Here is a 115,485-nt window from a genome sequence, read left to right as displayed (position 1 = left end):
AATTATTCAGAGTTCACAAACGAAATGATTTGACAAAAAGAAATGAACTTTATGTTTCTTAGCAACAAGAAGAAATTTTATGTTTCATAGCAGCAACAAGAAATTTTAGAATTTGTTAAGAAGACTAATAATCGCTGGAAATTCCTTACGACGACGTATGATTTAGGGGTGGGGTGCAGTGCAGGTGCCCAAGATGTGTGCTTTAAGAAACCAAAATGACTTTGACCAAAAAAAAAAGGGAATTTAATAAAACAAACCCTGAACCTAGCCGGTCATCCAATAAGACAACCTCTGAACTAAAGTCTGTTAGTATAATTAACCCTTTACTTTTAAGAACGTTTAATCCCTAGACAGCTTCCGTCAACAATAAGAAAGTGTTGTTTTATTGTAACAAAACAACATGTTGTCAAAATTCTACAAGTAAAACAACAAGGTGTCTTAATCTTTAGTAAAAAAAAACACACGATTACCAAAAAAAAAACACACACACACACTTTCAGAAAACAGAGTGTGCGACAATCATCATCACAACCAAGCATATTTGTATGAAGAAATGAGCCTCAAAATTTGTATAGCACATGGCCCATTATATGTTTGAGACGGACATGATCACAACTAACCTAAGAAAAAAAATCTTTAATTCTTAAATTTAAGACTTGAACGTGAACAAGCATTATCATTGTCATTCCTTAGTTTCTACGAACAAACTTTCAATTTTTTATAAGATTAATAAAACTATTGAACTTGAATAAGCTGAAAACGAGTTATAAAACTAAATATTCTCATTTAAAAAACATCTCCTTAAACCATTATCTTTTGTTTTATCAACAACATAGATCAAACTAGCATAATTTTATCATTAAAACAGAACATCACATTGTATACCAAAAAAAACAGAGCATCATAAAGTGTAACATAGTTTCACCAAGACAAACTGACATCATCAAAAGGCATAACGTAAGAAAAGAAACGTTTGTATCATCTTCTAAGAAACTATGGAGGATTGTGTTGGCTGAGTGATAACGTCTTCTTCTACCATTATCTTATGCTTTTTGCTCGGTCTTCCTTGAGGTCTCTTAGGTGGTTTAGACACGGCTTCATGCTTGCATGAGCGTATATTGTGTCCGACTTCTTGACAATTACTGCAGGTCTGTAAACGCAAATAGAGACCAGAAGATGATAATGTCAATTGATACTACTCAGTGTAAAACAGAGTAAATGTGTAGTAAATGCAAATACCATTTGAATTTTTTCACGTGTAGATAGAACCTGGGATGGAAGAGCTTCAGCTGGCTCACGGATTCTATCATTGTTCTTTGGTCTTCCTGGCATGATCCTGTCCGGAGGAGGCATAACTACAACATCAGTGTGAGTTTTCCACAATTGCATTCCATTCACATGACGAAGCCGTGAACTATAACATTGTTTCCACTTCTCAACTGAATACCAATCAGAGACAACAGTTTCTGGTAGCTTTGTTTCTCCATATTCAGTCCACATAGCAGACATTATATGGCAACACGGTATACCACTCACATCATACGCTCTGCAAGTACAAGAAACATCACCTCGAACATAAACCCGATACTTATTTCTCCCATGGTCCACCTCATACCAACCTCTTCCTGAAGCAAGTGGATAACACCACTTAAGATTCTTTTTTCGCTTTTCTATAACTGATTTTGCCTTCGGTGTGATCAGCCCTGTAGCATTATGCATCTCTTTAATCTTTAGCAAATTACTGGACATAACATGTCTTCTTATGGCCTCTAGTAATGCGATCACTGGTTTGCGTCGAGCGTCTTTTAACACAGCATTATATGACTCACTATAATTGTTTTCTACAGCAGCAGACTTTGTAAAATCATTAAAAAAATGCTCTACAATAAGAAAAAAAAAACAGATTATGGTTAGAGAAGTGAAACACTTATGAAACAAATAAATGGCAGAAAAATAAACTTGAATTTTAATACCTTGACCAGTTAGAACCCGCTTCTCTTCACTTCTTCATAAGCCTCAGGTCTTGCACTCTTCATCTTCTCAAGTCTTCTGTCAAAAACTTGCTTATTGTATGCTCTTGCACACTTCCAAAATAAACCATGCAGATTTCCTGACTCACCGTGTCTTTTCCTCAAGTTGGACCATATATGTCTAGCACACATTCTATGCTCTGCGTAAGGAAGGACACCTTTGAAGCCCTTTTTGCTGATCCGATGATAGTGCAAGTCCATTTCCAAGCTCTAAATCTAAATTTTCTTGAAGCAATGTCATGAACCACTCCCAGTTGACTTTGTTCTCTACAGAAACGATAGCCCATGCAATGATAAATATTTGGTCATTTGGATCTCTTCCCACAGCACTTAACAGTTGTCCTTTCATCCGTCCTTTAAGAAATGTTCCATCCAAATGAATAACACGTCTACATGCACTTTTCCATCCAGTTTTCTGAGCTTCAGAGCATGTGTAAAACTTGTCAAAAACCTTATCTTTTGTCCCTAATATCACAGTTGAACCAGGATTTGACTCACGAAGCTCTTCTACATAATCAAACATCCTTGTAAACTGCTCAGCATATTCATCACTAATTGTGTGTAACATAATTTGTCTTGCACTCTGACATTTTGTTTTAGGAACCCGAAGACCTTGGATTAGCAACCTTTGCATCATCTGATCTGCATAGAGGTGTTCAATCCGGATATCGGTTCAGTTTTTTCGGTTTTCGGTATTTCGGCTAGTAAAATATAACTACCATTCTAAATCCATATTTACTTCGGTTCGGTTCGATTTATATACCGTCGGTTTTCGGTTTATTCGGTTTTATACCAAAAAACATAATTATTTAGTTTGAGATCGTATTATATGAATTTTAGAGTCATATTGTCAACACATTCATTTATTAAAAATATATTACATGTTCAAATAAATGAACAAAAAAGTAAAAATGCTTCTACCATCGAATAAAATAATCAAATCTATAATTAAAATCAAAGCTTGATATTTTGAAAATAAAAATATGAAACAAAACAAAAACATGAAATAAAAGTTTTTCCACTCTTCCATATTTAGTGTTCATTAAAGTCATGCTTTTTTGATTGAACACGAAGCTTTGTTTGTTTATAGATAAGAAAAAAGTTGTGAAAATTTTCCATTAATTATTGTTCATCAAATTTATAATATTCACATTAATTTAGTGAATACTAAAATAAAGCAAAAAGATAAAAAAAGAAGACTTAGAAAATAAGATGTCTGAATTACGATGTATTGTTATTTAATTATAGTTCAAGTGTTTTATAAATTAAGGTTTTTTTATTACAATTAAATTATGGTAATAGTTATTAACACAAATTTAACTTATGTAACAAATAGATTTCATGTATTGTTATAAAATAGATACATATTTACATGTTTCTAATTTTAATCGGTTTTGTTCGGTTTAATCGGTTATATACCAAACCATATCCAAATCCTACGGTTTTTATAAAATTATATCCATTCGGTTTATATGGTATATACCAAAATCAAACCATATTGTCTATTTCGATTCGGTTTGGAACGGTTCGGTTTTACCATATTGAACAGCCCTAGATCTGCACACAAATTTTGATTAGTCCTAAACTCGTTCAAAAAATCAGCGGCTATCTTAGGTGCGCTATATAATTTGACTACACCTGTTGAATAACAAGTGTGAGTGCAGTTGTATGATCTCACAACCATATTAGTTGACCGGCTGTTTACTGAGGCATATATCCTCCAACTACAACAATCTTGTACACATGCTGCCGCTACTTTCTTACTTTCAGATTTTTGAAAACGAATATTGACCTTCTCTTTGATAGCATACTTCTCAATCGTTTTCTTGCAACTTTCTTTGGAGAGAAACGCTTGACCAACAAAAAAAGAAACTTTCTGGCCATCATCATCTGAATCATCAGTCTCAGCATAATCATCACGATAAAAATCAGTATGTTCATCTTCAGGTTCTTCTTCCTCTTCCTCTTCCTCTTCTCCAACAAGCACATCTTCCAAATATGGATCATCATCCCTAACAACATATAGATTCCTACATTCCAACTCATGAGTGCAATTAATCATTTCTACAACATCAACATCACAAGACAATTCCTTCCGATTATTGTCTTCTTCAGATGGGAAATATGAAAACTTCTTCATATTATCTTCAAACCCTTCATTCTGAACCATATCAACTAACATTGATAAACTTGGATTTTCGAACTCTACCTTGCACCGCCTTATATCACCACCAATATATAAACTTTCTAAGGTCCAGTATCCATCCACATATAATCGAAAAAGCTGGTCCTGCATACAAACAAAGAAAAGCTCAGTATGTTATTATTTTGTTTGCTTCTAAGTTTTGATCATATATTTTGTGATACAGATCAGTTTTTGTTGAAACTAATGTTGACATACAAAAACCAAGAAATGAATTTGATTTACCTTATCATCTTAAACCTAGATGAAGTAGAAATCTCAAAATCTTAGTTGATTACAGAGAATGGTGAGTAAGGAACACTCGTCTTTGAAATCGTACTAACAAACTGTCTTTGTCGCCTACACCAATTATTTTGAGACCTGTATCATACTTGCCGTAACCTTTTGAAATTTAGGGTTTTTGATATCTGATTTTTCTTGGTCTTCAAACCGATGTTTTTTTTTATTGTGGTTTAGTGACAGCCAAACTTCATTTTGCTTTTAATAAAAAAGGCTTGCCGTTTTTTTGTAATAAATCCATATGCCTCGTCGTTTTGTTCATTTAATTGGCATTACAACAATTGTTTTTGGGTTTAACATTTCCATTGACAGAAAGTTAAATTTTCTAACAGTTTTTAGTTAAGGAATTATTTCATTATTATAATACTTAAGGGTTAAAAAACAGATGGGCCTATAGTTGAGGGTTTGTTTCATTAAAATCCCAAAAAAAAAAAAACCAAAATGACTTCTCAAACGTGGAGAGATCTCAGCCGTCCATCAACTTCCCGGTATCATGCCCGACGATTTCATCAAGCAACAACACATCAATCCTCCGCCGTCCGATGACGATCTCACCTGATTCTATCCCGCCTGATTTCGAATTGCGTTCCAGTCTCTAAGGGGAGACGGAAGAGGAGAAGACCACATTAAGTCCGTACCAACGTATGAGAAATTTACAGATCCAGATAACGAATTATCTTTCGAACTACCGCCTTGGTCATCGAAACTGACAACAGATCTGGATTTTATCATCTTTTGTTCCCGATGACTCTCAACCCCTTTTTCTTGAACGGACTTAAAGAAATCAGCGGGGAGCTCAGAAGCGTCGATCACCAATTCACCAGGCCGCAATGTTAAGAAAACCGTGGAAATTTCCAGAAGAACGACGGATCTGAAGCACGACGAGAGATGGAACTTTAAAGGTGGTGGTTGGTAGGAAATTACTCAGGAGGAAACATACGGTTCCGAGCAGATGTTCGCAGGTAACCAACAGAACAGATCTCGATAGAAATGCCAGAAGTTTTGCTGAAGAGGAACTCCAAAGTAACCTGGAAGAATCATCATAGACGGATGCATAAGTTTGAAATTGTCGGAGCTTCCCTGTCGGTTCCTTAAGTCCTTGCGCCGAGATGAGATTGATCTCAAGAACGTGCGATTACTCAGCCTTCTCAGTGTTTCCAGCTTACATCTTCTCTCTTTCTTCTTCCTTAAGCTCACCGCCTGAGAGTTAAAGCTGTCGAAGAGAGATGCGAGAGAGAGAGGATAAATGATTGAGACTTGAGACATTTTTATACCAATGAACGAAACAAATCTTATGACCTAAGAAAAATAAATCTTTAACCTGTTCTTTTAAGCATCTTCAGGTGGTGGTTTTACATATTTTTCTGATGACTTTCTGGCGATGATTTTTACTTCTCATTCTATTCAGCTTAACTTTACATTTCTTCTTCTTCTCCTCTTTCTCTACATTCATACTTTGCTTCTCTTTCTCTATTGAACCTGGCCACACGGTCTCTCTCGTCCTTGGCCATAGCCAGTGATGCACACGATGGTCTTCTGAGTCTGCATGCTTCCTCTGTAAGATCCTCGTCCATTGTTGTCGGAGTTAAGTATTCAAACCACTTCACCCACATTTGCCTTCTCCGGTCTTTCTGTTTGTGGTTATTCCTACATCAAACCAGTCCCAAGATCTATGTAGAGTGTAGACATTGCGTCTCGCGTTGTGGTAAGCCTATACTTTCACTATAAGCTCTAGTAACCATGAATAGAAATGTGACAAAACTAAAAATCAAAACCCACATGGATAGATCTGTTTGGCAGAAGAAAGAGCGAGTTTCTTACTTTGGTCAAACTCAGATAACAACGGTTTGTTTGATGATGCTCTTCATATATTTGTGCATCCAAAGAATCCACAAGCATCCTACAACACAAGACAAACACTCTCTAACTAAGTACTCAGTTTTTTTCCAGTGAGTGTCTGGTTGAGATGATCAATGAAATGGGTTATAACAAGCAAGCAAGCACCTTGAAAACATGACAAACTCTAAGAAGGATCTTGTTGGTAATACCCAGTTCGGCATCACAGACCATGTATCCCCATCCTCGGGCATTGGAGGCAGTGAGTTCATATTCTTGACAACGTGCATTTTCTTCAAAGTTTCATTTTAAGCAAACCTTGATTAAAATCCCACATATTTCAAAGTCGGGTATATTATGAGGTAAAAATCTCAAAACATAGTGTTATGAGACTACATTTTAAAGAAATACTTCCTCTGTTTCTGAATAAGTGTCACAATGACATTTTTCACACGGATTAAAAAAGTTGCTGAAATATATACAAGTTGTTATTAATTACATATTTTTGACCAATAGTATTTGAGATAAATAAAATTATTTATAAAATCAATGCATTTTGCAATAATTTTTAGCTGAAAGTAAGTATAATTTGCATTGAAACTGTAAAGTGATATTTTATTATAACAAGAAAAAAATGTTAGAATACACTTATTATAAAACAGATGGAATACATATAGTTTATCTGCAGTTCCCAGCATTTATGGCGTCACAAAACGACCAAAAGGGTTTCTGCAGAGGATTCATCGATTCCACGCATGATGTGTCTCATTTGTGCCTTCCAATAGCCATGTTCTTTTGATAGACGCTGAATCTATCGTCAACGACTCCGAATACTTTGTCCTCAAGAATCTAGCGTCAACTGCAATAGACACTGAATCTAGCCGTAACTGTAAAAATAGTCGCCGCCGTGAGTCGTAATTACCGCTAAAATTTTTAGCGATCAATTAACATCCGAAATCTAACGATGCGTCTCTTATAATTAACATCGGCTTAATGGTTTCTCTACAATCTTGTTTTTAAAGCAACGGAAATACATAGCTAAACCGAGACGTGGACGTTAGACGCGGACGTTAGACGCGGCGTTTGATAAACGAACAGGGGTAATGTCCGAAATTTTCCTCATTCAACTTGATGGGTTTTTGGACCATCATCAACTCCTTTATAGTTTCCATAGCTTTACAATAAGTTAATTTGTAGATGGATAAACTTCCAACGAGGTGACCCGTTTTGACACTAAATGAAAAACCAAACTTATGTAAAACAATTTGAAAGAACAGCAGTTCCAAGAATACTTTCTTCTTGTATTAAAAACAATTTTACTAGATCTATTTAATCCAAGCTACTCAAAGAAATCCCATTAAAAATATTTGGATTTATAAGTAATAATACTAATTAAAATCCATGCGTTAGATTTGTAATTTAAGAAATTTTAGTTTGATTTGTAAATCACATGTGGGTTTACAAATCAATTAAAATACATGAACGAGAATAACATCTTCTTAGTGTTTTTTATTACAAATATAATGTCAGATATGTAAAACACCTTTTATCTGTAAGAAGAACAATAACACAAAGCATTAGGCAATGATTGAATCATCTAAAGGGTCTTGGGGGTTTCTCTAACACAGCAGAGAAGAAAACTTCTTTATCATCTTTATCTCTCTTAGGCACCACAACCCACTTATGTCTCCTATACCTCAAAGCTTTAAACGCCTCCATGTAATCACCCAAATCCTCTTTCAGACAAAAGAAACTATCTATCCACAACAACCCACCTGGTCTTAAAACCCTGTCCCAATCAAACAGCACGAAATCCAGAAGTATCAGATCGATCCATCCATCAAGAAACCTCGTCGTGTGAATCATATCAAGCGTGCTGTCGAAGAAAGGTAACCGTTGGTTCACAGTTAAGTACAATGGGACTAAACCACGCAGAGAGATCATCTCGTTGAATGGAGCTCCTAGGTTGATTGTTGCTGTTACAATGGTGACGTTACTTTCTCTCATCCTCGCTGCGAAAGTCCCCGTGCCAACGCTGAAGTCCAAACCGATCCTAATCTCTCCCGGTTTGATTTCAAGTACTTCTTGTATCGAGAAATCAGCAGTTTGGTTTGTCTCTAGATCGAGTTCTCCTCGGTTAACCCATCTCGGCAACTCGTGATGCGTGAGGTTGAAGCAATCAGTGCATTTGAAGAACCCTTTTCTTGCTGTCGTGTTGCTTGCAAGACAAGTAAAGTTCTTGCATTTATACTGTCCCCATCTGACGTTCCGGTTATCCGGAAGCTTCCACAAAGACTCGTTGATCGGAAACGGTTTGTAATATAGCTGCGGTGCACGGGAGAAACACCGTCTTCTAGGCAACGGATCGCAACCGTGAACCATAAGCTTCTGAGCTAGTCTCCAGTCGTCGTTGCAGATCTCCCCCACGTCATAGTCCATATACTCTTCTAGATCTTTCTTCATGGCGAAGCAAGCGTGCCCTATCGAAGTGAACGTTCCATTAGCTCCCATGAAGTTCTGCTTTCCAAGCCGGTTAGGTTTGATCTTTATGTATTTCTTGATCTCTTCCCTCATGAAATGCTCGCCGGGGTCACCGTTCCTCTGCTTCAACGGATGATCCACTTCTTCCAAGGAAGGCAACTCCATATGAACTGACTGAATCAGTGAAAGAACATCTGCAAGGAAAGCTACATGCCTAAACATGGATCCTGAAGCTGATGAATCAGATGGTGGAGCAGAAGAATTAGCTTCTAAGGCCTTGAGATCATCCATTTCTTGGTGGATTTTGAAGATGGCGGATTCTATCGTCTTTCTCATTTGGCTTCCCAGGATATAGTTGTCGCCGTCAAAGCTTCCATGATTATTACAGAACCGACCAGAGAACCTTAGCGGTGTGATGTAGTTGAACTTAGCCAGAGTAGCTACTGAGATGAGAAATGCCAAACCAGCCAAGACATAGATGGGTCTGTTGACGCCACTGAAACCTCTAATTTTCGATAATACATTCGCCTTCACCATCCTTCAAGCTCTGTACAACACACAATATCAACACAAACCCCAAAACTGGTTCTTGAACAACATTACAAGATTATAAACTCAAATCTGGTTGCAGAGGTATGGACTTTAACTTCATCTTTATGTTATCTTGACGTTTACCTAGGGATTAGTGGAATTAGCTTAATTTAATCCTTGGGAGATTATATAATGTCAACATACTTAAACCACAAGCTTTAAATGCACATGGAGACTTGTGAAGTTTGTATGAAATCCGACGACGGTAGAAGGCCAAAACCCTAGAAAAGTTGCAGGATCTAAGGAGGAAATTAATAAACTAAAAGGGAGAACTTAGAAGCAAGTAATGAGAAAGCCGATTCATGTGGATCACAGCCACTTGAATCAGCTTATCAAGATAATATTAATTAACAACTAGTTCAAAATTCTCTATTACAGGAGATTCACCCAAAACTATTATCACTTTTATACGTTCTGCTTGAAGAAACAGATGTTGAAAGCTTATAAATACACAAATATGAATATAACTATACATATTTATCACTATATATCTATACTATTAAAATGGAAGAAGTCCTAAAAAATCTACTTATAAAAGGTTGTTGGACCCTTTCATTAACTAACAATATTTTTAGTTTTACCATAATATTTGACTAACAATAAATCACATAAATTTTTTCTAACAATAATTTATTAAACCACATCTTTTTGTACATGACAAAATTATACAACATACCATATCATTTGCTACACAAAAATGATATAAGACATATAGATCCATATATAACTCATTTTACTCAATATAAATAAACTTTAATCCAATATAAATAAACTATATCAATCGTTAATCCAACAACTATGTAACATTAGACTACATCATTTCTATACTTTTGTTCTATATTATGAAAAAGCTCATTCGCTGTCTCATGTTAATATTCAATCTATACTATTAAATTTACCAAAATCCACCAAGTAAATCATAAGTCTCACGAGTTCAACAAATATAATTCTTATAAAATGAACACATAATATAATATTTGGACATAATTAGATATTTGGGCATCGACTCTTATGGTCGGGTATGGATTGATTCCTTTCGGGTTTAGGTTTTCGGATCCTAAACATTTGGACATAACTAGATATTTAAAAAATTTCGGTTCGGATTCAGATTGATTCCTTTGGAGTCCGGATCCATAATTTAAATACCTATAACTTTTGGGTATGTAACGGGTCCGAATTGGTTTAAGATTTTTAGAACTCGAAAAACACTTGAAGTACCCGAAAATCCAAAAATACTAAAACACACAAAAAATACATGAAAACACAAACAAGTACCTGAAAAAATATTTGAATTCCAAAAAAAAAACAACATTTTACATAAATCTGACCTAAGAAATGGAAGATACCTAAAAACATTTTCTAATACCCAAAATATTTATAAAAAATTAAAATTTTATGTGAAACTCGAAACTATAATAAAACACTTGGATCCGAAACTTAAGAAACTATTCATAATACTGAAAACATATTCGAAATACCAAATACAAATATGAAATACCCAAATAGAGCTAATATGCACAAACCATGTACTTTGGATACCCAATTGGGTCTCGGATAGGACTCATAATCAAACAGAGACAGTGGGTTGAAGAAATAATCAAATATGTACTTTGCCATGAACCCGGACCCAAACCAAAACTATCTTTCCGGGTCGGCTTTGGTTAGTTTTTCGGATCCGATAAAATGTCAGGCTTAATAAAAAATTTATATAAAAATGTACATACAAAATCTTATATAAACTAATTTATAAGTTATATCATTTTAAATAAATGCCCGTCTTCGATATAATGACTTTGTAACATAATCATGTATACCAATTCCAAAATACTAATTCAAAAACTTTGTTTACAATCTAAAGAAAAACTCACGCTTTCTAAGCGCGGGTCAAAATCTAGTTAAAAATCTAGTCAAAGTCTATAAAGAAAAATACCATATAATAGCAATAAACACACATTTTTTTTTTCAAAAAGAGAAAATTCTCAAAATAATGTTAGTTAGAAATTATATATATATATATATATATATTTGAATTTAAATTTTGATTTAGTGATTAGATTTTTTAAATAAAAGAGTATATTTCTATACATAAATCGAAAACATATGTTATCTAGTTTTATCATTGCCAAAAAATATAGGGTGAGGATTAACGCAGTGAATAAGATGCGAATTGTTACTGGACCGACCATCCTTCAAGATTCGAGCGTCTCTCTCATCCACTACCACTTTCACTATTTTTAGTGAAGTGCAATGTATAATACACTACACAGAATTATTAATCATAAGTGTTGTATTGTACTTATATATGTGGGCCTGAATAACAGTCCAAGGCTCATTCCATACTAAAAAAACTTGTCGAAGGTGAAATCAGCACGATGGGAATTGTTTTTCTCATACTGCACCCAAAATATATCCTGTTCCCATGTTTGGCATTTAATGAAACTAAACGCTTTTCTTAGAAACTTATCTACTAATAATAGCAATCCCAATTAATTCCAAAGGTTGTGAATTCCACTTATGTTGAAAGGTTGTGTTTTTTCAACAATTAAAAGTTGTGTCTTTTTATTTAAAAGTAACTATTTATATTGAAAAAATGTGATCATTTATATTGAAAAGTTGTGACTCTTCATATAAGTATTATTACAAAAAGACACAACCTTTTAATTCAAAAGATGTGACTCTTCAAACAAATTTTTGAAAATCTATAAATAATCCAATGTCTATGCCTTTTCAAAGCATAATTTTCACTAATCAAATAAAATGGTGAATAAAAAAAAATTAATAATAGCAAACCCAAACAATGTTGAAAAGTTGTGTGCTTTATAAGAATTTTATTTTCTTGTTCAATGTTGATATTAATTAGTCCGCCGTATCAACGTATTTGATGATAAAAGAACCTTTGAATTGATCTTGATTTGTCTCGAACACCATCTATCTTGCCATGCTCGACGTGATTCCGACCAAAGCATACTAATAGGCATAGAAGCAGTCATCATCATCCCGAATTCAAAACTCTTGAATGCCACTGTCATTCCTATTGCGCCTTTTTTAGTGCGTGAAAGAACTATGTGTTGAGCACACAAGAGGCTATAATCGTACAATTGCCGTAAGAAAAACGGGACTATCAATATGATTTGCCAACACAAATCTGCCAATGTATCACTAATATTCCACAATCGCATCTTGTTATTGCTAAAGAGCCGTAAGAACTCAAGCCAAAGCCGAGAAGCCGTAGATAATTCTTCCTTAGACCTTGCGAACTTAGGACGAACCGTCCATCCAATACACCCATACGTAAGCAACCCAAATAGCTTAGCTAAACTACTAGGGTTGGTTGCTGGTGAGTACAAAAGCCCAGTGAATGGTTCATAAAACAACACCATCTTCAACAGTGGTGGCCATGCCGGTATTATAATCTGTTCGATTGAAATCGAAACAGAACGTCAAACCGCCGGACGTAAACCGTCAAACTTGAAATTTGGCGGACAAACACCTTCAATAAACCACTGGAATTGGAGATTTTGTGCCGGAAAAATGCTCTCCCATGAGGAGAGAAAAATCTTATCGAAAACGGAAACCAACATCAAACGCCAATATGGAGGTCGCCACAAATTTATCAATGGCAAGATCAAATGAAATTCACCATTTTTGCCGCAATTGGAAAAGCCAGAGGAATACAATCCCCAAGTCTCCCAGTGCAACATCGTCTTGGCCATTTGCATGCTAGTCATGATGTGGAAAGAAATGTGAAGCAATTGAATAAAGAGATCTGGCGGACACAGCCACCGAAGAATAAACGGTTACTTTTTGTAAGATCGCCTTATGATCGTACTTGTTGGGGAGTCGTCAAACAAGTTTTTTTTTTTTGTCATCACAAGTTTTTTATTTCTTGAATCAGTATATCTTGTATTTTCCATTTATCTAATGAGCAAACGTTCGGTAAACGTAAATCAAAATTTTAATAATTCACATTTAATTTTCAGTAGAATAGATTTGCCTTCAAAAATACCAAAAGTGTCTAATACATTTCTGCATCATCAAAGATCCATTATTCCATTATATTCTTCAACAAAGAAGGTTATTTTGCGTGTCTTATATTTTTTTTTAATATTTACTCTATATTGATTAAACTGGAAATGACACTTTAAATATAGTTTTTTATAAGAACGACTTTTTTCTATTGTGGTATATCAGATAGATACCCGACAACATCATTTAGTAGCATATAAGGATAACTACTTAATCGATAAATAACTAAAAAAAAGTAAGTATGATTCTATATTTGTTTATGCATATTTGATAATGGAACTTAGACCAAATAATATGGTTTAGAGTTCATGCGTAATATACCAAACACTTTTTAATGTAAAGTATATAATTCATTATATTATCAGAAAAAAACGTCCATTTAAAAATGAAACTATTAATAAATTATTGCAATGTGACCAGTGCAATGCTTAAGTTTGGTTACTAGAAAGTACCGATAAACTATTTAAAATGTGTATTTCATCAGAAAAATGATATTTTCAAGAGAATTTAATGATGTATCTTTTAATCCTTAAAATGAATAGGTTTTAAAATGTCTAAATATATATTTAACTATCCTATAAATTGTGTAATTTTTTAGGTGTTATTTCTTGTCTAATATGTGTATGTTCATAATTAAAAAAAATTTGGTATTCAAGCGGTAAGAAAAATGTTTTATGTTTTTATATATGCATAAATCTTATTATCTTACAACATGTCTATCTTCCTAAGAATTGCATGTTTTTTTTTTTGATATATCTTAACGATCGGTACGGGAAGAACAAACTTAGTGTTATAGAGCGGACTTGCTACCAAACTGCGTGATCCGAATTTAGAATACCTTCCGATTAATGTAAATGGGTGAACCGATCATTTGTTACGATCTACCATGTAAATAACTTTGACCGAAACTCAAGCCCAGACTAGCAAAATAATGATTAAAATGTGTTTTTTTAATCTTAAGAAGTGCATGAGTTTAAAAGAAATTGTCAATTAAAATGTGTATTTTCATCTTAATAATTGTATGGTTAAAACATTTTTATTTTATGCATCGGCCTGTTGTATGTGCTATTTATTTAGTACATCAATATTACACGTAAATTAGAGAAGATAATTAGCGATTTGAGTGAATCATTGCAAGTGTTTAGTGGAACAGTTACAACTTCTTAAATGAAATATTGTAACTGTTGGTAGATATAATTTAGTGATGAACTAATGCAATTGTTGGTATTAGTAGCCTTTTGGTGATAAATCATCGCAACTTTTGGTGTTAACCAGCCATTGCAACCTTTAATCCTCTATATAAAGAGTTATGGACATTGATATGTTTCTATGTGTCTTTTTCATTTAAAATACTTCTTACTGATATGTTTTTGTTTTATTTTCTCAATTTCACTTATATTATAAGTTTTTATATTCTATGGAAAGCTTAAGGATATGTTTTTCTATCTTTTGTGACACATATACTCCTTTGAAAACAAAAATAAGATATATTATACAAAATTATAAATTATACAAAGTGTAAAATATTTTTTTTAATAAAAGTAGTTAACGATAATAAATTAAAACACACATACAAATTTCAATATGTGTGCATTAGCAATTGATACAAATGGAAATAAATAAATATATATTAATTATGAAATATTTGATACAAAAAATTTGGAAATAAATAATGTAAATATTTTTAAGGTTCAAAACATGATTGAATATATTTTTAGGTCCAGAATAAGTTGAATAATTTTTTGATACATTTATAAAATTTTCTATTATAATATGTAAAAAATTGTTGGTTATGATTAGGTGTTTTTATAAATCTTTTCATTCTGAAGAACTAATTTCTGTGTTTTTACCTTGTCAAAATATGAAATATATTTAGGTTTAGTAATAGAAATAAAAATAAAATGTGAAAGAATGTATTGTTTCATCATAAACATTGTACTGTTATCTAAGAGGTCATTAACATGTTTAAAGATGTGTCTTTTTATCCTAAAAGTTATATAAGTTTATAAGGATTTGCCTTTTCATTTATTTCACACATATTTTATGTACATTCAAAGAATCTTTAAATTTGTCTTAAAGTATTCAGGTAATTTAGTTTTCTGCATAATTAAATTATTGTCATAATACTATATGTTTTTGGTGATGGCCCATTGCAACTATGATAAACTATTGCAATTATTGGTATTGGTTGATTTTAGCAGTGACCATTGCAACTTTTAATGCTAATCCTTCGAACTATTGGTAACAAATATTTTTGGTAAGACTTTAATAAAGAACCATTGCACCTTTGGTGGTAATCATTATAACTATTGGTTAACTATTGCAGTTTTTAGTTGTTAACCATTGTAATCCTCAATTCTCTATATAGAAGTTGTAGGTATTAGCAAATAACAATAAGAAACAAATAAACAGTAGATATAAACAAAAGATCAATTTTTTAAACGATCATCGAGATTTTAAAGAAACATATATAAACATGAAACAAGAATATTTTATTTGTCAAATACGTTTTTAAAAAGGTGATTTCATGTGTGATCCAATCATTATCAACCCCAAAATAATAATATAATTACTAATAATACCAGAATAAAAAATATATATTTAAAAATGTATATTTTCATCTTTAAATTTGTATATGTTTCAATGGATGTTTATTTTATTAGCTGGTTATGCTATTTATTGTACTTTTAAATAGTCTAAATAAATATCTAAAGATATATCTTTTCATTTTTTTTGAAAAATAGTCTGTGGATGTATTTATTTTTTCTTAATTATTCAATTTTATGTACGATAATTTTTTATATCCTATATTTTTTAAGAAATCTAAAAATAGCTTCTACTACTTAATCAACCAACTTTCATTTTTTTTAATGAAACTGTAATTTATACTACCGAACTAACACAACTCTCGTTTTAGAATATGACTTATCTTTTCCATTTATAAATAAATATTCATTCCTAACTATAACTATGTTTTTCCTAATTCTAAACATTGTAACTGTACCATGTAATCATTTTTTTACCGTACATACATTTTTATATGGTTTCAAACAAATTATTATCAAAGAAGATCTCTTAGCTTTGTAAATGAGGCTATAAATTTAATTAATGATTAGACATATATCTTATTTGAAATTTATACATATTTGTAATTTTATTACAGCTAATCTATAAATAAAACATATATATTTTAATATTATCATAATATAGCATTTATGTAAGATATTTGAAACACATATATTTTTTCCAATTGCAACTATATAAAATGTAGCAAAAATTTATTTTTATAAAATGAGTTCCCGTGCGATATCGCATGGGTTCCTTACCTAGTTAATCATAAATACATTACCTATTAAATATAAAGTGATATTGTCGAGCTCTTTTAATGGTAAGGTTAACTCAACGCAAAGACATCAGCACAAGGAGATAGTGTTACTCGAGTTCGAAGGGGACAGACAGCAGCAAGCTGCAAGCCACAGTTTCACGGAAGCCAAAGATAGTTCAATCACTCAGAAAAGAGGTATGGTGGATGCCAAACATCCGCCCCAATTTCATCGATGAAGACACTTAGCTGAAATTTTCGAATGATAGGGAACGACCTCACCGTTCGGCGCCTCACAGAAATGTGTCAAAAGCATAGGAGTCCGTTGTTACAAACATTCATGCAGACTTAGGTTTTAATAAATTGTTTACCGTTGAGCCACTTGGCCAAAGCGGTGGCTTAGCTTTGATTTTTATGGATGAATTTCAAGTTGGTATTTTATTTTTGAATAACGAATGACTGATGTAAAAGCAGTTATTAATGGAATAAATGTTCACATGGCATTCGTTTATGGGAATCCTGTTTAGAAAGAAGATATTAGGTTTGGAAACGTCTTACGCATTTTGCCACAACTAGGGATGGTTTTTGGTTTATGACTGGAGACTTGAATGAAATAACAAGACACCATGAGATAGAAGGAGGAAAAAGACGATATGATACTTCATTTCTTTTGTTTAATCAAATGATATCAGATTGTGGTATGCTTGAATTCCCATATACACGGAATCAATTGTCATGGGCTGGCAAAAAGACCTGCGGCAATGTTCGGTGTCGTCTTAATTATACCCTTGAGAACGAAGATTGGCATGAAAAGTTTCCACATTCCACATTCCAAAGTACAATACCTCCATATGTGGGGATCAGATCATCGTCCGATATTTTCAATATCATATCCACACTTATCAGGAAAATAATAGCTTTCAAATTTGATAAACACTGGCTTGATAGTGAAGAAATACAAAAAATAATTGTAAAGGGATAGAACTCTTCAGACCCCTCTCTTGATGCAAATATAATGGATCATATAACGAGCTGCATGAACGCACTAGGAAAGTGGAAAAGAAAAAAGGACATAAATGTTGTGAAACTAGTCGAAGATCTAAAAGAAAAGGTGGATATCCTTAATTCGGATGATGAGGCCACAACTGGATAAATAGGAGCAGCATTAGAAGAACTGACTGATGCTCTTAACGTAGAAGAACGTTTTGGAAGCAGAAGAGCATAATATTTTGGCTTAGATAACGAGACTGAATACCAAGTTCTTCCAGGCTATTACTAAACAAATAAGAGCCAGCAATAAAATCACAGGTCTTCTAGATTTCGCTGGGATTCTTGTGGAAGATGAGGAAAAATTAGTAGCTATTGCTTTACTTAAAGACCTTTTGGATCTTCCAATCTTGAGCTCAATGATGAAGCCTTGGAAAATGTTATAACGATAATATCAGACCGGCTGAATGAGGATCTTATGACTCTTGTTTCAGAATGGGAGGTTAAGCTAGCTTGTTTGATATGCACCCAGAAAAGACCTCTCGACCAATGGTCTAACAACCTTATTCTATCAAAAAAACTGGGACATTGTGAAAAATGACTTAACTAGTATGGTTAATATATTCATTTTTGATGGAATAATGGCTAATTGACTCAACGACGCCAACATTTGTCTCATCTCGAATAAAGAAAAGCCGAATGAAATGTCAAAATTTTGACCTATCAGTAGTCTTTGCAATGCGAGCTACAAGATAATATCTAACGTCATGCCAAAGATTAAAGAAGGTGTTACAGAACCAGATATCTGAAATCCAGTCAGCCTTTGCTGCCAGAAGACAGATAACTGATAATGTTTTGATTGCACATGAGATGTTTAACGCTCTCCAGACAGACCCCGACGGAAGAAATATGTGTATGGCAATAAAGATAGATATGAGTAAAGCTTATGGCCATTTTGAATGGAAATTTATAAGTGCGTTATGAAGAAAATGGGATTCTCAGACTTATGGATTGAATGGATAACACGATGTGTATCGTCGGTGAAGTACCATATCCTTTTCAATGGCCAACCGAGAGGAAATATAACCCCTGTGAGGAAATTGCGCAAAGGAGATCTTTTGTCTCCTTACATATTTATTCTATGCATGGAAGCGCTTGTTAGCCTTCTTAATCACGCGGAGAATCAAGACAATATAACAGGAATGTGTGTCTCACGCACTAGCCCCCCGGTATCATACCTTCTTGTTGTTGATGATAGTTTGTTCTTCTGTAAGGCGGATCCTTGTGAATGTGATGAAGCCATGAAAGCTCTTGAGACATATGGGATAGCCTCTAGCCAGTGTATTAACTATGAAAAATCATTTTTACTCTTTGGTAAGAAGATATCCGAACATGTGAAGGAAGAAGTTAAAGCCTCAACTGGAATTGCAAATGAAGGAGGGATGAGATCTTATCTTGGAATCCCAGAGGACATCAGTGCCTCAAAAGATAAGTTATTTGCATTCCTAAAAGAACGATTACAAAATTGGGTTCATGGTTGGACAGGTTGGTGGTTATCGAGGAGAGGAAAGGAAGTGCTGATAAATTCTATACTGCTAGCTCTACCTACATACGTAATGTCAACTCTTCTACTGCCGCTTGAGACTTGTGAGAATCTAACTAGTGTCATTACACAGTTTTGGTGGAGTTTGAATCCACCTAAAATAGGTATTCATTGGACAAAAAAGAAAAAGCTTTGCAGGTCGAGGGAAGAGGGATGAATAAGATTCAAGATGATCCATGAATTCAATCTTGCCCTACTAGGCAAGAAGTTGTGGGGACTAATGCAGTTCCCTGATTCCTTATTAGCAAGAGTCTTGAGGGGAAAATACTTCAGATGTAGTTTTCCTTTGCGACTAAACAAGACTAACAATTCCTCGTATGGATGGACGAGCATAATGGCAGAAAATCCATTAGTTACATTAGGAATTAGACAAAAAGTACATTCTCGACATGATATTAGAATTTGGGAAGTCCTTTGGATTCCAACGATACCGGCAAGACCAGCTATGTCTATTGCACCCGTGGTTCATTCAATGATGCCAATAAGTAAGCTATTAATAGGGAGCCCTAATAGATGGAACTCTGAGCTTTTAGAAAATTACGTCAATCTGGAGGATATCCCTTTGATCCAGTCTTTGGCCATAAATCAAGGACATCAGCATGATGAATATTGCAACAAAGAATGGTATGTACACTGTTAAATCTGGATACTAAGTAGCAACAAACCTGCTTAACAGGGAAATCATGGAGACACAGCTAGATACTAGTATCACAAAGCTCCAAACCTTTGGTTGGAAGATAAAATCTTAACCAAAAATCAGACATTCTATTTGGCAAATGATCTCGGGACAATAAGTAATGACAAGTAACCTAAGTCATCGTCATGTGCGATGCGACAATCATTGTCCTAGATGTGGAGTAGATGAAGAAAATATAAACTAAGCCATCTTTGAAGGCATGCCAGCTTTACAAACATTGGCTTTAGCAGGTACCCCAACCCCACCATTTGTATTTCCCAGTGCCAGCCAATTCACAAATATAAACTATTTATTATATCGAAAAATGATATTGAAGATTCTGAATTGGATAGAGATTCACACCCTTGGATTATTTGGCACATTTGGAAAGCGAGAAATGATAATTTATTCAGAAAGATAGACAGCGACCAATTGGAAACTGTCTGATACGCTGAATCAGAGTGCCATGCTTGGTTTGAATCTAATCAGAAACAAGAAGTACCAGCGGAAATGCAACATCATGAACATGTATGAATCTCTGAAAGATGTATGATAGATGGATCATAGTCTCCTGACGTACTTTTCAGTGGTTATGGATGGACACAGATAAATTCAAGAGGAGGAGGAATTCAGTTAATGGGAGGAATGAACCAACGAAGAAGAATCTCACCACTTCACTCGGAGCTTAAGGCCCTTTCACGGGCAATGGAGTACATGCTACAGTTATCGACGTGCCAGGTTTTTGGCACCGATTGTAAGAACCTAGTTTCAATGATTCAGGAGCATGGTCGAAACTTTCAACTGAACGAACTGAAAGAGCTGATGAAACTGAAAAGTAGATTCACAGAGTTCTCCATTGCTCTATTACTCGTACTGAAAGTATATCGTCTGATTCATAAGATAGCAAAATCTTTTCTTACAAACATATACTACATGTGTTGTTCTGTTCCGATCTAATTTCCCAGATTATTTCAATTTTGAGTTATATAATAACCATTATAGGAAAAATGAATGGTAAGGTTAACTTAATAAAACTGCAAATATACAGGTACGAACTGCTAAAATGATTTTTGTTTTTTGTCGAAGTTATTGATTTCGAATCTCTATTTCTTTACCATACCTTTTAAACCCCAAAATAGCATTTAAAATGGAGCAAATTAAATATTTTATTACACTTCAAATAATGATTGACTTTTGGGTTTTCTTAGTAAAAAATTTATATTTATCCTAGTCGATTACAGTTAAATAAATCTATTGAGGATAGTTAATGTAAAACAAAACTTAAATCTTAGTCAAATTTTACATTTAAATAGTTTAAGGAATATGACATAATCTTTTTCGTCTCAATAAAATGATTTTACGTTTTACGAATATCCACTTTAGAAAAAAAGAATATACAATTTTCTAAAATATTTAGGAAAATCCGACAAAAATAACAAAGTGTTGTATAATATAAAAGTGGAACTATATTATTTCTTTGTGTTTGGTGGCAAAAGGAGAGAGAGAGAGATTGAACGTGAGAGAAAGAGAGTTGAGTGTTTTATTATATATATATATATATTTGTGTATATTACGAGAGAGATAGTGGATGGAGTGACAGAGGAAGTAGTGAAGTGTAAATGATGATTATTATTCAGTTCATATGATCCTATTTATAGAGACTTCAAGTCGGTAAAACTAACCGACTTTAGTAAAAGACAAAATTAAAGATAGACCTTATCTTTCTAAATAGATAAGTATTATCCAACATATCTGACCTTATCTTTTTAATTAGATAAGTATTATCCAACACTTCCCCTTACTTATCTATTTTGTATTACGTAGTGCCTCGTTAAAAATCTAATCATGGAAAAATTTCATTGGAACAAAAATCATGACAAGAAAAAAAGAGTACACTACCGTAATCTCCCCCTGAGAATAATGGACACAAATTTTTCTTCCCAGATCACCCAAATGCCCATTTCCGATACCGTATACGTGTATTTGAAATGTTGTAGTCGGAAGAGCTTTTGTAAACAAGTCAGCTGAATTGTCGCATGACCGTATATACTCGATGTCCACTTCTTTATTTTTCTCGAGTTCCCATATGTACGAGAAAAATTTTGGAGGGATGTGCTTTGTTCTGTCACTATTAATGTAGCCTTCTTTGAGTTGAGCGACACAAGCCGAATTGTCTTCAAATATTTTCGTCGGCGTTGACTATTCCGCTTGATTCTTGTATGTGGTGACTCATTGATCGAAGCCACACACATTCTCGACATGCTTCGTGAAGCGCAATAGTTTCTGCATGATTCGAAGAAGTCGCAACCAGAGTTTGTTTCTGGGACCACCAAGAGATCGCGGTTCCACCAATTGTAAAAACATAGCCGGTTTGCGATCGAGCCTTATGAGGATCTGATAAGTATCATGCATCTGAAAAACCAACCATACCAAACTCGGGTTTTCTACAATACATTAACTCTAAATCAACTGTACCTTGGAGGTAATGGAATACACGCTTTATTCTGTCCCAGTGCCTGCGAGTAGGAGCAGAACTATATCTTGCCAGAAGGTTAGTAGCAAAGGCAATATCAGGTCTGGTACAGTTTGCAAGATACAAAAGCCCACTGATAGCACTCATATAAGGTACTTTAGGAGTTAAAAGGATCTTTGTCAACATCGAGAGTTCGACCAACCATTGGAGTACTCAAAGGAGTCGCTTTATCCATATAAAAGCATTTCAATAATCTTTTCGTATAATTTGATTGATGCACAAATATTCTTTCTTGGAGATGCTCTATCTGGAGCCCAAGACAAAACTTTGTCTTGACGAGATCTTTCATTTTGAACTCTTCTTTCATATGAGTTCGAGCATCATTAACCTCCTTTTGAGTTCCAATTATGTTGAAGTCATCTACATATACAGCAATGATCACAAAGCCAGATGACGATTTCTTTATAAAAACGCATGGACATATCGCATTATTCACATATCCTTTACTCAAAAGATATTCACTTAAGCGATTGTACCACATGCGTCCAGATTGCTTTAATCTGTATAGTGATCGCTGTAACTTGACCGAACAAATCTCCCTAGATTTTTCTTTCAATGCTTCAGGTATTTTCAATCCCTCATGGAGCTTCATATATATATTGTTATCCAACGATCCATACTAATATGCAGTCACAACGTCCATGAGATGCATCTCAAGATTTTTAGACGCCGTTAGGCTCATCAAAAATCTAAATATAATTGCATCCATTACCGGATAATAAGTTTCCTCATAATCAATTCCCGGTCTCTGAGAAAAACCTCGGGCAACTAATCGGGCTTTATATCGTGTTACTTCATTTTTCTCATTTATTTTTCTCACGAATACCCTCTTATCCCCAACATGATTTATATTCTCAGGCGTTATGACTATAGGTCCAAAGACATTTCTTTTATTCAGGGAGAGTAATTCCATTTGAATGGCCTTCTTCCACTCCTCCCAATCATTTTTTTTTTTTTGACATTCCAAAATGGACTTTGGATCGGGATCATCATCTTCATGATCGATCTCTTTGGACACAGAAAAAGAGAACATTCCATCAACATCTTTTATCTTATTTCTGATCAATAACTTTTCATCTCTCGTGTAGTTGATGGAAATCCCATACTTTTCTGTTCCCTTCTCGTCATCTGGATCATATTTATCTATATTTTCTTTCAGACATTTTTCAGTATCAGGTTCTTCTGGAACCTTACTATTTTGCTCATTCAATTTCTTTTTCTTTCGGAGATTTTTATCTTTAGAACCCGCTGGCCTCTCCCTCTTTAACTGAACCCTAGGTTCATTCATTTTATTTCTATCAGTTTGTTCTTTAGGAACATCAACTCTGGATGGAAACATAACTCAGCCCGTCGATGTTCATTAACTCAGCCAGGGAAACATAACTCAGCCATTTCTTAACTACAACTCAGCCGAATTTTCTAGAAATCAAACCGCCGATGTATAAGTCAGCCGTAACTTGTGTCTGTAAGTCAGCCGTTATCCCATAAATCAGCCACATTTCTGTAAATCAGCCGTACTGGAGGACTGACTTATGTTCTTAAGTCAGCCATTTCCTCTAAATCCAGCCGCATTTATTAATCCAGCCGACACGTAGCAATAAATCAGCTGTAACGACGTATGCAGTGATTTACGGCTGGCTTAATGAAATCACGAAACCAAATTCCTATGTGGCGCCGGGTTTTTGCTTACGTGGCAGCGAAAAGTAATGGAATTCTTGTAAATATGTTTTTTATAACGTAAAAAATGGGCACGCTTGGTATTTAAAAAATGCCAGTAATAAAAAAAAAGATTTACGGTTCTAGTCAATTGTCCTAAAATATATTATGTTTGAGTAAACTTCCCATTATTATTTAGGATTTAATATTTACGGGTTGTGGTTGGATTTATATACTTTTATTAATATTTTATAAATTATTCTTATACACTTATAAATGACTTAAAGAGATTAGTTTAGTCTTTTTGATCACATATTTAAAGTATCTATGAAAATGGTTAACTTTTAAAAGTAACTTTGAAAAGTAGTATCAAATTTGTGAAAAAATTGAAATTCACCCTTTAAGAATCTGCCTATAAAGTTTGAAACATGTTGATTTATTTCAGCGAGTGACTGGAAACATGAAGGGAAATTCATGTGGCAGTTGAAAAAACACTACCAAAAAATCTTCCTAAATAAATAAAAATTGAAAGTACTATAAGAGAAAAAAAACTAATTTAGATGTTACATATTCGTTTTTACTTTAATACAATTTTTTAATATTATATCAATTAATAAAAAATAATTTGCAAAGTTGATAAAAATCATGCTTACAATGGAATATTTAAATATTAAATTAGATATTTTAACTTAATGTGTTAAGTAATTTGCAAATAAATATGATTAGCAAAACCTTATTGAATTTAAAAAAATATATATTTAATAATTTAATTTATAATTAATGAAATATATAAAGAGTTTAAAAATATGGTCAATCATAGAATCTATAAAATATTCTATGTTTTAAGTATTAGATTAATTAATTAATTGTTTGGTAAGTGTTGCAAATGTTAGAATTATTTGGCATATAAAGCAAATTTTGTTTCATATAAAATTAAGTGAAAACATATAGCATATCCTAGCCTGTTGTATTTAAAAGATATATGTATTATATACAAAATATACTAGATGGTATTACTTATAAAAAAAATACAATAGAAAATAGTCTATTTTATATAAAATTATCAAATGAAAAATGACTTACATAACTTACAAAATAACTAAAAACATCATTAATCATAAATTAAATACATAAAAATTGATATAATGCCCGCACGGTTGGTCAGATTAAACTATAGTACAGATTATTTATTATTCATTACAACAACACATATGCATGCATATAAATCAAATACCATTTGATGATATCTATATCATCTTATTACACAAAAACACACCGCGTTTACATATTTATACGACAGATGATATCTGAGAGATTGGTTCGTCCAGAACCGTTCCTTCCGATATCTTTGATGAGATTTCATCACCGTACAGCACCATTAATGCATTAAGATCAGCGTCTGTGATTCTCTGAAAGAAGAAATTAACAAACTGAAATCAACATTTAATTAAAAAAAATTAGGTCGCATGGTATCCCTATCAATGTATCAAATATATGTGTACATTAGAAGATATAACATAGAAAATCAAAACCTTTTTCTGCTTAGTTAACTCCCTGAATCTTGAGAAAATGTCCCTCAACTTTTCATCACTGGTGATTTCATATCCTAACTGAGAATACATAATTAACACATAAGTATATATACATAATAATAGTAAATTTTTCATAAACTTAACATTAATCTCTTATTTGATATATATGTATATAACTAACGATTAAAAAGTACAAAATCACAATTAGGGTTACCTTTCTTAGCCGAACTTTCACAGCATGACGTCCACTGCATTGTTGTTACGTAGTAATATCACATTAGAAAAAAAGGAAAAAGAAAAGAATTATTACATATATAATTAGTAATAACAATAGTCACCTAAGCTTTCCAAGGACAATGCCGGAACTTTCAGTACTTTCGACCCCAATGTCTTCTGGTGAGAAGATTTCATACGTACTTCCATATTTCAACATTCCATCCTGCGGAATGTTTTAACAATATTCTCAAGCAAATCAAATTATATATATTTATTAGTCACTTATAAATAATCAAAAGCACGGAATTAACCTGGTGAATGCCACTCTCGTGAAGAAAACAGTTGTTGCCAACTATGGGCTTATGTGGTTGAACATGCAAGCCAGTATACTCTTGAACCTGCTCATCAACATCACTTTATATACATCACTAAATTATTATAATTTAACGACAAAACAAAATTATTACTATATAATATTTAGTTTCTATCCATAATATTGTGTATATTATATATAAAAAAGTTACCATCCTACTAGCAGCCATAATATGGCTTGTGTCTATTGTTGTGTAAACACCGTCCATCACATATGCTCCACGACATTTCAAAGCCATTACAATCTTACATGCCAAAGAAATATTATTCATGATGATGATGATCATTATCTATGGTATTATGGTAATGATGATGATAATTGTTAATGATTATGATACCTCTTCAAGCGACGCATTCCCACTTCTTTCACCTATTCCGTTGACCGTTACTTCGACTTGTCTTGCCCCCGCACGCACACCCTAAAAGAATTAATATGCTTATATACTTCTGTCACCTTGAGAACATTTATCTTGTCGTCCGGCGATTGTCTAATTATTAAACTAACATAAAAAGAGTTAATTACGAACGGCGATGGTGTTAGCGGTAGCAAGACCAAGGTCGTTGTGACAATGAAGGCTGACGACAACATCATCAATTCCAGGAGTGTTTGCTTTGAGATAAGTAACCATCTTTCCGAATTCTTGCGGGATGTTTATCCCTACCGTGTCCGCGAGGGTCACCGTCTTTACGCCCTCTTTTATCGCTTCTCCCATAATCTTACAAAGAAAATCCTTCTCCGATCTGAATCACACACTAGTATATATTTTAAAACAATAATATATATATGACATGATCGAGTCTAAATGCAAAAACACTAAGTGAACAGCTAAAAACTTTTTTTTTAAGTCTGCGTGTGGTTGTTTTTGCATGTAAATTATATAAATAATCTTGTAAAATATAAATGCAAATTTAAAAATATAAGATTTACTAGCAAAGATTTCGTACCGTTATTAAAACCAAACAAATAAATGAGATATCTGACAAAAAAAGGTTTTTAGATATGGACCTGCCGCCATCTTCGCAACCAAATTGGATGTCAGTAAAGCCTAATTTTTTAGCGAACCTAATACTACTTTTAGCCATCTCGATCACTTCTTCTTTAGTCTTTTTCAATTTATATTTCATGTGAATCTCACTAGTACATATGAATATGTATATCCTCGGCTTCTTCGCGTACTTCAACGCCTCCCAACTCCCAAGCGGCCTCGATGTCTTTATGTTTGCATCGTGAGATGACGCATATTACCGGGACGTATCCTGTTTCCTCGTCCACCTAAGCAAACAAAGATATAATTGTTTACTATGTATACAGAGTGACTCAACGTAGCAGTAGGCCATGTGCCATAAATTAAAAAATGACCACCCCCGCCAAGGCCTGAGACTTTTATCCGAGATCCGAATTCGATCCGAAGATCCAAAAATCCGGATATCCGGAAGGGCCGAATCCAGATCCGGATAGTAAAAGGTTGGATCCATCAAAGCCGGATCCGGATATCTTGAATTTTTAGTCATGATATCCGGATCCGTAAGTTTTATTAATAACTATTTCAGAAATAGTAATATTTATATATAAAAACTAACTTTATTTGATATATTTTTATTTTTATAATAGTATATGTAAATTTTATGTAAATTTTGTAATATTATACATAGATATAATTAAAAACATTAGATATTTTATTATTTTTAAACTATTTTTAATATTTTTATATATTAATATTATTATTTTATTTATTTTAAGGATCCAAATTTGGATCTGGATATTCGCCGGTTATTACAATTTTTTTAAGGATATCTGACATCCGGATATCCGAAAACCCCGGATCCGGATAATGATAGTAAAATTATGGATTCGCCGGATAAGGATCCGGATCCGGATACCTTAAAATTGCCTGGATACCTGATCCGTCCCAGGCCTACCCCCGCAAACACTAAAATATTCTTCTACTATTAAATTTAACTGATAAAAGGTTGAACACAAGAAAATCAAATGAAAATATAAATGCTAAATCTTTGCATTTACAAGGTTTATTACAAGAAATGTTTTCATTAAAAATATCTTTGCATTTACATGGTTAAATTATGACTAGAGCTTTCATTAAAAAAATATTTTATATTTATTTACAATTATACCATTTTAATGTAATGCACTATTACACATAACATTATTCTATCATTAGATCTTTTTTTTATATATACGCCTATAGCAGACTTATAATTTTTATTTCTTATGTTTAAATAATTAATTAGTATAATTTTATTTAAAATATTATCGATAAATATAATTTTATTTAGTTAAAAAAATAAAAATAAAAATTCTGTAGTATTTAAATTATGAAATAGGTAAAATATCATTTTCAGGAATCGTTTATTAATTTTAATAACTAATTATTATTATTATTATTATTATTATTATTATTATTATAATTTACAAAATAGGTAAAATTCGGTAGTATTTAAATTATGTAGGTAAAATTCAATAATTTTAGATAGACCGACCATGGATAAAAAAAAGTAGAAATAGGTGCTTCAACCTTTATAGAATGAGTATTTTGAGGGCAATTGTTTCTTAAGATTCAGTTGTCTAATTAGTTTCCATTTGGATGAAACAGTTTACCTTCTGATATTTTGAAAGAGTTAGATGGTTGGAACTCTTTTAAATTCATTTTCATTATAACTTTTAAAATATACTAATTAATTATAGGTTCATAATCTTTATAGTTTCCGGTCCACAGATCCGGTCAAGCTGCATGTACATGTGAGTTTATCACCTGCTCAGCAGTTCTGCATCCATAAAAGGCATAACAGTTTTCATATAAAAAATGGGATGATAATAAAATGAAATAGAATAAATAAATCATTAGTATATAAAAAAGTGATGAATTTTTCCAAGGACTTGTTTCTTCCATGAATTCTCTATATGTGGAATTTTTTTTTAATTTTTGTTCAGTTATATTCAGGGGCGAATTTAGAGGAATTTTTTCATGGGTGCATAAATAATAACAAGGAGAAAATATAAGGATTTAAGTTATCTTATATTAAAAAATGGTTAGAACTTTGGTACTAAATAGTAACTATCAAAATTTGAGTGGGTGCATGTCTAAGATACTGGATTCGCCACTGGTAATCTATTTTAGAATAATGTATTCCAAATAAACTTATCACACATTCATTCCAGGTGTAGCCTTAAACCCTAAAAATTCGCGTTGGACACCATCAGAACCGACACGACATAAAATGGTTACCAAGCACACTATAGAAATAAACAGATATTAAGTAACCTCGTTCCCAACGGTCTTGGCGATTGTTTTAACGGCTTCTAACTCTTCCTCAGACGATGCAGGAAAACCAACATCCATGACGTCTACTCGGAGTTTAGCGAGTTTCCGAGCAATCTCTAGCTTCTGCGCTGGAGTAAGGGCTCCACCTGGAGATTGTTCGCCATCACGCAGCGTCGTGTCGAGTACTCTCACATAATTTTTGTCGGGGTGCTTGTTGGGTATGTACTTTGGCCACCGTTCCACGTCGGGTTTGAGGTCAATACCACTAGTTGCCGCCTTTTCAGACACAGAGGAGCAACATGAGATGAATGAGGTTGGTGTTCTATGCGGAAAAGTTAGGCGGAGAGAGGGAAGGGAAGATCGAATAGGTAACACTGGCCGGACAACTACCGTGGAAGCGGTGGTGGGGATTTTAATGGAGTATGTCAGAAGTGACAAAGCCATTACAATGGAGTAGTAGAGAAAGATAGTTTTTAACGGATTTGAAGAGATGATAGTGAGGAAGATTGTTTTGTGATGAAATGGAAAACATATTCAACATCATATATTTATATAGGTGGAAATTCTATTCATCCAAGTTGTACATTATATGATTCAAAACAATTGATTCCGTGGAGTACTTGATGGCCTAATTTCACTTCTTTTTTTTTTTAAATCAGCCTAATTTAACTTGTCATTGTTTTAGTTTTAAATACGGGCTGCAACTAGTTTCGCTAACCCTTTTCAAAAAAAAAAAACTAGTTTCGCTATCTTTAGTTTATACATCTCTACTCCCTTTGGCGTTTTAGGTCTAATAAATGACAATTAGATACAAAATATAACATCTTAGTGGACTTCTATCTACATTTTTAAAACACGAAATTATTTTTGTTTGTTAATGAAATTTAACTTTTGTACATAATTATGCATTTTTAATATTTGAAACTTCATTTATGTTTAAATATGTTTACATAATTGATTTGTTAATTTTAAGTAGACAAAAATTTTAGAATTTGAGGAGAATTCTAATGAATGCTACATGTATATTTTTGAATTTATATATCTAAAAATTAGATGAAAATAACTTATCTGAAGTTTTAGTTGCTATTTTTGTTACAAATGTAAATTATTTGCTTTTATTTTAAATTTGTGATTAGAAACCTAAGATTATTTAGAATGTCAAATATATTAAGTGTTTTAGCTTGTTTGAATAATAGTATGCAATAAAAAACTGCTAATATATTTAAGTTATATGGATTTCAACCTTACTATGATTCAATAACATAAATTATAAATAAACTATAATTTTTATCTTTAATAAATAGTTTTTTTTTTTTGATAATCCAGGTATCCGGACCTCTCACTTAGTTCGACTATCCCACCGCGTCCAACCGGAACTAGCGAGGAAGGTCCTGAAGGCCAAACGGAAACCATGTTAAATCCGCTGTGGCCGGGGCTCGAACTCGTAATGGCGGGCACCTCAGCCGAGGTTCCTTTACCACCAGACCACGAGGCCCGGTTTCTTTAATAAATAGTTATTAAAAAATTTATCTGTTTTGCATGAGTTTAAATTTACTTTTATCTGTTTTGCAACCCGTGCTGCTAAGATAGTTATTATAAAATAGTTAAAATTTCAACCTTACTATGATTCAATAACATAAATTTATCTTCTTTTTTTGGGTGTAAATGATAAGAAACTGCTAAGATAGTTATTATAAATTTCATCTGTTTTGCAACTCGTACTGCTAAGGTAAATGTAGTTATATGATAACTAAAAGGCCTATTTAGCTAGAAAACCATGAATCAAAAGATAGTGAGGAAGTCATGCAAAAAATTAGTTAATTAGGTACTTGGATAGAGGCACCAAACCGAAGTTACCCCTTAGTCCCCTAGTGATGTCCCGTGTCCGTGTAGAGAAGATAGGCATGTATTGCCTGAGTTATGCTATATTAGGCTTAGGCATATAATAAGGTAAGACATATGTATCAGTCGAAAGCAACATTTTGTTTTTACCAATATTCTCACCTGTAGGTCAGATTCAAAATCTCAAAGAGGCGCACACATATGGAAGTAGTTTTACTGTAGATAAAATTGCGATCATATTTATACGTTTGACTTTTTCTTAGGTTAACTTACCACTGCCATAATAATCATAAAAAATTGCCAAGTCATATTATTTTAAGAAATAAAAAATGAACAATAAAAAAAATAGTAATTGCCAAAAGAACTAAACTTATGTTGTTAACGCTGTCACAAAAATCCGAAAACCTAAATCTTAAATTCTAAATACAAAACCTTAAATCTTCGGATAAACCTTAAACCATTAGGTAAATCCTAAACTCTTGGATAAACTCTAAACCATTGGATAAACCATAAACCCAAGGCTGATGGCGTTTAGGTTTAATGTTTACTATTTAGGGTGTAAAGTTATGCTGATGAAGTTAACAATGTTAAAAAAATTGTTTTTTCTTGGTAATTACTACTATTTTCTTTTATTTTTTTACCTTTTTATTTCAAAAACATAAAATGTCTGGGCAAAATTTTATTGGTTATTATGGTAGTGGTAAACGTAAAGATTCACTATAGCGGTGAAACCTAAGAAAAACTCTATACATATTGATTCTGGAGTTGGGTGTTTTAGTATATTTTTGGTATTATCTATATCATATTAAGTTTTGGGTTCTATTTTTCAGGTGTAATTTCGGATAAAATTTTAGATTTTCATAAATATAATTTGAATAATCAGATAACATTTTGGTATTTTTTGTGACTTCGGGTCCGATTTTAGATAAAATTTCGGGTATTTGAAAAATTTACTGGTGTTTTTTGTTTTCACGTATTTTTTCGGGTTGAGCGTATGTTTTGGATTTTCCAATCTTTTTTGGATTCTAAATACCGAACCGATCTGAAACAATTAGGAACCAGGAAATAGCGGGTATTAACAGTTTCTAGACAACTAAACCCGACAAGATCCAAATCGAACCCGAACCGATAAATTTTAATGAGTTTTTCTTATGAGCTTGTACGTTTACCACTAAAACGATAACCAATAAAAATTTGTTAAGTCATAATTCATATTATGTTTATGAAAAATAAAAAATAATCAGAAAATTAATTGTCGAAAAAAACACATTTTGATATTGTTAATGCCGCCACAAAACTCTAAACCCTAAATGTCATCAGCAAAATCCTAAATCCTAAATCATAGGGGGTAAACCACGAACCCAAAACCTTTAGGGTGAACCATAAACCTTAATATTAATCATATTGGCCTAATTAGCTTGATCTCTTTGACGCCTCCACTATAAAAGCTCTTGAGACTAGAGCTTCGATAAAATCATGTCCTTTCAATTTAGATTAACCTGAATGGCTTTATGAATGAACAACATAAGGAAAGAAGTTTTTATTTAGAGGAGAGAGAAAGAAAAAGCAGGAAAATAAATAATTTTAAGAGGATATATGATGTCATATATCTATCTATAGGTTCTCCAAATGTCGGAATTATACTAGAGATAGGGATAAAGGTAGGGATTATGATTTACTTTCACTGTTAAGGAAGGGTAAAATACATTTATAACCCTAAGGTTAACTAATCTAGACTTAGGTTTTAGATTTCAGGAATAGAATTGTTTTTTTGGAATGTGAAATTTAAGATTCTAATAAATATATAAATAAGTACTTAAAAATATAAAATATTTTAAAAATAGTTTCAAAATAAAATTTTGAAAAAAATTCAAAAACAAAATTATAAAAAAGTTGGAATTTAAAAAGTATAATTCGAAAAAATAATTTTTTTTTTTGTACTTTTATTTATTTATTTAAATTATTATTTATTGTATGTATAGAGAACATGAGTATAAGAATCTTTTGCCACTTAATGAAAACGTTATTTTTAAAAATGTCTCCTTAGTGGTGCTAAACATGAATAATGGTCTCAAGAAAATAGTAATCATGAAAATTCCCGAGCAACGTAAAGAAATAATTATTTATTACTGGGGATATTAGAATATTTGAATTATTAGATATTCATGAAAGATATGAAAGTCAAATAATTTTTTTTGATAATTTATCTATTCTATTAAAACTGAAGTACAAAATAATACTTGTCTATTTTTAAGTGGTTTCTTACAGATTTTCATTCATTTTTTTAACTAATTCTAGCTACTTCATCTATTGTCTTTTCTAATTAATTCAACATCATTCATTACAAAGTACAAAACATATATAACCTATTTTTAAGTGTTTTATTAAAACCTTTTTCACTCTTCCCATCTACTTCATTAATTATATTTACTATAATAATTTGACATCATTTATTTTTTATGTGTTAACCTAATAATTTCACAGGTCTGAATAATATTGCTTTATTTTTGACAAAAACTCAAACCAATTAATAAATTTATTTATTTATTTACAAAATAAGTTAGACATGGACATCTAAGTACCCATTCAAGTACAAATCAGTTTTTTGGATATTGTGTTTTTGGATTTTTAAATTAAATTTTATTCGGATATTATAATTTTTTGGACAGTGTTCGAGTTGGATCCTTCCGGGTCTGAGTAGGTTCGTAGAAATCTAAAAAATATCCAAATAACCTATGTGTTTAGAAAGTCAAAGTAAAAAGTCACGTGAGCGTGCATGTCAAGTTCTAGTATTATTTAAATAGATATATGTTGTCTAGTAGAAAATATTTTCCATTAATTAAGTGAGTAGTTCAGATTTTCAAAAAATACCAGTAGCAAACTATTTAGCTTCGAAAGCTCACTAACTTTTGTTGCATTAACCTATTCCCCTTTGCCGACATAGAATGATTTCGATTCTCTCCATTAAAACTCTGAAAGACTACCTTAGGTTTTTAGTTAAGCTAATTTGAATTCGTTTTAGGCTTAACATAGATTTTAAGAATCTATAAAATGGGCTGAATATAATTGAATGTAAAATTATTTCATGTACACCTAAAATCAATTACGATGAGGTAAACAAAAGACCAAACTCAAATTTTTAAACAATTAACACCATCAAATCACTAAAATAAAAACAACAAGAAACATTATTTAATATTTCGTGCCATGTTTATGCTTTATTAATTTTGAAATATGTTCTTATCCAGACACCTAAACTTGGGAACATATTTTCCTTAACAAATGGTATGTTTTTACTGAATTTACGTTAAATTTTGAAGCCGGTTAGCTCATACAACATATATTCGAAACCAATAATATATGTAAAAGATTATTATGTAATATAATCTATACTATTCAAAGAGAATCAATCCTAAAAATCTATTTAAACAAAGTTGTTGCACTTTTTTATTAACTAATAATATTTTGGTCTTACTTTAAATTTCGACTAACAATGTGTTACCTTATATTTCTCTAACAATCATTTAGTCAATACTGTTTATTTATTAGGCCACATCTTTTTAAATGATTACATAAAATCCCTCGTTGGAACTTATATTTCACCATTTTTCATTTGAAACTGAGTATGCGGTAACCACTGTCAAAAATATTTATCCATTGTTTTAGGTGACCCGTTCTGTTGATGTAAAAGAGACACCACAGTAGTACTGCAGAAAGTAAACCGAGAGACAAAACACTACAAGCAAGTACTTATGCTTTATTAGAATCTCTTTTAAACAATACACTACAAGCAAGTACTTATGCTTTATTAGAATCTCTTTTAAACAATCTATTACAAGATCTGCTTAATTCAACTTTTACACGTCTAGTGTTAACACCCTAACACATGCTACAGAATGATTTCTAAGCTACAAAGCTTATGTCTCTCTTCCGTCAGTACTTCAGCAACTGCTTCAGCACGATCAAGACCACACTCAAGAGCTTTTCTCCCTCTATAAAACCAGCCTCTGGGTCTGTGTCTTTTTCGACGATCCTCAGAGCTATTTTATCATTAACTCCATGTTCTTCAGTACCTTTTCTCTAAGGCATCAAGTATATGGACATAATCCAAAACAATAAGTGCAACTTTCCTTTTTTTGGAATTGCACTTATTTCACTTTTTTAAGTCATAAACTTGGGTCATAAACTTGTTACCCAAGTTTATTCCTCTTGCTTTTTCTCCAAGATATTTTCTTGCTCTCCAAGTCTACACGACTCCAGCTCAGCACATTGACTTCATATGGTCTTCACCACTCAACACGACGTCTGCTTCAGCAACTACGTCAGAGACTATTTCAAGACAAATATCGTACATCTTCAATCAAGCCATTCATAGTTCATGTTAATAGAGGCGCATAGCCTAGATGGGCACGTAGTCTAGTGGGCACGTAGCTTAGTGAGCCATGTAGAATTTCTACTGATGAGCTGGTGATTGTGGTCTGAGCCATTAAGCTGAACTGTAGACGTGCTAGAAACTCATCAAATGCTTGTTTTGTCTTCTCTTTTTTTTTTTGTTAACGAATCTTTATAAATAAGCTATTATTATGTCTGTAATATGAAAGAAGACCATGAGAAAATTGAAAAAATAAAATAGAAAAAGAACAACATTTGAGCAAAACCAGTCATGTTTCTATTTTCATCATCCGTTTCTCATTCCAGTCCAGCCTTTCAATTTCTCTAGCATATGCACGTCTCCATGATGACGGTAAAAACTCTGCAGGATGTGGCGCTGGTGCTGGAGGATCCCGTGGTTGTCTTAGCTGTGTACTGATAAGGTTCGAAATGGGATATGTCTTCATGCAGCAGGTCCTTAGAGGAGCTCCATCGTACGATGGTGATGCTTGCTTTGTTCTTGGATGAAGTGCTCTTTGGTAAAATACCTGATGGGGTGTATTTAGAACGGAGGTTCTTAACGGCACTATACACAGCCTGCAATGCATTGGATTGTTTCTTCTTTGGTATCATTGAAGGCCTTCTGGGAATCGATTTGAACCCATTTGAAAGGAACATGAATTTGAATCTTCCAAGTGGCAGTCTTTGAACATTCTTGGCCTTTAGTTCCATCCTTAAACGCTCTGTGTTGCCTCCGGTGTAAAAATGTCGATAAGAAAATGTCTAATAAAAGAAAAAGAAAAGATCTTGAAAGTGATATGTTTAGGAGTGTTAAGATGTAGTGGTTGTGTGGAAAGAGAGAAGCAGAGCTTCTTGATATGGAGATCTCAAGATAATGACAGACTGAACAAAATACTGATCTATTCTCGGCAACTTTCAAACTTCCATAGTTGCCAATCCAACATAGTTTTTTCAATTATCTTTTGTTCTAAAGCAAAGATAGACTTTTGAATCATAAAAACAAGCTTGCATTGCCAAGGACGTGAAACTTGAACGAAACATAAAAAAGTAGTAACGTTATTATTTCAGAAAACTCTCCACACAACACATTGTAAGAGGCTGGAGAAGAAAGAAGCTTTTAAAAACCGCTCACAAAAGATGGAAAAACACCTATAAGATTCTTCAACAATAGAAGCAAATACAAACTAATAATCAAAAGAAAGAAAAAGAGACACACAATTCAGCATGCATCCCATCCCCACAGTGTGATTCAAACACTAAACCTCACCGTCTGATTCAGCTTCCTCCTCCTCCTCGTCAGATTCAGGCCAAACATACTCGACGTCAAGAGGATGCCTGTGCAGGAAATTCAAGAGCTGTTCAAGATTTCTCATCGGCCTAAACGGACTTAGCCCCTCTTCTTCGTTCTCATCCATTTCTTGTGGATCACTGTAACTCAACACCTTCAACCCAAACTTCCCTGACTCATCCGGATCCACCACCTGAAACGATTTTGCTAGTGATCTTCCCATCACTTTCACATGCGACACGCTGCAATAACCCATCAATCATCAAAAAAATATAAAAACTCGACAAATAGGGAGAGAGAGAGAGAGAGAGCAGAAGATGTACCATATGTAGTATAAGCCATCCATTTCTTGAGTCTGAACCCGACCAAGAAACTCGACTAGCATATACCCACCAATGCAAATAACCGGTTCTGGAAGCTTAAAGTTCTGCAACCGATTCTCCTACAAACATTGGGGTTATCAACAGTTGAAGAAGAATGAGTATAATGTTCGCTAATGATTTGATAACACAGACACACCTACCTGAGCCATGGGAAACTCTTGTGAAGTGTAAGTCCATACATATTTGTTTTCAACAGGAAACTTTCCCGCTGTCTCAGCTTCATTGTTATCGAGGTGACCCAACCGGAAACGAACATAATGCGACGAGTATATCGGTGTACCCGGCTGGAAATAAGCTTGGAAAGGCTGGACGCTGAGTTCAGTAATGACACACAAATCACCCTTCAGCTGGTAAAGAAGTGTTTCGGGCACGGAAGTCTTGTGGTGCCCCGTACTAGACCAATACGAAGGGGTGCCACCAATTCTATCTCTTTCGTCCAGTGTGTTCAAGATGCTCTCTGCTGGGAAATTATCGGTACTGGAGGCTATGATGGCATCGGCAATACAGCTTCTGATAGGGGAAGATGTGCATCCTTTAGCCAATAAGGCATAAACCCTGTGCTCTCTTTCTAGTACCCTTGTATCATCCCTGCTTGACCCGGCTTCAAACGATTCCTTCATATCATTGCTTGTGTCTATTATACGATCCACACTAGTTAGCTGATGGAACAACTTCAAGCACAGCTTCTTCGAGAGACTGTGTTTAATCACTGCAAGTACAAAAAAAAAAACACATTCTTGGATGTAAAAATACTAAAGATTTTCAATTCAAGGACAATAAAAGATGTTTCTTACCAAAGTCTCGCCAGGAGCGTGAGACAGCACTGGCGCGGACTAGATCTGATGGGTCATCAAGACAGAAAAGAATGGCTAGAGACATGTCGGTATCAAGATTTTCAACGAAATCCATCCTTGGTTCGATCAAATTCCTTAGAAAAAAAAAAGATTGAAACTTTTACATTGTATTGTTTCGGTTTCACATCTATAAACAGCGATACGATCAAACGACCCGACCGCTTGTAAATCCGATGACCGATACAGACTGGACAAAGGGGTGGGTGTCGATAACACAGCGAATCGACGATGAATATGGACACACACACAAAAAAATTGAAAAAGATTGAAACAAAGCATGGAATGGAACAAAGTTGATACCTGTGATTCTAAATCGAGAATCGGATAAGAGCGACGGTGACCCTATCGATTGAATTGGGGTTAGTTTTAATAGAGACAACGACAAGTTCGAAAACAGACGGTTTCTGGCGGAATCATTCGGGTCTCTATTAACCAATATGCCGACATCGTCAACGCACGGCAAGGTTAGTCCTGTCTTTTTGACCGCTTTTTTTTTCAAGAATAATGATATTTAATGACTTTCTGTTTTACTATTTTATAAAATATATGAAATGTTTAATCTATTTAAAAAAATATTATAAAATCTAACCTATACTAAAAGAGTTATATGAGCATCAGAGAAGCTGTCCACGTCAGCAATAAAATCAGCCAATCAGGATGCTTCTCTACGACACGTCAGACGCGGTTTGAACAAAGACGATTCTCGACTCCTTTTCTTTTCGTCTTCTCCGGCATTTTCGTTTCGTGCGATCGCCGATCTAGCTTACTATCAATCAATCCCATCTCCATTCTTAAACGCAATTTGATCTCATTGATGGAGACTCTTGGTTTTATGGATCTGAGATTCTGTATATATAGATCTCGCACTCCAGCTCTTTTCTTCACCAAAATCATAATATCTACTCTCGATTATATTATACCTCCGGCGATGACGTTATCCAATGTTTCCGAGACAGTGCAAGCGAGTGGTGAAGCTATGGTTCCCCCTGTTTCAGTCGATCCCGTCAATCAAACCAGTGTTTCCTCCGGCGATGTCAGTTCCGTGAAATCAGCAGATCTCTCTGCCGCCTCAATCGTTCTGAGTAAGTCAAAGGGCAAATCCGGCGATGTCAGTTCCGTGAAATCAGCAGATCTCTCTGCCGCCTCATCTGGTCCGATCAAGTCAAGTTATTCTAAGTACGTCTGATAGAAGGTTAGCAGGTGTCGGTTCACTGGTTAATGGCGGCTTTTTGGATTTTATCAGGTTTTTAGTTAATAGGTTTTCACTAAATTTGAATGTTATGGAAATAAATCAGTTGGTAGAACGTCTGATAGAATGTTATATGAATAACATAAGCCAGTCTAGATTATATATGTTTCACCAGATTTACTGTTTTGACCACAGATTCAGATCGAATATAAAATATTTGATTATATTTTAATTCGTCTATGAACCATATACATACCCCACTAAAAAGAGTTAATAATTTTTAAGAATAAAATGATTTCTTTGCACCAATTAAATGTAGATGCACTATTAGTTTTCTACATTTGGTTTTGGTATTTTGGTTTTTGGTGTTTTGCTTCATTTAGGAACCGCAAATTTTTGTTTGGTTTCAATTGGGTTATTTCAGTTTTTGGCTCGGTTCAGTAGCAAAGTTAGGAACCGGTCAATATGCAAAAAAAAACAAAAATGGGGTCCAATTCAGTTCAGTTTGATTCTGATTTTTGGATAATTACATAATTATAGATAAAAATATAATATAATTTGAGATCTTTAGTTTAAATATCAAGTAATTCGGGTTATTCAAATAAAAAAAAATTCTGATAATGAGGATAATTTTCAATATTTTGAATTAAAAAAATTCGAGTAATTCAGTTTCTAAATAGTATTTTATGATATTTAGTTATTTAGAAATTAAAATATAATTAATATTTGTTCGTATATAATTTATATTTTAAAAATTCAGGTATCATTTTGTTTTATGTTTGGTTTCAATTTTTTTTATTCTAGAAATATATAATATGCTTGGTTATTTTTAAAATTTGATTTAATTTTAGTTTTGGTTTTTCAATTTTGTTGGTTCAGTTTTTGGTTCCAGATAAACGAACCTAAACCTATACATTAGATATATGTGCCTAAACTTATACACTAGATATAATGGGTTTCCACACCTTTAGGAAAAGTTCATTAACAAATATTTTCCCGCTGATTTCTTGTTTTTTTAAGAATTATAATTGGTCACTTTTCAGTCTTTATTTTCCTTAATCCCAAAATTAATTCTTGGATGGCATCATATGTGATACGATACTTAGAAGATAAGTTAAGTACGTAATGTAGTTTATAATTATTCCACCACTTATCTACACTACACCTTTAGGAAAAGTTCAAAAAAACATATACTCCTTAACTCTCTCTTGTTAGAATTAAATTAGAAAGATGGGCTTCACTTTTGTCCTCTATCTCCAACCTTCCACAGAGTTTTGAAAATAATAATGAAAACAATGTTTAAAAATTGTGTTTTAGATATGGTTTTAATAAGCTTTTACAGAACTATATTTTATTAAAGTTTAATTTTTTTATGTTCAAATATTACAGTTTACTGTAAAATGTATAATTTAGTTGTTAACTAAAGTAGTCATATATAGTGTATCTAAATTATTCTACTTTAAAGTGTATGATGAAAATATTAATAGTAGGATAATAAACATCATCAAAACAATTATTATAAAAAAAAGATAAAGAGTAACAAAGTCTGGTAACTATGTTATTTTTTTATTTATATGTATTTTTGATTGATTATTTTTGACAAAAACTCCAAATATATTTATCATTAATTAATAAATTTATTAAAATATTTTTGGTGATGAATCTAATTGTCTACATTGTAAACTCAAAGTACTTGTAAAGATTCTCATGTGGTCAGATTCTGCCGGACCGAATGTCTAATCGGAAAGTCAAACTAGATCATCACTCTTGACATTTAATATTGGTGTCAACAAAAAAATGTACTTTTAAAAGTAATAATAAATTTGAAGTTTTATTAATATTGATAGTAGAAAAAAGAAATAAATAAGAATAGGGAGAAACTAAGCTTCATCCAATGCTCGGAACCGAAATGGTCAAATCTCGGTTCGGTTCAGACATTTCGGTTCGTTTATAAACTAAGAAGTTGTACACATCTTTAGAACCACTACCAAGCTTCATCCAATGCTCAGAACTGAGCTAACCGAACCGAATAAACCCGATACCAAACCGAACCAAATTTATATTCGGTTTTATTCAGCAGATTTTTCTCACGCCGAACTAACCGACGAACCGAGAAACCGAACCGTGTTGACCCGAAGTAACCGAAGTAGCAGGCCTAGTTTAAAGAGTATAAATATTGTTAAAGTAATTATTGAATACATCCGATTGGCAGAAACTGAAGCAGCCCTATGGTTTGAGGCACAAACATCACACTCTCGACGACTTACACAACATAGAAAAGTTAGTTCCGGAAGAACAATGTCACCATTTTCGTTCAAGAAAAAGCCATATTTTCAACAATGGCTTTGAATGTTACGAACCGCCCCGCCCCGCACCGCAGTTAACAATAACAAAAATCTCTACATATACCATATATCTATACGTTTTTATAACTGTTAAAACCGCACCACAGTTAAACCGCTTGTCCCGCACCACTCAACCCGCAGTTACCATTCGGAGCCAATGTCTTTGTCATTTGGTTCAATAGTGTTCCCTTAAATAGGAACAAATTTGATAAATACTACTTAGTTTTTCACTTTTTGGAAATATATTAGCTAATGAATTAGAAGTTGTTGTTCTTGTTTCTTTAGTTTCTTTAGTGGTTGAAAGAAGTATATAACGAATATATGTATCTGTTTAATATTAATTCTTAAAACATTCAGAATTTGGCATAGAGTTAGCCGGGGCTTCTTCCTCGAGTCATGTCATGGCTGAGTGCCTCATTTCATAGGGAACCTCAAAGCAGAAATTAAAAAAGAAATCTTTATTGGTTCTACCTCCTATTTTTTATGAGGAAATGAATCTTTTTATCAAAGGATAAACAAAAATTGGGTCCCCCGGATTAGGGCTGGGACATTTAACCGGAACCGAATACCCAAACCGGATCCGACCCGAGATTGACCGGTTCAGTCTGGTTTTAGTCATAGTATATTTAACCGATGGATATTGATATTGTTTACCCATAGGTATCGGTTCGGTTTCGGTTTTTACCCGGAACCGATCGGGTACCCGATTTAACCGAATTATATGTTGTATAAAAACACATAATTGTATTCTCTGGGTGTCGAACCCAGGTTGATAAGGCCACTTGACCACCTTGACTTTGTTGAACTTAACAACATCATATTAACATATAGGCGATTTTGATTTATTTTTCTTAAGAAAATAAAATATATATATATATAAAAGAAAAATATAAATAAAAGTATAATATTTCAGGTATAAACTTGTATATCTGAACCGACTCGGAACTGGTCGGAACCGATCCGAAACCAAACCATAAGTCGACCAAGTACTCATTGGATACAATTTTTAAATAACCGATTTACCCGGAACGAACGGGTCTTACCCGGAACCGATCCGAATACCCGAATCCCTACCCCGGACGAACCATATATCCAAGAGAAACCATGACCGCAAGGTGTCCCTGTTTTTTTTTCAGAGTAAGAAGGGGTAGAGAAAATGCCCCAAGTGCGTATCGGGTGTGAAGTGGGATAAAAGGAAATAAAAATGCTAGTTCTTACTGTTCATATGTTATTATATCAATATACCACACCAATTCATTATGTATAGGCCCTTAAAGGAGTTGTAGATATTGTGGTACGCAATGGAAAACATTTCTCATGTTACATTAAATCTAAATGAAATAGTATATGAAATGTATGTGCATACTTTCGCAATTTCATTTGTATTCATTGCGATATGTTGACTTTGTATACCATTCTGTGGAAATTTCCTGAAAAGCTAATCATAGGTTCTTCTCTCCATCGGAACAATAGGCCCGTTATGATCATTACGAAACTTGTTGGCGAGATGAAATATAACCAAGTATATACATGTGAAATCAAATTACATTATTTGAATGCTACTGCAAGTACATGCGAAGAAATGATCAAAAGAGTTGTATTTGCCATAGAATTGGGAGTTCTTATCAAAATGCATGACTACTTAACGTGCATGTATACGACTCCTAAGGAATCAAATTTTATCCTAATCAACTGAATTTATCGAGAAAGATTGTTTTTTAGGCCAAGAGGTTGATGCCGAAATCTCGAATAACCTTATTATCTCACTGCTGCTGATTCATGGACGATAGTGTTTCACACATGGATCCTGGAAAATACAAGATATTTTTCAGGACAAGGATGGGATAGCACTCTAGAAGGTTTTGACGGATTGATAGGGGCTAGAAACACGAGGGCTAGCCTATCACCCCTCAATGCCGAAATAGAAGCTTTCATCCGGGCAATGGAAAGCATGAGGAATTTACAGCAATTTCATGTGACGTTTGAAACGGACTGTTCCCAATTGGTGAAGATGGTTTCCGAACCGATAGAATGGACAGCATACACAATCTATTTGGAAGATATTTGGATCCTGAGAGAGAGTTGTAATCACTCAGAGATCATAAATGTACTCAGAACGCGGAATAAAAGTGCCGACAACCTGCCACTCAGTTCTAGGAAACAATGATCCTTCGTCGTTTACATGAACGCAGAGTTACCAAGATGGTTCGAAGAGTCTTAGTTGAGTATATATGTTGATGACAAAAAAAATATTCATTACGTAATGTATGTGTAGACTCATGTGTGTGGGTTCGAATCAGTTGAACCAATATTAGGAACACTGCTTTATTCTTCTTCTCCGGCGGAGATGGTGAGAGAGAATCCATTGAGTCTTACATAACCAGCGCTTCCGAGTCACTCTCGATTGAAAGACTTGAGTTTCCTCGTTTTCTCCATCTAAACTCTTTTTGTGTGTCTCTCTCTGATAGTATATGAATGGCACTAGAGAAGTTGTGGTTGATGATTATGCGATCAAACGGATAAATAGAATTTGGATGGTTATGGTTTGTAGCCTTTTTATCATCAAACAAATCGTTTGAAAAAGAACTGTAGAGCAGTGTATCTTTGTATATCCCACACACACTAATCGTAGGATGTTCATGGAAATGGTCATGCAGAAGTCGAGAAACATACATGCTACATGGGGTAATGATCAGATTCGTTCTCCTGGACTTGGAGAAGACGACTATGCTAAGCAACACATAGTGATGCGGTCACATCCCGGCCCGCCGGTATGTGGGCTTCTTTGTTTTTTATTACTTTGGACCGAAGCCTATCTCCTTCTTTGTTTTAATTTTGGCCGGAGTAGTAAACTTAGGGCTTCCTCTTCTTTTCTGATATACTATGGTGTTTACCACTATTTATGCCATAATATATGTTCTAGTTAGAGTCTTTATGTTATGTTTGGAGTCTATTTTAGAGTCTTTACATGTTTATGTACGTCTGGAGCATTGTGGAGTTTATGGAGGTAATTATAGAGCTTAAAGGGAGCAGAACCCGTAGCTGAGCAAAGATTAGACAGAGTCGATGTGCAGAGGAAGTGACGGTAGACACTCATCCTTGATGTCAATCTACACCCTAGCGAGAAAGGCCTTGCCGGATCAGGATCAAGAATTAGACACAAAAGTTTTCACAAAATTACAAGAATGCTCCTGGCGAGTTTTGACCTAAATATATATGTTTATGCCAGTGTTTAGGCAGAGAGACACAAATTTGATTTTATTATTTATAGAAGCTTTTTAAGGTTTAGAGAAGATCCAAGAACCCTTTCAGAATATTGTATTGGAACTCCGGTTTTTTTATCTCTAATCTCATTATGCAATTCATCATGTTTATCTTTATGTCTTGCTTGATTATGTATGAGTAGAATAATTTGTTAGACTTAGAGGTTAATATGATGAATTGATTATAGAACTGCTAAGTTAATTATCTAAAATTCTTCACATAGTTAGATCTTATTGCTTACATTCTAGAGTAGCTAACAAGAATCATGATCTTAAGACTAACAATTGCGAAAGTTGATTCATACCTGAACATAGTTCTGTTGAGCTAAGTTGTTAGGCACGAGCTATATCTAGCTAGTTTAATCGACTTGATGAACTTATTGATCTGAACATTAAAGCTTGTTTGAAAGCATATCGATCGACACACTATAGGTGTATCGATCGACACTCACTCCATTTCGGATATGAAATATGGATACAGATTTAACATGTAGACTCACAGTGAGAGCTGGAGATCTTACAATTACATTCGAGTTCTAGGATTGATCATCACATGTTCTTAGCATCAAAATCATAATTTAGATTACATAAACCTGAAAGTCTAGCTTCCTTCTTATCTATTTATCAACCACATCTATCTTACTTACTGTTTTATTAATTATTTACTGCTTTAATATCTTTTTACCTAGCTTAGTCTTACGTTTAGTATGATCTATAGTGTGCCCCCACTCTCTCTGGATTCAATCCCTAATTAATACATAGTGATCTCTTATTTGAGAGAGTTGGCTCTAGGGTTAATTTGAGCTGCATCATTTTCCTATAAAAATGAGCCTTCCCCTTCTCTTCTCTTCCATTTAAAACCAGAGCGAAGCCTTGCAAAGTTCTATAGAGATCTGAAAATCCTAGCCATAAAATTTTCTTCTTTTCTCTTCTCTCTCGGCCAACCTCTCTTTCCTCGCTGTTCATCATTTGTTGCACGCCGGAGCCAAGCCATCAGAGATCCCAAACAAACCGATCCAAGTTCGTGTATTGTTCTCTTCTTTCTAGATCTGGTCACCGATGAGGTAAGGAACCTTAGTTTTCTTTATCATTCTTCTCTCTTACCTTAGATCTCTCATCCCATGTATTTTGCTGATAGCAACAATCCTTTCTCTTGTAAATCGGGTTCGATGAAATCCTTATTTTGTAGATCTGATTATCCCATCCCTTATGTTCGCAGATCTAAGGCTAAGGTGAGGACTTGTGTGATCTCTTCTTCCTTCTTTCATTCTCTCTTCATAGTAGAAGTATCTATCTAAATCATTCATACGTACGTATTATCTATAAGCATATATGTATTTGTTTGATAAGTGAAATATATCATATATATACACATATATATTGTATTATAATGTGTGAACACCTTTTTGTCACGAATGTGTGAACACCTAGATCTACTCATAGATTGCTAAAACGAATATGGTTGTATGATGATTGAAATTTGTACGTGGGTGTTTACATTTCATGGGGATTAAGCATGTGTGTGTACTGTATATGAGATAGGAGAGATCTTACAGCCTATGTGTGACGGTGCAACGTGATTGAGAGTTCTCGGGCGCTGCATCATTTTTTGTTGGGTCGTGTGGGGGGCCGAATGAGGTGGCATGACTCATCGCCGGGAGCGGGTAGACGGGGAGCCCAGATCACGCGGGGACCGAACGAGGTGGCGCGATCGTGTGAGCATGGTGGCAGAGAAAGCGTGAACCGGTGTCGGCAACTTGATAGCGTGAAAGAGTTGAACTCACGTGTACCAATTTATATGGTGAGCTCTTATGCGACAACATAAGGAACGCGGGGACCGAATGTGGTGGTGTGGTCTCATATTGGCATCGTCGGAGTTTATCCTTGTTACTTATTGATTGCTCTTATTTTATTTGATGTTCTATGTAGAGATTTTGTTATGTTGTATCGTGAATGTTAGGTGATGATTTCGGGCTCTTAGAACTTTTCTCTCGGAGGTTATGTCGAAATGCTCACCCCTCTTCCTTTCCTTTCTCTTTACAAATTCGTTTCATATTGGTGGGTTTTTGTCAATGAGTTATGAGATCTTACTTTATTGAAAGACATATATTGTTTAGTCCCTTGTGGCTGGAGACAGATGTCATGATATCGCCAACCATTTCAGCTACGTGGAGTGTCAGAGATGTGGAGTGTCAGAGATGCTGGATCACCCTTTTATAGCAGCGATGCTGAAGCAAGAAATGATGAGAGCTCTACTAGACAAATGTATATTGTAGCCGTAAGTGCTTTCATATCCAACGAATGGTCACATACTCTCTAGTAAACTCTCCCGTTTATTTGAAACAATAAATTCAGGTGTTTATTTCTTTCATGCCCCACCCCCACAAACGTCTTTTGGTGCGTACAAAATATTGTTAAAAGCAAAAAAAAAATACAAGGGAGCTAGCTACTACAAAGGTCTAAACATTTATCTCTATAGCTTCCTGATCACTGATCAGGTGCAGGCGCCGTCCAGTACTCCTTGACAAGAAACAAAATCTTCTCCCTTTCAAGCGGTCCCTTCTCATGATCTCCTATTCTCCCTTCCCATTGCATCCCATCTGTTACCTTCTTCACTTTTGTTAACACATCTATGTCGTCTCTTATGATCACGCTTCCCTTTGGTCTTAGTATCCTGTCCATTTCTAACAAGATGTCTTCCATGTCACATCTGTGTTTGTACAGACTAAACACCGAGTCGGCATGTATGAAATCGTACGTCCTTGGGTAAGTTGACATCGCTTCACACCTGTTTTTAATAGAGTTCAGAAGAATCAATCGAAGCTTCCCCAGAATAAAAGAAGAAGCTAAAGAATCGGTTATTATGAACTCTTTACCAGTTTTGATACGTTCCGATCAACCCTCGCTCATAGATAACTCCAAGGGTGTTGACACTGGCCTCCACGGGGACAACGTTCATGACCCAGACAGGATCATCGACCAAAGCTGAAGCGAAACCCCCAAGGTAAGCGTTCATGTCAAGTAAGTTTCTATATCTCCCTGTCTCCGCTAGCTGCTGGTCGAAGATCTTGTAGTAAGACACTCTTGTCTGCCATGTCTCTGTGTTGCTGACAAAGTCATCCACAGTGATCCCTTGCAAGCTCCCACTCTTGATCCTCGGAGGAACTGCATTCAATCTCTCAGGCCATCTCGCCAACTTCCCACCCGCTACTTCTTTGATCTCAGTTCCTGTTACTTCCGGCAAAGGCGTCAAACACTGCTCCAGCTTAGTGTACCTAAAAGTGCAGGACAGAGCAAAACCATGGTCTAGTGAAATACAAATTTTCATTTCATGTAGGCATCTCTTGTCTACAGATAATTACCAGGCATGATCGGGTTGTGTCCGGTGGCAGAAGGGAGGGCGTCTTAGAGCAATACGATTCCGCTTACAGTGAATATGATTGGTGGGTTTCTGCCATACCGCAAGATCTTCTCTCTGCGCCAGTTTCTTCCAACACAAGCTTCTAGCGACCCTCTCGATCTGAGACTGCTCCGAGTTGAGATCGTCTTTTGTTCTCTCCCAACCCCTCCATTGTCTCTGCCAGTTGATCGGCGGTCCGGAGAGAATCCAGTACCCTCCCGGTCTCAGTACCCTATCCACCTCTATCAGATACGTCCCATCTGCTCATCCACAAACAGTTCAACACACGTAAGCGACTCCAAAAAAAAGAGAGAATATGTGGCCAATAGGGTGACAATATAATTACTGTATTGGCCCCAGGGGATGAGACATCGAGAGCAATGAGCTATGTCGAAAGCTCTGGCTGGAAATGGGAGTCTAATGGAAGCTAAGACTCCGAGGATAGCAGGGACTCCTCTCTCAAGTGCGAACTGAACCTGAGCTTCGTGTGTGTCTCTTGGCGCAAACGACATGGTTACTATGTTCCTCGACATTAGATACGCACCAAAGCTCGCTACCTATTATCATCATCATTAGTTTATACGGTCGATGAGTTTACATTTAATCTAACTAATTAAACTACATATGCACATCTATTAGACAAAGCATTTTTAAAAGTGAAACAATCAATGACAAGAAAATCACATTAACTATCTATGTTAATGTTATTTAACTAGCTGTGCTGCACTTTATTTGGGATTAAAATGTAATCAAGTATTAATAAAATCATATATACTAAAATGGAATGTAGAAATATTGTTCAAATCCACTGCCATTTAAGGAGAATAAAATTAGTGAAAGTTGGCAAATATTTTTATCTAATTTTGACGGCAATGTTATTAATTCCAAATCAAGAGAGTCCTATCCATCCTTCTCACTCTGCTGTTGCCAGAATATTTTTACTATCATAAATGACATCTCATCCTATGACCAAAATTCTGATTTTTTAATTTTTAAAACTAATAACTTCAAATGTAATTTGCACAATCATCAATTAGTTTGACAAAAGCTACTCTGAATCCACCTAAACCTACTAACTAGTGCGCCTATGTATAGTACATGCAATACACGTCTTGAACCAAGGAAACATCAATATATAGAATTTCAATGTAATTTGCACAATCATCGATCAATTTGACACTGCATCTACACGTTACACATAACTTTATTTTTTTGAAACACACACATAACTTTATTATGTAATAAAATCTCAAACTAAAGAGCATTAACATCGATGATAACTTTATGTGCATATTTTACTAATACAATAATAATATATTTAGTATAGTTTAATTATATAGTTAAAATTATAATTATAAAAATATGAACTATTGATACAAACTAAAATATTCCAAAAATCTTTTAATTATTTATAGAGTTTTTGGAAACAAATCATCTCATTCTCTTTTATTCATCTTTTACTTTAAAAAAAAAAAGGTTTTCATCTCTTTTATTCATCTTTTATTTTTATGTTTTGGTAAAGAAAAAAAACTTATTGAGATATTCTGAAGATGTTCTAAACATAAAGCATACGATTTATTTTTTTGCAATAACGTGAAGTATACGATGGCTGATGGAAAACAAAAAACAAAAAAATAATAACAATTTATGACCATCACAGATTCACAGGGATGGGATGAACATGTAAACATGGACAAGAGCCAAAAGAACAGAGACGTCACAAGAATAGTACAAAACGAATGAAATTAAGAACAAAAAAACAGAGAGATATTTCAACTTACCCCACATCCCGTATCAATGGCTGTCCGAACCGATCCATCCTTGAGATTTATCAGCCGTCCGATCTCGCCGATGTAAGCATCAGCTCCACGTGGAAACATCGTACCTCCACCAGGGAACAAGAACCTATCCTTCTCGTACCTCACCCAGTTTTGATTCTTCTTCTCCACCGTTAGCTCCGTGTGCGGCACGTTAGCGAACCACGCGACGTCACGGCTCTCCGGCCATCGGAATGGTACCGAGTAACCGTACGGCGCTGGAATCCGGCACCGGAGAATCTCGTCTTTTGAAGGACAGTGTCTCTCTCTGTAAATCAACCTATCTCTTGGGAAACTTAAAGATCGGCTCACTGACTCGCACGGCGTATACTCAGAGAACTCGACGCCGCAAGACGGGATTTGAACCACACGCGCCGTTGTTGTCTCCGATGGGGATGTATGACGGGGAGCGAAGGGGAGGATCGGTGAGGTTATGTTAGGAAACGTGCATGGCAATGAATTGAGGGAAGCACGTGAGATTCCTCCGCGAGAGTTCTTCCATATCCCGACGGAGTAAGAGGCTGCACAGAGAACCGTGACGATGATCACGCCGTAGAGGTTTGTTTGTTTTGCTCGGGGTGATAACTTCGATAGCTTCGACGGCCACCGATAGTTCGCCATGACTGGCCAGAGAAATAGATTAAAAAAAATGTTGTAATGGTAGGAAAAGTGTAAAATCTTAGATGAATGGTGTATTGTTTCTGTAGTGGGAATAATATATACGAGGCGACGATACGAGTGAGCATTCCCATATATCTGTTCAATTAATTGGATTTTTGTAATAAAAATAAAAATAATTAAATCAACTTACTTAAGGTTACTGATTTGAGTTTGCTGGTCAAGATTTGGAATTTAACCTTTTGTTAAGAAATACAAGATGTAGGCTTTAGAATTAATCTGTATACAGTATACTATTTATAAATTTATATTCAAATAAAAATATAGTTAATTTTAAAATGTACATTTCATATATTATTTATGTTTTGATATTTCCCCTATTATTTACATTATCAAGGTTATATCAGTTTCATATGATTAAAAAATTCCTTGGACAAGAGCAACAACATTGGTGGGACTTGAAACAAAGTCCTTAGAGTTGTTTAGTAATATTTTTAGCTTAGGACTTTTTTTCGGGACTTTAGTGAAATTTGAGAATATTGGTGGGACTTTTAATTGGTCCTTAGGTTTTTTTTTTTTTTTGTTTTAAAGTAGTTAAAAAATATTTGATAAAACTTATCACCAATTTGAATTGAAACAACAAACAACATTTTATTATTAAAAACATTATATTACATATCATAAAAAAAAAATACATATTCAAATAAAAACAAACAGACATTTTATTCAATTGATAAAAACGTAAAAATTACATATAATTTGGAAGATGTCCAAATTTAGCCCATATATTTTCAATCAAATCTTGTTTTAATTGTAGATGGGTTTGTTGATCCCGAACTTCTTTCCGACGACCCAAACTGTTGGGGGGTTTTGTAGACTTTTTAACGATAAATGTAAAATCCTCATCTTGAAATTCCTCAACAGTGTCTGAATCTCGTTCATCTTGGACTATCATATTATGGAGTATGATACATGCTTTCATAATATTTCCTATTTTTTCTTTATCCCATAATTTAGATGGATTTTTTACAACGGCAAATCTTGCTTGGAGGACCCCGAAGGCACGCTCAACATCTTTTCGAACTGATTCTTGGGTTTTAGCAAACAATGATTGTTTTTCAGTTTGTGGGAGTCGGATAGATTGAACGAAAGTAGCCCAATTTGGATAAATACCATCTGTCAGATAGTAAGCCAAATGGTACTCCCGCCCGTTGACATAGAAGTTTACTTCAGGAGCTATTCCGTTTATAATATCATCGAAAACAGGTGATCGATCAAGAATATTAAGATCGTTCATAGTACCTGGAGCTCCAAAAAAAGCATGCCATATCCAAAGGTCTTGTGAAGCAACCGCCTCCAACACAATTGTTGGTTTTCCGGTTCCCCGTGAATACATTCCTTTCCAAGCGTTGGGACAATTCTTCCACTCCCAGTGCATACAGTCGATGCTTCCAACCATCCCGGGAAATCCCCGTTGTTCACCAAGGTGGAGTAGTCTTTGAAGATCGTACGGTGTGGGGTGTCTAAGGTACTCATCGCCAAACAACTGGATAATTCCGGCGGTAAACTGGTGCAAACATTTACGAGACGTGGTTTCACCCAGTCGTACATATTCGTCAATTGCATCAGCCGAAGCACCATACGCCAATTGACGAATTGCTGCCGTACATTTCTGGAGCGATGAAAGGCTAGACCGTCCGGCTGCATCTTCTCTTTGTTGAAAATAGTCTACTTCAGTAGAGAGACGATTCACAATATACAAGAATAGTGGCTTGTTCATTCGAAACCGTCGCCGGAACAGATTGTGCGGATATGTCGGAGTGTCGCTAAAATAATCATTCCACAGGTTCTTGTGGCCTTCTTCCCGGTTTCTCTCGATAAAAATACGTTTTTTTCGCTCTTTTGGTTCTGGAAATATATTAGGGTCATCCAAAACATCATCAAATATGTTATCGAAATCATCATCATCATCTTTATGGTAATGATAATGAGAAGAAGAAGCCATTTACGAGGAGATGATTATTTGGAAATGTTTTATGAAAAGAACAAAGGAGAAATGTATTTGAAAAGAAGAAAGGAGAAATGATTTGCAAATGATGTATTGTAAATGAAAGAAGATGTTATATTTATAGAACCAGAAATACTTTTGATGGCATCTCGTGATTCTTACTCAGACTCGTGATGACATCTCGTGATTCTTACACAGGCTCGTGATAATTGTGCCCATGTGAATGTTACATCTCGTCTTTCTTACTACATCTCGTGATACATGTCGCCAATTATAGGTGACGAGGCTTACTATTTGTTCACGAGAAAGAAATACAACAATGTAGAAAAATTGCACTAATCACTTAACATAATACATAATAACTGATAGTGTAGAAGTTGCTCAGATTACAAATCTTAAAAAGTACAAAGGCATTGGACAATCCGAGTTATTATACTTATCTTTCCGATTACAAAGCTTAAAAATTACAAAGTAGACATCACTACACTTACTTAAACATGAGCACTACACCTATTAGAACTAATACCATAACAATAACACCAACAAAATATTCAAAGGCATTGGTAAACCTTGGCTTCTTCTCACCAAACTCACAGACCATCTTCTCTAGCCTTACCAGTTTTTGGTCAGTCTCGTAGTCACTCATCAAGGTTAGACTGTCAACCTTTTCAGCCAACTGCAACGTGTGTATATCCCTCGCTCTCATCTCCTCCATAACCGCCACATCCCACCATTTCCAAACGTGGCATTCACCATCATCAGCGTTAACACAAGTGTAGTATCTTCTTCCCGGATTATTTGTAGTGGAAGAAGTGGCTAAAACAGGTTGACTACCACAGTAGCAAACTTGCGGAAACCCAAACTCCACCTCTGGTTGTGGAGGGTACTGACCCGGTGCACCATAATTGTTGTTTAGCTCTGCTTGGTCTCGTCGTATAAGATCTTCAGTCTCGCTGTAGCTACTGTCAGCTGTGTCCCCACCATACTCCTCTGACTGAGAGGGCTGGCTATAGCTATAGTCTAGTCCCATGTCGTGCTAACCTGAAAAAAGCAGAGAAGCTCAAACCCATAAACATCTCAGAAAATTCATACACATAGATTCAAAGAATGAAGAAAGCAAAGATTATATTTTAAACATAGAGAAGTACAAAGTCGCATTAAAAGACAACTGCTTAGATTTTAAACATAGAGACGTTGATACAAAGAGTTCAAAGCAAACATGAAGTACGACAACAACATACAAACAAAGCCAACAGACACACTTAAAACAGATAGCGAGTAGCTTATTCAAACAGAGATACACTTTAATACTCAGAAATAGATAGCGAGTAGCTTATTCTTGACAATTTCTTCAGCCTCACTCAAGTCCTTTCTAGCCAACAGAGTGTCTAATATGGCGAGCTTTGATAGTCTCTCCTTCATCTGGAGATCCTCCTTCTTCATCTCCCAGATGGTCGTGTACTCAGCGACAGACTTCCCTTGAGGATTGTTCCTTTTAGCTTTGGCGGCCTTTACACCTTCGGGCCGGGTGTCTTGTTCACCAGCAGTGGTGTTTGAGGTTTGGGGAACTGGCTCACCAGTTTTTCTTTTAGAACTAGCAGTGGGAGTAGGATTGTTGAGGTTCATCCACTTCTGTTCATACCTCAAGAGACACCACGCATGCTCTAGATTGAACTTGCTGTTGTGATTCGCGTAAAAGATAGCATGAGCCTCCTTAAGAACATCGTTGTCATTCTGTCCTGAACTGATATGTCTTTCTGCTGCCCCATAAGCGGCACAGAACTTGTTCACTACATCATTTATTTTGTGCCACCTCTGCTTGCAATGGAGGTGCTGTCTTGCTTCACCATCCCCTCTAACATGAGGACTTGCTGCGACATATTCTCCTACTCGTTTCCAAAACGTCCCAAGCTTTTGATCATTTCCCACCACCGCATCCTTAGATGTGTTAAGCCACCCACTAATAAGAACCTCGTCATCGGCAGGAGTCCACTTCTTTCTCTCCTTACGGTCCGCTGGTGTGTCTGGTGTGTCTACACGTTGACTTCCTGCGTCGGTTTGTTGTGAACTGTATGGAGGGAAACTTTCATAAGGAAAGTTTTGACTGTTAAGCAGTCCCATATAACTGGATGACTGATTATAGGGATTCATATCGATTAGAAGAGGATGGGAGGTTAAGAAGAGACACCGGAAAAAAGAAGAGAATGGAGAGAAATAAGAAGATGGAGTGGAACGGAAGAAGACGATGGAGATATAAGAAGTAATTACCAAACCATAAACTCTGATGAGAAGTAATGACCCAACCATAAACATTTACATCATCTTCCCAGTCTACGTTTTTCATTTCAAAAGTAATGACCGAACCATAGAGTACAAGTTATTACACAACCACAAAGCTAGACAAGTCATTAAAAATCAGTCTACATTTCGCAGTTCACAAGCTATATGTACAAAAGTCCATCACAAGAAATCATGACACCCTAAAGCAACCATAAGCATTCAATCAGAAAAAATTACAAATACAATTTAATCATTCACATCATCTTTCTGATCAGAATTAATGACCAAACCATTTAGTACAAGTTTACACAACCACAACCTATCAACTCATTAAATATCAGTTTACATTTCGCAAGTAAGAAGCTCTTTCTACTAATTCTATCACAAGGAATCAAGATAACCCTAAAGCTACCGTATAAGACACAAAAGAATTCATCACTGTAAGCCCTAAAGCTACCATCATCAGCGGCTTTAAATCATTCACAAATAACATTTATTTTAGAAAATATTACTCAAAGGAATTCACAAATAAGCCGGATGTTGAATAAATTCGAAGCATACAATCAAAAACAAAATTACTAAGCTAAAGGGAACACGAAGAATCACAAACACACACCATCGTCAAAACTCAACCTAGTTAAAACTCAAACTGAATCCTAGAATTCTCAAGCCAGTTCCGAGTTCGATTGGATTGCTAAACGGAAGACAGAGAAGATACACTAACCTGTCGTTGATTTAGCGGATAGAGAGAGAGAGTTGGGAGAGCCGCCAGATGATTTCTCCTTCGAACTCGTCTTTCCCCTACAAACACGAAGCATGCAATGAGAGATTGACTTTCAAATCTTAAAAACGGAGGACGGATAACGAGGGCATACCTGTTCTAGCTTCGAATCGGCAGAGATCTTTCGGATTACACAAAGGAGAAGTGTCGATTCGCCGGAGATATATTGATTTGTCGAAATCGCCGTCGAGAGGAATAGAGAGACGGAAACCAGAGATTTTAGAAGAAAAAAAAATGATTTTACCCTACCTCCCCACTTTACCTATCACACCATGACACGTGCTCCTTAAGGACGCTGTCGAAAACTTCTTAATTAGCCTACGTCCCTCTTCTTTTTCGTTATTATTGATTTATTTTAAATCAATAACACACTAAGGACGAGAGTAAGATCCGCCGATAATGTTGGTCTAAGACCGTTATTACTACCGGTTTTAAAGTTAAATCATGAATTCTTTGGGGTAAATGACAATTAGGCAACTGAAGAAAAAGATAGTCTCAAGTATTTAATTTCTTGTGTCCAATATAAATGTATGGGATTAAGTTACAAAAAATAAAAAAAAATATAAATATATGGGACATGTTTAAATTTAATGACTTAGATACATAGATATACATCTAACACAGCGCTTAATCACGCGTTTGGCTACTAATGGATTATTATTCTTCTTACCATTTAAAGAAATACGCATTTAAAACTGAAATCTACACAATTCTATTCAGTTGAATTTACTCCATCTGTTTCACATAGGCCTCGACATTTCGGGTATCGGTTCGGTTCGGGTATTTCTGGTTTTGGGTAGTTCGGATAAGGGCTAAAGTATCCATTTAATATTTGACCTATTTTCGGTTCGGTTCGGTTTGGTTCGGTTCGGATAGTTTCGGGTTTAGTTCGGTTCGGATAGTAAATGTAGGAATCGGAAAATATCCGAAAAAATTTTGTTTTTCATTTGGATCCGGTTCGGGTTTGGATAGTTCGGGTAATTTGGATAATTTGGATAAAATATCGGTTATTTAGGGTAAAATATCAAATAATTAGGATGATTTAGATAAAAATTTCGGATATTTCGAATTACTTTGGATATTTCGGATAAAACTATCCGGATAGTTTCGGATACTTTCGGGTAGTTCGGATACTTTATAATAATTTAGTAATCTTCAACTATTTTCAGATACTTTTAATATAATTTTAAATTAAAAATATATATTTATTTATGTTATATGTATATATAATTAATATTTTTATATATTCGGGTACCTGTTCGGTTCTCGGTTCGGTTCGGTTATTTTGAATATAAAAATATAGGAACCATTCGGGTATTTGAAGGTATTGGTTTGATTCTGGTTTCGGGTATTTTGGTTCGGTTCCGGTTCGGTTCTTCGGATCCGGTGATTTTGTCCAGGCCTATGTTTCAAATAAGCATCATTTTAACATTTTTTTTGTTACACAAAAATGTCACTTTACAATTCTAATGCAAATTATATTTACTTTTGGCTAAAAATAAATTGCAAACTGCATTGATTATAAATAATCTTATTTATCTCAAATATTATTGATCAGAAAAGAGTAAGTAATTAATAACAATTTACATATATTTCAGCAACTTTCTTAATCTGTGTGAAAATGTCATAATGACATTTATTCCGAAACGGATAGAGTATTTTGTTGATTCAGCCATATCGCCTAACATGTGAATGTGCTTTCCATGGAATTTATTAGGTGTGGACACAGAGCGAATAATACTATAATTTTTAGTATTTGTGATTTAATTCATATTTTTTAAATTCTGATTTATTTATTTGATTTATTTCTAAAAATACGAATATCCAATTTTTCATATATTCAAAATTTTATGGATATTTACACATATCTTGTATATCTATTGTATTCAATACAAGTAAATCTTGAAAAAATTATACAAGTTTGTTTTCATAAATTTTTTTAAATAACATAAATAAAAATAAAATTAGTGAAATAATATGTTTCCTTTAAAAATTAATTACTTTTTATAAAACACGAAATTTAAGAAAATTTAGTTTTTATAAATATTTTATATTCCTTTCTTAGTTTAAATATTTATAATTAATTTTATAAATAAAATTATATGTTAAAATAATAATCATACCAAATTATATAATTAAAATTTTATATATAATTGTAGAATATAAAGTTTGGCAGCACCCTAGTCCTGATTTTGTCAAATGCAACATGAATGGAAGTTGGAGGAATGCACCGTCTATGGTAGGTGGCACATGGATTTTGAGAGACCACCAGGGTAATTTTCTGTTTCACTCAAGAGACGCTTTCATCCCCTCTGTTAACAGAGTGCTTGCAGAACTTCGATGTATCATTCATGATATGGGATTTCGTGATGTTGTTTTGGGGATTGACTTCCATGATGCCTTTCAAGCTGTCTCTGATACTCAAACATGGCCAAGATATCGTCATCTCCTTGCCAAGATCAATGACTTGCGCTCTGGTTTTAGCTCGGTTGTATTTGAACATGAATCAGCTTCTACAAATTTCATTGCAAGAGATTGCACTAAGTGTAACTCAGCCTGGGAGGTTCCACTCTTACCTCGCCCTTGAAGGCCCTGCTTGGCTCCACAATAGGATTCAAGAAGAAGCCATCTCCAACATTTGCTAAAATCTTTCTCTTAAGATCATATTGTTGGTTTTTGTGCTTTGTTTTTGTTTCTTATTTCTATTCCTATACTTTTTTTTTTAACCATGGTCTTTACTTTTAATTGAGTTCAGACGTTTAAAAAAAAAGAAGCCAAAGCAGATTAGATATCAGCCTCTGAAAATTTTAGTATTTATGATTTGATCTGTTTTTAATATTTTTCCACATTAAATCTAAATAAATAACAAATCAAATTTAACAGATAAAATACCAAGCCTAAAAAGACAAAGGAACTCAAACTTCTAAAAAAATAATAATAATAAGAAACGGAAAATTTAACGCTTATCCTAATATGACATAATTATTAATTATATATATTTTTTCAGATTTGACTAGCTATCTTCTATGTAGAGAACCTCTTTTTACGAATTAAGAAACGAAATCCACGGTATTTTACTATCATATGGAATGTATTGGAATTTCTAGATATTTTTTCCTCTATGTAAACAATGAATTTTTTACCAAAAATAAATAAAAAGATTACGAATAGAGTGTGAAACTGGCTCTAAATGGTGACTAAAGGAATGAGTGAAAATAATAAATTTCTTATCATTCTTTACAATTTACACTATTTACAAAGAATATTTATTACATATGATTCCTTAATATTTAAAGAATAAAAGACTACAATTATTATTTATCAAATTAGGAGAGAAAAATATATTTTTTCCTTTCATTCATTTCCTTCTTATTCCTCGTATTCTTTCAACGGTTACCAGTTAGAGAGAATGACTAAGACCATTTTTATCTACTATTTAGAAGTCATATAAGACCATCTATTCAATTACATTTATTTGATTATTTACATTAGTTTATTAAATATATAATATTTCTAAATAATCTAAATAATTATAAGGATATCAATAATAAATCAATTTTAGCTGGACATTTAAATTTAGTAATAACAAAATCTGTGGAGAAAAAAATCTAACAAAATATTACAAAAAATTAAATATTTTTAATTAATGCATATATTAATTTGAAATTAGTTTTATAGTATTATTATAAATTAATTTTAATTAAAATTTTATTATAAACAAAAGAAAATAAAATTAAGCTATTTTATAAATTTTGTAAATATAGCCTATATTATATAAAATAGAAGTAATAAATGAATTAAATATTAAATTATATTAAATTGGTAAACTAATATATTTTTAAATTAATAAATAAATAAAATATCATTTACCGTTTAAAAGGATTAAAATACTATTCATCATTTAAAAGGATTAAAATTCGTAAATAATGTAATATTTTATGCAAAAGTAAATTCTTAACATATGATAAACTTTATATTTAGAACTATATATTATCTATTTATTTATTTTTCTAAATAACAGCAATATATTATCCAAAAATGATTATACAAAATATAATATAAATTTATATATTTATAAAATGTAAGGTTACCCACACCGAAGTAGTTAATATTATTATTTATTTTATTTGTTTTTTGTCATCACTAGTTATTATTATTTGATTAGCTTATAAATCCAATTGCCGGTTCTAAGCTTCAACATTAGTGCATCTTATTATATAAAGCTTGGTTTTTTTAAGTTGCTAATTAACATGATCGCGACATATAGCAATTATATATTTTAAGATTGTGACATGTGTTAATCTATCTCATAGTAAAAAATATATATCTATACTATTATTTATGAAGTGATTTTGCTTATTTGTCATGTTCTCCATGATTTTAGGTAATTTTGCTTACTTGTCATGTTTTTATTAGGTTTTCGTTAAATCATTGATTTATTATTTGTTATTAGCTGAGTTATTAATATATTAATTTAAAATGATCCTTAATGAATCTTGTATATAATTAAAAACGAATGTTAATAATATTAAATTTCTATGTTATATTAAAAACGAATTTTAAACAATATCTTTACTGAATTTTATATATAATTAAAAATGAATTTTATTTTAATAGTATAAAGTTTATATTTTATTTGTTACATTAAATAATTGATTATAAAATAATATAATAGAATTATAAAAATAAGATTATTCTTATATATTGTGTTGCTATCTGAAAACAATATTTTATTATAAAAGTTAAAAAAGTTAAGATAAAAAAAAACAATTGATAATTAAATATTAGTCAAGCAAAAGAATTATATAAAGATATTTTCTAAACTATTTCTAAAATATGAGTGTTTTAAAAAAATTAACACAATAGTAAGTATATATTTTGATAAAAAAAATATTTGACATATATAAATACTTTGATGTTTGATTTAACTATTTAAAACCATAAATAATAACTTATTATGTTGGTTTTAGATTAATAAAATATAAACTAATAAGTATTCATAAGAAGTTTATGCCAGCATGTGCGGGCAAAACACCTAGTACTAAGATATTAACAAAAAAACATTTTATTAAAAAGTAACTCAAATGTTATTTAATAGTAATTTTCCTTTTCTAAAATTTTAATCAAAAGATAATTGCAAAAAAAAATATTTGATAATAATTTTCCTTATAATATTGTGACATGTGTTTAAATATATATTGATTAAACATATATATAATAAAATAATAAAAACGAATTTTGATAAAAACTACTTTTAAAAATTATTTAATAGTAAAATTGTTTTTTAATATTTAGTAGTAATTATTTAAAAATTTCTTTTTAAAAAATCCTAAAAAAAATTTGAAAACCATTTATTTAATAGAATTTTCATTTTCTAAAAGTTTGGTTCTTCAAAATTTTTAATTAACATGATCGCGACACATGGCAATTATATATTTTAAGAATGTGACATGTGTTAATCTATCTCATAATTAGAAAATATATATTAATATATTAACAAAAAAAGAATTTTATTAAAAATTAATTAAAATATTATTTAATAGTAATTTTCCTTTTTTAAAATCCTAATCAAAACATAACTGCAAAAGACTATTTGATAACAATTTTCTTTATAATATTGTGAAATTTGTTTAAATATATAATAATTAAAAATATGTATAATAAGCTAATAAAACGAATTTTTATAAAAACTATTTTTAAAGCCTATTAAATAGTAAAAATATTTTAAAAGATAAATATATATATATATATATATAATGTTTGTTTTAAGAGATACTAAAGATATGGAATTATAAAAGATAAATATTAACTTTTAAGAAAAAATGTTAAACAAAAACTAATTGTAAAATCCTACAAGTACAAAAAATTTATCTAGTAAAAAAAATGAATAAAAACTAGCTTTTAAATAAATAATATTACTTTTTTAAAAGTCAATTTAAAAAAAAAACTAAAAATACTCTTATTATTATCTGTTAAAAAGGTATGACCAAAAATAGCTACAAGTATTTCACATCTACATTTAGGTTTAAGCTTCTACATATTATTTTTACAAAACACAATATTATTTACATGAAGAGTATTACTTCGGTATTTTCTTTTAATTTCTTTATACAACTCAACTTTTTATCATCCTTATTACATCTTATGATGCTAACATAATTTTATATTTTGATGTTGTTATCGTACATGAGTATGTGTGAATATGATGAATATGTGTTTGTATATATAACACAAAATATATAAATAATAAACATAATTTTTTCTATTAAAAATAAAATAGTTGTATTAAAATCTAAAAGAAAAATTAATTATAAAATAATTAATTTCCTTTTCAAAATTCTAAAAAAAAAATGAATTTATAAAATAATATTTTTTTTCTTATAATTAACTAACTTTCCTTTTTAATAATTTGGTGTTAAAAAATATAAACCAAAATTAACTTCAAATATTACACCTGATATGATTGTGATATGTGTCAATTAAAAAAATAGATTGTGAATGTGTCAATAAAAACTGTCATTATGTGAAAATAATTTCTTCTTTTCCTAAAATTCTAAATAAAAGAGATTTCTAAAAACATAAATTATTTTTTAATCTTAACCAACTAAGAATTTTTTCTTTAAAAAAAAATCCGGATCAGAGAGAATTGTAAAATTTTATTTAATAGTAATTTGTACTTATAAAAATTAATGATAAACATGATAGTAAAAAAATATTTAGTTAACAAGAAAAGTTTTAAAAAATATTAGTAATATTGGAAAAAATGAATTTGAAAATGACAACTTTTAAAAATAGTTAATATTTACTGGAAATAATTATTTGATAGAAATTTTATTTTTCTAAATCATAGAAAAAATATAATTGTAAAAGATTATGTAATATTAATTTTTTTTTCTAAAATCCTAAAAACTACAAGAATATTTGATAGTTTTTTCTTATTTATATAAAAAATCCTAAACAAAAAAAAAATTGTATCATATTTTTAAGTCCTAACCAAAAGATAATTGTTAAAAATTATTTGATAATATTTTTAAGAGAGTATTTGATGATGAACATGATACAAAAAATTATTTAATTAAAAAAAGAAGTATAAAATTAGTATTGATACGAAATTTAAATTTTCTTTATTAGTAACTAAAAATAATTATATGATAGCAATTTATTTTTTCTGAAATTGTACAGAGAAGATAATTGTAATAGGTTATATGATAATAATTTTCTTTTTCTAAATCTTAAACAAAATTTTAAAAGAGTATTTAATATTATTTTTTTATTGTAAATAAAAATGAGATTTATAAAATAGAACTTTTTCCTTTTAAAAAAAATCCTAACAAAATAAAATTTTTAAAGAATTATTTAATAAAATATTAAATTATTACATAAGAACATGTATAATGTTGTCATTGACTGGATTTGTGTATTTAATTTTTATTTTTTTTACTTTCATTTAGTTTCTTATTTCGGGTTGTGTTCAATTTAAACGTTTAGATATAGTATTTTATCTAATCCTAAGTACAAAGTTTATTACAATTCATCTATGTGCCATGACTATAAAATACAAATATTAGCTTAAACTTATGTGTAAAATGGATTTTAATTATAAACTAAATCTCAAACAACATATGAAAAACACAATCATAAAACTATAGTAAAATTATTTATTATTTTATAGTTTTTATTAAATTAAAACATCACATAATCTTGTCCAATATAATTTTGCTCTGATTCATCCCGCTTATAATGTCACATCTGCGCGGCTATTTGTTAAATGTGTTTATATTTAGTGTATATGATAAAATATCTATACTATTATTTGCGAAGTAAGTTTTTGGAATCGAGCTCTCACGTTAAAAGTTAAAGCGGTTAATATCGTTTATACCCTTAATAAATAAAATGTATAACTAAATTAAAAAAAACGAAATTTTAATTTATTTGATTAGATAATTGATTAAAATTAATAATATTAAGAATTATCTAAAATCTGAAAATATAATTTTAAGAAGAGATAATTTCTATATATATTGTATTGTTATCTGAAAAAGTCTTTTAGTAAAAAGTTAAAAACATGAATTATATAACTAAATATTAATCAAATAAAATTCTTAATTATATAATTAAAAATAGAATATTAAATTAACCAAAATCTAAAAATATAATTAAAAAGAAGATAATTTCTATATATATATTGTATTCTTATCTGAAAAAGTATTTTAGCAAAAAGTTAAAAAAATAAATTATATAATTAAATATTAATCAAACAAATTTTTTACTAAAATTATGAATATAGTGTACAAAGAACTTTTCAAAAATTATGAAAATGTTTAAGCCCGCATTGCGGGCAAAACACCTAGTATACTATTATTTGCGAAGCAAATTTTTAGAATCGAGCTCTCAAATTAAAAGTTAGAGTGGTTAATATCGTTTATACCCTTAATGAATAAAATGTATAAATAAATTAAAAATGAAATCAATATTAATAAAAGGGAAGGATTTTGAGAAATCTACCTATGAAAGTTGTTTGGACCCTTTCATTTTTAGTCCAACCTATTATATACCACCAAAGTTTATAATTACATTATTCAATACATATACTCTCCTACATTTTTGGAATGTGATTGACGCCACTTGCCTTATTATTCGTAATGCATTATTAACATTTATAAGGCCTATCTTATATCAATGAACCGAACCATGTTTGTACTAACTAATATTTGAATCTAATAGATCTCATACAATAGTTATTGGAACAAAAAGATAATGCATCTTCGTATCCATCATGTTTAGTGCTACATTATAAATATCTTATTACTTGGTTGTATGGTTCTCTCTTAGTACTGCCAACAGGTTATCGACATATTTTGTAAGTAGATTTTTAAAAATTATTCTATTATAATAGTATATATATTCACTTATAATACTACATATATTATTTCAAAATAGAACTTGTATCTTAATAATAGATTATTTTATATGAATATTAATTTAAATATACAATATTAAAATTTTAATATTTTATATGGACAGATATTACTACGTAAAAAAAATTATGAATCAACACAATATATTAAACCTAAAGTGACTACTTTATGAAAAGTAAAAAAAAAGTTTTATATTTATAATATTATTAAAAAATGTAATATATTCCCAAAAAAATAATTTTTTCTTCGCAAAATATATTAAAATTAATGGTGTGATAAAATTAAAAATGACATCCCTAAATTTTCTCTCATCTAAATTTCTAATATTTAATTAAAGAAAACCACATGGTGTAGGCTGAGAAAAATATTCAAACCCAAAAAACAGAACTGAATAAAAAGTTATACCAATTCTTAATCGAAGCTAAAATATTCAAACGGGTCCAAAACTTTGGTATATGAAGGACCATAACATAATTTGGTTCAAACCAAAATATTTAGAGTGCTCAAAAATATTCAAATCACATTTATATGTTTAAATATATTAAATTTTTTTAAACAACAAACTTTGATTCATAACCGGTTCAGGTCAGAAGAGTGGCCGGCTAAATAGAAAATGCAGATTTTGCAAGTGAATTATTTTTATTTAGTATTCAAAATAACTAAAATACTCAAAAAAATATTAGAAATTTTTAAAAATACTTGAAAATATCAAAAACAGTAGAAAATAAATATCTAAAATAGTCAAAATATTAAAAATGACATCCCTAATATTTTCTCTCATCTAAATTTCTAATATTTAATTTAAGAAAACCACATGGTGTAGGCTGAGAAAAATATTCAAACCCGAAAAACTGAACTGAATAAAAAGTTATACCAATTCTTAATCAAAGCTGGTAAAATATTCAAACGGGTCCAAAACTTTGCTATATGAAGGACCTTAACATAATTTGGTTCAAACCAAAATATTTAGAGTGCTCAAAAATATTCAAATCACATTTATATGTTTAAATTTATTAAATTTTTTAAACAACAAACTTTGATTCATAACCGGTTCAGGTCAGAAGAGTGGCCGCCTAAATAGAAAATGCAGATTTGGCAAGTGAATTATTTTATTTAGTATTCAAAATATTTAAAATACTCAAAAAAATATTCGAAATTTTTAAAAATACTTGAAAATATCAAAAATAGTAGAAAATAAATATCTAAAATAGTCAAAATATTTAAAACACGGAAAATACACTAAATTCCTACTGGTTCCCCATCCAATATCCAAACTGAACCAAGTTCATGTTAAGGATTTTAAATATTCAAATTTCTATGTCATATACTATTTTATTTTGGACTTTAAGGATTTTAAATTATATTTAGATTTTCTAGTAGTTTACTTAATTTAAACGGATATTTGTACACGAAACAAACCCACAAATATCTAAACCAAATATGAATCAAAGTTTATAAATATCTAAATGAAAATTAAATCTCTATATCAATAACCCAATTCCAAATAGACCGAAACATATATCCAAATGCCCACCTCTAACATGGTGCATATTAAGAATTTTTCTCATGGTCCACAAAATTACTTACCTAAAATAAAACTTAAGAAAATGACGTACATGAAACTTTAAAATCTATTAATTATATACAAAATTAGAAATTTCTTAAAAATAATTTTGGACTGATGAAATCGATCTCGCACTTTTGAAGCGCGGGTCAAAATCTAGTTTTAATTTATTTGATTAGACAATTCATTAAACTTAATAATAGTAAGAATTATCCAAAATCTGAAAATATAATTTAAATAGAGATAATTTCTGTATATATTGTATTGTTATCTGAAAAGTCTTTTAGTAAAAAGTTAAAAACATAAATTATATAACTAAATATTAATCAAATAAAATTCTTAATTATATAATTAAAAATAGAATATTGAATTATCCAAAATCTAAAAATATAATTAAAAAAGATAATTTTTATATATATTGTATTGTTATATGAAAAAGTATTTTAGTAAAAATTTAAAAACATAAATTATATAACTAAATATTAATCAAATAATATTTTTTAATTATATAATTAAAAATATAATATTGAGTTATTTTAAAATTTATTTTAGTATAATGAAGATAATGTACAAAGAACTTTTCAAAAATTTATGGAAATGTTTTAGTCCGCGTCGCGGGCAAAACACTTAGTTTATAAATATATTGTAAGTATCCACTTTTATAAGTCAAAATTTGGTTAAACTTAAAAATAATTAATTTGTTATTTATTATATATTTTGTAATTCAATAGAATTTGTTGTTCATGTTATTTATTTGAGTTTATTTTAAAGTTTTATTGTTTCTGATATTTAATGTTATAGTTGTTAATTAATATCAATATATTTCTGCAACATTTAGTATACGCATAAATTTATTTATAATACATATACGAATAATCACACCTCCAGGAAATAAGTTAACTGAACTTCAATTTTTATAGTTTGCATATATTATTCTTGTAAGTTTTATTCTTTATCATCAAAATCAAAATCATCATTGCGAGTGTGAAACGAAAGTGATTGATATAGGGTCCAATCTTGTTTTTTGTAATTCCAGTAATGAGTTCATGAATGTAAGATTCTCAACATATATACACATATATGGATGCAGATATATAGATAGATACAAATTCAAATTCAAATGCAATGAAGACGATATATTTATATACAAGCATGATTCAGAGCATAGAGTCCGTCATGGCCGGAAGTCGTCGGAAAAAGTTGAGTGGAGCGGAGGGAATACGGTGTCGGAGCCTAGGGTGTCTCATGAAGTAGTAACCAGAGAGGAGAGCAAACAGTTTAAAAGGTGTTATGTACATAACCATGGCTATGATCAAACAGAACGTCACAAATATTGCTGTGGCGCGTGGATCACGCCAGCTCAACAGAGCCTGCACGCGCTCTCCCTGTGCTGCTATGTCTCCCACCACCGACTGTATCTTCCCCGCCACAATTCTCAGTCGGTCGTACCTGACAAACAAGAACGACAGAGCCAAACACCATATTAAGATTTGTTTCTTTAATCCTTTCAGAGGTTTTCAGTTGGAGTGACCAACCAGATGAAACTAATATTAAATGTAGTAGTTTCAGGTCTGTGGTAATGGGTTTCGGCCCGAACTTTTTAGTATTCAAATAAAAAAAATAAAAATGTGTTTGTTACCTCATTTTAACAATGTCCGGAGCCTTCATGGTCGGGAAGATATCAAACTCTTCGTCCAGTTCATCAGCATTCACACTCTCTGCGTAAGACAGTTTGGTGTCCATATGAGGAGGAAACCTTGGCCTAAACCTGTAGTTCCACAGCCCAATCACAGCCATGTAAAGAAACACAGTCGGCAAAATCATCTCCGGGAACATCACAAGCATCGTGTACAGCACGTGCACCAGCGCCGTCGTCACCGGCGTCCTCCAGCTGCACACTTCCCCCATCCATTTCCACACCGACATCACTCCAGAAAACACGGCGGTGAACCTGTAGAAGTTGGCTTTGCTTCGCCTCATGCTGAACAGATGGGTCTTAGCATCCGTCATATACTCAACAACTTCACGTCTAAGAGGCGGCTCTGACCGGCCTAGTCGAGCCACCATTATGTTGAGAGCCTGCACCCTAAGCACTTCCTGTAGGTTAACGGATAAAGGCTGTGTGTAATGCATCTTAGGCAAGAGTGGTTTTGTGTATTTCATCAGCATGTTGGAGACTGATGTGCATGTGAACCTCACGGCTAAGTGAAGCTCGCCTCTTTTCTTGAGACCAGATGGTTGTAAAACAAGTAATGGGTAAGCGTTTGTGTACACACGACCACTCTGGAGAGTTGAGAGTCTGATACGTACTTTCCCAATCGTCTGATCTCTGTTCTTTCCTTCTCCGAAATGACCGTTGTCGAAGACGCAGATGGTTAAGACCGTTGCGGGGTCGAAAACCTCCCATGTGTACTGCTCATTGTACTTTGGACTCAAGCTGTTGATTACAGTTCTCGACCGAACCCACTTGTGACCGTATTTAGCAACAACGTACGTGTCCGACACACCTTTCCCGTCCCTAGTTTTCACCGGGTGGAGCCCGTTTGCGTCAAGTATCCCAAGCTCCAAGACTCCTATTGGCGGTTTCCAGAGCTGTTTCGCCGTTGGCCTGAGATCGCTGCTATAGTAAGTGGACTCATCGAAAACGTGGTAGCCTCCTTCAAGAGCCGCGGCCACATGGATCCTAGTAGCGAACTTCACCTTCTTGGCTTTGTCTTCATCCATTGCGTCTGAGATGGAATCTTCCAGATGAAACCAGCGGCTACGAAACTTTTTATCATCCGTACGTTTCTCAATAGCAGCGAGAGGAATCACAGCTTTGCCTACAGGCTCATCTCTGTTAGGTTCAGAGTGGTCTTCCACCGAGAGGACCAGGTTTTCTTCAAACGGCTCCGCGACTACGAACATGAACTCCTGGTCCCATGTCGGATGAAACGTTCTCTGAGAGACTCTAGTCTTCAACATCTGATTACCCATCTGGATCCTCACAAAGGCCTCGGGAAGACGGGACTTGTCGGAGACGATGATCACGTCCTGAGCCTCTATTATCCTCACCCTTAGGTACCATAGCCTAGGAGAATGGTACACTTTCGAGCGGAGGTTGGCCGATATAATGTCCGAACTGTCTGAAGATGTCAATGAGTCCGAGAAAACCGCATCCCCGAAAGCTTCATCTGCTTGAGTACCTTCCCAGACAGCAAGCATTATCTCAGCTCTCTTCTTCTTCTCTTGTCTTTTGTTCTCAAGTCTGTACCACTCGGGAGCTAAAGGACTATCCGGAGGAACGCGAGACTGAACCTCATGGAGATCAAACCGAACTGTCCCAACGTAATCGTCAAGGACAAGGTCTTTATCCTTCACCACTATTTCAAGAACGTTAGACTGAAGATTCTCTTTAGCAAAGGCAAAGACTTGGTTCCACTCCGGATCCGAGTTCTTGTCCAAATGTCTTGTAACGCCTTTGAAGTTTCCTATTTTTACTTCAACGTAAGGGTCTAAGCTTCCCGTAAGGTCTCTGTCGGGGAGGTCACGCGCCTTCACGACTCGCACGAAGAGAAACCTCATCTCTTCAACGAGATCATATGCGCCGCTTGCTGGTCTCTTTGTACCACGAACCACCCGTCCTCCAATGATCTGTCCACCTCCCAGGAAAGGGCTCGTCTCTTTGACTGAGAAATCTAATGGTGGAGTTGGACCGTTGTATTGAACTACTCTTGGAGGCATTGGCGCAGCAGCTCTCATCTCGTGCATGCCATAGTTCATCGTCGCCGGCTGTTGTTGGTTCACTGAAGGGGTAGCGTTATAAAACGTACGTGTTATAGGCTTCTTAAGCTCTCTTCTCTCATCAGCATCATCTGTGATTAGGGAGCTTACATGTTCTCTCCGCGGGCTGGGGATATAAGCTCGAGGAGATTCTGAGACAGAAGGTGTGATAGAAGGGTCGTCAGTGATGAAGACTCTCAAACCAAGCTCCCCACGCGCTCGAGAGAAAACGCTGCGTTTCTCTAGAGGGTAGTTGAAAGGAGCTGCTTCAGAGCGAGGAACAAAGGATGTTCCATTGACTCGAACTTTGCCAAGAAAGGGCTTAGCATCGGTTTCGTCCTGGTAGCTGAAGACATGGGCTTCGAGTGTACGGGTGGAGAGGAAGGAAGGATCAGAGACAAGGAAGTAGAAAGACTCGTGCCAGACGGGGTTTGGATCGTTGGGTTTGGTGGTTGTGCGGAATATCTGGTTATCAAACTTGAGCTCCACGAAAGGGCTACATGAGTTTTGCTTGTCTCTCTGGAATAGACCATGTGCGCTTATGACTTCAACTCCTAGCTTTATATTGCTCATTTGAAGCTTTGCCTTACAACTGAAATACATTATCATAAACAAAAAAAAGGCAAAAAGAGCTTATCAGAAAACTATGGAGTATTCATTCACAGAGTTACACGGAAACTAGTATACTGTAAAACCTAAATTAGCCGTATGGATCTCTCTGCACCCACAAAAAAGGGATTTAAAGTGAGATAAGGAGAGTTACACAGCTTACAAGAACAAGAAAAAGAAAGAAAAAAAAAACATAAGAGAACGAACCTTTTTCAAGTATTTCTCGTCTTCAGAAACAGAGGAGGACAAGAAGCAAAAGACATGACGGTCTTTAAAGGTCGATCAATCACCTGTCTTAATCAAATCAGTAGTTAATGAATAAACAATCTTAGTTTCTTGGTAACTACGGTAGATGAAAACAAGTTTTAGTGATTACCTCTTAAAGAGTTCGTGTTCTGTTTCTCTCTATGGTTAGTTACTATGTTGACACGTGTTCATTATTAACATTAGCTAACATATCAAGAGGACTAATCGGATGAAGCGTTGACCCCAACCCAATGTTAAGACGTTTTCTTATTTTTTGAGCCTAATCGTTATTTACTCAATTATTAATGTCGGCTAACGTATCTTTTTTCTGTTAAAAATAATAAATATAAAATATTGAAGCATCTCTGTGTATTATTAGAAGTTCCTATCAAATCTGAATGCATAATTAGGCCACATATACCTAGAAAAATTCATAATTAAGTAAATACCCTAAATACTATTGATACTTCTAAACCCCAATATTGTCCCTGCCCTTGTCCTACCCCATATCTCTGCCCCTGCCCATTCTTCTTCCTTCTACCTCTTGTATCTCTCTAAATTTTTTTACCGAATAATAATATGCTGGCTCTTTCTTCTTTTCTAATCCATTATCACAATAATTTTTTTTCTCTTTTCTATCTCCACAGTTGTGGATCCAATAAAATTATCTCATCGAGGTAGGAGAGAAGATTAACTCCTAACACAACCAAAAATTGATTGAACCAAATCTCTCGGCGCGAACCGAAGAGATTGAATTTCTGCAGAACTGGATGCTCAGAGTGAAGAAAAAATACAAGACTAGTTTTTGATTGATGGAACTTCGGTGAGAACTTCCCTGCACACGACAGAGAAATAAACGAAGAGTGTAAGATATATAATCTAATAGCTGGTAGTTTACATCTTACGTGCTAACCATTGCCCAAAATTGTTATTCATGGCATCAATGGTTGTATCTATAGAAAATTAGTTATTGACTAAAAGTTGTTTCAATAGTCGGTATCATTCCTAGTATTGATTAACTTTAATTTTAACATAGCTGGAACTGCTGTTATCATTCATAATAGACACTAACTATGTGCCTTGCATTACTTTATCGTTAGCATGTAAATATTTTCATCTTACGCTAACTATATGCCTCACATTGACATTATTAGGTGTTAGTATTTATATTAGCCGTTACTAGAAAAGTTAGCAGTGACCTCATTTGTATCATATATAAATTAATAAACTACATCTAAATTTATGTTTTACACGTTAAATAACATATCACAATGAGGTCACTGCTTTTGTTACTTGTTAGTTATAATTTTTTCATAAACAAGTTTATTCACTAACAACTAATATAAACCAGAAATTAGATTTATGTCATTGTTAACATTACTTGATACCTACATCATTATCTGTCTAATATATATTATTTAATGCTAACATTTTCCTTAAAGCTTAACGTAAAATGTTAGCTGTTTAACTTATCTAATATTTAATGTTAACATTTTACGTTAAGGCTTAACGTTAAATATTTTAAGATAAAGCTTAACATTAAATCTTAACGTTAAATATTTTATGATAAAGCTTAACATTAAACATTTTCTGTTAACATATAATAATCTATGTTTGAGTTTCCTACTATGTTTTTTCTCTTTGTGGACTATTGATTCCTACAACTTGTCGTAATCTCTAATTTATTGGTAGAAAATTCATAAATTAGAGAAAACGTTTTTGGTGTATCTGAGATTAGATGTTGATGACGAGCATGAATTAAAAATGAAGAGATTATTGTTGGATTTGAGTTGGAAACCAAGTAAGCAATAGTAAAAGGATTCGATGAAAAATTGATTGTGTGTTTGAAGAAAAGCTTTATACTACAATAAAGGTGGAGAAGAAAGATAAAAAAAGATTTATGATAGAGATGGAAACCTGGAAAAGAAAGAGAAAGAAAGAGAAAGATGAGGAATGTTTGGGGCAGGGGTAAAACCGTCAAAGAGAACCAAAAATGTACTTGGTACTAGAGTTTTTGAGCGCGTAGGGTATTTCCTAATATTGCACTCGATTTGGTATTTCTAGCCAATTGTCTCATTATAAATTCAGTAGTTAAATAACCATATGTAACAGATGTATCATTTTTTGTACAGCTAGCTATTGGGTTAATGCCAAAAAGTTAGGTACCTTTGGAAGTTTATTAAAAATAAATTGGAAAATAGAAAAATACATAAAGAAAATGCAAAAGAAAAGTCAAAATAAGTACGTATATTACGTCCAGAAAGGACAAAGCGTCTAATTTTTAGACTCTATAAAATCAAGAATGGCTATTAAGAAATCTTATTAACAATTAAAACTCGTTTTCTGTGTAGGAGACGTATCACTTTCAAATCACGTCTCTAGTATGCATACCGATAAACAATTTGTCTTTCGAGTCAACAAGGTTCTGCCTTTAATATGCATGCCTCTAAGTGTAAAACGCTCACTAATCAATCACTATTACATCTAATAATAGAAAGAAGATATTGTTAGCTTTACAAATATATCGATTTGAATATTCAGAATACGAACGGCTTTATTTCAACAAACAAGCATGAATCTTAAGTTCTTAACAGTTAACACTGAGCAAGTCTGTCAAAATCGGAAAGCAATAAATTGGAAGTATTGGACCGTCCCTCTTTTGAATTACACTGAACTCATGGATTAGATGTCACATTGGGGAGGCAGAAAATCGATTTATAGTATATAGACAGTAGAAGCCTGAAGAGACAGATCATGACTGAAGGGAGAGGACCAAAATTAAAAAGGAAAAAAAGAGAGAAAAGTTAGAAAACATGCATCATGATAACATCAACGTTCCAATGTTCTCTCGACCAAAACTTCAGATGAGCTCATATGCAACCACAAAGTAATAAAAATAATAATGCGTAAAGAGATAGAACATGTGAAAATATGGGCACAGTGGGAACTGGGAACAAGAGTGCAACAATCATGCATTATCCACAAATCAAAACCCTGAACTATCAACCAATTGACAACACAAAACATATGATAAATCAAATCTGCAACCTGGCTGAATGGTAAAAAGGAATATATAACACCTTAAGGTCTCAATGACTTATTATTGAAGTTGGAAAGATGGAAACGGGACATGAGAGAGTCAAGAAACCACAGCTTCTTGAAGACGCAGCACAACACTGAAACCACTGATCATTCTACGTAAAAACTAAATAAAAAACTGCAATTCTACTACTAGCCAGCATTTCAAACCTTCTAGGCCTTTATCTATATGTAGTTGAATAAAAATGACTTAATACACCTAACAGAAGACAACCTTATTGGCAATAAATTGCCTGATCGATATGTGGCTGAATCTGCTTGATCTCAGTTCCAAGCTCTTGCTCAATCCGGTAACTACAAGAAAAATGTAAAGAGTAAGGTTAAGCAATGCGTAGGCAACATGAGCTAAAAACAAGTTAAAGAGACATATATACAGGTTTAAGCGATCCTCGTAGGTGATAAGATTCACAGCTAAACCAAGATGGCCAAACCGTCCTGATCGACCAACCTGAAAAGCACCCCAGGATAAGAATACGTAGGAATCAAGTACATCTGATTTTCAGCTTACCCTGTGGAGATAAGTTTCTGCATTCTTCGGGAAATCAAAGTTTATTACCACATTGACTGCTTGAATGTCAATCCCACGCGTGAACAGGTCTGCATCATCAAAATCATAAACTATTCAGATGAAGGACACAAAGTCAAAATAACAAGATAGCAAGGCTAGGGCAATACCAGTACACACAAGATTGCGGCATGCACCATTACGGAAGTCATGGAACGCTCTGTTTCGGTGGTCTTGAAGCATCTTTGCATGGATGTAAAAGCACAAATACCCAAGCTCTGTAATTCAATTCTTAGCTAAGAGCTCCACACGGTTCATGGAATTACAGAATATGATCGATTGGTTAATTAGCAGCTGCAGACGAAGGAGGAGAGAGTAAATGGGCAGCTAAGAAAAGAAACAAAAGAATCAATACTTTTATGTTAATGGTCTAACCTTGGAGAAGAGTGTATTCAAGCAATGAATTTTCTGACGTTCTTCAACAAAAGCACAGAATTGGGTAATACCCTTGAGCGTGAGTTCATCCATGAGATTGATGATGTACGGATTCTTCAGGAGTCTATCCTTAAAATCCTTGACAGTGACAGGAAACGTGGCTAAGAACATCAGAATCTGACGGTTTTGGGGAAGAAAGCTGATCAAATGTTCCACTGAAGGTTGGAACTCTTGAGATAAAAGCTTATCAGCCTGATGAATTGATTAATTTTTAAATTAGAAAAAAGAGAAAAATAACAACAAAAGAAGCAATACAACAGTTACCTCATCCATAACGAAGACGGAACAATCTTTCAAAACACAAACACCTTTCTTGGTGAGATCCAAAATTCTCCCAGGAGTTCCAACCAGTAAATGGACAGGCTGATACAAACGCATGATATCGTCTTTGAGACTGGTGCCTCCAGTGGTCACCATGACTTGAATCTTCAAATGCTTCCCCAGCTCCTTACACACCTGTGATGTCTGAAGGGCTAACTCTCGAGTTGGAACAATTATCACAGCTGCAAGCAACACGGGAGGCATCAGCCGAAAACATTGAAGGCAGCATTTTATCAGAACAAAGAATCAAGTGACAACATGGTACATGGAAGAGGTACCTTGAATAAGGTTGTTATCTTGGTCAATTTTTCCAAGACAGGAATACAAAAGGAAACAGTCTTGCCAGTGCCGTTTTTGGCTCGGGCAAGGATATCTCTACCGGTTAAGGCGATTAGGATACTCACTTCCTGAATAGGAGAAGGTCTTTCAAAACCCTTCTCATATATTCCCATGAGGAAGCTCCCTTTTCAAAAAGTAATCTTCAAACTCGTTTCCCTTTGTGGCTGTCACATCCTAAAAATATGACAACAAGTGTATTGATAAAAGGTAAGAAAGTAAATATACGGTTCCTTATACAAAATTTATTAGTCATTTATATTGGAACTTTACCTCTGTTCTGTAGCGAGTATCAGTTGCGGGTAACTTTAGCCTCGTTTTCCAATCTTCAGAACTGAAGAAACAAGAACAGCACAATGAATATTAAAAGACGCAGAAAATTTATTAAAAGAAGAAAATTGAAACACAACACTAAACAGTTGAATGCAATTTTATTTCTTGTGGAATAAACAAGGGCCTAGTTACTTTTCAAATAGAGAAAAAGACTATGATAGCACTAAACCAAGTTTTTGTTCCGAAATTAGCACTCAAAGCTCAAAGTCACAAAAATAGGTTTCATTAAAGAGGTAAATATACACTTAGACCCCTTGGGTTAATTAATCCAAACCTTAGGGTTTAGAGTTAAGGGGTGGGTTTTTGGAATTAGGGTTTAAAATTTTATAAAAAATAAATACTAAAATAAAAAATAAAATTTTAAAAAACAGTTTCAAAAAGTATTTTTAATTTATAAAAAGAAAATTTGAAAAAAAAATAAAAAAAAAATTCGAAAAAAAGTTTCATAAAAAAAATAAAAAAAATTTCGAATCTGAAAACATATAATCTGAAACTATAAAAAAAAAAAAAAATTCACTTTTTTTATTTTTATTTTATTTTTATTTTATTTATTTATTTTTGTTTGTTTATTTAATTTTAAACCAAAGGTATTAGGGATATTTACCCTTTAATGAATGTCATTTTTGTGACTTTCTCTTTCTAGTGCTATTTTTGAGACATAAACTTCAAAAAGTGCTATTATTGACAATTGCCCTTTCAAATAAGAGAGATATCTAAAAGTAGAATCTACTCATATATAAAAAAAAAGATAAATTTGAAAACAATCATGTCCATACTTCAACAAGATTAAAAACAAGAAAGAGGTGAGAGAAAATTTCTCTCCAGTGTCTCTCCCCTTCATCTCCTCTTAACCTAGTAGCCGCCGCCAACTTTATCTCTCCTCTGGTGGTCGGCGAGCCTTCGCCGTCGACCTCCCACCTCTTCCGATATGCTTAAGCTTCAGTCTCTCACCCTTTATCCCTCTGTTCTCGTCGCCTCCTCTCTGCCTATACTCTCTGGATCTCTGCCTCAACGGACCTAAACGGAGGCTTTGTGTGTACCAAGCCTCCCTGGAGAGTAGGCGAGGAGGTCACCAGCAGATTGGACACTGGGTCCTTGCTTTTCTGGTAGAACGAAGAGCTGTTGTCGGATCTGGGTCAGATTCGTTTTCTCAAGGTTTGGCGGAGCAGATCTGGAGCGTCGCTGCCTCCACTGTGCTCCTCTCCTTCCTGTTGCTCGGTTCCTCTGTTTTCTGGTGTTTCAAGGTGTTGTAGAGCCTCTCCTCAAAGATCATTCTTTCGAGAGCAGTGGAGTTCGAGACACTTCGCTGAGGGCCTCTGTTTTTAGATCTACATGCCAGCAAATCTCGGTGACACTTCTCTGTCGTCCTGTCTCGTTCGCTGTCTACTGGAGACTTTGAGCTTCGAGGACATGCTCAGTCTGTTCTCCTTTGTACGGTGCTGTTTCAGTAGTCAGTCGTGTCGCTTTGTTCGTTTGGAGCTCCAGCTCCGGTTCTTCAGGCTCTCGCAAGAAGGTGGGTGTGGAAGTGTGCTGCCTCTTTGTTGATAGGAAAGCATCAATCTCTCCGACGCTGTGGCCGGTGTAGGGAGTCAAAAACCACCGCCTGCAGTTCACGAGTTCTCGTTCTTCATCGCTTGCTCTTCCTCTTGTCGGATTGGACCAACAGCCTCATCCTTCTCAATCTTCTGGTTTGTTAGGGAGCGGACTCTTGATGGAGTGATGGCCGGGGCCGGGACGCCTAACCGCCTCCGCCTGTCAAAACATCTGATTCCTCCGGGATCTCATTCGCTCCTGAACTTTCCCTTGATCTCAAATCTTTTTTGCAGGTTTCAGCATTAAAGTGTCCTCTGGGTCATACGGGAGTCAATTGCTGTCATGTTGTTCTCCATGTTTCATGTTTTAGCCTTGGTCTTTATTAGATCAAGCCTAACAATGTATCTAAGGATCTTTTTTATCTTTTTTGGGGATTCTTAGATAGCCTTTGCTAAGTTCTAGCAGAATTAGATCCAAGCTATTGTATCTCAATGCCATTTCTATGAAATGAATTCACATTTTGTCAAAAAAAAAAACTTCAACAAGAACCGTAAAAAAATAGAAAACACAAGTACTCACTTTGTGTCGATGGCTTGGGACTGAACAGTTTTCTCAACTTCATCACGTTTGCCGTTGCGACCAGTGAACTGGGGTCTTGGAAGCCATTGCGATTGGCATTGACGCGGCGGCTGTGATGTGGCTTGCTGAAACTGTTGTTGATTCTGGTGCGAGTAACCGCCGCCGCGCTGGACGTATTGTGGCTGATGCTGCTGCTGTTGATAACCCGGCCGGGACTGGAAATTAGGGTTAGGGTTAAAGGCACCACGGCCAGCGCCAATCCCCTTTCCTCCTCGGTTGTTGTTGTTGTTGTTGTTCATCATCACAGCTTGTTCTTATCGATAGCTAAAAAGCTAACTCTGCCTAACTCTGAATTTGTACAGCAATAATAAAGAAGAACGTCTAGGGTTTCCTACGGTAACACAAAAACCTACTGCAGTGTCCACAGTGGACAAAATCGCGATTCAATTTCACAAAAGAAAAACTATTGCTGAGAAATGTAGAGTTTGTAGAACACAAAATTGGGATTAGTCAAAGGATTTTGGAAAGAGGTCGACGCGAGAAGAGAGCAACCAAAGAAGGGGATATTTATAAGTATTGAGAAGAAGGTTCTGTCTGCCTGCCTTGAGAGACAGACAACCCTCTTTCGGTGACTTGGTCGGATTTCTTTCTTTGGCATCCAGTTAGGGCTGGTGGGAGAGCTACACAACCGCGGCCTTGGGCTTCAATTCTCCAACGGACCTTTCACTTTTTCTCTCTCTCTCTTTAAGCAGACAACGCATAGAGAGTTATCATTTTTTTTTAACCACAAAGAGAGTTATCATTTATGTAATACTAAAATTAATTGAAAAGAAAAGTTTGTAACAAATGATGGAATAGACAACAAGACCACCAAAAATTATATAATAGACCCCTTATTTTTTCTCTTTTACAAATAGATTAAAAATAAATTAAAATTAAGATCGTAAAACCTGAAGACTTGAATATATTTACTTAACCAAAAAAAAAAAAAATATATATATATATATATATATTTGAGCGGGCCTAGTGGTCTAGTGGTAGTGGACGGGCCTTGGATGTAAATACATTCCAGTGATATATTTACTAAGTCACATTATTCTGCGTACCATGGTTGCGGATACGTCCGTATGAAAATCCGGAAGAGAGCATGTCGTGGATTGCACCTCCCATCTGGAAGTTAGGTATGTGTCTTTAATAGACCCGAGTTTAACCTTTTTCTTTAACAAAAAAATAATATTTACTAACACTGTAGTAATAGCTTTGTACTAACACTGTAGTAAAAAAAAAGAGAAAAAAAATACGCGACCTAACTTGTGTTATAAAAAAAATTACTAACACTGTAGTAATAGCATAATTAACTTGTTTTTAAAAAAAACACATGTCAAAAAATTACTAACACTTTCGTGGGTTGCACTTTCCATGTGCTTATTGGCTAAACAGCCATATTTCAGTGTGAAATTAGGTGAGTAGCACTGATTTTGACATAATTAAATGTTAGACTCTTTGATCATATTTTCTCCGGTTCTGCCCCTTTACATAAACGGTTGCCAGTTACAATCCCTAAAATAAGCGACGTGGTGTTTTCCAGTGGAATATAAACACATACATACCAATACGCAGATGAGAGGCCAGCTGTATTTATCACATATGATAGAAAATTATGAAAGAAAATGAGTGGATAATAAGAATACGCGTTCTATATATGGTAACGTAACGGAGAAACCAATTCAGAACATTGCTATTCTATATGACACAATAGTATATGTCACAATGTAAAGGTCAAATAGCATGGAAGTGTAAAACATCAGTAAACACACAGAGAAATATATACTACACCATATTAACTAATCACTAAACTTTACACATAAATATGACCTCAATGTGAACCCCAATCTTCAAATGACAAACCCAATATGCCAGAAACTAACCCTTCTTTAATCACACTAAACCCTAAAAGGAAATATAAACCCTAACCCAATTATGAAACTAAAACTTTTCCATATTAATTAACTCTTTATCCAATCTTCAAATGGAGAACCCAATATGCCAGAAACTAGCCCCTCCTCAATAATCAGTATACCCTATACGAAAATATAAACCCTCATCCTATGTCACTTCAAATCTTTGATAAACTAAACCTATCAACTAATCACTAAATCCTACACGGAAATATAAATTCTAATCCAATGTCAACCCCAATCTTTTATAAATTAAACTTAAATTTTAAAATGTCAGTAAAATGCAATACCATTTTACATAAGGCATATAAAATAGAAAATGTGAAAATGTAGTTACAATCTAAAGATCATCTTAACACATTTCTCAAATGTTGATATGGCTATACCTTCATGAAATGTGGTTATGCTTGCCCAAATGTCAACCCAATCATACATAACTAAACCCTATCAACTAATCATTAAACTCTACATGAAAATATAAATCCTAATCCAATATCCAATGTCAACCTTAATCTTTTTTAAACTAAATCAAAACCACTAATCACTAAACCCAACATGGAAATATAAATCCTAATCCAATGTTAATCATAATCTTTCATAAACTAAACCCAAATTTTGAAATGCCAGTAAGATGCATTTCCATTCTACATGAGCATATAGAATAGAAACAGTGTCAAACAATATAAGACAGTAAATATTGTTCAGATTTTGAAGTGTTTACAATTGAGGGAAAGGAAGTAATGCTTACACCAAATTCAAATTGATTGTAGGGAAAGAAATTAAGATTGACGGCATTTAAAGATAATAGGTGGAAGAGACAACATCATATGAATATCATTTCCATTCAATATCACATTGTATTATGTTTTATTTGATGTCATAATAAATTTTATTCCATTTACGTTCAACATATTATTTTTCTTTACAAAATCATATACACACTAATATAAAACACATTTAGGCACCGTTACAAAACTAATATCAAGAGAACATGAAATAACAACGAACAAGATTGAACCCTCTTATGCATTCTTGACCACCTCATCAATCCAAAGGAAGTTGAAATATTTGTTAATCCGTCTTTCCAGTGAGTTCAAAACATGTCTCAAGCAATCTACTGAGAAGGCCTAATTCGTCCATGCCAAACCTAAGGAACTAAGTAAGAGGGAAACATTGTTATAATAGAGTAATTCATTCTATTTTATATAGAAAATATTTTTTTTATTTCAAACAATACGATTGTTAATAAAGAATGATAGCACATATGTTACAGATCATTCAATTCCATCTCAAGTAGAATAGGTTATCAACTGATTCCATCTCAAATAGCATAGTTCGAACATATAGTTTTCCTATTCCATCTCAAATAAAATAAGCGTAAGAGATTTCACGCATACAAGTTGTATTATAGATGCTATTCCATACAACAAATTATATTACTATACTATTTATTATGTATTTCTCCTAAAATTCAAAATCAAGAACAATCGAGGAGACCAAAACCCTAAATCAATTGGTGAATTTCGACGCAAAAATCAGATCCGACATGCAATGGTACGAGGTTGTAGATTTACCAATTATAGTACTCTAATTCCGACAATAGCCCAAATAGAAAAGAAAAATAACAACATATGAAGAGATTTGAAGGTAAACACCTGAGAACTTAATGTAGTTCCAGAGATCTGAGAAGAATCAACGGTGTGAAGTGGAATAGGAACGGTTTGGTACTACTCGCCGCTGACACCATAACGCTGTTGTGTGACAGACGATTTCAGATGAGAAGAAGAGGATGCGCTTGCAAAGAATGAAGAAGAAGTCAACAATTCAATGTTAATCCGGTGGAGGCGATGATGTGCAACAAAGCGGTGTCGGAGAGCAATGAAAGGATACGAAGTTACTAAGGAATAAAAAAGAAAGATGTGAAGTTAGTAAAGCCACGTTATACTTTTTAGATATAATAATTAAGAATAATTTTTTTTTTGTTTCAGGTTTCGCCGGTTGCAGGAAAGGGCAATATTGTATTAATTTATAAAGTTAACACCGTGTATAGAAATGTTAGGGAAAATGGTTATGCAGTGAATTATACGTTTTTGTCTGGTTATACACCCCAATTCCCCTAATTATTATTCAAACTCAAAACGCCACCTAACTTCAACTTATCTTCTTCTTCTTTTTTTTTTTAATTTTCTTCTCCACTAGTGTTCTTTCACTTTAAAACAAAATAAAAAAAATTCATCAACCATCCACCAATTTTCTCTTTTCTTATCCCAAATCGATAGACCTATAGTTGTATTTAATCAATTATATCTTCCCAGAATCAAATTTCATCTTTTACGTATAAAATTTAAAATAAAGAATAATGCATAGTATTACTAGTACAACTAATACAACTTCAATTAATATGTACACTTTGAAAGTGTACATATTGCCTTTTATATGATGTACAACTCCAATTAATTTTAGATTGGAAAAAATGCCATTTAAATCATCAATTTTCAAATTTGGTTGAAAAATATAAACTTTTTTGTAGATCATTTAAAGCCCCAACTTATATTTACTAGCCGTTTTAACTTCTAGTCATTTTAAGACCTCGTTAAAATGGCTAAAAGATTGAGTAAGTGGGGTTAATCTCTGTTAAATTCAAATGACATCGCTTTTTGAATTTGTTTTTAAAATTGTTCCTCAAGGGAATCAAACCCGTGACCAAAGCTACACTTGTTGCAAAGCTAAAACAGTAGACCACTTACAATTCTATTAATTTGTATAACTACTAATAGTTAATATTATTAAACTTCCAAATCATCTTCTTGCAGTCTAAATCCCTAATTCGTTTCTGAATCTAATAAATCCAAAATTGTTTATTTTCGAAACCTAAATCTAATTGTATCAGTATATTATCACTCATACAAAACAGAGTCACGCCTCTTAAAATTGAGTCTTCCTTTTCATACATATATATCAACAACTAAACCGAAGACTTAGATGTATGTATCTCGTGTACCACCTAAAGAAAGTCTTCAGCTCTTTTTTGACGGGAGTATATCAACCTAAAGATGAATGGAGACACTGATGAGCTCCAAGATATGTCCCATAGACTCAACCCAAGACTACTTCCTTGCCACGATAATCTTCAAAATAACATATAATTTCTAGATTTGAAACAATTTAAGAATTTAGGTTGGGAGAAAATGAAGTTTAATAATATTAACTATTAGTATTCATACAAGTTAACATAATTGTAAGTGGTCTAGTGGTTTAGTTTTATAAAAATGTACGTAGTTTTGGTAACGAGTTCGCTTACTTTGAAGAATAAGTTTTTTTCAAAATTTCAAAACAACTATGCATTTAACAGAGATTAAAGACGAAGATTAACCCTGCTAACTATTTTAATGACGTCTTAAAAATGGCTTAGTCAAAATAGTTAAAACAATTAGTCAAAATAATTTGAGGCTTTAAATAGTTAGAGAATCATGTTTTTAAACAAACTAGATTCTTTTTCCGCGCTACGCGCGGATAATATATTTAAATTTGTTACATTTATCATTTTTATTCGTTTGCAAATTTTTGTATATTAAATTATATATAACTAATTTTTAAATTTCATTTTTTTATATTTTTAGTTTAAAGTAATATTTCTATTATATGTAATACAATTAACTAATAAATATGAAGAATCAAGTCCGAGATTTTAGAGTTATTTTAAAAGATCGGAATTTCATATCGAATAAATTCATGAAAATAAAAAGTACTCCAATAACTTACTTAAAATATAAAACCCCTTTTTCAAAAAAAAAAAAGCGTACGTAATAATATTTTTTTACGTGTAATAATTGAAAACTGACAATTGAATATCGATCAAGAATATTATTTTAATATATCTAATGGTAAAATATTAATTGTAATAAACAAATTTTAAATTTTGTAATATTACATGAATTAGAAGTCTTTAAAATATAAAATCTATTTTATTAACATAATATATTTTTTATTCATTTTTTATTTTGACGTTACCAAAATTGCTTTCGTTTTATTTGTATATTAATTTTTTAATAATGTAGTTTCTTTTTAAGTAATTTTAAAATTATCAACAATATAATATATTTAATAATTTTAAATATACCCAAATATAATGTCTCATTTTTATGTGTGTTTGCGTTGAGCATATTTAATTTTTAGTTTGTATATTTAATAACACCATGTTGCGTTTCATTCTATGGTTTTAATAAATGTGTTGTCATTTCATTTTTATTACTACTAACATGATTTTTTAGTGATAAGTGATAATGTATTTTAACGTTATGTATTATATTTTATCATATATTTCTAACTCTTCATGCTGGCACTTTTTGTAGAATCATTTTAATTAGATAAAACTTTGTATGTTGTAAATTTAGATTTTTTAGTGTACCTGAGCACTATCAATTATGGAAATTATATTATGATTTTATTTTACTAAATCTTTCTCTCTGTGTATATTTTTTTGTTTTATTTTGTATTTTTACAATTTTATTGTCTTATTCTTTAACTGCAGAGAATTACGATTTCTAATTTTTGTTTCATATACCTTAAAATTCTTCGGTTGATTTTTGTTTGTTTTCTTTCTCCAATTACAATGTACCGTTCGATCATTTTTTTTGGGATCAAACTACTAATATCATCATATAGAAAAGCTTAAACTCCAAGAATGAAGTGAATATTTGTGTTAGAGAAAACTGATTTAACCACTAATATAGTAAGATATTATTAAATTAGAATGTATGGAAACTCTTCTCGGTTGTCTTACGCTGGACATAATTAAGTTGTTGTCAATTGTTTATATATTTGTGATAACTGGAAATACATCTTTATGTCTTCCTTCCATCATCCTTAATTGGTTTACTGTTCGACCATTTCTAATATACTGAGAGTAATATAATATTAGAGGTTGATTATCTCATTCTAATTAGGAATGCACAGAATGAAAAAAATTTAAGGTGAGACCACTTTACAATTTTATCCTCATAATTATATAAAGTTAATTTAGAGATTACTCTATTTGTTTCAAAATGTAATCAGTTTTAATTAAAATCTGTAATATCTAAAAGTTATTACTTTAGAAAACTGTCATTTAATATATAAATTTAATCAATTACACAATAATTTACATAATTTAATTGGCCACACAATATTCAATAAATATAAAGTTACATTGAAATATAAAAAACAATATAGTGAAACAAAAAAATACTTTTAAACCATTATATTATAAAACAAATGGAATATTAAAATTATATTGAAACATTATAATAGTAAGAATTAGAAAAGCTGAAATCTCAACGTCGATCATTTACGTCGGCCATGCCTTAGACCATCTCCAATGTATTCCTCTATTTTTTTTTTTTAAATAGAGGAATTTCATAATAGAGATGGATTTGTCTCCGATATATTTTTTTATATTTTCTTTCCTAAAAAAGAATATTCTTGATATATTCTTCTAAGTTTACAAATAATATTTTTTATTTGTGAAATTTGAAAACCAGCCCAATTTATTTTAGTATTTTATAAAATTATGATATTATTTACACTTAATATTTCTTTACAAACTATTATGTAAAAAAAATAATTATATTTATATAAATAATATATTTCACTAAAAAACTATTTTCGGTTTTAATTGTTTAAGTAAAAAGTTAAAGGATTATTTTGTAAAAACAAATAGAGGAGGTGACATGACAAAAATATAGTTTCTCATTGGCCGATTATTTTTGCCTACGTGGATACACTATCTGAGATTTGTATCCTCCAGTTTTAATTAAAATCTGTAATACTTTTAAAAGTTTTTTTGAACAAATATTCAAAAGTTATTACTTTAAAAAACTGTTATTTAATATATAAATTTAATCAATTACATAGTAGTTTACATAATTTAATTGGCAACATAATATCCAATAAATATAAAGTTACATTGAAATATAAAAACAATTTATATAGTGAAACAAAAAATACTTTATATATAATGGGTAAACACAAAATGACCAAAGGAGTGATGTTCAGTGTAAAGCTACAAAACGCTCCATTAAATACTAAAGTGTAAGGATTACCATTGGGTTCTAAGCTCTTTAACACCTCGTTTTGCCTAATCAACAAACACAAAAAGCAGAAAAGCATAACTCTTGCTCTTCTTTGTCTGTGGATTCTTCATAATTCTATATTCAGTCACTTGCCCAGGGACTAAATACTTTCTTTAAATCCTCCTCCGTAGTACCTTTGTCTAAGCTTCTAACAAATATTTCAAAATGTTTACGCTTACGTCTATCATGGAGAACACCATGATGCTCTTCTTACACATCAACAACTTCTCCAAATTTGACTTCTTGATAAGCATGCACCTCATCACCTTCACTCTCAAGATCAGACCATCTCCAATCTCGTCGGCAAACTCACCTGCATTTTTCTCTTCCTCAGTTTCCTCCTCCAGATCTTTGTCCTACTGATTTACCAACTCATGATCCTCTTGTCTTAATTATCTCTCTTCAAACTCCTCCCCCACCATATTCATCAGCATCATACTCTGATTCATTTGTCATCTAAATCCAATTTTTCATCTCTTCCAAAATCATCCGCACAATCCTTTACCTCAGTCTCCTCAGCGAGTAAAACATATAGAAAATTCAAGGTAGCGTAAAGTTAGTTCAGAGAGAAAAAAAACCCATAAGATATGTCTATCTTCCAAAGAAGTAAGAAGAGTTAGCCCTAAAAACTAAAATAACCATCCCAGGCAAATCTAAACTTAACCATCCCAGTCAAATATAAACATTTTATGGTCAGATATTATGTAAGGAATAAGTCTCAAACTTTTACCAAAACAGAACTTAGATCCGTCAAATCAATGAAGGAATACGGTTACTGATCCATTCTAGACTGATCAGTTGCATTCTCAACATATCTTTATTCACTCCCATAATCCTGGCTCCCTTCAACATCAAACCAATGTTCACCATCAATGTATCTCCTTCGACTATTTTCGACACTCTGATTTGCTTCTTTATTTCCTTTGTTATCAGTCCAATCAGACGCATGAGAAGCTTGAATGTAGAGCAGCAGTGTATACTGTGTTTCTTTGATAAGCCTTCTCATCTCCGAGATAAAGAAATTTTGATGTTTTACCTTAAATAATTAACAAAGCATATCAAATTTGAACTTTGTATAAAAAGAAAAATAAAAAAAAAGTATATAAGCTCCCATGAAAGTTTGGATGCTACTTACTTCCAATGAAATATGGTAATCAGATTGGACTAAAGAGTCTACAAAAGGATGAGTGTCGAGAAATTGATATGGAATCTTGAATCTTGTTTGAAACATCCTTTTCAACCTTTTCGTCTGAGACTCCTCACGGAAAAGAAACACATGAATGGTAATCTGATTGGACCATCTCTTTGTAGCCCTAAAGCACATGCTTTCTAAAGGCTATTGAGATTAGTTATCATAAACCATACTTTTGGCATCAAGAGTAACTCTGGAACTAAAGCTTTCTGGCCGCTTCATGTAAGCACAAAAAACAAAGTAAATGAAATATTAGAATGAATATACACAAACCTTAGCCTCCTAATCTCTTATCAAACAGCTGCTAAGGCAAATCTCTTGTTACCATCAAGTGATGTTAGCTTCTATAAAAGAGCACAAAGAATGTTATATTATATATATATATATATATATATATATATATATATATATATATATATATATATATATATATATATATATATATATATATATATATATATCTTACACCTGAAATATTTTCTCAAAAAAAACGAGGCAGTAAAAATGCTTGGAATCCACACTAAGAGAATTCATGTGACCTCGTATGTCAACAACTTTTTTGTCATCACTCAAAGACTCCCGAAGAGCACCAGCTTCGACACTAATTGACATCACAATCATACCGGCAGAATTTTAGAGTAAATGATCATGTTAGCATACCGGTTGACGTGCCATGCAATCGGCCTTGATTGAAGAAACATATTGCAAAAGTTCGGTAACGGCAAGAGCTTCGCCACCTCCGGTAAAGCCGCCCATTTCGCTTGCACACGAAGATCTTCTAACATCATCTTTCGCTAGATCACCTTATTTGATAACTCTGATCTTAAATTGTAGACCGTCTCTGCAAAAACAGAAAACATTGATTAGAGGCGTTAGGTTTAGACTACCTTTTCATCAAACAGGAGGAGTACGATTCCCATGATTTTGCATCTTTCTAGAGCCATAGAAACTTTCCGACAACGTTTTAGGAGGTCCGGCGGAGATGCGGATTGAATTGTTAGAGTAATGTCGTTTGAGATGTATTGCTGCCGCTTAAGGTTCTAACAGAAATCACTGCAGGAAGGAGCTAGAAGCCTAACTTTAGAAGTGGAAGGGGAAGTTCATTCTAGAATTTATAATATCTGGAACCAGTTTCTGAGTTATGGCAGCTGAAGAATTGGTGTTTTCATGGCCGAAACTGAAAACAATTAAACTGACAGATGGAATCCAAAAGGTAGACATCACAATTTATGGAACATATATTATTAAAAAAAAGTTACGTGAAAATAGACGATGAGTCAAAATATTTAGTTTGGTTAATACCGTAAATTTTAATTTTTGTATGAAGGTAAAATGACATGGAAGTTTAAAATAGTTTGATTGGTTGATTTTTTAAGCTGAGGTGGCATGCTTCTCTGTTGAGTATATCTTCCTTTTTAGTATAGGATAGATGATTTTTTCTGTATTTTAAATTTAAGTCCATTTTTTTTACTGAACAGTGATGAAGAGGTAAAAAAAATTGAGTTACATAAGAAAACAAACGTGGGTGGGAGAGTAGCCGGAGAAGAAAGAATGGAGAAGAAGACGAAAGTGGTGGTTGTGGGAGGAACGGGCTACTTGGGCCAGCATCTTCTTCAAGCTTTGGCCGAAGATCGTTACGACGTCGCTTTCACTCATCACTCTTGTCCCCTTCCAGGCCTCTTGCTCGACGCTTTCCCACATTTCCCATCGTTTCATGTCGATCTCAAAACCGGTCTTGGCTTCCATTCCATCTCCCACCACTTTGGTCAGGTTCGTCGAATCAACTATCCTTTCTTTCGCCGGATCTCTTCCCAGATTCAAAGAACTAATGTTTGTGTGTTAGAGACTCTCTGGTCTGAAATCGACAATTTGTTTCCAGCCCGACGTGGTCGTGAATTGTGCAGCTCTCTCTGTTCCTCGAGTCTGTGAGCAAGATCCAGATTCAGCTCTCTCCATCAACGTCCCTTCTTCCCTTGTTAACTGGTTATCTTCATCTTTTCAGACAAAACACAAAACCCTGTTGATTCATCTCTCTACTGATCAAGGTTAACAAGTCATACATATATAGAGAGAGAGATTTTATCACACACACACACCCATTATTTCTTTCTTTCTTTTTTATTTGATTGGATCTCAATATCAGTTTATGAAGGTGTCAAGTCTTTCTACAAGGAAGAAGACGAGACTCTCGCGGTCAACGTTTATGGGAAATCAAAAGTTGCAGCAGAGCTTCTCATCAGAGATAAATGTCAAAACTTTGTTATCTTGAGGAGTAGTATCATCTTTGGTCCTCAAACTCTATCACCACTCCCTAAGAATCTCCCAGTTCAGGTTTCTTTCCGACACAAACATTATCAAAGTTAGATCTCTTTTCTGAGTATATTGAATTGGCCTTTTTTTTTTATATAGTGGATGGATAGTGTCTTACAGAAGGGAGACACGGTTGATTTCTTCCACGATGAGTATCGTTGTCCCATTTATGTTACGGATCTCGTTATCATCATCTTGAGGTTGATTGACAGATGGGTTCTCTCAGGTATATTATTTCTCTTGAGTCATCATAGTTCGGTAATAAAATGTAACATGTTGTTGTTGCCTTCCTTCAGATGATAAACAGATGCGGCTTGTTTTGAATGCTGGTGGACCGGACAGACTCTCTCGTGTTCAAATGGCGGAAGTGGTTGCACAAGTCAGAGGACACGATCTTTCCTTGATTAAACATGTTTCTGCTTCATCGGTAATATGATGTTTTCACTCTCGCTTGTAGAAGAATATTGTAGAGCAGTCACTTGTTAATGGGGGTGAACTGTTTTGCTTAACTAGGTTGATCGAGGAGTGGTGTCACCAGCAGATATATCAATGGACATAACTAAACTCATTCAGACACTTGACATCTCCCCAACTTCGTTCAAAGACGGTGTTAGATTAACGCTTCAGTCTGAATCTCGTTCCCATATCCTCTCGTAACATTGTTCCTTTCTGTCTTCCTTACCTACCGCTGCTTCTTTCTACTACATAAATTTCGGTTATGATAAAACCAAATCTAATCACAATACTAAAAGCCAGATATTCTCCAATTCTAGCCTGTCCACGTAGGACTATTAATTCTAGCCAATCATATAGCTTCATCTCTCCACGTCACCACCGAATGTTGGATCATCGAATTGGACATTGTTTGTGGGCCAATCATATATTGTTTTCGGCCTGACTGATCTGTATATTTCTAAGCGTTACCGTCGACAGTATTTTAAGTTTGTGGGTCCCACATTTATGTCCAGTTTAGTTATTAAGTTTGATTCGGTTATTAAATTTAGTATTGTGATATGATTTAATTTTGATACATGATTTTGGTCCAAGTCTCAAAAAGGCCGAGTTAGCTATAATTCCATTGGTACAGTTTGTATATATGGCCTAGCAGCTCTAACGTTTTATGAGTTTGCGACCAAACTCTGCCGTTTCATAGATTAGGTTTTCATTCTTCTTCTTCTTCGACCCTTCAACGCTGTCTCTGTTTTTTCATGTGTCTGCAAAAAAACGTCTATTTCTCGACTCTTAACCTCCCAACTTTGTTTATATCCATATTTTTGGCTTCATTCAACGTATTCCTCCTTAATTTGACAATGAATGTTTTTCTCTAGTAAAGCCATTAACAATCTCGAACTCTCCGTCTCCCTTCCCAGTCAATGAAAACCGTAAATTCACCTCAAATTCTATAAATTGGAGATAGCTGAGAGTAGGATGAATCTCCACATATCCTCTCAGTTTCTCTTCTATCTCAAACTTAGAAACCTGATTGAAAATGTCTGTCTGATGCGATTGTTGTTCAAACACCAATCAACCTTTGAGAGCGAAACATGAAGAAGAATGGCCCGATGAGATCCGGCGGCTGAGCCATGTCCCGATGGTTCTCCCGGTCCCACCATACCTGTGAGTTGTTGGCGATGGAGAAGAGAAGTATCGCTAAGCCATATCTCTCTATGATTGTTGTCCATTACAAGTAGGAGATGCGTGTGCAGAGAATCATTAACGCATTTGCTAATTAAAAGGTGTGATATTACGGTTCGTGCAACGTATTTTAGTATTTCGTCACCTATTAATAATTTTGGGTATGGGTTGTATTAGATATTTGTTAATATTAGCCAGCTTCCTATTATCTTTCATTTTCCATCTTCGTATCTCAAATTGGTCATTCTCTTAAGATTATGCATCTAAAGATATAAATCACTGTATTAAGTAGTGATTATTTCATGAAACTGGTTTAGTTATATTTTGTTTTTGAGCACCATTTAGCTGTCTTGATATGTTCTTTTTATTTCCGCAGGGTACCTTAGTGCTCACAATGTTTTCTGGATCATCTTCTTCCACTGCATTTAAATTTGGTTTTAACTAAACCTATATGCAGTAAAGTGTAGGTTGTTTATGTAACCTAGGGAGCATTGTGTATTGCAAAGAGTGAGTTCCTGCTCCAAAAGTCGAAACTGCAGGAGAAAGCGGTGACGTTGAGAAAAGTGCAGCAACTGATGGGGCTTCAACCTTGGAATCTATGAAAACAGAGAATAGAGGAGGATGCTACAGTACTCATTACCTCACGAAGAGCACAAGCTTGAGCGGTTCTAAATGCATCGGTGTTCAATCTAAAACCAGCATATATGTTAGTTAATTAGTAAAGACAATGATAAAACCATAGGATCTTCAAAGGAATTTGGATGTGTAGCTTACTTACTCTTCTTATGAACTCTGTTTGTAAGACATCATTGCAGAAGAGAAGAAAACTAAACAGTTACAAAGCTTACTTTCACATGAATTTTAAGATTTATATTACCAATTTCAACAAAATGGATAAAACTAGGATGTATATATAAAATTGGATGACACAAACATATGCTCAGGACTCAAGTGTCGAACAAATAAAAAACCAACTACGTACAAACCACACAGTGGGATACATTAAAGCAAATAATGTCAATTATGACTTTGAATATAACATGCGTATACTGTGACTTATTTGTATGTTCAAACAAGACGGACAAGAGGAGATAGCAGGGAATAAAATGAAGAGAGATATTGTTGAGCCTTGAAACAAAAGAAATATGCAACATTGTTGATTTACATTTGATCTTTATTATTGATTTCGTATAATCATAAACAACAACTAGATTTTGACCCGCGCTTCGAAAGCGCGGGTATTTTTTTGTTGATCCTTTTGACAAAATTTTCTTGAATTTAATTCTTATTAAATAAATAATTTTTAAGTTGTTTTATCATAATGTTTAAGTTTGAAGCACCATTTTTATATCCAATCCTGACTCATGGTCGCAACTCGACGACCCAGAATATAATCCAGTTCACATTTATAAAACATATGATAAATCTAATAACAATCCAAAAATTTGTTATTAACCTGTAATACGATACCGATTGATCTCATATAAACTCAAAAAAACATGATAAAACTTTTTGATTAAATTTTTCATATATTTAGAAAGCTAAAATTGAATAAAATTTTATTATATCATTCGAAAAAATGTTAACAGAAAAAAAAATTATTGATATAACAGTATTAGTTTATTTTTGTTATAAATAACTTAGTACAAGTTTATGTTTTCATTTTAGGTTTAAAAGTTAATTTTATAATATTTTTTCTTTAATTATTTATTATGTTAATTTTTAGGTAAAATTTTAATTTGGTTTTACGGAATATTCAAAAAAATGTTAATTTTTAGGTAAATTTTTTAGGTTTAAAAGTTAATTTTATAATATTTTTTCTTTAATAATTTATTATGTTAATTTTTAGGTAAAATTTTTATTTGGTTTTACGGAATATTCAAAAAAAAAATTTATGATGGATGAAAATTAAAATAAATGATATTAAAATATGTATATGATATATGGTTTACAGTATAGTATTTTAGTTTATATTAGATTTTTTTTGTTATTTTGAATATATGCATAATATTTGAATGATTTATTTTGAATATTGATACATAGGTTTTTAAAAAATAATTAGATGTCATTTTGTTTGTTAATCTATAACCTTTTATTTCTTTTAGTTCTGAATGATTTTGAATTACAGAAAAAACATAGATAAGTTGTTAATTAGTGTAAAAATCTTAGTGCATTTTTAGTATGTTTTTTTGATGAAATGTGAAATTTATTGATCAAGTAGAATGAATAGGCATTTACAAAGACTAAAAAAGCCTAAAAAGAAACTTTACATTGCTGTGACAAAATTGGTTAAGTCTTCCTTCTACTAAGCTGTAACTTCAAACCATCTCTCCATCAGTCCCCTCAGCTTGTGATCCTCTTTGTAGCGCAGAGAAGTGATCCGATTCCGAATCCCCTTGTGTATGATCCGGATCACTTGCTCCACTGAACGATAGCCAGTACTGTGTCTTCTCTCATTCCTCTCCTTCCACAAATGGTATATACAACTTTGGAATGCCATCCTCAGTAGTGTCTTGTCCACTACGTGCAGATTGTTACGACAAACAAACTGGAGCGTTGTTGTCCAGTCAGGGTCAGTTCTGTGGCCACTCAGTCGACTCACCAATGTATCCCAAACCGTGAAGGAGTAAGGACATGCAAAGAACACATGATCCCTTGTCTCATCTCTTTCTCCACATAGCATACAGCTCTGGTGAATTCCCCAAGCTCTCATTCTATCCCCCGTTGACAACCGGTTCCTTACTGCAAGCCACGCTATGAAGGAGAAGCGTGGAACTCCTTGAGTAAACCAAATGCCTTTGCTCCAAAACACATTGTTCTTTTTCTCTCTGAGTTGCTCCCAAGTCTTGGCCGATGTTTACTTAGTCCACGTTTAGAATAAATATTTATTCTATGTGATTTGATTCAATATTCGAAATGAATAAATATTAAATAACCGCTCTTTTATTTGGTAAAATACCATACTAACGTATTATTGTGGGGTAAAATATAATTAATTTGGTCGATTTTATTGTTAGCTTAAATGTAGTTAAATCTCAAAAATTAAAAGAATATTCTGCTATTAATGAAAGTTTTATTCTCTGTTAATATTATTGATACTATATAAAAGAAGACATGTTAAATTTCTAACAAATAAGTCCAACAACCTTTTATAAGTAGATTTTTCAAGACTGCTTCCCTTTTAATAGAATAGATGCCACCACTCAATAGAACTGAGATTTATTTAATGTGCGATCCAATTAGATATAGTCTAAGATTTTTTTAATGGTTCTGTCAAATGAATGTCCATGTAAAGTGGAGTAGAATAAATTTAAGAAAACCATTATACAAAGGTAAACAAGGCGAAACTGCAAAAGAAGTATATAATTTTATTTTACATTAAATTATTTAAAAAGCATATTTTAATTAGAAACAAAATAATAAATAAGTAACACTGATTTGATGGTAATTTTTATGACATATATATATATATATATATATATATATATATCAATTCTGTAAAAGAAATAGAAACTTAATATAGGAAAAAATCTTAAATACAAAAAACTCTAAAAATTAACAAAAAAAATTAATAAAAATTAAACTATGATATCACTTAAAAGTTTCTTAAACAATATTAATAAAATATTTAAGCAATAATTAGACAAATTTGATTATTTTTTGACAGCCAAAAATTTATTATTAATTAGCATCAGTTACTTCAAAATGTTTAATAAAGAATGGACAAAAAATAGGATGAACATAAATGATATATGAACTATGAATAGTACTTTGTAAAGGTGACTTAGATAACACATATGTACATCCACTTCCAATCTTTTTTTATGCCTAAATTCAATTTCTTCAGAGCAGTTATTCCACAAAGAGATTGTATGAGATATTGTTTTGATATTCAGATTTGTTTTTTGACTGTTAAGAAGATTGATAACTGTAAAAATGTCTTCTTCGAATATGATATGTTTATAACCGAGTCCCCAACATGAGACAAATTTGTTTAAAAAGTAAATAATTTCATTTTTCTTATATTATATAATAAATATATATTATTTACTGATAATAAAAATATATTTATTCATCTATCACAAATATCTATGTGAATCAAGTATAACAATCAAACAACATAATGATTTCCACAAAAAAAATTTAAAAATATATTTATGTTATGTAGTATTATTTTATATTTTTTAAATAATGTAATACAATATTATACATTATATTTTATAGAATTGAGAAATATATATAATATCTTATCCGCGCGTAGCGCGGTTAAAAAATCTAGTATAAATAAAGGATTGAAACGGTTCTGGTTTTATTGTTTACTTTTGTTTTGTTGTTTTACAACTAAGTCCTCGTTTCATCTTTTTGAATTTAAAATATATATTGTATGTTAAGATAACGTGATCTATCTATCTATACTATTATTTATGAATTGATTTGGCTTATGTGTTAGCTTCTCCATATTTTTAGGTTTTTTCGCTTATTTGTCAACATTTATTTATTAATTATGTTAATTGTTTTATTTTTAAAGTAATCTGTTATATTTTAAAATGTTTTTAGTTGGTTATTGTAAAATATTATTTGAGAATTAAATTTGCTTATTTGTCTTGTTTTCTTTCATTTTAGGTAATTTTTTTATTTTTCATGTTTTTATTATGTTTCAGCTAAATTATTGATTTATTATTTCTTTTTAGTTAAGTTACTAATTTATTAATTTTAAAAATATCCTTAATGAATCTTATATATATTAAAAACGAATTTTATTTTAAAATACTAATTGTATATGTTATAATAAAATTTAGTTAGTTTTTCTTATTTGTCATGTTTTTATTAAGTTTTAGACTTTTAGTTAGGTTATTGATTTATTATTAGTTCCTAACTGATTCACTAATTTATTAATTGGTGAATTTGCCAAAACTAACCCACAACTTGATTTTAACCCCAAACCTATACCCAAACTTGAATCAAGTGCAAAACTAACTTAAAAGCCTTATGAAATTACATCCCAGCACCTTGTGACCAAACAGAAAAACAGAAGCTATTTTTATGAATATAACCCTAGTAAGTCGTCTGATATGTTGGAAGTCGTCTGGACAACTTCAAAGTAAGTTTTCTGGTTTAGCTAATCTTAAAAATAATTTATAAAAATTTTAAAAAATATTTTGATAAGCGAAAAATTAAAATCATGTAATTATAAACAGTTTTAAGTGATATAAATTAAAATATAACAAAATTGAATTGTTATCAACATAGATGAGTGTAGGTAGTGAATCATGGTATTCTTTGGTCTAGGGTTTGGCAACATATGTTGTAGTATTGTATGTATTTTTAGGGTTAGATTTTGGAAAGCTTGAATGTTTTTCTGAAAAATTAATTTTTTATCTATACGTGTTTATTTTTGTGTATAGTAAACACTTTTGAAGTTTAATTTGATTTTATGAAGTGTTTAGTTAGTTAATTAAGTTTAAGGGTTATGTTTAGGGTTTAGACGACTTACATTTCAGTCGTCTTGTGAAGAAATTAAAACAGACGACTTACATGTAAGTCGTCCAAATATTCCCGCCTAAAAAATTTTAAAAAATTATTTTCCCGCTTAAATAATTTAAACCAGACGATTTATTTAAACCAGACGACTTGTAAGTCGCCTGGAAAGTCTTCTATTTTAGTTTTCCGCTAAAAATATTTTAATTTCCAGCTAAAAATATTAAACTCTTCTGGACGACTTACAAGTAAGTCGTCTAGGAAGTCGTTTGAATCAAAATTATTTAACCTAATTGGATTTTTTGTCTCCCTATATAAAGAAATATTTACACATTCTCTTTCCTCCTCTCAAATGGCTGCAACAAAAATGTAATGTTCATCATTCTAAATCTCTTCAACCTCTCTCTAATCTCTTTGACTTGAAAACACCAAACTTTATATGAATTTTTCAGTTTTGTCTCATTTGTTTCTTACTAATCTATATCTTTTGCAGGTTTTTAATCAGATGGTACTCATCTTCCACTCATTTAAAGGTAGATCTATTAATTTTAGATATATATTTTTGTGTGTTCTATAAAGGTAGATTTATCTAATCTTCCACTCATTTTTTCTGTTTTTAGGCCATTTGAACGTTTTTGGATATGCAGGTTTTTCAGATATGGGTTTGATATGCAAGTTTTTCAGATCTGGAAGACTTCTGGGACGACTTACCTGTTAGTCGTCTAAAATATAATGCACTAGACGACTTCCAGGAAGTCTTCCAGACTACTTCCACTTCAGTCGTCTGGACTTCCTGAAAGTCGTCTGGACTTCCTGAAAGTCGTCTGGACTTCCTGGAAGTCGTTTGGAAGTCGTCTGGACATCCTAAAAGTCGTCTGGACTTCCTGAAAGTCTTCTGACAAAGTTTTCTTCCATATCAAGTAGAGTCCAAGCTTGTCTTTGTAGAGGAATGATCTATAATAGTTTTATTTGTGATCTGTTTTGTGAATTGCATGTCTACTTTTTTAGTTGTAATTTTTTTGTAAAATCAGTAATAATGTTTCCCAAGATGTAATACATGTGCTAACAATGTGTTTACACATTTACAAATCAATGAAATAATAGACTTCAGTAGCCTTTTTCTTATCTTTGAATCTCTCATATGCAATAATAAATTCCACTGACCTTTTTCTCATCTTAATAAACAAGAATGTTGGTAGTTTCATATTGATACAACATTTTAAGAAGCATTTTAACCATTCTTCCAACTCATAACAATAATCATCATTATTGTCTATAACAATAATACTTAAGAGAAGGAAACAAACAATAGTAACTAGTCAACGCATATCATATTTTTTATAAGTTTGCGTTAAAAAACTTAGTCAAATTTAGTAAAACTAAGGGAGAAAACATATTTTGTAAATATGAGTTTTACATATCTTGAAGTTATTTATCACTCTTAAAAATACAAGTTATTCAAAAAGTAACGTAGAAGACTTAAAATATCAGTTAGAAACTTTAATTAACGTGAATGTTGGTAACCTCATAAATATCACCAGTTATAAGTTTCATTCAGTAGCCCAAATATTCATTAATAAACATGAATTAACAAGAAAATGTTAAAAAGTCTTTATAGTTTTAGAGAAAATGCAAGTTTATTAAACATTGACGCAGACGACATCCACGGAGGTCATCTAGTAGACCTCCAGAGAAGTCGCCCATTTAGGTCGACGCGGACGAATTCAATCTAAGTATTCCAGATGACTAAAATATAAGTCGTCCGGTCAACGCAGAGGTTATTTTTGCAATTGACTTTGAAATCTGTTATTTAAGACGACTGAAAAATAAGTCATCTAGTTTTGTTTGGTTAAAAAAAACTCCAAAAAGCTAGACGACTTACATTTCAGTCGTCATAGGTTGGTTTTGCATTTGACTGGATTATTTCAGAAGTTTGACTTTCCTGGATGACTTACATTTCAGTCGTCTCGTGAAAATTAAAATATCAATATTTTTTTTTAAACTAGACGACTTACAATTATATCGTCATAGGTTAGTTTTGCAATTGAAAAAAAAACATCAATATTTACTTATATATAGACGACTTACAATTCAGTCGTCCGTCAGACGACTTACTTGTAAGTCATCCAGGATTTACGAGGTTTGACCAGAATCTCGGAATAAAATAATGGACGACTTACATGTAAGTCGTCGGGCGGATGACTGAATTGTAAGTCCTCTGGGTATAGTTAAGTATTGAAGTTTTTTTTTTCAATTGCAAAACTAAACTATAACGACTTAATTGTAAGTCGTATAGTGTTAATAAAATATTGATATTTCAATTTTCATCAGACGACTGAAATGTAAGTCGTCCTGGAAAGTCAAACTTCTGAAATAATCCAGTCAAATGCAAAACTGACCTATGACCACTGAAATGTAAGTCGTCTAGGTTCTTTGGAGATTTTTTTGTAACCAAACAAAATCAGACGACTTAACTTTCAGTCGTCTCAGAAAACAGATTTCAAAGTCAATTGCAAAAATAACCTCTGCGTTGACCAGACGACTTCCAGATAAGTCGTCTACTACCAGACGACTTCCCATGTAAGTCGTATGACGAACAGATCTGGGAAAAAATTTGATTTCATATCTTAAATTGGTGAGATAACTTCCTTAGCACACATAAGGCTTCTCCAAGCACACAACCGAAAGTGAGAGATATGTAAAATCAAAAAAAATGTTAGCTTCTATGACTTTATGAACCATAAAAAATGTAAAATCAAAATCTTGGGTTTTTTAGCTCAATGTGGAGAGAAAGTGAGAGATATGTTGTGTTTAGTTCATAAGAATGGAAAAAGAAGAAGTGTAACTCAATTTTGGGAGCATTAAGAGCTTCAAATTGGTTGTTCATGGTGGTTAGGGTATTGACGACAATGGCAATCTTGTAATTACTTGAAGATGATGAGGGTGAGAGAGTAAAAATGTCATTTTCGAAAAAAAAAATAAAAAAAAATTGATAGCATTTTCGTGAATTATATGAACTTGTGGGGTGAATAGGACATCAATTTCCAAAAAAAAGGAGGTTAGTTTTGTGTTTGACTTTAAGTTGTAGGTCAATTTTGCAAAAAACCCTTATTAATTTAAAGAATACGCTTTATGAATTTATATATAATTAAAAAAAAATTAATCATGTCAAATTTATATTATATGTTAAATATTAAATTGTTGATTCTAAAATAATATAATAAAATTATCAAAAAATTTTAAAATAGGATAATTTTTATATATATTATATTGCTATCTGAAAACAATTTTTTGTTATAAAATTTAAAAAACTTAAGATGCAAAAAATTTATAATTAAATAAGTCAATAAAAATATTTATATAAATATATTTTCTAAACAATTTCTAAGATATGAGCGTTTTAAAAATTTTAACAGCATAATAAGTATATATTTTGATAAAAATATATTTGACATATATAAATATTTGATGTTTAAATTAACTATTTGAAAACATAAATAATAATTTAGTACACTTGTTTTAGATTAATAAGACATAAACTAATAAATATTGATAAGAAAATTATGTCCGCATATGCGGGCAAAACACCTAGTAAACAATTAAACATCAATTATCGTTGACAAAAAAAAAACATCAATCATCAAATCAAGTAAGGTTTTGGTTCAAACTATTAAGTCATTTCTTCTGATTGATTCTGGTCGGTCTGCATTAGGGCATCTCCAATGTTAATCTTTTACCAACCGCTTATGTTACACAACGATCACTGTGTGTTACACACGAGTTCGAGAGAAAGAATAAGATAGACGTTTCAGGCTTATAAATTTTTCTGAAAATACTTTTGTATTATTGAGATTCGGTATATGTTTACAACAGATGATTCATCTTTATATAGAGATCGAATCAGTACAAGTATAAGAGACAACTCTTTATACTAAAGGACACAACATGAAGAGTTACAACTCTTTGTGTAATAACATAAATAACTAACTTATGTAAATGTATCAAGGAGAGATTAGATTATAGTTTAACACTCCTCCTTAATCATATCTCGACTTGACTCCAAGCTGCTTCCTTAGATCTTCAAATCTTGAACCACCCAATGCATTTGTGAGAATGTCTGCGAGTTGATCATTCCCTTTGCAATACTTCAGTTCAATGATTCCCTTTTGCTCAGCTTCCCTCACGAAATGGTACTTGATCTCTATGTGCTTCGTCCTTCTGTGTTGCACCGGATTCTTCCCAATTGCTATTGCTGATTTGTTGTCACATAAGATCGGAATGCCTCCTTCAAACTTCTGACCAAGTCTTCAAATAGTCTTTGTAACCACACTGCTTGATTTGCTGCTGCACACACGGCTATGTACTCCGCCTCAGCCGTTGATTGCGCCACTGTTTGTTGCTTGCTTGACTGCCAACAGAACATGGCTGATCCAAGAGTAAACACATAACCTGAAGTGCTTTTCTTGTCTTCCTTAGAACCACCCCAATCGCTGTCTGTGTAGCCTAGAAGTATTGGTTCTTTCACGCTTGTAAAGTACACTCCAAAGTTTGATGTTCCTTTGACATATCTTAACACCCTCTTGGCTTCTTGGTAGTGCTTCATGCGAGGTGATGACATGTATCTTGAGAAATAGGCGCTTGCATACATCACATCAGGTCTTGATACACACAAGTACAAAAGCCCTCCAACGATGCTTCTATACTTAGTCGGATCTCCATACTCCTTGTCATCCTCAACTCCTTTTCCTTGTGGTGTAAGTGGGTTGCTTACACTCTTGCTGTCTCACATCCCAAACTTGTCTACAAGTTTGTTTGCATATTTTTCTTGTGAAAGAAATATGCCTCCATCGTCTTGAATTACTTCCATTCCAAGAAAGTAGTTCAACAATCCAAGATCCACCATCTCGAATTCTTTCTTCATGTTCTCCTTGAATGTGTTGATGCTCTGGATGTTGCTTCCTGTGATGATTATATCATCCACATATAGACTCACGATCAACACATCTCCTCCTTGCTTCATGATGTATAAGGCCGCATTATTCATACTTCTCTTAAAACCGTTTTGAAGAAAGTATGAATCTATCCTTCCATACCATGCCCTTGGGGCTTGCTTTAAACCATATAAAGCTTTGTGTAGCCTTAACACCTTGTGTTCCTTCCCGTGTGTCACATACCCAGGCGGTTGTGTGACATACACTTCTTCCTTGAGATCGCCATTGAGAAAGGCTGACTTCACATCCATCTGATACAATCGCCACTTCATCTGAGCCGCATAGGCAAGTATGGCTCGTATTGTATCATGTCTTGAAACAGGAGAAAACGTCTCAGGGTAGTCAACACCATACTCTTGAGAGAACCCTCTTGCAACTAGCCGCGCCTTGTGCTTGATGTGATTGCCGTTTGCATCGGTCTTGATCTTGTAAATCCACTTCACACTTATCACACTCTTCTTCTTTGGCTTGTCCACTAGTTCCCACGTCTTGTTCTTCTCAATCATGGCTATCTCCTCATTCATTGCTTCTCTCCATTCCTTGGTACCACACGCTTCATCATAAGTGTATGGTTCTTCATGTGCATGAAGACAAGCTTCTATCGCTTGAGCCGCTTCATCAAGCTCTACTCTCGGTGCTCTTTTCATGATATCAACCATGGATTTGAACTTCCTTGGTGCCTCAGAAGTTTCTTCATCTCCACTACTAGTATCATGATCATCATTTTGAAAGAGAACAGGACTGAAAGTACTTCCAAATTGTTCCTCAGGGCTGGATGCACCTTCGGTTTGTTCCTCAGGACTGGATGCACCTTCGGTTTGTTCTTCAGGCGAGTGAGAGTCTTCCATAGACAACTCCAATGCCTTCCTCACTTCTTCTTGCCTCTTCCAATCCCACTTCTTGCTTTCTTCAAACTCGACATCTCTTGATACTTCAATCTTCTCATTCTCCAAGATGAGAACTCTATAGCCTTTGGATTGGTTGCTATATCCAACAAAGACTCCACGCTTTGCCTTGACGTCTAGCTTCCTCCTCTTTGGATCCGGGACATGTATGTAGCATATGCTACCAAACATTCTCATGTGTGACACATCTGGCTTGTGTCCACACCACTTCTCTATAGGAGTGACATCTTCTTCTATTGCTTTTGATGGCAGACAGTTTTGAAGATATGAGGCAGTGTATACCGCTTCTGCCCATAACTTGAGCGGTAAGTCTTGCTCTGCCAACATCGATCTAGCCATCTCCACCAAGGTCCTATTCATGCGCTCCGCTGCACCATTTTGTTGTGGTGAATAAGGCAAGGTGACTTGCTTATTGATTTCTTCTTCTTCACAGAACCGGTTGAATTCTCGTGAAGTGAACTCACCACCTCCATCTGATCTCAGCGTTTTGATGGTACAATCCGATTGTTTCTCCACCATTGCTTTGAACTTCTTGAACAGTGAGAATGTCTCTGACTTTTGCTTCATGAAGTATACCCAACACATGTGAGTATGATCATCCAAGAATAGCAAAAAGTATCAGCTTCCATCAACAGACTGATGCTGCATCGGCCCACATACATCCGTATGTACAATCTCAAGCTTCTCTCTTGTCTTAGTTTGAAATTCCTTTGGAAAGCTTTTGCGTGATTGCTTTCCAAGTCTACACGCCTCACATGCTTCCTTCTTGACTTTAAACTTTGGTAATCATTTTACCAAGTCTTTGTCTTGCATTTGTTGCAACCTTTTGTCGCCTACTTGACCAAGTCTCTTGTGCCATGTCTCCATCTTTCCTTGCTCACTAGCGCTCATGGCTTCTTCTACCTGAGCCGAACTCATCTTGATTCGATAGCTTTTGTGAGTCATTGGGATATCCATTATCCTCCTTCCTTTTGCATCATCTATGATGCATCTCTTCTCTTGGAAACTCACCCGGTATCCGCTTGAAACAATTTGTGGAACACTCAACAAATTTTTCGCCAAACCCGGAACCAAGAACACATTTCTGATGGTCTTCTTGCCACATTTAGTCATGACGGTAATGTCTCCTTTACCGGATGTCATGACTGTGCTTCCATTTCCAATCTTTATTGGAACCTTAATACTCCTATCAAGCTTTGAGAAGTAACTCTCCTCCTTTGTCATATGATTAGTTGCTCCACTGTCTACTAACCAGACATCTTCCATCACTGTTGTTGCTGCTTCGCTCGCACTGAACAACATGTGATCTTCATTTGAATCTTCTTCGAGACTCACATGTGCCTTCTCTTTCTTCTTTGAGTAGCACTGATTTGCAAAGTGGCCTAACTTGCCACAATTGTAACACTCCTTGTTACTTCTGTGATCCTTCTTTGGATCATCCTTCTTCTGTTTCCTCCAACACTCGCTCTCATTGTGGTTGTTTCTCTTGCAGAAACCGCACCACTTCTTGCCTCCTTGGCGCTTTGAGTTGTCTTGTGTAACACCAGAATTTTTGTGTTTAACACGAGCATCGAATGCTCCTTCACTGGTTCTTTCTTCTCTTGCAGCCAGCCTTGCTTCATGAGCCTTCAAAATCCCGATCAACTCTGTCATCTTTGTTGAAGTCAAATCGCTTGTTTGCTCCAACACACTGAGTACGCTATCGAACTTGGCTGGGAGAGAGATGAGTATCTTTTGTATGAGTTGAACATCTGACTTCTGTTCACCATGATAAGTTAATTGATTTGCCAATTCAACTATCTTATCTGTGAAGACCTTAATGTCTTCATTCTCATACATCTTCAGATTCTCATACTCCCTTCGCAATGTTTGAAGTTTAATCAAACGAACTTGAGGAGAGCCTTCATACTCCTCCTTCAATGCATCCCACGCCTCTTTGGATGTTGATGCTGCTGCAATCCGTGAGAATATATGATCCGATACAGCAGTTTGCAAGATTTGCAAAGCCAATGTATCGTTCATCATCGCTTCTTCTCTAAGCGATCTTGCCCTTGCAGTTTCATGAGTTTCATCCACTTGTGCTGGTGGGGCTGCTACGCCTTCTTCAACCACAGACCATAACTTCCTGGTCTTGAGAATGGTTGTCATCTTAATGCTCCAGAAGTCGTACTTCTCTCCATCAAATATGGGGATTACTTGATTCTTCATCGTTTCGAGTGATTCTGAAATCGTATGACAAAATCCTCTAGCCTCCTTTTCTCCACGCCAAGTGTTTCTCTTACTAGTGCTTTGTTCTTTGTCCTCTCAAACGTAAAGCTCTGGTACCATGTTAATCTTTTACCAACCGCTTGTGTTACACAACGATCACAGTGTATTACACACGAGTTCAAGAGGAAGAATAAGATAGACGTTTGAGGCTTATAAACTTTTCTGAAAATACTTTTGTATTATTGAGATTCGGTATATGTTTACAACAGATGATTGATCTTTATATAGAGATCGAATCAGTACAAGTATAAGAGACACAACTCTTTATACTAAAGGACACAACATGAAGAGTTACAACTCTTTGTGTAATAACATAAATAACTAACTTATGTAAATCACTACAAGAAAACGTATCTTTAACGAGGAGGTTTAACGAGGAAAAATAATCGTCGTAAAAAAACGTTGATTTTGCGAGGAAAGTACGTGGAGAAAGAAAAGCATCGTTATTTCGTCGTAAAGTAACGACAAAACATATTCGTCGTAAAGACGATGTAAATTGACGTGGCTTTTACGAGGAAAAACTATTTCCTCGTAAAAGCCACGTAAATTTCGCGAGTGCTTTACGACGAAATATTTTACGTGTACTTAACGAGGAAATTTTGAATCCACCAACTTGGTAGGTGGCTCACGTTTTTTTTTGGCCATACAATTAATTTTCGTCGTAATTTCATAGTAAAATTACAACTACCAGATTCGAAATTTTCTATAAATATGGATGTTGGAACATCATTTTAAACACACCAACAACAAAAAACGTGAAAGAAAAAAAAATGGCTGGCTCTGGGACTATTTACGAGTTGCGGAATTGGATGTATATGCATAGAGATGCTAACGGGAGAGTGACGAAAGAATACCTTGCGGGGCTGGAGACATTTATGCACCAAGCAGATTCAACACCGCTCGCCCAAGAAAGTGGTAAGATGTTCTGTCCTTGTCGGAAATGCAACAATTCGAAATTGGCAAACCGTGAAAATGTTTGGAAGCATTTAATAAATAGAGGTTTCACGCCAAATTACTATATCTGGTTTCAACATGGGGAAGGTTATAATTATGATCAGAATGAAGCTAGTAATAGCAATTTTCGGGAAGAACCGGTTAATCATCATTTGCATAATGAACATAGTTACCATCAGGAGGAGATGGTAGATTATGATAGGGTTCATGATATGGTAGCTGATGCATTCGTAGCTCATGATGAAGATGAAGAACCTAATATAGATGCAAAAAAGTTTTACGGAATGTTAAACGCGGCGAATCAACCACTTTACAGTGGTTGTAGAGAAGGTCTCTCTAAATTGTCGTTGGCTGCTAGAATGATGAATATTAAAACTGATCATAATCTACCTGAAAGTTGCATGAACGAATGGGCGGACTTGTTTAAAGAGTATTTGCCGGAAGACAATGTGTCTGCTGATTCTTATTATGAGATTCAGAAATTAGTTTATAGTCTTGGGTTGCCTTCGGAGATGATAGATGTCTGCATCGACAACTGCATGATCTATTGGGGAGATGATGAGAAGCTAGAAGAATGTCGATTCTGCAAGAAGCCACGATTCAAGCCGCAAGGACGGGGACGTAATAGGGTACCGTACCAAAGGATGTGGTACCTACCAATTACAGACAGATTGAAAAGATTGTATCAATCAGAGCAGACTGCTGCAAAGATGAGATGGCATGCCGAGCATACTCAGACGGATGGTGAGATGACTCATCCATCAGATGCAAGAGCCTGGAAACATTTCAACAAAGTACATCCGGATTTTGCTAGCAATAGCCGGAATGTGTATCTCGGATTATGCACAGATGGATTTAGTCCGTTCGGAATGTCAGGGAGACAATATTCATTGTGGCCAGTCTTTCTTACGCCATACAACCTGCCACCGGAGATGTGCATGCAACGGGAGTTGCTATTCTTGACGATATTGATACCTGGTCCGAACCATCCAAAAAGGTCCCTGGATGTTTTCCTACAACCACTGATAAAAGAGTTGAAGGATTTGTGGTCAACAGGGGTGAGGACGTACGACTGTTCAACGAAGACGAATTTTACGATGCGAGCTATGCTTTTGTGGACCATAAGTGACTTTCCTGCATATGGGATGTTGTCTGGATGGACTACACATGGGAGATTAGCTTGTCCATATTGTAATGGAACGACAGATGCGTTTCAACTGAAGAATGGTAGGAAGACAAGTTGGTTTGATTGTCATCGTCGATTTCTTCCCATTGGCCATCCTTACCGAAGAAACAAGAATTTGTTTAGGCACAAAAGGGTTGTGAGAGACACTCCTCCACCATATCTAACTGGAGAACAAATTGAAGCACAAATCGACTACTACGGAGCTAACGAAACAGTTCGTTGGGGTGGTAATTGGCATGTCCCTCGTAATATGCCTGATTCTTACGGTGTTCATCACAACTGGCACAAGAAGAGTATATTTTGGGAGTTGCCATATTGGAAGGATCTTCTTCTGCGCCACAACCTCGATGTGATGCATATAGAGAAGAATTTCTTTGAGAACATCATGAATACAATATTGAATGTCCCAGGGAAGACAAAAGACAACATAAAATCGAGGTTGGACTTGCCGGATATTTGCTCAAGAAGCGAGTTACATATTAAAAGCAATGGACAAGTTTCCGTTCCGATATTCAGACTGTCTTCAGAAAAAAAGTCGGTGTTGTTCAACTGGGTGGCATCAGAAGTGAAGTTCCCCGATGGGTATGTTTCAAATCTCTCTAGATGTGTTGAAAAGGGTCAAAAGTTCTCTGGGATGAAGAGTCATGATTGTCATGTCTTTATGCAACGACTACTGCCCTTTGCATTTGCGGAGCTACTTCCAACAAACGTACATGAAGCACTTGCAGGTTCGTAGTGTTTTATATCACAATAATTTTATAACGGTCTAGTTTGCAAAATAATATACGACTAACAATGTGTTTAATTGTTTTTGGAATATAAAAGGCATTGGAGCATTTTTCAGGGATCTGAGCACACGCACTCTTAAAGAAGAAGTTGTAGAACAGCTTCAGGAGAACATTCCCATCTTATTGTGCAACTTGGAGAAGATATTTCCTCCTGGATTTTTTGACGTCATGGAGCATCTAGCTGTCCACCTCCCATATGAAGCATTGCTTCGTGGACCTGTACATTACGGATGGATGTATCAGTATGAGCGAGCCATGAAATATTTGAAGGGAAAAGCAAAGAACCTCGCCAAAGTTGAAGGTTCTATAATTGCTGGAAGTTTGACGGAAGAAGTTTCTCACTTCACATCGTACTACTTTGCGTCAAAAGTACGTACCCGTAGAAGAGCTCCAAGAAGATATGATGATGGTGGAGTTGCGCCAACATATGCAGTTGCTGGTGTTCCAGACATCTTTAGCCAGATTGGACGACTCGGTGGGAAGTCTAAAGAGGTTTGGTGGTCGAGTGAACAAGACGCTCATAGTGCACACACCTATATTCTACTCAATTGCGAGGATCCATTGATGCGTTATTTTGAAAGGTAACATATATGGACACTTCAAAACACATATAATTAATTATATAATTGCAAGAGATTCATTCCTATGAAATGTGATTAATTTTACAGCCTATTTGTTTCTCAAGTCGAAGAAACATTTCCTGGTATATCCACAAGTGACGTAGACAAAAGGAAAGATCAGCACTTCATTAAGTGGTTGCGGAATCAGGTATTATAACTCAAACTATTTTTTCATACATGATTTGTATTTTAATGTTCTCTTTATTTTTGCAGGTTGATTATGACGACGATGCAGATTATCCTAAGTGGTTACACGAAGTAATTCAATCTCCACTTGTAAAGGTCACCACATCACAGATGTATTTCACACGAGGCTACACTTTTCACACATATGAGTATGGTAGACAGCGGGCGACCAGTAACTATGGAATATGTGTGAAAGGGGAAACAGATTTCTACGGGATCTTGACGGAGATTATTGAAGTCGAATTTCCAGGGATACTGAAGCTGAAATGCGTCATCTTCAAATGTGAATGGTTCGACCCCGTCGTCAACAGAGGTGTTCGGTCTAACAAATTTGGTGTAGTTGATGTCAACGGTGGACGTCGGTACAACAAATTCGAGCCTTTCATCTTAGCTTCACAAGCAGACCAAGTTAGCTTCCTTCCATACCCTCGGATGAGAGATTCGGGTATAAATTGGTTAGCAGTGATCAAAGTTACACCTCGAGGACGAATCATCAGTGGAGAAGAACCACCATTGCAAGAAGAACAGATAAATGAAGTCGAGGAACCTGAACAAGAAATTGATGACATCCTTCTCATTGATCCGCATAATCACGAATACGAAGATCTTACCGATGATGCCACAGACGAAGCTGTAGAAGACGAGTTTAATGAAAATGATGATATTTCTAGTGATGACGAGAATGTCGATGTATCCGATTGATGTATTTGATTTTGTGTAGTTTGTTTTATGAATAAGGTAATGTGAGAGTTTGTTTTATGAATAAGGTAATGTGGGAGTTTGTTTTATGAATAAGAAATTGTGGGAGTTTGTTTTATAAATAAGTAAATGTGGGAATTGTGGTTTGGAATGGAAATAAAGATGGGGTTTGGAATATATGAAGTAGAAGATAAGGAATATGGGGTTTTGGGGTTTGGGGTTTCGGATTTTAGGGATTTAAACGTACTGCTCGTTAATTCCTCGTAATTTGACGTCGAATGTACGACGTAATCCTCGTTTATTCCACGTAGGACAAAATCGTCGTAAAGAACTCGTTAGCTTACGTGGAAATAACGACGAAAGTAAAAAAAATAAAGAAAGCGAAACCCGTTAATTCCACGTAGGACGGAATCGTCGTAAACACCTCGAAAGGTAAATTGACGTAAATACCACGTAAAGTAAATGACGAAGGAGGCACTCGTTAATTCCACGTAGGATGATTTCGTCGTAAACACCTCGTAACAGAAATCGTCGTAAAAACCTCGTAGACTTAAAAACTAGAAAAAAAGGAAAAGAAGAGAGACACCAGATTTACATGTGGCAAGACTTCCAGCAATTATAATACTTAAGTCTCGCCCACATAAATTCTGATATCTTCTTCTCTTTCTTTTTTTCCAAATATTTCTAATTTGGTGAAAAGCAAAACTAGCTACTTCCTCATAGTATAAAAACTAGAAAAAAAGAAAAAAAGAAAGATACTGGAATTATATGTGGCGCGACTTAAGTCTCGCCCACATAAATTCTAGTATCTTCTTTTCTTCTTTTTTTTTTCAAATATTTCTAATTTGAAAAGTATTTTGGTGAGGAGTGTGATTTGAGATAGGGTGTGTTTTGTGAGTTTGTGTGTGGTTTGAGAAGGAAAGTTGTGGGTATTTATAGAAAATAAAGGCTCGCTAATTCCTCGTAACTGTTTAACTCGTTAATTCCACGTAACCCTTTTCGTCGTAAAAACGTCGTTAACGAAAACGCGGGCCTTTGTATTTCGTCGCTATTTCGTCGTAAATGAAAACGCGGGCCTCTGTAATTCCTCGTAAGTTTACGAGGAAATTACGAGGACAAGTAATCTTATATATATCCCGAGCGAGCTCGCTCCGTCTTTCCTCTCCACTTCCTCTCCACTTCCTCCCTAATTCGTAGCAATGGTAAGTCTCTCTAATTCCTCTCTAGTTTGATTAGTTTAGGATAGATTAGGTGGTTAGTATAGGGAATTTAGATAGGTTTACGGATCTTATGTTATTTAGTGTTGATTAGGTGGATAATGTTGGGAAGTATATTGTTCACAAAAATTTAAAAAATTAAATTTTTTTCTCAGGTTCGAAAAGGTAGACTTACTGCCCATTACAGAGAGATGTTCGGTGAGCCGGGTAGTCGTTTAGACCCGTCGTCTTCTTCAGCTGCCGGTTCTTCGGGTCAGGAGACTGTCCCCGAGACTCAGTACACTCAGAGAGTCATTGGATCTCCTTCTTCTAGTGCACCATCGTTTCCTCACGTGCCTCCCCAGATGGCTCCTCCTCCTGTGCCTCCTCCGATGCCCGCGGCCGAGATTCATCCCGATTTGATGGTGCCTCCGAGTGCTCCTTACTCGCAGTACACCGTAGAGGACATTCTCCGTCTGCCAGGCAGAGAAGGTTTACCAGTCATCGACCCCGACCGACCGGACGGAACTTTATGGTATGTTTCATTATTTTTTTATTTTTTTTAAATTCTTTTATAACTTTAAAAAATAATTTATATTTTAAATTTGTATTTTTCAGGTGGGGGATTGACGAATGTCTTGCATCGGACGTAACCGACACGATAAAAGGTTACTTCTCCATGCCACATCCGAACTGGAAAACGACGCCCCAATACGTCAGAAAGACGTGGTTCAAAATTTACGCTGTAAGTTCTATTAATTAAATATATATCTTTAAATTTTTTATTATTTATATAATTATTTTTTCTGAAAAACTAATTATAAATTATTTTTTCCAACAGCAAAAATATAATTGGGCCTTGGGGATCACTGAGAGGGTGAGGAAGAAGTTTGTCGCGAAGGCGAAAGTTCGCTTGTTGGACACGGTCTCCAACTGGAAGGGTGACTGGATCGTGAAGGGGTATGAGCGTGGCAAACCCGCTGAGCTCACCACGGATGTCTGGGATGGCCTCATCCGATATTGGCGTCTTCCTGATTCCATTAGAATCGCCCAGTCTTGCTCTAACTCCCGTAACACAGTCGATGAGCACGGGAACGGGCCGATGCTTCACACTACGGGCCAAAAACCCCACGCCGGTGTCCGTTTGGAAATGGTAATTAAAAATTTAATTGTATTAAATTTTTAGTATTTTTTTATATATATTCTAATTAACAACTTTCTTAAATGTTTTTTTAGGCCAAAGAGACGGGAGAATTCCCGTCTCTTATGCAACTTTACGAGAGGACCCACAAGAACAAGGCGGGCCGATTTATAGATGGCAAGTCCGAGCAAATCTACAACGATTTGGCTGCTCGGGTTGAAGAACGCCAGACCCAGCTGACCCAACAGTCCACCGATGGATTACCCGTCACCTTATCCACACCTGAAGTGGATAAGCTTTACGAGGAGGTAAATTTTCTAAAATTTTAATTTTCTTAAATATTCATTTAATTTAACTTTAAATTTTTACTAACAAAATTTATTTTTTGTTTTTAAGGTTGTCCCTAAAAAAAAGGGACGGACGTTGGGGATTGGTTCCGTCAACGATGTTCCGAGAGCGACATCGTCTTATGCTCAGCGACGGGATGATGAAGTCTCTCAGCTGCGTAGGGAGTCCGAAGAGCTGCGTAGAGAGTCTACTCAGCTGCGATCTCGTATGGGTGGACTCGAGGGCTTCTTGGACGTTGTAGCGGCCACAAATCCGGAATGGGCGACTTTGTTGAGGAACATGCGACAACAAAATCCTATCCCAGGCCAGTCACCGACCGACGACTCACATGCCGAGGCGGATGTTCAGGCGAGGAGTGATGAATTCTACGAGGCGATTAACGACCACCACCACCACCCTTAGTTCTTTTTAATTTCGGTTCTTGTATTATGAATTCAAAACTTATTTATATATAAAATATTTTTGGTTTTGATTTTTTTAGAATTTTAATTTTATTAATAAATTAATTTATATTTATAATTAATAATTTTTTATATTTCTATAAAATAATGAAACGAAGTAAATTCGTAGCTAATTTTGCGGCTTTTTTACGTGGAAGCTTAACGTGGTTTTTACGAGGAAACATTTACAAGGAAATAACGTGGAAATCTATCAAGGTTTTTACGTTTTCTTTACGTGGAAAGCTGTCAAGGTATTTACGTTTATTTTACGAGTATTTGTTTACGTGGGTTTTACGAGGAAAGTTTTTCGTGGTATTTACGAGGAAATGTAGCGACGTCCTTACGTGGAACCTTTACGTGGTCTTTACGACGAAATATCCTCCTTCGCTTTTACGACGAAATTATTTCCTCGCTACCTTACGACGAAATAGCGAGGATATATGCGTTACGACAAACGTATAACGACGAAACGGGTTTCCTCGCTAATTCGTCGTAACACTGCCCTCGTAAAAACTGCCCTCGTAAAACTTGTGTTTTCTTGTAGTGAATGTATCAAGGAGAGATTAGATTATAGTTTAACATCCAACCCATTATATCATTTTAGTGTCAAAAAGTTTTTTCATCTCCAACCACAACACCAAAATTTTATTTTTGATTTTTATACTATTTAGTTAGAAATTTTATTATTACTTGATATATATATATATATATAAATAAAATTATTATGTAATAATATTGCACAAAAATGTGTAACACTAAAATATTTGTTTTAAAATAAATTATTATTATTTTTAAATATAATAATATTAAAATAACAAACTAAAATAAACTATTTCAATATCTGTAATTATTTAATTATTATATAACTATTTATCTATTTTATATGTGTTTATCTTGCCACTAATATTTATTTAATTAATATTTTATTAATAAAAGTAAGTAAACAATGTTTAGCGTTGTGAATAGTAACGCACCAAATTTGGTACTGTACTGTAGCTTTGTATTAAAATGATATAATTTTTTGCAGTTGAATTGGAGAGGTTTTGATGTAGAAATTACACTAAAATAGTGTTTTGGAGTTGGGTTGGAGATGGCATTATATGGTATAAACTTGATGTCTTAGATTTGGAGGGTAAAATTAGAAAAGTTTTTTATTTAAGAGGAATGATTCACAATTTTAAATTGGCTAGTCAACCATTGGACAAAGCCCATGAGTCATGACCATGACGGTCGTCAAGTCCGCCGTATTTACTTGCAGAGTGAAGCTTGATAATGTATAAACATAAAAAAAATGGCTCGTCCAATTGGGGATGTGGTATTGAATACAAGAATTTAATTGATCATAGAAGAATTCAATTGAAGATATAAACAATAGCTTTCAAAGTATTTTAAAAGATTTGATAAAAAAATTTAACGCATTTGTCTAATTCTGTTGTTCTGGATTTTAAGAGAATCTAAATAAATTTGATAGATATTAATTCCTTTAAATGCTATGAGCTTTTACACAAAGAAAAAAATTGAATAAAAATTTGACTAGTGAAAGTAACAAAAACTTAAATCATTTTATTTTATATAATTAAAGAAAATCATTTGAGAAAAAAAACTTGATTAATGAAAATCAATGTTCAAGAAATTGTTAGGCGATAAATAAGTGCTTTATAAAATATTATTGATTAATCGGGCACCTATAACTTGTATGTGCTTGATAATGCGTCTAGAACGATTTTTAAAACACTTAATAATAGTAATTTAATTAATTATAAGGCAGTTTTATAGGAATATAAATTACGACAAATAATATATTTATATCTTTGTCGAGAAGATAACATATTTTACAATTTATAATGAAAATTACAATTTCAAATCTCGTATATTATAATGATCAATAAAAATCTTGACTTATATATCTGATAGATAAGCGATATAAAACTTATCTTAAAATCCCAACCCAAAGACAAAGAATTGTTTCTATACATTTTTAGTAAATTTTACATTAAATTCCTTTCAAATAAAATTATCACAAAATCCACCAAAAATTAAATAACACAAATATTTAAGTGAATTAGGAAACCACTAAATTGAATAACACTAGAATTTAAAAGATTTCAGAAGAATGATTACAAATACTTAATCTAATAACATAAAAGTTTAAAATAATAAAAGTTTAAACAGAAACTCTAATTCCTTCAAATTCAATTGAATTTCTAAATCCAAGAATAATGAGATTTGGACCAATCTAATGACATGAAAAACAAACGGAAGAAGATATGAATAGAGCCCGAGAATAATATCTTTGGCACACAAACCCTATAATAAAAAATGAGTTAAATTAGTACAAACTAAACTAAATATGATGAACCAAAATCACAATTAAGAAAATAAATTCATTAAACTACTCTTAAACATACACATACAATGGAACAAATAGCAGAAACAACACATTATTTTTAACACACACAAACTAGAAATTCACACATCATCGTTTAACAACGTTGTTGACAAGAATGAAAATAACTTCTTTTCCCATGGAATTCTACATATTGGATCACCTTTGCGAATAAAGAGAAACCACTGATGACAAATAGTAAAGCCGTAGAGGTTTACAAGGATGCATTGAAGATATTGAATTACTCAATACAAATTTGGTTGGGATATTGTGGTTATGCTGTCCAAAGATCATTTGATCACGTATCTAT

General features: G+C 33.5%; 8 protein-coding genes and 3 pseudogenes across 11 annotated transcripts; 2 read left to right on the top strand and 9 right to left on the bottom strand.

Annotated features, from left to right (window-relative positions):
• Window positions 1-3,464: 3,464 nt before the first annotated feature.
• On the bottom strand, window positions 3,465-6,638 carry LOC125584292 (annotated as a pseudogene).
• Window positions 6,639-7,542: 904 nt separating this feature from the next.
• Window positions 7,543-9,492, bottom strand: LOC106412719 (probable methyltransferase At1g29790). Its single transcript, XM_013853626.3, has one exon. The coding sequence runs from the start codon at window positions 9,364-9,366 to the stop codon at window positions 7,942-7,944; it is 1,425 nt and encodes a 474-aa protein (XP_013709080.2). The 5' UTR covers window positions 9,367-9,492; the 3' UTR covers window positions 7,543-7,941.
• A 9,252-nt stretch (window positions 9,493-18,744) lies between these two features.
• On the top strand, window positions 18,745-19,397 carry LOC125584291. Its single transcript, XM_048752585.1, has 2 exons — window positions 18,745-19,247; window positions 19,301-19,397. The coding sequence occupies exons 1-2, from the start codon at window positions 18,745-18,747 to the stop codon at window positions 19,395-19,397; spliced, it is 600 nt and encodes a 199-aa protein (XP_048608542.1).
• A 6,604-nt stretch (window positions 19,398-26,001) lies between these two features.
• On the bottom strand, window positions 26,002-30,135 carry LOC125586317 (annotated as a pseudogene).
• A 6,751-nt stretch (window positions 30,136-36,886) lies between these two features.
• Window positions 36,887-38,838, bottom strand: LOC106388211 (F-box protein At4g00755). 2 transcript variants are annotated; one of them, XM_013828244.3, is made up of 5 exons: window positions 38,684-38,838; window positions 38,324-38,457; window positions 37,670-38,238; window positions 37,470-37,588; window positions 36,887-37,388 (listed from the first exon to the last, which is right to left on the bottom strand). In XM_013828244.3, the coding sequence occupies exons 2-5, from the start codon at window positions 38,436-38,438 to the stop codon at window positions 37,115-37,117; spliced, it is 1,077 nt and encodes a 358-aa protein (XP_013683698.2). In that variant the 5' UTR covers window positions 38,439-38,457; window positions 38,684-38,838; the 3' UTR covers window positions 36,887-37,114. The 2 variants fall into 2 exon arrangements, with proteins under 2 accessions (XP_013683698.2, XP_048612266.1); XM_048756309.1 differs by having other exon boundaries at window positions 38,324-38,704.
• Window positions 38,839-47,497: 8,659 nt separating this feature from the next.
• LOC106388210 (probable methyltransferase PMT15) lies at window positions 47,498-51,156 on the bottom strand. The gene is made up of 5 exons (XM_013828243.3): window positions 50,362-51,156; window positions 48,927-49,137; window positions 48,543-48,840; window positions 48,057-48,455; window positions 47,498-47,968 (listed from the first exon to the last, which is right to left on the bottom strand). The coding sequence occupies exons 1-5, from the start codon at window positions 51,016-51,018 to the stop codon at window positions 47,668-47,670; spliced, it is 1,866 nt and encodes a 621-aa protein (XP_013683697.1). The 5' UTR covers window positions 51,019-51,156; the 3' UTR covers window positions 47,498-47,667.
• Window positions 51,157-54,334: 3,178 nt separating this feature from the next.
• LOC106425502 (glutathione S-transferase T3-like) lies at window positions 54,335-55,174 on the bottom strand. The gene has a single exon (XM_013866236.2). The coding sequence runs from the start codon at window positions 55,172-55,174 to the stop codon at window positions 54,335-54,337; it is 840 nt and encodes a 279-aa protein (XP_013721690.2).
• A 12,404-nt stretch (window positions 55,175-67,578) lies between these two features.
• On the bottom strand, window positions 67,579-71,295 carry LOC106388209 (FT-interacting protein 3-like). Of its 2 annotated transcripts, XM_022703709.2 has the most exons (3): window positions 71,145-71,295; window positions 68,206-70,920; window positions 67,579-68,015 (listed from the first exon to the last, which is right to left on the bottom strand). In XM_022703709.2, exons 2-3 carry the CDS (start codon window positions 70,899-70,901, stop codon window positions 67,724-67,726), a joined length of 2,988 nt encoding a protein of 995 aa, XP_022559430.2. In that variant the 5' UTR covers window positions 70,902-70,920; window positions 71,145-71,295; the 3' UTR covers window positions 67,579-67,723. The 2 variants fall into 2 exon arrangements, with proteins under 2 accessions (XP_022559430.2, XP_013683696.3); XM_013828242.3 differs by lacking the exon at window positions 71,145-71,295 and having other exon boundaries at window positions 68,206-70,937.
• Window positions 71,296-74,216: 2,921 nt separating this feature from the next.
• Window positions 74,217-79,250, bottom strand: LOC106388207 (annotated as a pseudogene).
• A 9,902-nt stretch (window positions 79,251-89,152) lies between these two features.
• LOC106388206 (methionine adenosyltransferase 2 subunit beta) lies at window positions 89,153-90,759 on the top strand. 2 transcript variants are annotated; one of them, XM_013828241.3, is made up of 6 exons: window positions 89,153-89,414; window positions 89,524-89,689; window positions 89,788-89,975; window positions 90,054-90,180; window positions 90,251-90,381; window positions 90,468-90,759. In XM_013828241.3, exons 1-6 carry the CDS (start codon window positions 89,196-89,198, stop codon window positions 90,609-90,611), a joined length of 975 nt encoding a protein of 324 aa, XP_013683695.2. In that variant the 5' UTR covers window positions 89,153-89,195; the 3' UTR covers window positions 90,612-90,759. The 2 variants fall into 2 exon arrangements, with proteins under 2 accessions (XP_013683695.2, XP_013683694.2); XM_013828240.3 differs by having other exon boundaries at window positions 89,157-89,414; window positions 89,488-89,689.
• A 3,135-nt stretch (window positions 90,760-93,894) lies between these two features.
• LOC125584289 lies at window positions 93,895-94,302 on the bottom strand. Its single transcript, XM_048752578.1, has one exon. The coding sequence runs from the start codon at window positions 94,300-94,302 to the stop codon at window positions 93,895-93,897; it is 408 nt and encodes a 135-aa protein (XP_048608535.1).
• Between the last annotated feature and the right edge of the window lie 21,183 nt (window positions 94,303-115,485).

The sequence above is a fragment of the Brassica napus genome, chromosome A2 (assembly GCF_020379485.1).
Source record: "Brassica napus cultivar Da-Ae chromosome A2, Da-Ae, whole genome shotgun sequence".
NCBI lineage: Eukaryota > Viridiplantae > Streptophyta > Magnoliopsida > Brassicales > Brassicaceae > Brassica > Brassica napus.
Note: the sequence above shows the minus strand (reverse complement) of the source record. Positions and strands in the feature narration are given on the sequence as shown.

Coding starts and splice junctions, on each gene's coding strand:
- LOC106388211 (XM_013828244.3), bottom strand. CDS start 38,438: ATGGATTTCGTTGAAAATCTTGATACCGACATGTCTCTAGCCATTCTT. Junction 37,589..37,669: donor AAGAGTTTCCCATGGCTCAG/GTAGGTGTGTCT, acceptor CAATGTTTGTAG/GAGAATCGGTTGCAGAACTT. Junction 37,389..37,469: donor GATGGCTTATACTACATATG/GTACATCTTCTG, acceptor GGGTTATTGCAG/CGTGTCGCATGTGAAAGTGA.
- LOC106388210 (XM_013828243.3), bottom strand. CDS start 51,018: ATGGCGAACTATCGGTGGCCGTCGAAGCTATCGAAGTTATCACCCCGA. Junction 48,841..48,926: donor CATCCCCTGGGGCCAATACA/GTAATTATATTG, acceptor GTGGATGAGCAG/ATGGGACGTATCTGATAGAG. Junction 47,969..48,056: donor ATCGGAACGTATCAAAACTG/GTAAAGAGTTCA, acceptor TATTAAAAACAG/GTGTGAAGCGATGTCAACTT.
- LOC106412719 (XM_013853626.3), bottom strand. CDS start 9,366: ATGGTGAAGGCGAATGTATTATCGAAAATTAGAGGTTTCAGTGGCGTC.
- LOC106388206 (XM_013828240.3), top strand. CDS start 89,196: ATGGAGAAGAAGACGAAAGTGGTGGTTGTGGGAGGAACGGGCTACTTG. Junction 89,415..89,487: donor TCTCCCACCACTTTGGTCAG/GTTCGTCGAATC, acceptor TTTGTGTGTTAG/AGACTCTCTGGTCTGAAATC. Junction 90,382..90,467: donor AACATGTTTCTGCTTCATCG/GTAATATGATGT, acceptor TTGCTTAACTAG/GTTGATCGAGGAGTGGTGTC.
- LOC125584289 (XM_048752578.1), bottom strand. CDS start 94,302: ATGAGAGCTTGGGGAATTCACCAGAGCTGTATGCTATGTGGAGAAAGA.
- LOC125584291 (XM_048752585.1), top strand. CDS start 18,745: ATGGGATTCTCAGACTTATGGATTGAATGGATAACACGATGTGTATCG. Junction 19,248..19,300: donor ATCAGTGCCTCAAAAGATAA/GTTATTTGCATT, acceptor ATGGTTGGACAG/GTTGGTGGTTATCGAGGAGA.
- LOC106388209 (XM_013828242.3), bottom strand. CDS start 70,937: ATGATAATGTATTTCAGTTGTAAGGCAAAGCTTCAAATGAGCAATATA. Junction 68,016..68,205: donor CCGGACATTGTTAAAATGAG/GTAACAAACACA, acceptor CTTGTTTGTCAG/GTACGACCGACTGAGAATTG.
- LOC106425502 (XM_013866236.2), bottom strand. CDS start 55,174: ATGAATCCCTATAATCAGTCATCCAGTTATATGGGACTGCTTAACAGT.